Source organism: Cervus elaphus, chromosome 10 (genome assembly GCF_910594005.1).
Source record: "Cervus elaphus chromosome 10, mCerEla1.1, whole genome shotgun sequence".
In the NCBI taxonomy this organism is placed as follows: domain Eukaryota; kingdom Metazoa; phylum Chordata; class Mammalia; order Artiodactyla; family Cervidae; genus Cervus; species Cervus elaphus.
This window is the reverse complement of record NC_057824.1, coordinates 31,150,318-31,276,669: the sequence shown is the minus strand read 5'-3', so window position 1 is coordinate 31,276,669 and position 126,352 is coordinate 31,150,318. Positions and strand designations below refer to the sequence as shown.

Sequence of the window (126,352 nt, the reverse complement as noted above, 5' to 3'; positions counted from 1 at the left end):
GTTCAGACTACCTGCCCTTTGTTGCAAACTTCTATATGAACTGACGCCCTCCCCCCACCCCCAGCCTCCTCAGAACAGTTCTGTCAGGGGCACTTGAGATGCTGTTCCTAAGCTTGAAGTCCTAAAATTTCCCACCAAATAGAACATAACTCTCAACTTTTAGGTTGTGACTATCTTTTTTAGTTGACAGACGATTGTCTTGGCAGATGCAAGATCCCCACAGGTACCTGCCAGAATCTTAATGGTTTATAGAAAGACCTCGACCAGCTTCAGTCAGGTACACTGTCCAGATGGTCTCAACAGCACCTTACTCTGTCAATGCTGCCTTCCTGAAACCGGCTCCCACCATGGGAAGGGCAGGCAGAATGTCCATTCCAAGGATGGCAGTGAGGGTGGCAGGGGTTGGGGAGGTGAGAAGCCTCCAACTGTCCAGTCCAGCTTTCTGGTCATCTAGTCATCACATCCTCTCCATTGCCTCCTCCAACAGCCAGACACTGGAGGAACATAGTGAACAAAACAGATGCTACCAATGGCCTCATAGAGCTGACAGCCAGGTCAGATGAGAGAGGGTTGGTAAATAAAATGCACAGCGACTGGAAAGGACAAGCTAAGTAGTGGAGGAAATATTTGCAAGTCAGATCTCTGATAAAGAGTTAATATCGAGAACATATAAAGAAGTCCTACAACTCAACCACTACTACCACCACCACCACCACAAAAAATAAATAACCAGATTTAAAAATGGACAGAAGCTTGAATAGACATTTGTTCCAAGAAGATATACAGATGGCCAATAGTCATATGTTCAACATCCCTAATCATTAAGAAATGCAAATCAAAACCACAATGAGATATCACCTCGTATCTCTTAGGACAGTCACTGTAAAAAAAAAAAAAGAATGAAAATTGAAAGTGTTGGTGAGGATGTTGTTGTTCAGTTGCTCAGTCACGTCCAACTCATGTATGTACGACTGCAGCATGCCAGGCTTCCCTTTCCTTCACCATCTCCCGGAGCTTGCTCAAACTCATGTCCATTGAGTCAGATATGGAGAAATCAAAGCCCTTGTGTGCTGTTACTGAGAATGTTAAATGGTGCAGCCATTTGGAAACCTGTATGGAAGCTCCTTGGCTTCCCAGGTGGTGCTAGTGGTAAAGAACCCGCCTTCCAATGCAGGAGACATAAGCGATGTGCGTTCAATCCCTGGGTCGAGAAGATCCCCTGAAGGAGGGCATGGCAACCCACTTCAGTATTCTTGCCTGAATAATCTTAAGGACAGAAGAGCCTGGCGTGCTATAGTCCATAGAGTCGCAAAGAGTCAGACATGACTGAAGCGACTTAGCACGCATGCATGGAAGTTCATTAAAAAATTAAAAGCAGAACTACCATATGATCCAGCAATCTCACTTCTGGATACACATCTAAAAGAATCCAAGGCAGGATTTCAAAGATGTATTTGCACACCCATGTTCACTTATTCACAATAGCCAAGAGGTAGAAGCAAACCAAATGTCCACCAAGAGATGAATGGATAAAGAAAATGTGTTATATACTCACAATGAAGTATTATGCAACCTTAAAAAAAGGAGGAAATGATATTCAATATCTTTAATAATCTATAATGGAAAAAGAATCTGAAAACGAATACAGGTGCACCCACACACATACATATAAATGAATCATTTTGCTCTATACCTGGAGCATTATAAATCAGTTATTCCCTAGATTTAAAAAATATGAGGAAAAGAAAAAAAAAGGAAAGTCTAGTACATGCTACAACATTGATAAACCTCAAGGACATTATTCTGATTGAAATAAACCAGTTACAAAAGGACAGATAGTGTATCATCCCACTCACATGAAGTATCTAAAGTAGTCCAAATCATAGAAACAAAGTAGAAAATGCTGGGAAGATAGAGGAGGGGAGAGGGGAAATTATAGTTTGGCAGGTATAGACTTTGAGTTTCACAAGGTGAAAAAGTTCCAGAAATCTGTTGCTAAACAATATCAATATACTTAACTCTGCTGAACTATACACTCTTAAATGGTTAAGATGGCTAATTTAGTAAGTTTTTTTGTTCTTGTTTTAGCTGCTAAGTCATGTCCAACTCTTTTGCCACCCCATGACTATAGCCCACCAGGCTCCTTCTGTCCATGGGATTTCCCAGGCAAGAATACTAAAGTGGTTTGCCATTTCCTTCTCCATGGTTTCTTCCCAACCCAAGGATTGAACCTGTCTCTTGCATTGGCAGGTGAGTTCTTTATCACTAGCCAGCAAAGAAGACCAGTAAGTATTTTACCACAATTTAAAAAGCTATATGATGATGTAAATGCAAGTGCGATTATTACAAAAGAGGTGGGTGCTGTAAGAATTTGTATGTGGAGGGAATTTGTAAGAATTTGTATTTGGGGGTATCAGGGAAGACTTCCATAAGAAAGTGATGGTTCACTTAGTTAACCTAGGAGTCAGTTAAACGGGGTGGGGAGAGCACGTGCAGAGGGAGTTCATTTCAGTTCAGTCACTCAGTCGTGTCCGACTCTGTGACCCCATGAACCGCAGCACGCCGGGCCTCCCTGTCCGTCACCACCTCCCGGAGTTTACTCAAACTCATGTCCATCGAGTCGGTGATGCCATCCAGGCATCTCATCCTCTGTCGTCCCCTTCTCCTCCTGCCCACGATCCCTCCCAGCATCAGGGTCTTTTCCAATGAGTCAACTATTCCCATCAGGTGGCCAAAGTATTGGAGTTTCAGCTTCAGCATCAGTCCTTCCAATGAACACCCAGGACTGATCTCCTTCAGGATGGACTGGTTGGATCTCCTTGCAGTCCAAGGGACTCTCAAGAGTCTTCTCCAACACCACAGTTCAAAGGCATCAATTCTTCAGTGCTCAGCTTTCTTCACAGTCCAACTCTCACATCCATACATGACCACTGGAAAAACCATAGCTTTGACTAGATGAACCTTTGTTGGTAAAGTAATGTCTCTGCTTTTTAATATGCTATCTGGGTTGGTCATAACTTTCCTTCCAAGGAGTAAGCGTCTTTTAATTTCATGGCTGCAGTCACCATCTGCAGTGATTTTGGAGCCCCCCAAAATAAAGTCTGACACTGTTTCCACTGTTTCCCCGTCTATTTGCCATGAGGTGATGGGACCAGAGCCATGATCTTTGTTTTCTGAATGTTGAGCTTTAAGCCAACTTTTTCACTCTCCTCTTTCACTTTCATCAAGAGGCTTTTTAGTTCCTCTTCACGTTCTGCCATAAGGGTGGTGTCATCTGCATGTCTGAGGTTATTGATATTTCTCCCTGAAATCTTGATTCCAGCTTGTTTCTTCCAGCCCAGCGTTTCTCTTGATGTACTCTGCATATAAGTTAAACAAGCAGGGTGACAATATACAGCCTTGACCTATTTCTTTTCCTATTTGGAACCAGTCTGTTGTTCCATGTCCAGTTCTAACTGTTGCTTCCTGACCTGCATATAGGTTTCTCAAGAGGCAGGTCAGGTGGTCTGGCATAGATAATAAGTTATGATATATATACAGTGCCCAATGTATCCTAAGTAAGAGCTATATAAGTGCTTGCTAAATAAAATTTATTTAAATGCTGTGATACATTGCAAAAAAATGGTCACTAACTCCTCCCATCCCTACAAGCATAGTCTTTTGCAATGTGACCTTTCAGAATCAGAATCAAAAGTAGGGTGCATCGAACTTGGACTGGTGATCTATTTCACATATGGTAATATGCATGTTTCAATGCTATTCTCTCAAATCATCCCACCCTTGCTTTCTCCCACAGAGTCCAAAAGTCTGTTCTTTACATCTGTGTTTCTTTTGCTGTCTCACATATAGGGTCATCATTACCATATTTCTAAATTCCATATATATGCGTTAATATACTGTATTGGTGTTTTTCTGCCTTACTTCACTCTGTATAATAGGCTCCAGTTTCATCCACCTCATTAGAAATGATTCAAATGAGTGAGAGGGGGGTTCAGGAGGGGGGACACATGTACATCTGTGGCTGATTTATGTCAATGTATGGCAAAAACCACTGCAATATAGTAAAGTAATTTGCCTCCAATTAAAATAAATAAATTAATTGAAAAAATTAGAAAAGTAGGGTGCATCCCAAGCTCAACAAAGCGAACATTGATCCCTGCAGTTCTCTCCTCTAGCCTGTTCTTTCCTCAATCACCCCTCCATCTTTGTCTTTCCAGTTCTTGCTCTCCACATCTGCTCTGTTTGGAGAAGGAAATGGCAACCCACTCCAGTATTCTCGCTCTGGAAATCCCATGGACGGAGGAGCCTGGTGGGCTACAGTCCATGGGGTCACAAGACAGACGGCTGAGCGGCTAAAGCATCAAAACCATCTGCTCTGTCAGCAAATCCTGGTGGCCCAGCTTTAAGTTGTGTCAGAATCTGACCACTTCCCACTGTTTCCATACTGCTGCCTCCTTGGCCCAGCCCCCAGCATCTCTTGATCACCACACTGGCCTCTCCACGGTCTCCATGTGACCGTCCTCGTCCTCCACAGTCTGTTCCCAAGCCAGCAGTCAGAGTGATGCTGCAAAGGCACAGTTAGTTCCTGCCCTTCTGCTCACTCCTGCAGTGGCTCCCACCTGACTCAGAGCAAAAGCCAAAGTCCCTACAATGGCCTGAGAGGCCCTCAGTGCTCTGACCCATCACCCGTCTCACCTCATCCCCTACTGTTCCCCACCTGGCTCATCAACCCCATCACACTGGCCTTTCCTGTTGGAGAGCGCTGTCCAGCAACCTTCTTGCTCTCGATCATTCCAGCACCAGCCTGCCACAGGGCTGTTGCATTCATTGTTCCTTGCCTGGAGCAACATTTCTGCCAAGATCTACATAACCAACACCCTCAACTCTCACGACAGACTCAAAAATCCATCTTCCTTGTCCCTCTAGTTACATCTGCGTCTTGCAGTTGGAAATAAACCAGCCCCCAAATGCAATAAGGACCCTGCAGCCCATGATTAATTGTTTCCTCACCATCATCATCTTTAACTTTGACAGCATGCCCCTTACATATGTGTACATCACTTCATAGTCTGCAAAGCACTTTCACAGCCTTTATCACATTTGATACCTACACAATCCCATGAGAGGGACATTAGTGGACTGAAGAGTCACATGACTCCCAGGCCCCGATTTCCTTTTGTTTTTCTTTATATTTTTGATTGAAGTATAGTTGCTATACAATACAGTGATTCACAATTTTTAAAGGTTATGCCTCATTTGTATTATAAAAATTTGGCTATATTCCCCATGCTATGCAACATATCCTTGTAGCTTATTTTATACCTAATAGCTTGTACCTCTTACTCCTTTGCCCCCATCTTGCTCCTCCCCTTTCCTGCTCCCCACTGCTAACCACTAGTTTGTTCTCTATATCTGTGAGTCTGTTTCTTTCATTTTATAGTCACTGGTTGGTTGTGTTTTTTAGGTTCCACCTATAAGTGATATCATACAGTATTTGTCTTTCTCTGTCTGACTTATTTCACTTAGCGTAATGCCCTCCAGGTCCATCCATGTTGCTACAAATGGCAAAATTTCACTCTTTTTTATGGCTAAGTAGTATTCCATTGTGTGTTTGTGTGTGTGTGTATGTGTGTGTGTATTTCACATCTTCTTTACCCATTCATCCATTGATGGGCAGTTAGTTTGCTTCTGTATCTTGGCAATTATAGATAATGCTGCTATAACACTGGAGCACATGAATTTTTTCAAATTAGTGTTTTTGCTTTTCAGATATATATCCAGGAGTGGAAAATGTCCCCACTCCAATTTCTGATGGAGAAATAGATAAAACCAGGGGATTTGCTCAGGACCAATTTACTCAGTAGAAAAGTACTGTGATTCAGCTATGTCTTCTAATTCTGATAAAGGCATCTTCATCTTCGGCAGAAAGGCTATGTGTGCAGGAGTCAGACCTGCAAGCTGTGGAGTTTGGACAGAAAAGACTTTGAAACTTGCCTCCAACACTGTCTAGCTGTATGACATTGGGAAAGTCGCTAACCCTCTCTGTGTTTCCATTTTTTCAATCATCAAATGGGCTAATAAGAGTACCTGCCTCATAAGATTTTTCTGTGGGTTGAATAGGATGAGATCTGGAATGTTATGCTAATTTTTTTTTTTTTTTTAATGTAAGCATGTTCCTTTGTGTCCCTTCAAGTACTTTTTTGAGTTGCCCCCAACTGTGCCCAGATTTCTTCAGGTAATCTGATAGGGAGGGACTGGAATGTATGACACCATCTATTTTAAAAGTGGTGAAACTAAGCCTCCTGGTCAGAAAGGGATTTGATTCAGTGCTTTGGGAAGAGTGGCTGTGAAACTTCCACAGGAACCAGAAGGCAGGCTCCCCGGGGTCAAAGCAGAGCTGTTGCCTGCCAACCTTCCCCCCACCCCCAGAGCACTCATTATGTCCAAGACATGATTTTATTCTGCCGTCTCCAGAGAGGAAGGTGTTTACATACTGCAGGGGTGTTTGCGGTGAATACACAGGCAGCGGGGGAGACTCCAGAAGCAGGTCAGCGCTCAGCCGAAAGGCTGCATCCGCTCCCTCTCGCTCACCTGTGCCCCCTTGTGGGCAGTCCCGGCAGTCTGTCCAGGAGGTGCTGCGGCGGAAAGGGAGCCAGTCTAGACTGCTTTTCTCAGGCTGAGAGCCCACCGGGCACCTGAGGTCATGTGTGGTTTCATTTGGGCTTCCCAGGTGGCATAGAGGTAAAGCATCTGCCTGCCAATGCAGGAGTCCCAGGTTCGATCCCTGGGTAGGGAAGATTCCCTGGAGGAGGAGCTGAAAACCCACTTCGGTATTCTTGCCTGGAGAATTCCCATGGACCGAGAAGCCTGGCAAGCTACAGTCCATAGCGTTACAAAGAATCGGATACGACTGAAGTGACTTAGCACTCATGACCTCATGACCTCATTTAACATCTCCATGAGGTAGCTTTAAATAGATGGAGATTGAGTGATAGAAAAGGAATACAAAGAAAAATGAAACTTGCCCCAAGACACATCACTAGTAAACATCAGAGCCAGTGTTCAAATCTAGGCTTGTCTTGACCTTGGAACTTGCAGATTTTCCCCAATATCACATTGACGCCTTGAAATGGAGTCAAGCCAAGTGATCTGTTAGGGCATCAAACTTTGTCACAATTCCATTATTCCATCCCACACGGAATCACAAATTATGAAAACATCCCCCCAACCTCTAGAAAAAAATTCCCCTAGTGCTCAGACACTGGGGGATAGGATGAGACAGAAGGCTAATGGATATCTAATGCACTGACATAACACGCATGATTTCTAAGATAAACTGCTCCACCAATTTCTAAACCACTGACTTATATACACTAGAATCCCATCTATTCAAAACCAGCATGGTGGCTGGGTGGTAAAGAATCTGCCTGCCAAGCAGGAGATGTGAATTCAATCCCTGGGTTTGGGAGATCCCCTGGAGGAGGAAATGGCAACTCACTCCAGTATTCTTGCCTGGGAAAGCTCATGGACAGAGGAGCCCGGCGGGCTTCAATCCATGGGGTTGCAAAAGAGTTGGACAGGACTTAGCAACTAAACAACAACAACAATAACATGTTTGTAAGTTAACATACAGTGGTCAGAAGAACATAAGCTTAAAAGTGGTTACTTCTGGAGAGGGGAAACAGGATAGAGTATGAAGAGGGATGTTAGTTTTTATTCTTGTTTCTGTGTCATTGGAAACAAGTATGTTTAAACATATTTCTGAACAGTTGAACAAGCATTATTTTCTTTTTTTTTTTTTGGCTGCTCCACACTGCATGTGGAATCTTAGTTCCCCAACCAGAGATTGAACCCATGTCCTCTGCATTGAAAGTACAGAGTCTTAACCACTGGACCACCAGGGAAGTCCATGAACAAGCATTATTATTTTCATAAATTCAAAAGACAGTTTTATTTTAAAGGGTAGTATTAAGCTGAAAATCCAGATGATTCTGAGGGGCATCCTAGGTAAAAGATTGGAAGATTATTATCTTACAAATGGCAACAAAAAGAAACAGGACCTCATGGTTCTTGCCCCTATGTTCTCAGCCTACATTTTATCTGTGGAAAAACTTTAGCCAAAGAATAAGTTTAATCAGAGAAGTAAGAAATGCAGAAACAAAGAAAAGCAGGACAAAACAATAATAATTTAGTCAGTATGGGGCTTCCCTGGTAGCTTAGCTGGCAAAGAATCTGCCCGCAATGTGGAAGACCTAGGTTCTATCCCTGGGTTGGGAAGATCCCCTGGAGAAGGGAGAGGCTACCCACTCCAGTATTCTTGCCTGGAGAATCCCATGGACAGAGGAACCTAGCTAGCTAACGTCCATAGAGTCGCAGAGTCTGACACGACTGAGCGACTTAGCAAGCACACAATTACATACTCTAAATGCAAGCTGTTAAGAGAGTAAGTTCTAAGTGTTCTCATCAGAAGGAAAATTTTTTGTCCTATTTTTAAAATTTTGTATCTATATGAGATGATGGATGTGCCCTAAACCTATTGTGATCATTTCATGATGTATATAAGTCAAACCCTTATGTTGTACACTTTAAACCTATACAGTGCTGTATGTCAATTTATCTCAATAAAACTGGGAGAAAAAAATGATATGTTCAGTATTTTCATGTTTTTCTATTGAGTTTGACCCAAGATGAAACATCGGGCTACAGCACAGGTGTCCAATAATACGTTTCAAAATAACTTTCATTTCTTGACTATGAATGCAATTTTGTAGGAAAGTTAGAAAATACAGAAAAACAATAAGAAAAAAATGACTTCTACTAAAAATAACTGTTAATGTATTGGTGTGGTTGTTCTCATTTATATACAAACATGTGCACACACACATTTTTACTAAAATAAGATTATATCTTTTATATTCTTTATTTCTTTTTATATTTGTTTTCCTTTTTTTCACTTAAATACCATGAAAATTTTTTCACCTCATTATGTGAATTCTTTTAAAATATCACTATTAAGGATTGGTTAGTATCCCTTTCAAAGGATAATTGATCCAACTGATCTCTTACTGTTGGACATTTTTTTTGTTATACATGTATGTGCATGTATGCATACTAAGTTGCTTCAGTCCTGACTCTTTGTGACCCTATGTACAGTAACCTGCCATGATCCTTTGTCCGTGGGATTCCCCAGGCATAAATACTGGAGTGGGTTGCCATGCCCTCCTCCAGGGGATCTTGCCAACCCAGGGATTGAACCCGTGTCTCTTACATCTCTTGCATTGGCAGGCAGGTTCTAATGCCACCTGGGAAGCCTTAGATGGGAAAACAATGGAAACCGTGACAGACTTTATTTTCTTTGGCTCCAAAATCACTGCAGATGGTTAACGCAGCCATGAAATCAAAAGAAGCTTGCTCCTTGGAAGAAAAGCCATGATAAACTTAGAAAGCATAATAAAAAGCAGAGATGTTACTTTGCTGACAGAGGTCTGTCTAGTCAAAGCTATGGTTTTTCCAGTAGTCATGTATGGACGTGAGAGTTGGATCATAAAGAAAGTTGAGCACCAAAGAATTGATGCTTTTGAATTGTGGTGTTGGAGACGACTCTTGAGAATCCCTTGGACTGCAAGGAGATCCAACCAGTCAATCCTAAAGGAAATCAGTCCTGAATATTCATTGGAAGGATTGATGCTGAAGCTCCAGTACTTTGGCCACCTGAGGCAAAGAACTGACTCATTGGAAAAGACCCTGATGCTGGGAAAGACTGAAGGCAGGAGGAGAAGGGGACGACAGAGGATGAGATGGTTGGATAGCATCACTGACTCAATGGACATGAGTTTGAACAAGCTCTGGGAGTTGGTGATGGACAGGGAAGCCTGGTGTGCTACAGTCCATGGGGTTGCAAAAAGCCGGACATGACTGAGGGACAGAACTGAACTGATATTGGCTGAATCTTATAGCTTTGGGATCTTAGTTCTCCAACAAAGGATTGAACCTGGACCCTCAGCAGTGAAAGCACAGAGTCCTAGCCACTGGACTTCCAGAGAATTATCTGTTTTAAATGGGATCATCATAAAAACTCAGTGGTTGACTATGTGAACTCTGGGTTCAGACTTCCTGGGATCCAAGCTCAATTCTATCACTTCCTTACAGAAATTTGGAGAGGATATTTAACTTCTGGGAGCTCCTTTTTCTCATCTGGAAATGGCATTATGGAAGTCCCTACCTCACTGGACTATTGTCAGGATTAAGTGGATTCGTCGCAAAAAGTATACAATGACGTCTGGCCTTCAGAACGGAGTCACTCAATGTGGCCTCATTGCTGTCATTGCCACTATCATCCTCCTCCTTGTAACTCTTTGTGAACATGCATTATGTTTTCCTAAGGTAAATTTCTAAAAACAAAGTGAACAGGCCAACAGGACTTTTTATATTCTCTGGTAATATGATCAGCAATTGAGGTTTATTGTAATTACTACAAGCTGGAGAGTTGATTTTTCCTGCCAGGACCCCTGTGAGTGATCTGTGTGTTCTGGAGATGTATTTTTGAGCTCATGTTCTTCCACATTAGCTTGGCTTCTGTTCTACTAGACACGGTTGTTCATGAATGGTACCAAGGTTGTTTCACTCTGGAATTCTACATTCACCACCCTAGAACATCTTTAAGATCCCACAGGAAGGAAAAGAAGGAGCAATGCAAGTGCATGGGATTGTGGAAGCGCTGTTCCTAGCATATCCCAGAAAGAGTGACCTCAGAGAATACGCAGTCAGTGTGAGAGGGCCTGCAGCCCAGGAAACCTTTTAAACTGCTTCATGCCAAGATTTCCCATCTCCTCTAGGAGCAGGAAGGGAGGGGATTGAAAAGAGGAGTCAGGGTGGAGCTGGTTTAATGCAATCACCCCCTCTTATGAACATTTGTAGTACTTGTTATTAAAGTAGAGCTAGAGAAGACAATGTTGGCTGTACCACCCAATAGTCATTCCTAACCCCATTCTAGAAGCTAAAAAACCAGATCCTCACTTCCCCAATCCTCCTAGCAACTAACGGTGGTCATAATGCCAAACTATGCTGACTTTGTCTTTTATCCCTCTTTACCACCTTCAGCATTGATGTGATGTTTGGAGTTGTGGCAGCCATCTTGCAACCATGAAGACAAAAAGCAAACATGCTACGGATGGCAAAGCAGAAAAATAGAAGCTAAGTTCTGATGCATTGATTATCTACCAAACTCATCTTGAGATATCTTATTAAATAAGTAAAAATGCCCTTAAAGGTTAAGATGGGCATTCTGTTACTTGCAAATGAAAGCATTCTTAATACAGGCTCCTTAGAATAATTTATACCTATTTCTGTTATTTTTATTTTTATATGTTTTGCAATCACTGAACACTCTTCTTACAAAGAAGAAAAAACAAATCCTGGACTCAAATCTACGCCACAACACTTCAATACTTACTGCTCTGTTCCAGCCTCTCTCAGGGGAAGATCCCTGGTAGAAGCAAGGCTTAGCAACAACAACAAGCTTGTAGGCTTAGCAAGCTCTACAAGCTTACAACAAATGCTTCCCTCTTCTGTCCACGGTAATGGGCACCTGCACCCACAGCTGTCTTCTCCTCATGCGGTGATACATGTGGGAAAATTCTACAGTCCTCCATGAAACTATCTTCCAAACTAGATTTAAAACGAGGCTGGTGTCACATTTAATTCCTGATTTGGAAATTAATCAGAAAAGTAGACAGAGACAGAGCAACAATGAAGATCTGCTGGCTCCAACATCTCCTGCTAGTCATCTTCTGCTGGTGGAAAGCTGGGACATAATGTGAGAAGAAACAAGCAGCCTCAGAGAGGAGTTAAATGAGAAAAGAGGAGAGAGAGTTGTCCTCTGGGTTCCCTTCAGTCCTTGGTTCCTATCCTCTTCTGAGGTTCAATCACATCCTGCTCAGTATTCTTCTAACAAATTCTCATTATCCCTTAACAGAACAGACTGGGTTATCATCACCGGCAAATAAATACAGGAGCTGTGATCCTTACAATAACCTTTCATTAATCAGCATGTGCCAGAACTTTGGTGCAAGACACGGAACATATTAGAAGATGAGGAAAATATTTTGCTAAAGGCTTTGTTTAGACAAATCATCCAAATGAGTAAAAAAAAAAAAAAAAAGCAAACAAAGCAACACAAACTCAAATTCTCCATGAAAATTCGGAGTAGCAAAGGTATCAGCTGATTTTTTTGCTATCAATGAACTAAAAACTTTATTTGCATGCATCTCAGTTCAGTTCAGTTCAGTCACTCAGTCGTGTCCGACTCTTTGTGACCCCATGAACGGCAGCATGCCAAGCCTCCCTGTCCATTACCAACTCCTGGAGTCCATCCAAACCCATGTCCATTGCATCTATGATATACAAAATGCCCTCCTTTTGGTCCCATTTTTGCTACTCCACGGTTAGGTCTTACACAACCACAGTTACCATATTAACATTTATTTAGAGATTTGCAGTTTACAAAGCAGTTCTGTTGTATTAATAGATCATTTGTGGAATGACAGTCGTTGGGGATGGAAAGAAAGGGAAAGGCAAGAGGATGCACTAAGACAGCCTACACTAAGAACATGGTCAACGAGGCCAGGATTTACTCTTTATTTAAGTCAAATACATCAGACTGTCCTTGCCAGAATTTGGGGACTCAGAGTCCCCTAACCAATCTTTTCAGAGTTTATGTCAACCTGGGGCTGCAATGTGGCCAGCTTTTGCCATGTGAAGGCAGAATCAGACAAAATCAGGGGCAAGTGTGAGGTACAGGCTCCTGGAAGAGGGAAACAGCAAGTAAACTTGGAGGCAGGAACAGACAGGAGTAGAACAGAAGTCAGCCACAGCGATGATGGATGATGGTGGGGCTGGACAGGTCCTGCAAAGCCTGCTCCACACATGATAAGCAGAGTGAGGGTTCTAAGAGGCAAGAGGAAACCGGAGGAGGAGGAGGGGATGTTTAAGCAGGAAAATTACAAGATTAAGTTCCTTTCTGAGAAGTTGGTTCGGACTGCTGGGTGGCCAAGCCTTGGACAAGATAGTGAGACATTCGGGAGGAGGTCCTTGACTTGGTGGAGGTGGTGGTGCTTTGGGTTAGGTGATCACTGCGGGGGAAGGAGGGCGGGGGGCCGATTCCACGCTGCCTCTCTAAGTCCCTGATAAGCGGCACTTATTACTATTATTTTAATAATAAAAGAGAGACCTCACCATAGTTTTCCTCACATTGTTTTCCAGTGTGGGAAACAAAATAAGTAGTAAAAATAAAGTGCTAGGACTGATAAAGCCCATAGGGGGCGCTGTGGAAAGATGTGTGCCTCCCCTTGAAATAAAGCAATAGGTAAAGGGGAATTAAAAGATGCTTGCTCCTTGGAAGAAAAGGTATGACCAACCTAGACAGCATATTAAAAAGCAGAGACATTACTTTGCCGACAAAGGTCTGTCTAGTCAAAGCTCTGGTTTTTCCAGTAGTCATGTATGGATGACTCACGATTTGGACTTGATGGACATGAGTTTGAGCAATCTCCAGGAGTTGGTGATGGACAGGGAAGCCTGGTGCGCTTGTAGTCCATGGGGTCACAAAGAGTTGGACACGACTGAGTGACTGAACTGAACTGAAAGGGAATCAAGAATTCCATGTTTGAGTCTCCTTTCTGTCCTACTTGCCATCCTTCCATCTGCATTTCTATTTTTCCGGCTACCAGCCTTTCTCCCCCTTCTACTTCATTCCAACAGGAGATTTCTGTGACCTTTTTCCAATGAACTACCCTATTTTGGTTCCTGTAAAATCAGTGATCGCCTGAAAGGAATGAGTCTCCTTCAGGATTTTTGTTGTCGTTGGTCAGTTGCTCAGTCGTGTCCGACTCTTTGTGACCCCATGGACTGCAGCACACCAGGCTTCCCTGTCCTTCACCATCTCCCCGAGATTGCTCAAACTCATGTCCATTGAGTTTGTGATGCCATCCAACCAGCTCATCCTCTGCCATCCTCTTCTCCTCCTGCCTTCAATCTTTCCCAGCATCAGGGTCTTTTCTAATAAGTCAGACACTAATCAGTTGCACACTCCTTCAGGATACGGGGCTCACTGCCTGCCCCAGAGAGAACCCAGGGCCTCTCCTGGCTTAGGATACAGACCAAGCCAGGACCATGTGCCAGGTGAGACATAGGAGGAAGACAGTGCCTGGAGTTGGGAGCCTCCATCCATCTACTTCTAAATCTGTGGGCTGGGATCAGGGGCTGAGAAGTGGACTCTGGGGAGGAAGGGCAGATGTCAGCTGTTGATGTTGACCTTGATCATCTCTCTGAGAAAGTGTTTATCAGGTATTATGCAGGTAGTTACTTGCTGTAACCCGCCCTCCCTTTCCAGAATCCTCCTTGGAAGGGAGCCCCTGTGTGTAGCCCACACTTAAAGACTGGGTAGTCACACTCCACCTCCTTGACATATCTGCATAATTTATTAGAATTCTTCTGCATAGGCAGTTTACCTACACTTTCCATTTAGGCTTCCCTCATAGCTCAGTTGATAAAGAATCCACCTGCAATGCAGGAGACCCTGGTTTGATTCCTGGGTCGGGAAGATCCACTGGAGAACGGATAGGCTACCCACTCCAGTATTCTTGGGCTTCCCTTGTGGCTCAGCTGGTAAAGAATACACCCACAATGCAGAAGGCCAGGGTTTGATCTCTTGGTCGGGAAGATTCCCCTGGAGAAGAAGTCCATGGACTGTGTAGTGCAAGGAGTCGCAAAGAGTCGGACAAGACTAAGAGATCTTCACTTTCACTTTCTCATTTATTTAATTTGGCAGTTACCTGTATTATACAGAAACGTATGTGCTATGTGCTAAGCGGATCAAACTCGAGTCTCATGTCTCCTGCATTGGCAGGTAGGTTATTTACCAGTAGCGCCACCTAGGAAGCCCCATACAAATGTATATATGATTCAGTTCAGTTCAGTCACTCAGTCGTGTCTGACTCTGCGACCCCATGGACTGCCGCACACCAGGCTTCCCTGTCCATCACCAACTCCCAGAGCTTGCTCAAACTCGTGTCCATTGAGTCGGTGATGCTATCCAACCATCTCATCCTCTGTCATCCCCTTCTCCTCCTGCCTTCAATCTTTCCCAGCATCAGGGTCTTTTCCAAGGAGTCAGTTCTTCGCATCAAGTGGCCAAAGTATTGGAGTTTCAGCTTCAGCATCAGTCTTTCCAAAGAATATTCACGACTGATTTCCTTTGGGATGGACTGGTTGGATCTCCTTGCGGTCCAAGGGACTCTCAAGAGTCTTCTCCAACACCACAGATCAGAAGCATCAACTCTTCGGAGCTCAGCTTTCTTTATGGTCCAACTCTCACATCCATACATGACTACTGGAAAAACTGTAAGTGACTAGATGGAACTGTGTCAGCAAAGTAATGTCTCTGCTTTTTATTGTGCTGTCTGGGTTGGTCATAGCTTTTCTTTCAAGGAGCAAGTATCTTTTAATTTCATGGCTGCACTTACCACTTGCAGTGATTTTGGAGCCCAAGAAAATAAACTCTGTCACTGTTTCCATTGTTTCCCCATCTATTTGCCATGAAGTGATGGGACCAGATGCCATGATCTTAGTTTTCTAGATGTTGAGTTTTAAGCCAATTTTTTCACTCTCCTCTTTCACTTTCATCAAGAGGCTCTTTAGTTCTTCCTCACTTTCTGCCATAAGGGTGGTGTCATCTGCCTATTTGAAGTTATTGATATTTCTCCTGGCAATCTTGATTCCAGCTTGTGCTACAACCATCCTGGCATTTCACATGATGTACTCTGCATATAAGTTAAAGCAGCAGAGTGACAATATACAGCCTTGATGTACTCCTTTCCCAATATGGAACCAGTCTGTTGTTCCATGTCCAGTTCTAATTGTTGCTACTTGACCTGCATACAGACTTCTCAGGAGGCAGGTCAGGTGGTCTGGTATTCCCATCTCTTTCAGAATTTTCCACAGTTTGTTGTGATCCACAGTCAAAGGCTTTGGCACAGTCAATAGAGCAGAAGTAGATGTTTTTCTGCAACTCTCTTGCTTTATCCATGATCCAACAGAAGTTTGCAATTTGATCTCTGGTTCCTCTGCCTTTTCTAAATCCAGCTTGAACATCTGGAAGTTTTCAGTTCGCATGCTGTTGAAGCCTGGCTTGGAGAATTTTGAGCATTACTTTGCTAGCGTGTGAGATGAGTGCAGTTGTGCGGTAGTCTGAATATTCTTTGGCATTGCCTTTCTCTGAAATTGGAATGAAAACTGACCTTTTCTAGTCCTGTGACCACTGCTGAGTGTTCCAAATTTGCTGGCATATTGAGTGCAGCACTTTCACAGCATCATCTTTTAGGATTTGAAATAGATCAACTGGTATTTCATCACCTCCACTAGCTTTGTTTGTAATGATGCTGCCTAAGGCCCACTTGACTTCACATTCCACAATGTCTGGCTCTAGGTGAGTGATCACACCATCGTGGTTATCTGGGTCATGAAGATCTTTTTTGTATAGTTCTTATGTGTGTTCTTGCCACCTCTTCTTAATATCTTCTGCTTCTGTTAGGTCCATACCACTTCTGTCCTTCATTGTGTGCGTCTTTGCATGAAATATTCTTTTGGTATCTCTAATTTTCTTGAAGAGATCTTTAGTCTTTCCCATTCTATTGTTTTCCTCTATTTCTTTGCATTGATCACTGAGGAAGGCTTTCTTATCTCTCCTTGCTATTCTTTGGAACTCTGCATATACGATTACATTTCTTTATTTGGCATTTATATTTGGTAATTCGTTTTCATTCTTTTAAACTGTACACGGATAAAGGCAGAGAGGAAACGTGGATAAGGTTCAAAGATAAACGAGAAAAACTGAAAAATCCTTCCTTGAACCCTTCTCAACCAGCCTCCCAGCTCCCCACTCGAGAGTCATCTTAATGTGTTTATAAATATGTACAAAGATATTTCTTCTTCTTCGGTTTTTTTTTTTTTTGTACCCAAACAGTAACTTACTAGATACACTTGTTCTGCGTCCTGGTTATTTTTATAACACTTTTTAAAATCCGGGAGGTGGCCCCTTATCGCGGCCGCTGGATGGAGCCCGTTCCCGGTCCCTCTGGCTCTCCACCCGCGTCTCCCATCCCAGGTCCCGGACGCCGCGGAGCTGCACCCTCCGTCCGACTCCGGCCGGTACCTCGCATCCTCGCCGGTACCCGGCGCTGCTAGGGGGGTCCCGCGCGGCGGGCGTGGGAAGGGCGCCGGCGCCCCGCCCCCGCCTCTGTGACGTCGGCGCCGGAACCTGGAATCCCGGCTCCTGGAGGGAAGGCCGGGAGGCGGCGGCGGCGGCGGCCGGAGCGGGTCTCCGGCGGCCTCTCGGGGGCGCGGGGCGCAGTCATGAGCGAGTCCAGTATCAGTACGCTCCCGCCCGGCAGGCCCAGCAGGCAGCCCTTCATCCACCAAGGTAGGGCGGCGGCGACCCGGCTCCAGGCGGCCGGCGGGCACGCGGGCACCCGGGCGCGCCGTGCTGGGAGCTCCGCGCGGGCCGGGCCCCCTCCCCACCTCCCGGCTTGGGGGAAAGCGGATCTTTCTTATTCCTGCTCTCGCTCCTTCAACCCATCCTCACCCCATTTAGAGACCTTGCTACCAAAAGGAGCACTGGAGTGGGAGTCCCGATTGCGGTGAGTTTGTCTTCCCAGAGCTGGTCGAGGAGTCCCCGGCTAGCCTCAAAATCATTCTGTAAGTTAAATCAAAAGATTATGAGAGCCCAGCTAGTCCTCACATTGTAATACGAGGTGACTGCCTCCCAAACACATGAGGCTTTACCATTAGATGGACTCAGAACTGAATTCTGCCTGGGCTGTTGATCGCTGTGTGATCTTTGGTAAGTGACTTACCCTCTCTGAACCTCAGCTTCTTCAGTAAAATGGGAATAAGCTGTTGGTAGGATTAGTTGAGAGAAAAATGTGTGAAGTGCTTTGCGCTGTGCTTGATACAAGAAAGACACTATCAGTGGTAGTCAGCCAAGTATTATATGCTCCCCCCACCCTTTTTTTTGAGTAAAAGTTAAGACGTGTATAGCTCTGTGAATTTTTACATAAATGTGTAGAACTGCTACTCAGTCAAGATAGTGACGTTTTCAGCACCCAGCAGGCTTCCTTGCAGCATTTGTATTTTGTTTTGGCCCTTAACAAAATGCAAGACCCCACTGTGAAGCTTTATCTGCAGTGTTTTTTCTCTCTTAGTTTGAGAATAGAGATTCTGTTACAAGGATTTACAGTAAAATATACTTGTAGATTTGGGTATTAGACCCTTCTAATTGGATTGATCTCAACATTTAGAAGAAAAAAAAAGAGAAAAACACCCGGAGAGACCCAAACTCTGGGAACTTGCTCGGGAATCAGAATAAAGAAGTCAGCCTGGGTTTGATGTTAATAATTTTCTAATGCATTATAAGGACCTCGCTGTAGCTCAGAAGGTTAAGAATCTGCCTGAAATGAAGGAGATCAGGGCTCGATCCCTGCGTCAGGAAGATCCTCTAAAGAGGAGAACTGCAGTCCACTCCAGTATTCTTGCCTGGAGAATATCGTGGACAGAGAAGCCTGGTGGGCTACAGTCCATGGGGTCGCAAAGAGTCGGACGTGACTGAGGCATATATATATATATAACATAATGCATTATTAATAGTGTTGTCATCAGCTCAATTTCAGCCTTTCAGTAATAGCTACTCAAGTAGTTTCCACTTGATTTTTTATTTCTCTTATTTTGTCACAATTCATCACATTTAAGATGCCAACACTGGTTTCCCATACAGAAGGCGTGAGATTCATCTTTTTTAGATGTTTGCTGGGTGTTCACGGGGATCTCTAAGCATCTTTTCATGAGTATTATAACTAGCATCTTAAATTAAAAGGTTCCTCCCTCCGCCTGCGATGCGGGAGACCTGGGTTCGATTCCTGGGTCAGAAAGATCCCCTGGAGAGGGTAACAGCTAACCACTCCAGTATTCTGGCCTGGAGAATTCCACTGACTGTATAGTCCATGGGGTTGCAAAGAGTTGGACACAACTGAGCAACTTTCACTTTCCCTTTGCTCCTACAGATGATATTTTATGACCTTGTACCCACCAGCATGAGTGGGGGACTCAGAAGGGACTGTGTTTATAACTTTGTTGCACTTTGTAAACTGTGAAGCACTATATGAGCACCATGGGAGAACAGCTGGAGGGAGGCAGGGGACAAAGGGGCATCTGGTTTATAGAAATGGGAAATGTGTATCCTTCTTAATGATAAAACAGATCACAATGCTTGCCTTATTTCTTTCCTCATGATGGTTTATTACACTGAATATAGTTTCCTGCACTATACAGTAGGATCCTGTTGTTTATCTTTTCTATATATAATAGTTTGCATTTGCTAATATCAAACTCCCAATCCTTCCCCCAATCTCTTTCCCTTTGGCAGCCCCAAGTCTGTTCTCAATGTCTGTGAATCTATTTCTGTTGCGTAGATAAGTTCATTTGTGTCATATTTTAGATTCTTCATATAAGTTATATCGTATGGTATTTGTCTTTCTTTTTCTGACTTACCTCACTTAGTATGATAATCTCTAGATCCACATGTGTTGCTGCATATGGCATTATTTCTTTCTTTCTTATAGTTGAATAAACAGTATACTTGGTCGCCTTGGTGGTAAAGAATTCGCCTGCCAATGCACGAGACCAGGGTTTGATCCCTGGGTCTTGAAGATCCCCTGGAGAAGGGAATGGCAACTCACTCCAGTATTCCTGCCCGGGAAATCCCATGGACGGAGGAGCCTGTTGGGCTACAGTCCGTGGGGTAGCAAAAGAGCTGGATACGACTTGGTGGCTAAACAGGGTTTCCCTAGTGGCTCGGACAGTAAAGAATCTGCCTGCAGTGCTGGAGACACAGTTTTGATCCCTGGGTCCGGAAGATCCCCTGGAGAAGGGAATGGCTACCCACTCCAGTATTCTTGTCTGGAGAATTCCATGGACAGAGGAGCCTGATGGGCTCCTCTGTCCATGGGGCCTCAGAGTCAGACATGACTGAGCAACTAGCACTTTGACTTAGTGACTAAACAGCAATACTTCCTTTCTTAATTAAACCTTTACAGGGGCTTCCCACTGCTCTGAGAATAAACTTATGGCCTCCAACAAGGACCCCAGCCCACCTCTGCAGGCGCTCATCACCTCCAGCCTTATCTCAGCCCATCTCGCTGCAGTTACACTGACTGCCTTGTCATTCCTCCAGCATATCAATGTCATTTCTGCCTCAGGACCTTTACTTCCGCTGCTCTTTGCCTGGAGTACATTTCTCTTTGGTCTTCATATGGCGCCTCTTTCTGCTCCTGTTCGGTCTCTGCTCATTTGTCACATCAGAGAGACAGACCTCTGGAGTCTTGTCTGCAGAAGTGGCCCCATCTCTCTTACGCGGACCAGTTACCTTGCTTATTCCTTCAAAAGCACTTAGCGCCATCTGAAGTCATCTGGTTTGAACATTTCCTCATTATTTAGCTCTTTTCCCTTCTAGACTGTGGGTGCCATGAAAAGCAGAGGCTTTTTCTTGTTCCTCTGGGATGTAGAATAGCATCTGGCACATCGTGCCTGCTAAACATTCATTGAATAAATGAATGATGGACTGTACCTGATTTCTCTGAGGTAGCAGTGAGTGGTAGCATGAAGCAAGATCTTAATTCTCTGCCCAGGAATTGAACCTGGGTAGCCTGGATGAACACCAGGAATCCTAGCCGCCACCAGACCTGCAAGGGCTGGAGGCTAAAAGTTGTTTTTCCCTGGATCTTTGCCCCCAGGGGAAATTCTTTTCTCACAGAGGCAAAAACTGTAAATGCAGGTATAATGTTTAATATTAGAGATATAGCACAACCACAAGAGGGAGAGAACAGAGAAATGGTTTAGTTAAGGTGGAAGAAAAACAGAGATGCACACCCATAGAGAAAGGGTTTGGCCATTCCCCCTAGTGAGGAGGAATGCAGAAAAGAGGTGGCTAAGTCATTTATATAGACCTCCCCTGCAGAGGCGTGCAACTTTTTTCCAAGATGGATTTCAGCCCAGAGGCCTATGTAACACCCTTAGCATCACATATTATGGGGTGATGCCTCCTCCTTTTTGACTCCCAGTGTCTCCCTTGCCCCAGGGATGGGAAACATATAACCCTTTAAAGGGTTTAGTCCCACTCTGTCCCTGCCATAAAAGTGACTAATGTCTGTTTATTAATGCTATTCCAGTTGCTGCTTTCTACATCAAGGTGTAGATCTTGAAATATAGACAGGAGTCCAGTCATAAATAGGTAGTCCTGGAGCCTGACTATCTCTTGCTTCAGGAGATATAAACTGAGGGCTGGAGCTCATCTTCTCACGCCAGGAGGTTGAACAGGAGGCCAGTTGTAAATGCCTAGCCTCGGGCCCATCTCCTGCCTCATACCTGCAGCCACACTGGGAGCTGTAGTGTAGTTGGTTTCGAGTCTAGACTCTGGACTGCCAGATGCCCATCCTCTCTTTCCCATTTTCTGGTTTTGTCCTTGAGAAAGTCACCTAAGTGTTTGGTGCCTCAGTTTCCTTATGGATTAATGATAAAACCTACTTCGGGGTGATTGCAAGGATTCAGATAATTTACATAAACAAGTGCTTATATCAGTTATCTATGCTGTGTAACAAATTATCCCCACGTTTAGAAGCTTAGAACAATAATAATCACGTATCTCCCAGTTTCTGTGGGTCAGGAATTGGGAACTGACCTGTCTCAGCTTTCCTGGCCCAGAGTCTCTTGTGAAGTTGCAGTTGTGGGGTCAGCCAGCGTAGCCATGCAGTCATCTGAATGCTTGCTTGGGGCTGGCGGATCCCTTCCAAGATGACTTGCTCACATGGATGGGCTGACGCTGCCTGTTGACAGCAGGCCTCAGTTCCTCTCCCTGTGGACCTCACAGAGGGCTGTCTTAAGTGTCCTCGAGACACAGTGGCCAGCTTCTTCCAGGGCAGATGGTCCAAGAGAGAGCAAGGCGGAAGCTGTGGTGTCTTATATGAACTGGTCTTTGAAATCACTCTGTTACTTGTTTTGTTCCCGTGGGTCAGCCCTGTGAGTGGGGCCTGTTTAAAGGCATGAATATTGGGAGGAGAATATTGCACTCCTCCTGGGGGGAGGGAGTGCATCTTGAGGACTGACTGCTGTGGACCATGTAAGCATTAACTGTTGTGATGTCTCTGTTCCCCTGTGTTCAGTCGCTTAGTTGTGTCTGACTCTTTGCGACCCCATGGACTGTAGCCCGTCACGCTCCTCTGTCTATGGCATTTCCCAGGCAAGAATACTGGAGTGGGTTGCCATTTCCTCCTCCAGGGGATCTTCTGCATCCAGGGATCAAACCCCCATCTCCTGCATTGCAGGTGGATTCTTTACTGCTAGGGTCACCTGGAACATCCCTTTGTGTTCCTACAAGACGACAAACGTCCACAGAGTCTTCACACTTTTCATCCTTGTTGGTAGTCAGTTTTATGTTTAGTGGTTTTTTGGGTGTCCCTTACTTTAGTGGACACTGATTCTGGGATAATCGAAATGAAAAATGATGGTTGGCCTGGAGAGTCTTAGGCAATGTTATGAAATTCCCTCTGTTCCATGAAGTTTAGACAGTGTCCCATAAAGTCTTTCTCAAAAGCTTTTCCCAAATATTTTAGACCCTCTCAAATTACAATAACCCATAAAGGCTTTCCCTCTCATGACTCAGAATTACTCTACATGTGCCCAGAGAGACTGTTCCAGTCCATCAGGACTTCATATCAGTCAGTAAATGATGTGTGCAGTATGTGTAGTATAATGACGTGCTTGTTCCGGTCAGGGGTCCTTCAGCTAGCATGCATGCAGTGCCTTTTTTAGGGGAGGATCAAGGTATAATTCCGGAGAAGGCAATGGCAGCCCACTCTTGCCTGGAAAATCCCATGGACGGAGGAGCCTGGTAGGCTGCAGTCCATGGGGTCGGGAAGAGTCGGACTCGACTGAGCAACTTCACTTTCACTTTTCACTTTCATGCATTGGAGAAGGAAATGGCAACCCACTCCAGTGTTCTTGCCTGGAGAATCCCAGGGACGGGGGAGCCTGGTGGGCTGCCGTCTATGGGGTCGCACAGAGTTGGACACGACTGAAGTGACTTAGCAGCAGCAGCAGCAAGAGATAATTCACATAACAAAATCACCCATTTTGAAGTGTGCAATTTAGCCCCTTGTAGTGCATTTAAAATATGAAACAACCATCACCTCTAATTCCAGAATATCTTCATACCCTGGTCTGCTAGTGTCACTAAAAGGATTTAATGAGATAAGCATGTCAAATGGGGTTGAATGGTAGCTCTTGGTTTGATTATTAGCATATTATCATTATGCTTACTAGGGCCTTTTCCAGCCTAGTATTATAAGGTTTGATGACTACATGTGTTCCGGTTACCTGATAGACACTTATGTAGTTAAACAGCTGTTTGTGGGCTATTTTAGTCTGACAGACTGTATGAAATTTGAAGACAAGTAACCATTTGACCTGTAGTGGTTTTTCTGGTTTTATGTTTTTACTTTATCTGCTAGGTCCGTTCATCCAGGTTACTCCTCAAAGGTGTCCTTGGTGGGAGGACTCTTGATCAGGTCTGGCACAGACTGCAGTGGTTCTCTGGTGAGCCAGCCATCTGACCTGAGTGATTTTCCCTCCCTCTGTCTAGAAGAGGCGGAGCTCCATCTGCCTAGCAGCTCAAACCCAGATTAGGCCCAAAGGCCCTCAGTGGCTTTTTTTTGGTTTGTTTTTTTCAGAAAGTAAAGAATTTAAGGGATAAAAGGGGGAAATGACTTTTCAGTGCTGTAAACTTTGTTGCAGTCTGGCTGCTTTTAAAAGGAGCATTGTTTGGCGGTGGGACCACCCAGTCCTTCTGTGGGGCTGCCCCCACCCTCCTCCCAGGAGGAGGCCAGAAACTGACTCTGAGCCCAAAGCGTGTCCCAGGCGTGGGCCCAGTGATGAAAGAGGCGGGGGAGGGACGTGCTTTCATGAAGCTTCTAATCTAAGAGAGGAGACCCTAAACAGAGGGAAATAGGGTCAGGGAGAGCTAAGTGTAGCTGCTGAAAAGGAGATAAGCAGGTGATGGTATAGAAAGGAGAGCGCCTGCCTGCTGGCTCTCCAGGAGGGACCGCTGAGCTGAGGTCCAGAATGCGGAGGAGTCAGTGCAGGTGAGTGGGAGGAACAGATGGGAAGAGCGTTCAGAGGGGCGGTGAGGAGCACAGAGGGCAGACGTGGGGAGCACCTGCGTGCATCCGAGGAGACCTCGGGCTGGAGCTTGGAGAGGAGATGGGATGAAGGCAGCAAGCTGGAGCCAGTTCCTAAAGGTCTGGCAGATTCCCTTAGCAGTTGGATTTGGGACCTGCATGTGTAACTTTCTGGAATTCCTTACAGCTGCTCAATGTAGGTGGTATTCAGTTTCAGTTGAGTCGCTCAGTCGTCTGACTCTTGGCAACCCCATGGACTGCAGCATGCCAGGCTTCCCTGTCCATCACCAACTCCCGGAGCTTGCTCAAACTCATGATACCATCAAGTTGGTGATGCCATCGAGTAGTTGCTATTACTTGCCCATTTTACCTCCCTGGAAGCTGAGACCCTGAGAAGTTACTTAGCAAGCTACTGAAGCAGAAGGATGTTAGTGTTGTGAGTCTAGAGCTACTGGATCTGTGTATGTGTATCTGTGACATGTTTTCTGAGCAACTGTTATGTGCCAACCCCATGCTAGTCCCCAGGGGTCTAAGGGTGAGTAAGACATGCTGAGGTCTTTACTCTCATGGTTCAGACCTTAAGTCGGCCTTGGACAAAGCTCCTGTCTTCTCTGAACTTTCTGTATTGCAAAATGAGAGTAAAATGTAAGAAAAGCCCATCCTGAGGGTCACAGGAGAGAACTATGTAAAGGGTTTGACATAATCATGGCACGTGGTAAATGCTCAGTAAAGGCGAATGTGGTTATTGTCACTTCCAGGAATGTTGGAAATCATTTTTGGAGAGAGGTCCTAGCCACGGAAGATAAATTCCACATAGGGAATCCTTAGCAAGAAGACCTCCTCCCCCGACTGCAGATTACATTAAATTCATCAGTAAACTAGCCAGAGTCCTGGCTGCTAGTACATAGCCCCGTGTGCTGGGCACTGCTTTCAGCTCGGGGTCTGCAAACTACACTGTTGTGTTGCTTAGTCGCTCAGTCCTTTCTGACTCTTTGCGACCCCATGGACTGTACCCATTGACGTCCTCTGCCCATGGGATTTCCCAGGCAAGAACACTGGAGTGGGTTGCCATTTCCATTTCCAGAGGATCTTCCCGACCCAGGAATTGAACCTGAGTCTCCTACCACCCATGGGCCTAGTCTGAACCACCACCTGTTTTTGTGAAGTTTCACTAGAAAACAGCCATGCACGTTCATTTATGGATTGTGGCTGGTTTGCTGCTGCAGTGGCAGGTTGAACAGTTGAGACAGGGACTGTGTAGTGAATAGTACTTACTATCTGGTTCTTTACAGAGAAGGTTTGCTGTCCTCTTTTCTAAGCACTTGACATACAATAGCCTTCTAATCCTTAAGATGGCTATGTGAGGTGGGAACTGCTGCCCCTGTTTTACAGGTGGGGAAACTGAGGCACGGAACGGTCAAGAAACTTGCAAGGTCACACAGGTGGCGGGTGGAGCTGGGGTTAGAATCCAGGCAGCAGGCTGTGGAGCCAGTGATCTTAGCCACCAAGTGGTCTCGTCGCCTCCTTAGACAGGATCACAGTAACTGCTCCGTGGACAGCCCACTGGATGCTCTACTGGTTTGGAAACCAGGAGACCTGGGTTCTGGGGCCTGCATGACTCTGACTTCCCTGAGCACTTAGTCACTGCTCCTGGAGGCTGTTTTGCATGTCTGGTCATAAAGCCTTGGACCCAGTGATTGCCCAGGTGCCCCACCCAGGTGCACAGTGGTGTGACTCATGCAGGTCCTCCCTGCCCTGCGGTTCTCAAGTCTGGCAAACGGAGGAAGCTCTCAAGGCCCTGGCTCCTCCCCTCTCAGGCTAGACTCTGGGCTCCTATGAACAAGGCCCCTCTGTGCTGTCCAATACAGTAGCTACTAGCTGTGAAGTGTGGTGAAAGTTGCTCAGTCGTGTCCGACTCTTTGCAACCCCATGGACTATACAGTTCATGAAATTCTCCAGGCCAGAGTACTGGAGTGGGTAGCTGTTCCCTTCTCCAGGGGATCTTCCCAACCAGGGATCGAACCCAGGTCTCCCACATTGAGGGCGGATTCTTTACCAGCTGAGCCATAAGGGAAGCCCAGATACTAGCTATATGTGGCTGTAAAGTGTAAATTGAATAAGGTCTGATAAAATTAAAAATTCATTTCTTTAGTCTCTCCAGCCATATTTCAGTTACGCAGTGGCCACTCATGGTTACCATATCAAACAGTACAATTATAGAACATTTCCATCACTGCAGGACAATGTGACCTGATACATGATGTTCTGCCATGGGATACAGCCAGACTGACCTGTGTAGCTCAAGGACAAAAATAGCCACAGGGCTGCCCAGAGAGATCCTGTTAAATCTTAGTCAGATGATGTCATTCTTCTGCTTAGAATCCCCCTCAGTTCCCACCTCAACCCAAGTATGGTAACACCATTCCCCACAGGCCCCATGTGGCCAAGCTTGTTTTTCCCCAACCTCCTACCCCATTCCTCTCTTCCTTGCTGACTCTCCTTTAGCTACCTTGGCCTCCTTTCTTGTTCCTTGAAATTACTAGCCACAGTCCCACCCCAGGGCCTTTGTAAACTTTTTTTTAAAAACATTTATATATTTATTTGGCTGTGCTGGGTCTTAGTTGCAGCGTGCGGATCTTCATTGCATCAGGCAAGATCTTTCATTGCTGCACGCAGACTTGGTTGCCCGATGGCATGTGAGATCTTAGTTCCCCGACCAGGATCGAACCTGTGTCCACTTGCATTGAAAGGCAGAGTCTTAACCACTCAACCGCCAGGGGAGTCCCAGGGCCTTTGTACTTGCTCTTCTCTGTCTGTCTCTACCTTGCTCATCTTTATTTTTCTCCTTGCATCTATCACCATTTGAAATGTATTTAATAAATTGTATTGTCTCTTTCCTCCAGAGGCAGGGAGAGTTTTTTTAAAAAAAGTCATCTTCAAGGCTGCGTCCTAGTCCTCCAACAGTGCATGGCACACAGCAATTGCTCAGTAAAACTTTTTGAGTGAGTGAGTGGATGGATGGATGGGTGGGTGGGTGGGTGGCCTTGCCAGAAGTAGGGCCATGATGAGTCCCTGGCCTCGGAGGATTCTGAGCACTTGGTGAAGATGTCATAGCAGCTTCGACCAGACCCTCTGGACTGTGAGCCCCTGTGTTAAGAACCTTTGGCAGCTGGCCAGTTATTGGGCAGATTACCCAGATGCCTAGCTCCAGTTAGCATCCGAAATAAAAACAATATCACACACATAGACATGAGTGGAAATAAGTCTAAGAAACCCTGAAATGGTCTGCATTGTCTTATTGGTAACATCAAACAGAGTGTATATGCACGTGTCTAATAGGGCTGGCTTATGTAAAATACCTGAAATAGAAAAGGATGTAGCATATGGTCAGGGGCTCCCCAGGAGGCTCAGTGGTAAAGAATTTGCCTGCCAGTACAGGAGACGCAGTTTCGATCACTGGGTAACCCACTCCAGTATTCTTGCCTGGGAAATCTCATGGACAGAGGAGCCGGGCGGGTTACACAGTCCATGGCATTGCAGAGTCAGACACGACTTAGTGACTAAACAGCAGCAGCCGGTGGTGTGTGGTCAACATCTCAATACTTTTTGCTAGCTTTTTCAGTTGTGAAAAAAAATCATCTCTAAAGAAAATAATATTAAATGCTTAAATTCCTTAGATCTTTTTCTCAATTTTGGTGCCCCTGTGTTGGTGGTGTGCTAAATATTTACTTTGATCTGTCTGTGGGTCAGCCAGTGTTGTGTGTATCCTCAGCACCAAATTCATTTATTCACAATTGATGCTTGCATGTTTGCATTCATTAATTTAACAGATTTTCATTAAGCATCTGCTATGAGTCAGGCTTTGTGCTAGAACCTGTGGACTCAGTGGTGAAGGAGAGAGATGAGGTCCCTTTCCTCGTGGAGGTCACAGTCTAATGGTGGAGGGAAAGGGTCAGAGACTATGCAGGTAAACCCTTAGGGAGGAGAATGGGATAATGACAGGGATGTAGTAGGCTGGGCACTTAGGAGACACGTGCTGGTTGGAGGAGGGAGGGAAAGCTCTTCAAGGCAGGAAGCAAGTCTGCAAACCTTCATCGTCTCCAGAGCCCTGGGCCCCAGCCCAGGGTCCCACCCAGAGAGGGACCCTATACAAGGTATCAAACAGAACTGATTCCCATGGCAACTGGTGGGTTGCCTGGACCAGGTGACCCAGAAGGTCCCTTCTCCCCCAGAGTTCCCATGATTCTGTGGGAGGGGAGAAAAACCCTGAAGGGAAGCCGGCACCCATCCAGTCGGGCTAGGTTTTTGGCAAGCTCGTGAAGGAGGTGGTGGTGGACTAGTGCCATTTGGCCTGTGCCCACGTTCTGGGAAGGTTGGTGCCCTTTGGTAGGAGTTGGTGTCCTGTGGAAAGAGCTGGCAGGGAAGTTGGGACCTTAAGATGCTCTCTAGCTGTGCCTGCCTCTGCTCATTCATTCATTCTTCAGATGCAGGGCTTTCTGTGAGCACATTGCTCTAAGCTTCAGAGAGACTAACTTTGTTCTTAACCTGGAAGGACAGCATTGTTATACCTGCCCCTGCCTCCGTATCTCCTGTAATTATCTGGCCGTGCTTTCACCTAAGTAACCCACCTACATGCTGAAATCTGGCTCTAGTGGCCAACAGATTCTAGACCTTCCTAGATGGGAGCACCCCGGTATCTGAGACATGCCCCCGCCTCCCAGGCAAATGGTCATCAAGGAGCCCACACAGCACAGGCTTAAACGATCAACTCAAGAGAACATCTGACATTAATGAGACATTCTTGTCCTCCCAGGATGAGAAAACCAAGGCTTGGAGAGGTGATGCCACCTGCTTTTCTAAGAAGCGGTAGGACCATGAGTCTGTCTTGGCATCAGAGCCTTGGGCAAGCTGCCATCTCTCTGGGCCTCAGGTTCCCTGTTGAAAGCCAGGGCACCTCCCCCAGGTTAGCATGAGAAATTCCGTGACATCATGCTGTAGAAAGTGTGTGGTCCTAGATGCACAGGATTGGGGGCAGATCAGCTGTAAAAATGATGCCTGTGTCCAAAGATTGTGAATTTTTTTTTTTTCACTTGAAGATGGAGAACTTCCAGGGATGTCTGAAAAGAAAAAAGCATTCCTCTTCAAGGATGGCCATTCTGGATTTTTTTGTGGGGGAGGGTCACATTGTGGCATGTGGGATCTTAGTTCCCTATCCAGGGATCAAACCTGTGCCCCCTACAGTAGAAGCTTGGAGTCCTACTCTGAGAACCACCAGGGAACCACTGGCTGTTTTGAAAATAGAATTTTCCACAAGAGACTGTTGTTGGGAAATGTGGACAGGACGTATCCTTCCTGCGGTGTGGATGCAAGAATAATCCAATAGTTAATTTGTATGGCATTGTAGTGTCTGTGAAGTATTTTCAAATTGTAGTAAAGCCTATAGCTTTGCCACGTGATAGGTTCCTAGTTTCAGCACTTCTAGCTGTGTAAGTGGCAAAACACCTAGCCTTCTGAGCCTCAGTTTCTTCATCTGTAAAATGGGACAGTTCTGTTCAAAGAGTAGCTCAGAGAATTGAGTGTGGTGATGCATATTGTATACTTCAAATAGTGCAAATATTCCGAGCCAGTATTATTTATACTGTTGGCCAATTTGTCCTCATGATCACGTTGATGAGATCATGGTATTATATCCCCCGTCCCTGAGTGGAGAAACAAGTGACCTAGAGATGGTCTTTGTCTCCACTGGGGTGCCAGCTTCCAGCTCCAGCCCTGGGTCCCTGACCTCATGGTCACTGAATATTCAGTGAATATGCCCCTCCAGATGCAAAGGCCTTTGTTCTGGTTAATAACAGCCCTTTGTTGCTGGCCAGAGGGAGAGGCAGCCTCCAGCTGGGCTTGGACTCCATAGCCTTCAGCCCACTCCCACCCCACCCCTCATGTTTGCTTAGGGACCACATTACCAATGGAAGTTTATGGAAGTCTGTCATAGCCTCAGGGAGTGCGGGGGCCTGGGAGTGAAAGGTGGAGTGGGATGCGCAGGCTTATCCTTGGCGGCTGGCAGGGCTCCAGACCGTGTCTGTGTGTCATCATCAGTGGGTCAGCGGCTCTACCGTGTGAACATGCCCATCAGAGAGGTGACGATTGCAACTCTGCCCCATCAGACTCCAGCTTGGATCAAGGCCTTGGCCGGTGCCCCCCTCCCAGGGCCCTGTTATCTATAAATACATTTACGGAGCCTGCTGCGTGCTGGTCTGTGCTCAGTGATTCTATCTGTGTGATCGCCTTTGATTCTCATAAGCTGGCCCACCTGTGATGGGTCTCGTCCTTAGCCCCAAAGCCTACAGAGTGCCCCCTTGAAATGTGGTCAGATCACAACATGCTTTGGCCCAGAACCCTGGGTGACTGCCCATCTGCCACATTGAAAGGTCATAGCTCAGCCCACGGAGTCTGACCTAGTCTTGCCCGGCCACCTCTGACCCCTGCTTTCTACTCTTTCTGTCCCAGCCTTCCTATTGTTGCTTAATAGATTGCTCCACACGTGATAGCTTAAGCCATTGTAATGTTTCTGCTGATCCTGTGCATCCGGAACTGAACAGGCTACAGAGGAGACAGTTTGCTCAGCTGTGTGTCATGTCTGCTGGGTCTGAGCATCCAGTGGCCTTTGCCTGCCCATGGCGGGGGTGACCCGGAGGGCTGGGGACCCCGGCTCACGGGGTTCATAAGCCAGGACCTTGGTTCTCGCTGTCACCCAGTTCCTTGGTCGTCCTCCTTGGAGGCTTGCAGCTTCTTTCTCTCCACGTGGTTGTGCCCGCAGCACAAGTGAACTTCTCACTCAGCAGCCCCAGGCTCCCAACAGCACACGTGAAAATGTTAGCTGCTCAGTCATGGCCAACTCTTTGTGACCCCATGATCTATAGCCCACCAGGCTCCTCTGTCCTTGGGATTCTCCAGGCAAGAACACTGGAGTGGGGAGCCATTCCCTTCTCCAGGGGATCTTCCTGATCCAAGGATCGAACAGAGTCTCCTGCATTACAGGCAGATTCTTTACCATCTGAGCCAGCAGGGAAAGGTAGAAGCTTCCAGGCCTTTTAAAGCTTGAGTCTGGAACTGACAGAGTGTCATCTCTGTTGCAACTTTTGGTGAAAGCAAGTCACAGATCCAGCCCAGATTCAAGGGGAGGGGACCCCAGAGGGCTGGTGGGGCTCTTTGGGGGCCACCAACAAGAGACCCTGTGAGGCTCCCATTCATTCACTCTTCCCCAGCCACCCAGGCCTGTCCTCTTCTTCAAACACACTGCACACACCCCTGCCACAGGGCCTTTGCACTTGTTTCCCTCTCTCAGAATTCCCTTCACCCAATATCCACAGGGTACACATACCACCCCTCCATTTAGCCTCAGCTTAAATGCTCCCTTAGTAGAGAAGCCATACCTGACTCCATCTTATCAAAAACAATGTACCCTGCCTGTTACCTCTGTGCCCTTACCTGCCTCTTTTTTTTTTTTTTACACTCATTACTTCCTGGCATGGGCTTCCCAGCTGGCACTAGTGGTAAAGAACCCGCCTGCCAATGTAGGAAGCACAAGAGATGCGGGTTCCATCCCTGAGTCAGGAAGATCCCCTGGAGGAGGAAATGACTACCCACTCCAGTATTCTTGCCTGGGAAATCCCATGGACAGAGGGGCCTGGCAGGCTACAGTCCACGGGGTTGCAAAGAGTCAGACGCGACTGAGTGAGCGAGCGCACACACACTTCCTGGCTCATTTATTGCATGTGTGTTGTCTGATCTTGCTCTGCCCCCTCCTTAGGATATAAGTGCTGTGTGAGTCAGATGTTTACCGTGTTCACTTCAGTATCCCTGGCTCCACATCTGACACACGATAGGTATACTTGGTGAATGAGTTCATTTTTGAGGTGAGACAACTGAAGCTCAGAGAGCTTTAAGTAACTTTCTCAGAGACGCAGCTGGTAATTGACAGAGCCTGGATTCAAATCCAAGGAAGCTTTGCTGCCTGTCGGGGGAATTGCCTATTCTTACAGCATCCTCCTACCTCCTCCTTCCATGTCCTGTCTCCATGCAGGATGGTCTTCCCCAGTTAGGATCAGATCAGGCATGAAATCCACCCTGATGGTGGCATTCCTTCCTCACCTCCAAAAGGAAAGCTCTCCCTCCGTGGACTGCTATACAGGGCGCAGCGAATCTTGGCCTCCAGCCGTGGCCTGATGGAGCAGCGTGAATAGAGAGTCTTGAGTCGGCGGACCTGGCTCTGTTTGCAGCCCCCCTCCCCACCAACACGCTTTCTAAGCATAGGCAAAGCATAGATGTCATCCTCTCATCCATCCATCAGTGAGTGTTTGTGAAACTACTCTGAGCCAAGTATTTTATTGAACTACTACGCTGGGTCCTGGGTTGCAATGGTGAGGAAATCCTCACAGTCCCTACCCTCCAAGATCTTAAGAGTCCACGGGGCAAGATGGACGTGCTCACATAGCCATACAAATATAAGGTTATAGATTGTGGTAAGTGCTGGCAAGGGCTTACTGTGTATGGGAAAATATGTAACAGTAGTAGTACAGTGAGGCAGGGGTGGTTTCCTCGAGGAAGAGACTTTCAAGTAGGAGCTAAGAGGTGGAGCAGATTCCATCCAGGCAGAGGGAACAGCATTGTGCAAAGGGCCTGAGAAGGAGGGATCAGGCCCATTTTAGTGTATGAAGGATCCTAAGAAATGTAGTCTGGAGGGCAGAGGGCCTGGGGAGCTGGACCGGCAGGCAGGAGTCAGATCGTGCAGGGCTTTGAGGGCTTAAGCAAGGGGTTGGGGGAAGCATGAATGACTATTTTCTCATCTGTAAAATGGGGATGATAATAGTACCTGCCTCCCTACGTGTGAGGGATCGGTGGTCAGTTGAGCAACTGTAGGCTGTAGGCTGGCCTGGGGCAATCATCCCCTCTCTGTCTGGTCTCCTCCTCCAGCAGGTTAGCTCCGGCTTGTTCACAAAGCAGCAGCTGGTCCAGAGAGCAGCCTCCTGAGGCTGGACTTGGAACTGGCACAGCATCACTTCTGTTGCGTTCGGTTGGTCCAGGCAGATCATAAGGCTAGCCCACATCCCCTGAGTGCGCGTGAATCTCTTTAACACAGTGCCTGGTGCCTAGGAAATGCTCCATACACCCTATTGTTATTGTTGTTGCTCTTGACGATGATGTTGTTATCACTATGCATCCCATTTGACAAATGAAAAGCAGGTTGGATTACTCCAAACCTCACACTTAGCAAGTGGCTGCAACCAAACACTAGAACGCAAATATCATGTAACGTAAAGCATGTTTGCAAACACATTTGCTTAAAGTGAACCCTTTTGCAGATGATCTTATTGTCCTGAGCTTGAGTACCATCCTGGTAAATAAAATAATTAAGAAGTCCTTTGGTCAGTGCCCTAGGCTCCTGACTGTCTGTGAGGTTTAGTTAGGGTCTCTGAGATCCGAGTGTCCTATGTAAGTTTTGGTTTTTGGCTCCCACGTTCACTGGGGTGAATGATAGTTTTCTTCTTTCTTACCCAGAGAGCCTCTCTTTGGACTCCAGTTGCTTTTCTTCTCCACCTGTGAATTTCCTTCAAGAATTGCCAAGTTACCGGTCCATTGCTCGTAAGAGGACAACCATCCTTTCCCGGGACAAGCAAAATGGCACTTTGCTGAAGCCAACAGACTCTTACAATTTCCAACTGGAGGGAGAAATCACTGAAGACCTTGATAACCAATCCATTCGAAAATATGCACTGAACATTTCTGAGAAGCGGAGACTAAGGTTTGTCCAGTAGTCATCTGGAGGGCATATGATGTATGTTTTGGGATAAAGGGGCTTTTTAGGCTTAGAATGCATTTCCTGATGAGTTCACATAATTAAGTTTATTACTTGGGATAAGCTAAGCTGCCGTGACTAAGATACCCACACACATAAAATCTCAGTGTATTAAAAATTTATTTCTTGCTCACATGAAAGTCCTGGGCTGAGGTCAAGGGGGGACTTTACAGTCACTCAGAGACCCGGGCTCTTTCTGTCTTAGGCTCTACAACCTCCAAAGCCGCATTGCTTTCTGCAGTCACTCTGTTCCCCCTAACCCCCGGCCCCTGCCAACCATTATTCTACTCTATATCTCTGTAGATTTGCCATTCTGGATATTTCAAGTAAGTGGAATCATAGAATACATGACCTTTTGTGTCTGACTTCTTTCACTTAGCTGCATGTTTTTAAGGTTCATCGAAGTTGTAGCATGTATCGGTACTTCCTTTTTATGGCTGAATAATATTCTATTGTGTGGCTCTATCAGTTTGTTTTTTCATTTATCCTTTGATAGAGATGTGGGTTGTTAGCGTCTTTTGGCTACTGTGATTAGTGCTGCACTGAGTATTTATGTACAAGTTTTTGTTTGAGACCTGTTTTCAGTTTTTCTGGGGTATCTACCTGGAAGTGGAATTGCTGGGTCATATGGCAATTCTTTGTTTAACTTTTTGAGGAACTGCCAAAGTTTTGCCTTCTGGTCGCACTGTTTTGCATTCCCACCAGCAATGTATGAGGGCTCCAGGCTTTCCACATCCTCTCGGTTGGGGTTCTGGTGGTGAGGTTGGGGACCCTGCCATTGTCATGCTTGTTTATTAATGCAGGGACATTCAGGAGACCCAAATGAAGTACCTGTCTGAGTGGGACCAGTGGAAACGGTATAGCAGCAAGTCTTGGAAGAGGTTCATAGAGAAGGCTCGCGAGATGACGACCCACCTGGAGCTGTGGCGGGAGGACATTCGCAGCATAGAAGGTACCGCATCCCACGTTGCCCGGGCTCCTCTGCAGAAGTCTCCTGCCCTGGGAGAAAGTACAGCTTTGTTCTCACCCACCTCCAGCTGAAACGTCGTCTTTCCTTCCATGGTGTATGCGAGCAGCACACCACAGTTAGGGTGAATAGAGCCTGTGTCTTCATCACCGGGAAAATCACAAGTTGTCTTCCCATCCCTTCCACATGTTGTAGTTGTCCAGGAATAGCACATGTGCTCGTCATGACTTTGAAATTACAGCAGTGATTGCATCTGCCGCTAGGTCTCGTTTTTGAATACTAATGAAGATATTCATGTATTAATCTGTCGCCAATTTAGTTTGTAATATTGTGATATCATATGGACAAATAACCGTTTGTATTTTGTGCATTTAACAGTATTATTGCAAGTGGGGTTCAATAGGACTTATCCGACTACAGAGGCAGCCATGGCCCTGAACACACTTACTTCCCCATAATGGTGAGAATTGGGATGAGGTGCAGACAGACCAGGCTTTGCCAGTAGCTCAGTTGGTGAAGAATCTGCCTGCAGTGCCGGAGACCCAGGTTTGATCCCTGGGTCAGGAAGATCCCTGGAGAAGGAAATGGCAACCCACTCCAGCATTCTTGCCTGGAGAATCCCATGGACAGAGAAACCTGGTGGGCTACAGTCCACAGGGTCACAAAGAATCGGACATGACTGAGCGACTAAGCCCAGCCAGCAGAGGCAGACCTAGGAGATACTGTGGGTTTGGTTCCAGACGACCTCAATAAAGTGAATGTCATAATAAAGTGAGTCACACAATTTGTCGGTTTCCCAGTGCATAGAAAAGTTGTGATTACACTATACTGTAGTCTGTTATGGTACAATAGCACTGTATCTAAAAAATAATGTATATACCTTAATTGAAAAGTACTGTCGGCATTTATCATCTGTATGTCTTAGGTTAAAATACTTGCCCTAGTTCATTCTCTAAGGTAAGGCAAACCCAGAATTTGAGCCCAGGCAATGAAGCTTCAGAGCCCAAGATTTTAGCCACCATGCCCAGCTTCTTCTCCTGTTAAAGAGGCCACCTTTCTGGAGATTTTCATCATATATAATGGTGAAATGAAGTGAACGTGAAAGTCGCTCAGTCGTATCCAACTCTTTGCAACCCCATGGACTATACAGTCCATGGAATTCTCCAGGCCAGAATACTAGAATGGGTAACCTATCCCTTCTCCAGAGGATCTTCCTGACCCAGGAATTGAACCAGGGTCTCCTGCATTGTGGGTGGATTCTTTACCAGCTGAGCTATGAATGGTGAAATATTGAAAGCTTTTCTCTTAAGATTGAGAATGAGGAACAGGTTGCTAATTATCACAGATTCTATTCATCATCATCTCAGAAGTCCTAGCCAGTGTACAATGATTGGGGAAAAAAGAAAAAAGGCACAATGACCAGAAAGGGAGAAATAAGTTCTTTTTTTTTTTTTTTCCAGATGACATGATTTATTTGTAGAAAACAAAAGACAAATTATTAGCACTGATGTGAATTTAGCAACGTTGCTAGTTGTAACAGCTGTATATAAAACTAATTGTATTTCTATATACCAGCATGTGTGCTTGGTCACTAAGTCATGTCCCACTCTTCGTGACCCCATGGACTGTAGCCCACCAGGCTCTTCTGTCCATGGGATTCTCCAGGCAAGAACACTGGAGTGGGTTGCTGTTTCCTCCTCCAGAGGATCTTCCCAACCCAGGGATAGAACGTGCATCTCCTGCATTGGCAGGTGGATTCTTTACCACTGGGCCACCAGGGCTTCCCTATATACCAGCAACAAACATTTAAAAAATAAGTTACACAATAGTATCATTATACCTAGGAATACATCTAAAGAACTGTGTGAAATAATTGTGCACAGAAAACTATAAAATGTTGTTGACAGAATTAAACCTATATATATATATATATATATATATATATATATATATATATATATACACACACACACCATGTTCATGGCTCAAAGGTTCAATATTGTAAAGATGTCACTTGTTCTCAAACTGACCTATATATTCCATGTAATCTCAGTCAGAATCCCAGCACATTTTGCACACATATGTATGTGTGTATGTGTGAAAACAAATATGCTGATTTTAATATTTATGTAGAAATGCAGAGAACCAAGGATGCCTGAGGAAGAAGAGAGCTTTAAGACTTAGAGCACCATATATCAAATATTATTTTAAGTCTGCAGTGATGAGACAGTCTGGTGTTGGTCCTAGGATAGACAAACAGACCAACCGAACAGAAGAGAGAATTTAGAAATAGGTCCATGAATATATTTGTTGTTGTTTAGTCACTAATTCATGTCTGACTCTTTAGCAACCCCATTACTGTAGCCCACCAGTCTCCTCTTTCAATGGATTTCCCAGGCAGGAATACTGGAGTGGATTGCTATTTCCTTCTCCAGGGGATCTTCCCGACCCAGGGATCGAACCCATGTCATCTGCTTGACAGGTGGATTCTTTATCACTAAGACACTTGGGAAACCTTCATAAGTATATAGTCAATTACAAAAGTACTATTGCAGTTCACTAAGGAAAAGATCACCTTTTCAATAAATGGTGCTGAGTTAAGTAGATATTCCTATGAGAAAATGTAAATATTGACCCCTCCCTCACACCATTTCAAATTATTAATTTATAATTAATTGCAGATTTACATGTGAAAGTTTAAATCACTAGAAAATAGAGCTTTGAAGCCAACAATGGAGAATATAAAGTGATTCTTCCTTCCCCCACCAAGATCCTCCAATCTCAGTTCAGTCCTCCGTGGCTGACTGAACCCTGCAGTGGGTACTGGGTCAATACTCCTGGTCAGTGATTTCTGAATTTCTTTTTTCCAGGGAAATTTGGCACTGGGATTCAGTCCTACTTCTCCTTCTTACGATTTCTGGTATTGCTGAATTTGGTGATATTTCTGATCATCTTTATGGTGGTTTTGCTCCCAGTCTTGCTCACCAGATACAAGATCACCAACAGCAGCTTTATTCTCATTCCATCTAAAGACGTGGGTGAGTGGAAGAGGCCTGGCTTGCCATGACAAGTGTTCTTTTCATCGTGTACCTTCTTGTTCTAGCGGTTTTTATATTCTAAGTCTTGGGTGACTGTATTAGGATAGGCTAGGCTGTTTGCGGAAACAGATGACCCCATAGCACAGTGTCTAATAACCACAAAGTTTCTTTCTTATTCACACTATGTGTCCACCATTGTTTGGTGGTGCCTTTGTTCCACGTCTTCTCTCTGGAGCCCAAGCTGATGGAGCAGCCTCTCTCCGGACCACTGACAGTCACGATGTCCAGAGAAAAAAGAGCTGTGGCAGTCATGTGCTGGCTCCTAATGCTTCTGCTGGAGATGACACACATCCTTTTTACCGCATCTTATTAGCCAGTGCCAGTCACTCGCCACTCCTAGATTCAGCAAGGCGTTTGGGAGAAGCAGTGAAGGGTAGAAAGTGGAATATTTAGTAAACAGAATACAATCTACTCCAGTGACTTTATTTCAGGCTTTTATTTCAAGGCTTTTCTCCCCCATAATGGTGATGCTCAGGCTGGCATTCATTAAACACTAGTGACTTGCCAGACTCTTTGGCAGTGACGGGCCTGTGTTTTCTTACTGAATGCTCAACATTTTTTGCTTCTATCACATGACTCCTTCCCCAGAAGAACTCCCTCTATAGACACTTCTGTGGCCCTCAGCATTCCTCTTCATCACATTTGTTTTTGTTTTAATTCTATTACACTTAAAAATCAAATGAGAATAACGTGGAAATCCTGACTCTTTGAGTGCCTACTGTATACCCAATGCTGAATTCTCACTTCCTAATATGTCCATTTCACAGATAAATATCACGTGCTGCTGTGGGAAGACCCTGGGTTCAGTTTCAAGGCCCAGCTCTGCTAGTTGGTTAGACTGTCTGAGCCTCATTTTCCTTATTTGTAGAAAGTGATGATATAAATAGTGAGACAGTTGTTTCATTATTCAGATAATACTACACTATTTAATACTTGGGTCATTAAAAAATGTTTACTATTTAGATTATAAATAATTAAAAACAATAATATAAAGTATATTATTTAATATGGAAAAATTTTAAAGCATAAGTAATTATTTAAGCAAAACTCATAATTTTTGAATGAGTATTAAGTAAGATAATACAGTGCTTTGTCCATGGAAAGTACTCAATAAATGGCAGCCTTTTTTTTTTAGTATTATTTCTTTCTAGAAGAACTGAAGACCATTCTGTCTCACTGGGCACCACTGCCTGTTCAGGGGTCCCTTTAGCTGTGAGCAGAGCCTTGGGCAGAGGGAGGCCACCCTCTTGGAGGAAATGGAGCTGGACTCTGAGCGTGGACGCCATGAGTCTCTGCTTTCTCATTATTTCCTTTGACTACATCCTCCTCCCATGCATGCTTTTTTTTTTTTTTAACTTACCTACTAGACTTACTAGACTTTGTCCTTTCAGGAAAGGATCAGAAGTCCCTCTCTTCCTTTCCTTACCTTCCTTCCCTTTTTCATGCTTTCAGTAGGTGTTTATTGAGTACCTGCTGTATACCAGCCCCTGAGTCAGGTCCTGGCAGGTGCTACCGCACCTGAGTCCATGGTAGTGCCCTCTAGCAAAGGATGGGGGTTAGGAAGGGATCGCATGAAGAGGTATATGAAGGACAAATTGCCTGTGGGGAGGGGACGGGATAAGGTGCTGAGAGGTCGGACACCAGGACACTGGTGCTCAGCGGTCCCCTGAGCCCTCTGTGAAGACAGGTGAGCCCAGCAGGACAAGGAGAAGGCTGCCATTGGAGAACTTGGGGAAGCATCTTCATGCAGATGAACAGCATCTGCAAAAGTTCAGAGATGAGGATAACTCAGCGTATTGGAGACATGAGAAGCCTGGCGTGACTGGTGGGCACACTTCCTGGAAGGGCCAGATAGTCAGGATTTTAGGCTTGGTAGGCCATACGGTCTCTGTTAACTATTCAGTGCTGCCATGATGGCACAAAAGTGACCATGGACGCATGTCCTGAATGAGCTTGGCTGTGTTCTGATAACACGCTACTGACAAAAAGAGGCAGCTGGCCAAATTTGGCCCTAGGGCCATAGTTTGCTGATGTCTAGGCTTGAGGACAGGGTGATGAGCAGAGAAGCAGCCATCTCATTCCATCTTCCTGACTCTGCTCCCAAACAGAGTGACTATCTCCCTCCTCTTTACCTCTAATGCTGTGTTCATAAACCATTTGAGTACCTTACATATACCTGACTCCTACTTGTCTTTTCTACCGCTAGGTGGTAAGCTTTTCAAAGGCGGTAACTACTACTTACTTATCAGTTTATCTCCAACATCTGCCTGATGCCTAGTAACTAAGAAATGTTTGTTGAATGAATAAGTAAGCATTCACGTTAGAATTATAAAACAGAAAAGCTGGGACTGGCCTTGGAGAAACTGGTTCAGTTCTCTTATTTTAACAAAGGGGAAACTGAGGCCCAGAGAAGGGGTAGTAGATTGGGTTATTTCCCCCAGTTTGTCATTTCCCTGTAATTGTGACTTGCAGAGCCTCCCACTGTGGGCCGAGAATACTTTCTGTCCCTGTTGATATTGCACTTGGCTATGTGACTTGTTTTGTCCAGTGGAATTTTAGCTTGAAATGGCTTTATGTGGTTGGCCTGCCTTATAAGAAGGGTCATGAGGAGAGCATCCCCCAGAGAGCCTTTGCATCTCCAGTCTGTCCCCTGAGTGGAGTCATAAAGAGAAGACCTCTGCCTAACTGGGAGCCTGGTATCCATCCTGGCTTATCCTGAATGAGCTTCATGTTCTCAAACTGCAGACCATGAAGGAGAAAATAAATGGAGGTTAAGTCATTGAGACTTGGGGCTACTTATTACACAGCAATAGCTGACTGAGACAAAGCAAGTGAATTAATTGATCAAGCACAACATAGTGTCACTAAAATTGGTGTTCAAAAAATTTCTTGATCAGTTTCACATAGGCAAATATGTGTTTTTTAAGAGTGAAACTCCTTGTTAATTTACACACATGTAGAGATCTTTTAAAATTGGATATACTTAAAATGCAATAATAATTATATCAGCTACATCTTCTAAAACATGTGCCAACATGAACTCAAAACAAAATACCAATATAGTCAGAAAACTTGTACTTTAGTAGACCCTTATACAAAATGTATAGAAAAATGTATATCCCTAGATAACTTAGAATAGTGAAAGGGGAAAATGGTACTGTACTTGGTGCACTGGGGTTTGAGTTGCAAATAGATTCATAAGCACAGCCATACATAACTGTACATGACTACATATACATGCATAGATACACAAATTACGATGAGGCTCTGAAGCTGTTTCCACTGATGTTCTTGTTTTTGTTTTTTGCAGATATTCAGTGCACGGTGTATCCAATAAGTAGTTCTGGACTCATTTACTTTTACAGTTATGTCATAGACTTACTTTCTGGCACTGTAAGTATTTAACGTAATTCTGGATTTGGATCCTCAGCACTGAAATAGGTTCCTGAATGTCTGCAGTTGAGAGTCAAACATGAGTGTTGACACAAGTACTGGTTATAAAAAAAACAGTATTTGCAGTGACCTTATCGGCAAGGATGATGTTCATCCACCCCTGCTTAGATATACAGGAAAAGTGCTTTGTCACTTTCAGCCCTTGGCTTTTGCCTAATGCCTGCCACCTTCTTATTGACCTGTGACAAAATCTGAGATCCCCCATAGACAGAAGCTTCAGTGAATATAAACCCAGATAGAATGTACTTAACTTCTCTGACATTGAAAAACCTTAACATTTTGTAGTCCTAGATGACCTGGATGAAAGCTATGACTTCTCCCCAGAAATTAGACACACAAGCATGTGTGGTGCACACATGCACAACACCCATACATGCACACACACACACAACTGTGCACACACATATGATCCATGAAATCTCTTAAAAGACTATTGTGATGTGTGCTTAGTCACTCAGTTGTGTCTGACTCTTTGTGACCCCATGAACTGTAGCCCACCAGGCTCCTCTGTCCATGGGATTCTCCAGGCAAGAATCCTGGAGTGGGTTGCCATGCCCTCCTCCAGGGAATCTTCCCAACCCAGGGATCAAATCCAGGTCTCCTGCATTGCAGGCAGATTCCTTACCATCTGAACTACTAGGGAAGCCCTGAAAGGCTATTAATCCCATGTTAACTCTGATTATCTGAAATGGAATTAATGTCATCCTTCCTATGATAGTTCCAAAGGTTTTCTTTTTTTTTTTTATTCTTTACTCCAAAAAATGATTTTTTGTGTGTGCTTTCATTTTTTTAATCCCACTTTTTTTCAGCAGGTAAGAGTGCCCATGAAAAGTGGCTGTCTCTGCCTTCTATATTAGGGTTTCTCCACCTTGGACCTGATATTCCTGCATCACAGGCCTCTCCTATGCCCTGTGGGGCACTTATAGCATCCTGCCTTCCCTCCACTCGTGCCAGTAGCAGCCCCACAACTGTGACAACCAAGCATGTCTCCAGACGTTGCCAGATATTTCCTGGGGGACAGAATTGCCCCAGGTTGAGAACCACTCCTTTACCTGTTTTTAAAAATTGTTGTTTAGTCACTAAGTCGTGTCTGACTCATTTTGTGACCCCATGGAAAACACAACTATATTAAAATATCTTTAGGAAAGTTACTGAGATTAAAATGCCACATCATCAAACATTTCCAAATTGACAAATAGAAAGCTTCGAATTTGCCCACTGCGTTCAGTTTTGAAAAAGTGGTTCTTACATCTCTGCTTTCATGTTCTCCTTAAAACAACTGAGAGGAATTGTCAGGTGGATGTTAAAATGTCCACTATGCAAATTGGAAAACTGAAGCTCACAAACTCTACAAAGAGAGAGGCAAGTCAGTGACTCACCTGAGGTAAATGCTGGTGAGATCACATCGCAGAACTGCGGTTAGCCCCATCTTGTTTCGTCATATCCCATGAGACTTTTCTCCTTGTGGAGCTCCACACACCATGATCATCTTCATTACAGAAAAGATATTATAGGAGACTTAGATGCACTTGATCATAAATGTTCAGTAAATTGCACATGATAAAAAATAGCCCTGCCCCAAAGAATGAGGTTTCTGTAGTGATGAGAATGTTCTGAATCTATGCTGTGAAATTCGACAGCCACTAACTCTTAAGTACTTGAGTTACATGGCTACTGTGACCAAGAAATTGAATTTTAATTTAATTTTATTCATTTCAATTTCAACTTATTTGTTTTCCATAGTGTTTTAAAAACCATTCTGCACACATTAAAAAATGGCCATCATGTACATTCCCTGAAATGTCACTGTTCTCATCTGTGCAAGCAAGTAGCAGACTTACACATAGTTTTCCTGTGTTTGTAAACACTTCTGTTCATGTTTATGGAATGAGCAGACCGTGCAGTCACGCTACAGGATTCTCTATGTAGTAAGCAAATGCTACTTTAACATATTTCTTACACGTGTTTTTGAACATTTCTATATGTATTACAAAATGACTGTCACATCCACTCATGGAGATACCAGGATTCATTCATGTCTGTTGCAAGGCTGTAGCAGTCTTACAACCTTCTCTCACACTGACTTTTAAAAACTTTTCTACACACACTACAGAATGGACCTCCCATGCATTGACTAAACTAAAAGTATTCTGAACCTATTGAGCATGTAGCACTTTGACAACCATCTTTTGTCCTGTGTTTTTAAAAGCTTCACTAATGTAGTCGAGTATGCCTGTCACATTTAGTCACTAAAAAACACAGTTTTCAACATAGCTAGTAAGTAGCATTCTTATATCTTTTGCGTGTGTTTTTTTTCAATTGAGATCTGATTGGCATATAGTGTATACATTTGAGGATGTACAACCTCATGATACACTTATATATTATAATATGATGACTACAGTAGTTTTAGCTAATAACCTTTATCATGTCACATGTAAATTTAAATTTAAATAGGCCCAGGAGGGAGCTGGCCACAGAGATTAAGAAGTGGCTTGTCTTTGCTGAAAACAATTGAGCCAAGCTCATGATCACACCAGAGAAGTTATTTTCCGGGCCCAGTGGACCTTTGTCCTATTATGCTACTTGATTGATGACAGCCCTGATAATGACCCAGGGCAATAAAGACAGGGTTTGTGTAGTTAGGCAAGTTTTTATGGCCTTTGTGCCCCAGAGTTAAGAGAAAAGATGGAGTCTTGTGTTTCTACATCTTTTATTTTCCTATTAAAAATTTACTTAACTATTCAATATAAAAATACATGGTTTTCATGAGAAATTTAAGACTTAATGAGTGAAAAATAAAATCACTTCTTCCCAGAGACTACCAATCCCTTCACACCATGGTTCATCGCTTTCTCGACCTTTCTTAGGCACTTGTATGGGCTTCTTAATATTCTACAACATGGATTTTTCATGATCTAGTCAGTTCCCGATTGATGAACATTCAGATTATTTCCATTGTCCCCTTTCTAAACAATAGTGCAGTGAACATCTAGTTGCTACATATACTATTTCTGTTCTCTGTATATTTCCTTTTTCACTCGCCTAGAATGTTCTATCCTTGCTATTCAAGGAGGAGTCTGAGGTGAGCTCATTTATTCCCACCGTAAGAGTCATGGACTTTTCTCTGCTGTATTTTCACATAGGGTTCCTTTGGGCTTGGAGGGGGGTGTTGTTATGTTTTATTTTTCTCTGATAATAGCTTTATTGAGGTACAAGTCACATATCGTACAATTCACCCATTTAAAGTGTACAATTCAGTGGTTTTAGTATATTCATAGAGTTATGCAGCCATTACCACAATCAATTTTAGAATATTTTTATCACCTCAGAAAGAAACCTGTACCCGTTGTCACCTACCAATTCCGCTAACCAATGCTAAGCAACCGTTAATCTACTTTCTGTCTCTATGAAATGCTTATTCATGACATTTCCTATAAGTGGAATCATATAATACAAGATCTTTTGTCTCTAGCTTCTTAACATATTTTTAAGGTTCATGCATGTTGGAGCATCTGTCAGTCTTTGATTCCTTGTTGTGGCCAAGTAAGATTACGTTGTGTAGAAATACTACATTTTGTTTATACGGTCATGATGGACATTTGGGTGGTTTTCACCTTTTGTCTATTATGAATAATGATGTTTGAGATTTTGTGTGGACATATCTCTTCACTTCTTTGAGGAGTGGAAATCACCGGCTCAGATGTTTAACTTTTTGAGGGACTGCCAAACTTTTCCACAGTGGCTATATGCTTTACATCCTCACTAGCACTGAATAAGTCTTCTGATGTGTCTACGACATCCTTGCCAGCACTGGCTGTTACCTGGCCTTTTGATTATTGTCACCCTAGTTTGTGTGCGGTGGAATTTCTCTGTGGTTTGATTTGCATTTCTCTAATGCATAATGTTGACCATCTTTTCACATGTGCTTATTGGTCTTTTGTGTATCTTCTTAGAAAAAGTGTCTGTTTGGATTCTCTTTTTAGTTTTAGTTAGATTGTCTCTGTTTTTATTGTTCAGTTATAAGAGGTTTTTTTCAATATTCTAGATGTGCTATGCTCACTCAATCATGGCCGACTCTTTGCAACCCCATGGACTGTAGCCCTCCAGGCTCCTCTGTCCATAGAATTTTCCAGGCAAGAATACTGGAGTGGGTTGCCATTTCCTTCTCCAAATATTACAGATACAAATTCTTTATCATGTGTATGATTTATAAGTATTTTCTCCCCTTCTCTGGATTGTCTACTCACTTTCTTGAGAGGGTCCTTAGAAGCACAAAAGTTTTTATTTTTTATGAAGTCCAGTTTCTTTTTTCTGTTATTGCTTGTGCTTTTGGTGTCAAATCTAATAATCCATTGCCATATTCAAAATCATGTGGATTTAACTCTCTATCCTCTTCTAAGAGTTTTATAGCTTTAGTTTTACATTTCGGCCTTTGGTCTATTTCAGGTTAAAATTTATGTATAGGGTAAGGTAGGGGCTCAGCTTTATTTTATTTTTTGCCTGTGGCTATCCAGAGAGGAACCTGGTAGATCGCAAAGAGTTGGACACGACTGAGCAACCAAGCATGCATGCACGTCCAGTTGTCTCAGCACTGTTTCTTTTTTCCCCTTTTCAAAAATCAGTTGACCATGGGTGTATGGGTTTCATTTTTGGACTCAATTCTATTCCATTTACCTATACATCTATTCTTACCCTAGTATCACATTGTTTTGGTTAGTGTTGTTTTCTTGTAAGTTTTGAAATTGGGATATGTTAGTCTTAAATCTTCTTCTTATTTAAGAGTATTTTCGCTATTCTGAGACCCTTGCAATTCTATATGAATTTTAGGATTATCTTAGCAGTTTCTCTTAGAAGCCAGCTGGGATTTTGATAGTGATCTGTAGACCAGTTTGGGGAGTGTTGCCATGGATCTCATGATCCATGAACAAGGGATGTTTTCCCATTTACTTAGTTCTTGTTTAATTTTTAAAAACAATATTTTATGGTTTTAAGAATATAAGATTTAAAAAAAAAAGAATATAAGATTTATACTTGATTTGTTAAATCTGTTCCTAAGTATGTTATTATTTTTGCTATTATTGCATATGGGATTGTTTCCTTGATTTCATTTTTAGATTGTACCCCTATGTATTTTTAAAGCTCAGACTTTATCTGTGCTTTATTTCCCAAACCCTAATTGAGCATCTATATACCTCTGGAATTTTTTTTTAATTGGTCTAAATTTTTTAATTAACTTTTAAAAATTAAAGTATTAGTTGATTTACAATGTTGTTAATTACTGCTGTGCAGCAAAGTGATTCAGTTATATGTATATTTGTTTATATGTGTATATATATCTCTTTTATTGCATTGTATGGCATGTGAGATCTTAGTTCCCTGACCAGGGATTGAACCCATGCCTCCTGTGTTGAAAGTGCGGAGTCTTAAGAACTGGACCACCAGGGAAGTCCAGTACATTATTTTTTTTTTACAATATACTCCTACTGTACAGCACAGAGCTTGTTTATCCATTATTTATATAAAAGCTTACATATGCTGACTCCCAATATCCTCATCTTTGACTACCAGTTTGTTCTCTGTATTCATGATTCTGTTTCTATTTGTGTTATATTTTAGACTCCCACATATAAGTGATATCATATAGTATTTGATTTTCTGACTTCACTTAGTTTGATAATCTCTAGTTGTATCCATGTTGCTGCAGATCTGGGATTTTTCCAGTCTCTGGGAATTCAGGGATGAACAATGACACTGGAATGTGAATTCCTTGAGGTGGAAACTGGTTTCCTGGTTTCCTGCAGTCGGTCCACCAATCTGACCTCATGCCCTTGGCTTTATTTCAGGGTTTCCTGGAGGATACCTACCTCTTTTATGGACATTACACCATTGATGGGGTGAAATTTCAGAATTTCATCTATGATCTGCCTCTGGCTTATCTGTTAAGCACAATTGCCTACCTGGCTCTGAGCCTTGTTTGGATAGTGAAAAGGTACAGTTTATCTTGTCATTGTGTTCTCTCTGAATTACTCTTGATGGTTGGAGTCTCTTGGGGGTCTGTGGACTCTGGGAGCCATTGCCCAAAGGATGAGAAGAATCCAAGGGTGGGCTTTATGGAAAAAAGATTTGTGAGTGTGCTGGAGGCTGTGGAGACCTGGAGAAAATGGAGGCAGCATTTGGGACCTGGAGTAGCAGCCTGGAGTTTTCAGTCAATCACTATTGAACACATTCCCCCAGCATTATCTTTGATCTGGTGTGTATGCTAACAGGTCTCTGTTGGGTTGCAAGTGGCAGAATCCCAACTCTGACTAACTGGGATAAAGGGGAATTGAGTGGCTGAGAACCAAGGAAGAGAGGAAACTCCAGATTACAGGAAGGACAAGGATATAAGAATAGATTCAAAACAACCCAAAGTATGGGCTCCTGCATCTCTGATTCTGCTGGTGGCAGCTTCCTTGTATGGAGTCCCAGGGTCACAAGCTCAAAAATCCTTTGAAGGAACTCATTGGCTCTGCTTCGTTCAGGCACCCAATCCTGACCCTTCAGTTGTGGCTAGTGGGTTAGGGTCATATGAGAATGTGGCATTTCCCATGGTGGACAGATATTTTAGTGGGAGATGTCAATTCCAAGAAAAAATGAGGAATATTAATTACTTTAAGTTACTTTAACAAACAACTGTCCCCGAAAGTACAGTGGCCCAACATGATGAAAGTTATACGTGATCTTCTTCACATGAAGTTCTTAGTGGGCACAGGTTAGTATAGAAGACTCCTTCTCAGTCCTGCCAGAGCTCAGGCTGACTGAAGCTTAACCATCATCTGCATGTGTGGCTTTGCTGTTCCTCTTGAGGGCTGGAAGGGAAAACAACCTTGGAGGAGAATTACACGGAAGGTGTTTCTGGGCTCAGCCTGAGAGTGATGGACTTCACTCACATTCCATCAGTATAGCTTAGTCACATGACCACAGCTCACTGCAGGGGAGGCTGAGAAATGTTGTTCTTGGCTGGCAGCCACTTCCCAGCACTTGTGCTATACTGTGGAAGGAGAACCACACATTCCTGATGGGACGGCTTACTGTCTCCCACCCAAGTGGGAAGCTTGGATGAACACCTCTGTTACCCACTTCATTGTCCCTATAAGAGCCAGGCAGTGCTATAAGCCATGGGGCTGTGAAGCTCCTTATTATAGATGTAAAAGAGACCAGGGTGTTAGAGGCTGCGTTTGTCCTCCATGGAGACCAGGGTTCACCACCACAGGGAGAACCCCAGAGCCCAGCTAGGCACTTGTGTCCTGGGTCAGAATCTATGAGATGAAAGTGAACTGATGTGTGTCTGTTCCCCACCAGACAGATAGCGTATTGACAAGAAGGAGCAGTCATTCTGCTCATCTTGAAGGCAGAAAGATGCTTAGTAAAGAAGTGGTTGATTGGGGCTCTGGCTTTGCTGTTTGTGCTCGTGGTAGGGGCAGATCCAAGTTTTATGGACCTTCTGTGTAGACAGTATGGAGGGGACCTCTGTAAGACAAAGGGCATGGAAATATCTTTTGCATATTATAAAAAATAAAAACAAGACCTCATGAACACATTGCTTGAGGCGCTTCCAGGGCCTTGGAAGGGGCCCTGAAGAAGAAGCTTTATTAGCTGAACAGTGAATCCACCTGTGGGTCTTGATTGAGCTCTTTCACCTAATGGCCTTGATTGTTTCATGGTAAAGCCTGCAGAGAGGGTGCCTGTGATGTAAGGGGGAGCGGCCTCCCCAAGTAGGAGGAAGTGCTATAGGGTAGCAAAGAGGGTGGATTTTGGGGTCCAGAGACCAAGGTTCAAATGTCACTCCACCTCTTTGGACCTCATTTTCTTCATCTGTGAAATGTACACACCTAGAAGGGTTGTTGGGAGGATTAACTGAAACAGGGCAGGTAAAGGACTTAGCACTGGGCCTGGCACCTTGTAGACATTTATTAAAATCATTATCACCATCATCATTACCACTGAACTAGCCCCAGTTCTGCCTCTAGCCCTCTGGACCTAGGAAATAAATTTTTCCCTTCTCTAGATCTTAGTTTTCTCATCTGTAAAATGTAGGTTTGGTCTAAATCAGACCATTCAATTGGAGTGGGACCTCAGAATCACCATGGAGCTTTATAAATAGCATATTTCTGGACACACCCCCCTCCCCATGAGACATACTAAATTAAAAACCTCAGGATATGGAATCACCTGGGAATCTACATTTTGGAAAAGCAGCCCAGCTGGTTCTGACATAAATGCCTTGCTATGAACCTTTGGCAGAATGACTGATTGCTTTAATTCCTTCCACTTCTATTTATGTTCACAGTTCGGTAGCAAATCCTAAAAATACCCTGGTTTGTCTACAGAGTGTGTGTCTACAGAGTGTGTGGCGTTTGATGTTTTTATTGCTATGTCAAGTGCCAGAGTACGTTTTCCAGAAAAGCATTTGAATGAGTATTGATTATGAACTTGTGCAACAGAGTTGTGTCTGACTTAAGCAGGTGCTCACTAAATATTTGGTTATTTTACTGTTTAAGTCATTTACTCATGCATTTATTCATCAGATGGATAGTGGCTATATTTATATCCAGGTCCTCTGGATATAGAGGTAGCAAGACAGCCAGGATACTTGTCATCAAGGAATTTAAATTTTAATCAGGATAAGGACTTAGAAACAGTGAACACATTAAATAACATGATTGTAGGTTAGGTTATTGCTGTCAGGGAAAGTAAAGAGATTGACTTGAAGTAGGAAACCACAACTTTAGATGGGAATGCGAGGGAATCTATGGAAGGAAGCGTTATTTGAATGAAACCCCAGGGAATAAGAAGAAGGCAGCCATGGGAAGAGGGGAGGGCAGAGAGAACTGCAAGTGCAAAGGCCCTGAGGCTGCAGGAGAGGTTTGGGTGTTTATGGAAAAGAAAAAAAGCTATTGTCATTATAGCAGAGTAGCTCTCTGGGAGAAAAGATGGTGCCATGAAGGATCATGTAGGACTCTAGGTGTGTTGAGTTTGGATTATATTCCAGCTGTGGAAAAAGGTCATTGAATGGATAAAGGGACCGATTTTCAACAATGAGATGCCTGGTTGTCTGCTACATATTTAGAATGGTCCAAAGCTGGGCCATGCATGTCAAAATCGGTGGAAGGTGCAGTCAAGTGTATATCCTTTTAATTTGAGACGAAGCCAATCCACAGGCCTGTGTCTTGTTGTTCTTATAAAATGGATAATCATGTTTTGGGGTCAGGTCGGTGGAAGGGTTCAAAATCAACCTGATCCGGAGTGAGGAGCACTTCCAGAGTTACTGCAACAAGATCTTTGCGGGCTGGGACTTCTGCATCACCAACCGCAGCATGGCGGACCTGAAGCACAGCAGCCTGCGTTATGAGCTCCGGGTGAGTGCTGCTTGGGTTTCTCTTGGTGGGAGCTGAGGCTGCAGCCTGCAGAGGAGCTAGTGGGGGCCGGGCTTGTCCTGTTTAGTTACCTTCCCCTGGGTAGTTTTCAAGAGCTTTTTGAAGAACCACTTCCTGAGGTTGATCACTTTAGCTCCAAGCTTAACACTGGTGAACTGGAGCTGGGTAAAGAGATGGTGTCTTCCCTTCTCATCTACCACCTTGAACTTTTTTTTTTTTTTTAGGAAACTTATGTTAATCCTAGTTGAAGAAAATTGATTCTTTTTTTTTAAATGTTGTTGGAGTATAGTTGCTTTACAAAGTTGTGGTAGTTTCAGATGTATAGCAATGTGATTCAGTTATTACATGTAAATATATTCATTCTCTTTTAGATTCTTTTCTAATATAGATGATCACAGAATACTGTGTAGAGTTACATGTGTTATACAGTAGGCCCTCATTGGTTTGTACTTTTATTTTTCTGCTTGATGACAACCTGTCATAAAGCAGGGGAAATAGAACATAAAACAGGACAAATAGAACTAAGAATGCTACGATGATAAGATGAATGTGGAGAATATGAAAATGCAGAATTTCCAAATTAATCAGGATAAAAGGAGTAACATATCATCTTTATCAAACCTGCCCAAAAAGGAGGAGAGAGACAGGTGATATCAAAAGATTAACAACATGAGATAGAAGGAATCAAATCAGGTGTATTATTTGTTTAAAGAAATAAAGCCTGCTGTGCTGTTTAGTCGTTCAGTTGTGTCCGATTCTTTGGGACCCCATGACCTGTAGCCCGCCAGGCTTCTCTGTCCATGGGGATATTCCAGACAAGAATACTGGAGGGAGTTGCCACGCCCTCCTCTAGGGGATCCTCCTGACCCAGGAGTTGAACCAAGATCTCCTGCATTGCAGGTGAATTCTTTACCATCTGAGCTACCAGGGAAGCCCCACGATGCTTACTACATAATTACTACATTAGCTAATGTCCTGAATGGGTTATAGTTCAGTTTTCACATATATTGCAAAGTCTAATTGCAATCTTAAATAGGAGGCTCTGCCTTCACTTAGGCTATTAGTAGACTTGGAAACTGGTTGGGCTTGGTCTGAGAGGGTATCCTGGGGGAGATGAGTATTTAAGGAAACTGTAAGGATCGAGAGGGAGGGTATGGCGATGAGTCACAATTTCCACCCCTAAATATCCCTCATCCCAGTGCTCACAAATGGGTTTTCTTTGGTTCTCAGGCAGATCTGGAGGAGGAAAGAATACGGCAAAAAATAGCAGAAAGGACCTCGGAAGAAACGATACGAATTTACTCTTTGAGACTATTTTTGAACTGTATTGTGCTGGCCGTTTTAGCAGCATGCTTTTATGCAATCTACAGAGCGACTATATTCTCTCAAGAACACATGAAAAAAGTAAGTGCTTCATGAAAGTCCATTTAGCTTTTACTCCGGTTGGGCCTTATGTATGCTAAGTGTATTGCAAACCTGCAAGGGAGATACTATCATCATTTTGTTTTACATATGGGAATATACATTTGGCTGATAATGCCAAAAAACCTAAAATCAGACTGACCAAGATTTTATTTTCAGTAGGAAAAATAGCATCCAAAATAGAGTGTTTGGGGTACCTACTCCTCCTGGAATTTACGGTATTCAAGTCTAGGCTGGACTGCCTGGATTTAAGCCCCAACTGTACTACTTTAGTAAGTAGGTAAAGGGGCCTCAGTTTACCTAAAATAACAGTGGTTTTGAAAATCCTAGTTGGTCTAGTGGCTCCGCTTCATGAAATCAGCCATCAGGGGCCCAGGTTCCTTCCATCTGTAGCTCTGCCTTCCTTAGGATGTGACCTTCTCCCGTATGGCATAGGGTAGCCCACCGTGTTCACATTCCAGCCAGTGGGGAGGAAGTGAAGGAGGTGGCGGGCAGAATATGGAGGTTGCACTTAAAACTTCTACTTATGTCCCTTGGGCCAAAATTTAGTCGGATAGATAGCCATTTACCTCGGGAGATAGATTCTGTATCAATGGGTAATTTACAGCATTTTCAAGGCTGTCGTACTAATTGACCTGGAATAGCCACTCTCTCCGGGAGAAGGCAATGGCACCCCACTCCAGTACTCTTGCCTGGAAAATCCCATGGACAGAGGAGCCTGGTGAGCTGCGGTCCACGGGGTCGCGAAGAGTCAGACATGACTGAGCGACTTCACTTTCACTTTTCACTTTCATGCATTGGAGAAGGCAATGGCAACGCTCTCCAGTGTTCTTGCCTGGAGAATCCCAGGGACGGGGGAGCCTGGTGGGCTGCCATCTATGGGGTCGCACAGAGTCGGACATGACTGAAGCGACGCAGCAGCAGCCACTCTCTCCTTTCATAATAATAGAATTTTGGTGACATATGTGGCTATCTGGGATAAAAATAAAATTACAGCCTTGAAAATGCTGTAAATTACCCATTGATCCAGAATGCATGGGTTTTTAAATTTTTCACCTTAATAAATCCAGTAGAGCTTGTTTTTCATTCGGTATGGTACTAGATGTCTGTGCCTTTGTTTGAACACCCAAGGAAGAAGAAGGCTTAGTTTTAGGTGCCATGTTGAATGAAAAAACATTTTGTTTCATTTGCTAAATGTGTTTGGGTGATTTTCCCCCTTACAGTTTAATGATATATAATTAACATTCAACACTGTGTAAGTTTAAGGTGTTGAGCATAATGATTTGACACATGTATAGTTGTGTTCTCTTAAGGTCAGTTCATTTGTGATGCAATTTATTATGCTCCTGACCAGTTTTATTATCTTCATAGGAAATTGACAAGATGGTTTTTGGAGAGAACCTCTTGATTCTGTACCTGCCTTCTATTGTGATCACGCTGGCCAATTTTATCACCCCAATAATCTTTGCCAAGATCATCCACTATGAGGATTATTCCCCAGGCTTTGAGATCCGGCTGACAATCCTTAGGTAATGCCTAGGCATGCCAAACAGGTCACCACTTGTCACCTCCCCTGCCCACAGCAGACATTGCTAATCAGTTGTGGTACCTTTCCCTGCTGGGTCAAAAATCTTCTTCAGCCTTCAGATAGTCTCCACAAATGAATCTGATATTTCACATGCAGGGAAACCTGTTTGACTTAAGCATCTACTCAGCTGCAGTGTATTTTTGGTTTATGTATTAGCTCACTGACAGCTGAGGGCCTAGGGTGGGCCCTTGGAGGAATGTTGCTCTGAAGATGTTAGAAAGACGTGTATACCAGCAGGAGAGTGAGGAAGTGAGAGATAGAAGGGAAGGCAGCTAATAAAGGGTATGCTGTTTGGGAAGTTGTAACTGGGGCTCTGTTCTGCGGGACAGCTCAGGGAGTTTGCATGGAAAATATCTTAGGGTTTTCCTACTCAGGAGAGTGTTTGTTCTTCAACAAATGTTCACTCTCCCCTGCCTAAGGGTGGCTGAGTCCCAAAGGCATTAACTCCCCTACGAGTTCCATCCCACAGCCCCAACCCGTGGGCCTTGGGAAGAGAGTTACACTAGAAACTTCGAGTAGGAACCTGAGACCTTTGCTGGAGTGAATGCTGAGAAAAATGTGGCCCAGACACCGACTGTGTGTGCTACTGTTGCCTTTTTATAATTTGTTGTAATATCTCTTCTCATACTAAAAAATATTCAGTTTCATTAAAAGATAAATAAATAAATGCCAAGGGTAAAGCTGGGCCCAGGGAGTTAACACACATGAGTTAAGGAGGGCCAGGTGGGGACTGTGTGAAACAGGAACATTTTCTTTCTGCTTCTCAAGTGCCTCAGATAGTTTTTGCATCTTTAAAAAAAGTTTTATTTTGGAAATTTTCAAATAGGACAGTATCATGACCCTCTACATGTGTCCATCACTTAGTTTCAACTATTTACCAACATTTTGCTAGTCTTTCTTGCGGTTCCCCCACTCGGCTGGAATATTTTAAGCAAATCTCAGGCAACATGTTTCACCTGTAAAAGCTTCAGTGTATCTCTAAAGTGACAAGGACTTTTCTTTTTAAACATACCCATCATCATGCCTCATAGAGTTGTCAGGTCCCTGATGGAGCTGCAGAGGGCTTTCTATGATTGGCTCCTCTTGGTTTGTTCAAATAAAGATCCAGAGAAAGGCCACCTGCTGTGTTGGGTTGTTACTGTTTCATAAATCCCTTTTGTCCTTTCAAATAGCCCCCTCCCCTTGTGTTATGCCATTGGTTTGTCAGAGAAGCTGGGGCATTTGTCTTATATAATGTTCTTTATTTTGGGTTTAGATCATTGTTGCTGTGTGTGTCTTTTGTTTTTCTATATCCACTCGTCATAATGACTGTGGATTCAGACTTTTTAATTAGATTCCAATTCAGTTTTGAGTTATGGAAGCCTCCCTGGCAATGCTGGGTACTCACATCTCCCAGGAGGACAGAATATCAGGTGGATAGTATAGGTTTGCTCTCCAACCCACACACTTTTTAATATTTCTAATTCATTTAATTTTTTAAAATTACAAACCAAACAGTAGATGAACCATCTTTAAAGAAAACAAGCCCTTTGCCCTCCTGTCTTGAATCCATTTTCCCCCAGCAGCCCTTATCTACATGGTTCCTGTTGTTCATGCCAACATTCACACATTCGGTTTTCTTTTAAAAATAGGATTGTTTAAAAAAAAAAAAATAGGATTGTTCCCTTTCCACTTCTCAATATATCCTAAGCCATCCTCTCAAAGCTGATACTTAGAAACTTCAATTAGTTCTTTTCAGGAGTTGTTCTGAGCTTGGCTATATCATGGACTCAGGACTTCCCAGCTTTCTGACCTTTTTTTTTTTTTTGCATTAAAAAAATGTATATAAAATATGTAAACATGAAAATATATTAACATGAAAATATATTTAACATGATAAAATATATATAACATGAAATTTACCATCTTAGCCACTTTTGAGTGTGCAATTCAGTGGCGCAAAGTACATACTCAGCATTGTACCACCATCACTACTGTCATTTCCAGAACTTACTCATCATCCAAAACTGAAACTCAGTGCCCATCTGTGGGTTTGCTGTTAAGAAAGGCAACTTCCCTGCACCCAGCCCTGTTCCGAGGGGCCAGCTCGGCCCGAGCCCTTCTCATCCCGTGCTCCCCGCCTCCCCTCTTCCCTGCAGGTGTGTGTTCATGCGGCTGGCTACCATCTGTGTGCTGGTGTTCACCCTGGGCTCCAAGATTACTTCCTGTGACAACTACTTGTGTGAGCTCTGTGGCTACAACCAGAAACTCTACCCGGTGAGGCTGGGGGGAAGGGCATCCTACGAGGTGGGTCATTGGGGGGGACGGTAGCATTAAGATCGAGAGAACAGCCCATGGAGCCAAGGGTGTGAATCCCAGATGATCCTCTTTCTTGCTCTGTAGCTGAGTCTGTCACATCAGGAACTCCTAAGGGCTTGAAAACCCAAGTCTGTGCTGGAGCTCAGAGGAGTGTTGGCTGGTGGCCTTCAGAGGCAGAGGATCGGGGGCTGGAAGTGACCTTGGTAGAACCTGGCTTTTTCTGCTCCAAGTCAGGCACATTTCTCTCTTGGTTTCAGTGCTGGGAGACCCAGGTTGGACAGGAAATGTACAAGCTGATGATCTTTGACCTCATCATCATCTTGGCTGTGACACTTTTTGTGGATTTTCCTAGAAAGTAAGTGTGAGGGGCACCCCTCTTATCTCCCCCCACCCCTCATCCCCCCTCCCCCAACAGGCTCCCATCACCGCTGCTCTTCACAAAGTGCTGGATGATTCCACATCCTGGAAACCACATCCTGGAAACCACTTGACACGCACTGGTGCCTTTCAGACAGCTCCAGGCCATCACCCCCGGGTCCATTATGCGCCCCGTTGAAAGGCAGCACAAAGAGCAGAAATGATGCTGCTTTCCAGGGGATGCCCTCGGGTGACTTCTTGCCATGTCAGAGCCACGGGCCCTGTTAGTGGAGGCCCTCCAGGCTGCAGTGGACACTGCATTTCCTAATCTGTGTTCAAGCCCAGCACTGCCCGTTTCCTCATCACGTGACCTTGGGCACGTTACTGAAGCTCTGTGCCTATTTTCCTACCTGTGAAATGGGAATAGTGGCAGTACCCACCTCATACCCCTTTGGTGAAGATTAAATGACAAAATGCAGATAAAAGTACTAAGAACACTCCATGCCACAAAGCTCAACAAAACATTAACTCACCATCAGGATTATCGTTACCATGCTGTCATTAAAAAAAATTTTTTTTTTCTCAGCATCTTTTTGAGCCTTAAGTGAAACTGTTCACTTAGTCACATGTACAAATTCTTTTTTACTCACATGTGCAAAGTCTCCTGGCATATGCCAGAAGTTCAATAAACCCGTAAAAGTAAACATTAAAAAAGAAACTGTCCTTTTTTTTTCTTCTTCTTTTTTTAATTTTTTTTTTCTTCTTTTTTATTTATTTATTTATTTATTTTTTCAGTGGGTTTTGTCATACATTGATATGAATCAGCCATAGATTTACACGTATTCCCCATCCCGATCCCCCCTCCCACCTCCCTCTCCACCCGATTCCTCTGGGTCTTCCCAGTGCACCAGGCCCGAGCACTTGTCTCATGCATCCCACCTGGGCTGGTGATCTGTTTCACCATAGATAATATACATGCTGTTCTTTCGAAACATCCCACCCTCACCTTCTCCCACAGAGTTCAAAAGTCTGTTCTGTACTTCTGTGTCTCTTTTTCTGTTTTGCATATAGGGTTGTCGTTACCATCTTTCTAAATTCCATATATATGTGTTAGTAGGCTGTAATGTTCTTTATCTTTCTGGCTTACTTCACTCTGTATAATGGGCTCCAGTTTCATCCATCTCATTAGAACTGGTTCAAATGAACTCTTTTTAACGGCCGAGTAATATTCCATGGTGTATATGTACCACAGCTTCCTTATCCATTCATCTGCTGATGGGCATCTAGGTTGCTTCCATGTCCTGGCTATTATAAACAGTGCTGCGATGAACATTGGGGTGCACGTGTCTCTTTCAGATCTGGTTTCCTCAGTGTGTATGCCCAGAAGTGGGATTGCTGGGTCATATGGCAGTTCTATTTCCAGTTTTTTAAGAAATCTCCACACTGTTTTCCATAGTGGCTGTACTAGTTTGCATTCCTACCAACAGTGTAAGAGGGTTCCCTTTTCTCCACACCCTCTCCAGCATTTATTGCTTGTAGACTTTTGGAAAGCAGCCATCCTGACTGGCGTGTAATGGTACCTCATTGTGGTTTTGATTTGCATTTCTCTGATAATGAGTGATGTTGAGCATCTTTTCATGTGTTTGTTAGCCATCTGTATGTCTTCTTTGGAGAAATGTCTGTTTAGTTCTTTGGCCCATTTTTTGATTGGGTCATTTATTTTTCTGGAATTGAGCTTCAAGAGTTGCTTGTATATTTTTGAGATTAATCCTTTGTCTGTTTCTTCATTTGCTATTATTTTCTCCCAATCTGAGGGCTGTCTTTTCACCTTGCTTATAGTTTCCTTTATTGTGCAAAAGCTTTTAAGTTTCATTAGGTCCCATTTGTTTAGCTTTGCTTTTATTTCCAATATTCTGGGAGCTGGGTCATAGAGGATCTTGCTGTAGTTTATGTCAGAGAGTGTTTTGCCTATGTTCTCCTCTAGGAGTTTTATAGTTTCTGGTCTTACATTTAGATCTTTAATCCATTTTGAGTTTATTTTTGTGTATGGTGTTAGAAAGTGTTCTAGTTTCATTCTTTTACAAGTGGTTGACCAGCTTTCCCAGCACCACTTGTTAAAGAGGTTGTCTTTTTTCCATTGTATATCCTTGCCTCCTTTGTCAAAGATAAGGTGTCCATAAGTTCGTGGATTTATCTCTGGGCTTTCTATTCTGTTCCATTGATCTATATTTCTGTCTTTGTGCCAGTACAATACTGTCTTGATGACTGTGGCTTTGTAGTAGAGCCTGAAGTCAGGCAGGTTAATTCCTCCAGTTCCATTCTTCTTTCTCAAGATTACTTTGGCTATTCAAGGTTTTTTGTATTTCCATACGAATTGTGAAATTATTTGTTCTAGTTCTGTGAAAAATACCGTTGGTAGCTTGATAGGGATTGCATTGAATCTATAGATTGCTTTGGGTAGAATAGCCATTTTGACAATATTGATTCTTCCAATCCATGAGCATGGTATGTTTCTCCATCTGTTTGTGTCCTCTTTGATTTCTTTCATCAGTGTTTTATAGTTTTCTATGTATAGGTCTTTTGTTTCTTTAGGTAGATATACTCCTAAGTATTTTATTCTTTTTGTTGCAATGGTGAATGGTATTGTTTCCTTAATTTCTCTTTCTGTTTTTTCATTGTTAGTATATAGGAATGCAAGGGATTTTTGTGTGTTAATTTTATATCCTGTAACTTTACTATATTCATTGATTAGCTCTAGTAATTTTCTGGAAGAGTCTTTAGGGTTTTCTATGTAGAGGGTCATGTCATCTGCAAACAGCAAGAGTTTCACTTCTTCTTTTCCTATCTGGATTCCTTTTACTTCTTTTTCTGCTCTGATTGCTGTGGCCAAAACTTCCAGCACTATGTTGAATAGTAGTGGTGAGAGTGGGCATCCTTGTCTTGTTCCTGATTTCAGGGGAAATGCTTTCAATTTTTCACCACTTTTAAAAAAATTACACAAATATGATGTGAATGTTTATATTACAATTTTTTAATATTTAAATAAATATAGAAATTCTGAGAGTAGTGAGAGCCCTCTTGTAACCTTACCCCTAATTCCCCAGACCCACCCTACTCCTCGGAGGTGGCCGTTGTTAACACCTGGGGGTAGATCCAGCCATCCTTAAAAAGAAAAGAGCATATTTGCATAAATACATATGTAAATAAACACACAGTCTTGCTGGAAGTGTCCTTTTCTTGCCCAGAAATGGGATCATGTTACGTCTACATGGGTCCACAGCTTGCTTTTTCCCCCACACAAGCAAGATACCATGATTTTACATGTCAGGACAAGTATGTTTTAAAGACTGTGTGATAGTCTGATGTACACATGGCTTCTCATTTGATGATGAAGCCCCTGCTGATGGGCGCTTAGGTTGTTACGCAGTATTTTTGCTAACATGTGGTAATGCTACAGTGAATAGCTGTGTGTATGTATCTCAGGCCCCTGGTCCTAGGATTTCTGTAGGAAGCTTCCAGAATTCCAGGACTGGCATGCAGGGTGATAGGTCCCTCATAAGCCATTATCTGTGTGGATGATCAATAGCACTGTACTTCTTGAATTGAGTGGACCGCCAGCACACAGAGACTGCCCAGGTCATTTATTGTCAGTGCAGTGCAGCACAGTAGGCTGTGTTATAATCCCCCTACATTTCAGATGAGAAAAATGAGCCTTGTCTAATGTTACTTGGCTGGTGAACTATAGATCTGAGACTTGGACCCTAGTCTTAATGACTCCAGAGTTCACTGTACTTTGCATCTTCTAGACATATGACTCACACTTTGCATGAGAAGTATGCATGGAAACAGCCCTAATTGTGTGGATGTGATTCTCTGCCTTGGCCGACACTGGTAGTCCAGGTGGTAAGCTGTCCTGTTGGTTTGCAGGATCCTGGTGACCTACTGTTCCTCCTGGAAGCTTTTTCAGTGCTGGGGAGAGCAGGAGTTTGCCATCCCTGATAATGTTCTGGGGATTGTTTACGGGCAAACCATTTGTTGGATTGGAGCCTTTTTCTCACCCCTTCTTCCTGCAATTGCAACCTTGAAGTTCATTATCATCTTTTACGTTAAAGAGGTAAGGAGAGGTGGGGTTGAGGGGTCGATAACCTGGACCATTCTTGATCTTGCAGGACATTCAGCACACGCATGCCTGGAGCCCACCCAGATCCCATCAGATGTATCAAAATTGCATCCCTTATTTGATACCTAATTTTTTATTCTGGAAAAAAACTTTGAATGGATTTTCACATTTTTATCATTTTGAAAGTTGAAGAATGGTGTTGCTCCTGTGGTTTAAATGTTTTTTGTATGTACCTAAGAGTTGAGTTGCAATTGATCAGTAAGTTGACAGTGGTTCATTTTGATGATACTTAAGAAAAGGTTTATTAATTAAAATTTTATAATTTTCTGCTTAGCTTTTGGAGCTGGTGCATTTATTTTCAGTTCTCAATTATTTGTGTAGCTCCTCAAACAGTTCACAGATTGTAGGCGTTGTACCTGAACTAAGGGCTCAGTGGGTGAAGTAGCCCTCCAGATGACTAATTTATTTTGGCTTTTTAATCGAACTTTTAAAAATTATAGATGCAATATATGCTCACTGTTAAACATTTAAGCAGTGCAGGTATGTATTCCATCCCTTCTTCTAGAGGTACCCTCTGTTAATAAGCCCAACATAATTGAGCACCTAATATACCAGGCCCTGGGGATTAAAAAATGGAAGTAATAATAGTATTATTAATAAGAACAACAGTACTAACAGGTGATAATAATACTGTGTCCTCCCACTCTGCTGAACACTATATAGATGATCATGTAATACTTTAGGTACTGTTAGTAATCCATATTTTATAAATTAGGAAGCTGAAGTTCAGAGAGGTTAAGTAACTGATCCAAAATCACACAGCTTATCAGTGACTCCTGAGATGTGAACCCAAGTTTACCTCACTCCAGAGCCTATGCCTTTAATCCAGTAGGCAGGGCCTTTCATTGGGTCATACTTTCTACCCGGCTGTTTTGGTCTTTGAAGAATGTTCCAGTGCTTTCATTTGAAAACTTCAGTTGGCTGAAGTCACCACAGGAGAAATGGATGCCAGAAAGCTCGTAGGAACTTTTTCTTCTTCCAGAAAATATCAGTTAGGCAGTGGCTTCCCAGCGTGTAGCTCAGTAAAGACAGCATGTGGGTAATAGAATGGGTCACAGGCACTGGACTGAGTTCTGACACCCCAGCTTGACTGGCCAGCTGCCCCCAGACACCCTGACCAGACGCCAGGGTCCCTCCGCTCACAAGATGGTCTGACTGCTGCGGTCACAGGAGCTTGATGCTCCTGAGACTGTAGCTTTCTGCAATACTCAGGAGGAAGTATATGCCTCTTTCTCTCCCCTTCCCCACCTGATCTCCCCTTCAAGTCTTTCCCTCATTGGAAATATTTATTTTTAATATATAGGAAAGGAACTTAAGCACTGGGGGTCCAGTGCAGACGGTGCTGTTTCCGTCCCCAGTCAGAGAGCCTGAAATCCCACATACCTCATGGCCAAAAAAACCAAAAACATAAAAACAGGAACAGTATTGGAACAAATTCAGTAAAGACTTAATATATAGGAAAAATCCATGTGCATGTAAAAATGCAAGCAAAGTATGTCCTATTCTGGTATGTATATATTTAATAAATATTTAAACCCCTAAGGAGAATACTTTTTGAATCCTTTCAAATCTTCATGTTGTATACTGTAAATATATCACGTTGTATACTCTACCTTATAATTTTATTTGTCAATTATACCTCAGTAAAGCTAAAAAAATAAATTTACAGTAAAATGTTTAAAAATACATTAAAAAATGAGATCATACAGTACAAAGTTTTGACATCCTGGCTTTTCATTTGACAGTGCCATGTACAATGTAAAGCTCTTGTTTTTTCTAAGGGCTAGGTGGTTTTCCATCGTATGGATCACTTTAACCTTTAAGGAACTACATTGATAGCTGCTTTGGTTGTTTTCAGGTATTCCCTGTTATCAACAACTGTAGCAGTAAATACCATATACATGTGTTTTGGCCATTTTTTTCATTTTGGTCTATATTGCTGACTACCCTCTAGAAAGGTTATAGCCAATTTATATTCCCACTGTAATGCATGACTGTGCTCATTTATCCTCAAAGAAGCAGTGCTCTTCATTTTTCCTCTTTCTTCCTTTCTCTCCTTAGATAAGTCTTCTTTATACCTGCAGACCCTCTCCGAGGCAGTTCAGAGCATCCAATTCTAATTTCTTCTTCCTGTTGGTGTTGCTGATTGGACTGTGCTTGGCAATTATACCTCTGACAATCAGCATGGCACGGTAAATATGACTTTCTTTCTAGAACATTCCCTCCTTGACTTGTCCGTCTTTTGTGTTAAAGCCTTCTTTGCATTCTTTATTGGCACCAGCAGAGGTCAGTAAGTCGCTCCTGGCTGTCAGGTCCACCTTTGTTTGGGCATCACCCTCTGGATGCTGAGATATCTTGGTTCACTTCTGAACTTGGACTTGCAGGTTTCCCATTGGTTTTGAGAGTGTTGTTTGGGTCTCTTCCACCTGATCCCTTTTCCTAGGACCTCTCTTCTGGTGTCCTTTGGGATTGTTTGCTTCTGATTGTAAAGATAATGCATGGTCACTGAGAAGACTTGGAGTGTCTTCTATGTTCCAGGCACTGTGCTAGGTGCTGGGGGTATAAAGACAACTCGGACATGGAACAGGGAGTGTGTCATCTAGTGTGGAATTTGGAAAGAGGGGAAATGCTCAGTCCTGAGGATGAGAAATTGAGGGTTCCAGACCCACTGATGCCACTTCTTCTGTTATAACCATTTATACCAGATGCTGGAAAGAGAGTAAACAACTTAGCCTTTACAAGCTATATGGTTTCTATAGCACTTGTTCAGCTCAACTGATTATATATCATCTATGTGGATGTGAGAGATGGACTATGAAGAAAGCTGAGCGCCGAAAAATTGATGCTTTTGAACTGTGGTGTTGGAGAAGACTCTTGAGAGTCCCTTGCACTGCAAGGAGATCCAACCAGTCCATCCTGAAGGAGATCAGTCCTGGGTGTTCATTGGAAGGACTGATGCTGAAGCTGAAACTCCAGTACTTTGGCCACCTCATGCGAAGAGTTGACTCATTGGAAAAGACCCTGATGCTGGGAGGGATTGGGGACAGGAGGAGAAGGGGACGACAGAGGATGAGATGGCTGGATGGCATCACCGACTCGATGGGCATGAGTTTGAGTAAACTCCGGGAGTTGGTGATGGACAGGGAGGCCTGGCGTGCTGTAATTCATGGGATCGCAAAGAATCGGACACGACTGAGCGACTGAACTGAACTGAACTGATGTTGCAACCTATGCAGCCTATGTTTCATCTATGTATATAAGCCAGCAGGCAAGACTATGATCCAGTAAAACTTTATAAAAAATAGACTGTGGACCAGATTTGGTCTGTGGGCTGTAGTTTACCACCCCTTTACTTAGTCTCATGGAATTCCATTTCTTTATTTTATTTATCTTATTTTGTTCCACTTCTTCATATATTTTTTTCTTATACTGGAGCGGGTTGCCATTTCCTACTCCAGGGGATCTTCCCAACCCAGGGATCGAACCCATGTCTCTTGCACCTCCTGCGTTGGCAGGTGGATTCTTTACCACTGCGCCACATTTCTTCATCTTTAATTGAAAAGCCTAGAACTTTGAATTCCTCTCTCAGGTTTTATCATTTTTTAAACTAATCTGAGTCTGTGTCAGTTCAGTTCACTTCAGTCGCTCAGCCGTTTCCAACTCTTTGTGACCCCATGGACTGCAACACCCCAGACTTCCCTGTCCATCACCAACTCCTGGAGCTTGCTGAAACTCATGTCCATTGAGTTGGTGATGCCATCCAACTATCTCATCCTCTGTCATCCCCTTCTCCTCCTGCCTTCAGTCTTTCCCAGCATCAGGGTCTTTACCAATGAGTCAGTTCTTCGCATCAGGTGACCAAAGTCTATGTATGTTTATTGTAATGGTAGTATGTTATACATTGAAAAATTCAAGTAGTACAGAAAAGAGTATATATTAAAGAGATTTATTATGAAAAGGGTATTTTTTAATGCATATGGAATAATACTGTTTTGGCAACTTAATTTTTTTCACTGTTATATTATGTCCTTTTCCAGGCCAGCACATATAGAACTCTTGTTCTTTTAAAATATTTACTTTGAATTTTTAAAATAAGAAATGCATTCCCATGGCACAGAGTTGGAAAAGTGTAGAAGAGTATGTGGTAGAAATTCATCCTCCAGTTCTGTTTCCTACTACTTATTTTCTGTCTAAGACAGTCATATCTACAAATGTGTGTGTCCCTCTCAGTGGTTCTTTATTCCATTGTATGACTGGATCATAAATTGCTCATCCATTTTCTTAAACAACATTTAGGTTGTTTCCAGGAATTTATTTTTTTCCCTAAAATAGGGCTGCAGTAGAAAATCTCCTACACAGAACTTTGTGGTGTGACTATAGACAATTCTTGCAAGTCTTATTTTTTTCCCATTGTAATTTTATTTTTAAAATTTTCAAATCTATAGAAAAGTTGAAAAAAATAGTAACAATGATAACTTATATACGCTTTACCTGGATGTCCCAATTGTTGCATCCTGCTATATTTGTCTTCTCTCTCTCTGCATACCTTTTATGTGTGTGATGATGAACCACACAATGGTTGTAGGCATCATAACATTTCATTCCTAAATACCTAAACCTTCACTTCCTAAAAGTAAGGACATTCTTCCTATATATCCACAGTAACATCATCACACCTAAGAAAATGAATGCCAATATCATATTCCTGCCTTTGCCAGCTTTCTCCAATTGTCCCCAAATAGCCTTTTAGAGCTTTATTTTTTAAATGGGGATCTTTTTCAGGTTTCACTCATTACTTTTGCTTACCATGTTTCCTTAGTCTTTCTTAACCTTTAATTCTTCAAAAAGTCGAGGCCAGTCTCCTCATCTCTAAATTAATAGGCTGAAGAGTGGTCTCCCCACATTCTAGAGCTGTTTTCTCACAGTGTCATTTAACTTGCTCTTTCATGTTTTTTTTTTTAACTTCTGTGCTCAATGTATTGCTTTTCTAGAATATCACCAGAGCATCTATCTTCGAGTAACAGGTTTTTTTTTTTTTAACTGAAGTATAGTTGATGTTCAGTGTTGTGTTAGTTTCAGGTGTATAGCAAAGTGATTTAGTTATATAAATATATTCTTTTTCAGATTCTTTTCCTTTATAGGTTATTATAAAATACTGAGTATAGTTCTCTGTGCTGTGCAGTAGGTCCTTGTTGATTATCTGTTTTATATGTAAGTGGTATGTATATTGGAGCAGGCAATGGCACCCCACTCCAGTACTCTTGCCTGGAAAATCCCATGGATGGAGGAGCCTGGTGGGCTGCAGTCCATGGGGTCTCGAAGAGTCGGACACGACTGAGCGACTTCACTTTCACTTTTCACTTTCATGCATTGGAGAAGGCAATGGCAACCCACTCCAGTGTTCTTGCCTGGAGAATCCCAGGGATGAGGTCGCACAGAGTCAGACACGACTGAAGTGACTTAGCAGCAGCAGCAGCAGGATGTATATGTTAATCCCAAACTTCTAATTTATCCCTGCCCACTCGTCATCTTTGGTAACCGTAAGTTTGTTTTCTATGTCTCTGAGTCTATTTCTGTTTTATAAAAAAGCTCATTTTATTCTTTCTTTTTTTTTTTTTAGATTACAAATACCATTTTTCTGTCTGGCTTTCTTCACTTAATATGATAATCTTTAGGTCCATCCATTTGCAGCAAATGGTATTATTTCATTCTTTTTTCTGGCTGAGTAATATTCCAGGGTGTGTGTGTACCACATCTTCCTATTCATTCATCTATCAATGGATACTTAATTTGCTTCCATGCAATGAACATTGGGGTGCATGTATCTCTTCAAATTAGAGTTTTCTCTGGATATATGCCCAGGAGTAAGATTGGAGGATCATATATGGTAACTCTTTTTTAATTTGACCTTCTGTCTTCAATTTCTTGTAAAGTGGAAAGCAAGTCTGGGGACGTGAGACTTCAGGGTAAGCATTTTTGACTGGAATATTCCAGAAGGCCATGAGGTCAGGCAGTTCCTCGTGGGTCCCTGTTGGTGAAGCTTTCTGGGTGTGCAGAGGAGGGGTGCTCAGCCTGTGCTGCAGGCCTGGCCCTGAGCCTCATGCCTTGTGTCCTGGCAGCATCCCTTCCTCCAAAGCCTGTGGGCCGTTCACCAACTTCAACACCACCTGGGAGGTGGTCCCCAAGACAGTGAGCACCTTCCCCAACTCGCTGCAGACGCTGGTGTATGGCATCACTTCGGAAGCCTTCGCGGTGCCTTTTTTCATGATCATCTGGTAAGTGAGAACCACCTCGGCTCTGCGAGTATTTTCCACTGAGACTGGTGGGCTGCTCTCCGCTGGGAAATGGAGCTCACCTGAGACACTTGGTGTGATACTGAACCTCTCTGAGCCGTACTTTACCTAATCTCTAAAATGCTGTAATAATAGTAATTCTTTCAGAATATTGTTGAACAGGTTCAGGGAGATCCCAAATATAAGGCACTTAGCTAGATGGCTGACTTATAAAATATAATCCAATAAACACTGCATATTATTAGCATTACTGCATATTATTAGTGTCACAAAATTAGTTGCTTTTTAGAAAAGGAATTGATAACTGGGCTGAGAGAAGAGTACCAGTGTGGGAGCATGCCCTTGAACCCTGGCTCTACCATTTACAAGCTGTGTGGCCTCAGGTCATCACATATCCTCTCTGAGTCTTGATTTCCTCCCCTGGAAAATGGGAATAAAAATGGCACATACCTTGTAAGACTGTGAGAAGAAGGACACATGGTTACATGTATGAAGTGTTTAGCAGAGGACCTGGCCTTTAGTGAAGAAGGCTCAGTAAATGACAAGGGTTGGGTGCAGAGGTGATGAGGGCTTTTGTGCAGTGATTCATTTTGTGTGTTGAAGTAATTCTAATCACAAATGTGTGTTGAGGGCTTACCTTGTACTAGGCCTTTGTTCTAATTACTGTCCATTCTCATTATTCATAAATTCCGTATTTTTTCTGTATTGTAAATATGCTTACTAGCTAAAATATTTTTGTAACCAAAAAATCAATACTAGTGATGCTTCTTTGTGGTTATTTATGGACATGTGTTGAGTAAGAAAAAATGAGTTGCTTTGACATACAGTGTCTCAGTGCATTTATTATTCCACTGCTGTAGTGGAATATCACAGTCTGGGTCACTAAATATTTCTCATGGTTCTGGAGCCTGGAAGTCTGGGATCAAGATGCCAACATGGTCAGGTGAAGATCCTCTTCCAGCTTACAGACTTCTTATATTCTGTAATGGCAGAAGGGGCTAGGGAACTCTCTGACATCTCTTTAATAGGGGCACTAATCCCATTTGTGAAGGCTTCATCCTCATGACCTAATCACCTCCCACAGGCCTACTTTCTAATACCATCACCTTGGGAGTAGGACTTATATGAACTTGGGAGAGCATAGTATTCAAACCATAGCTCAGACTGTAACTAAGTATCCTAAATTTTTATGATCTGTTTATAGTGCCATGTTTCTTGCGTTTCGTGCTTTTGGTGGTGGGTGATTTCGCTGTTCATGCGGACATGAAGTATTGTCTAGGGTTTTCTAAGTGCACTAAGGCTGGGATGTGTTTTATGCAGATACTGTGCCTGTTAGATAAGCTTCATTCGGGCACACATCATGGTGCTGTTGGCTGTGAGTTCAGTGATATTAAATAAGGTGTCTTTAAACAGAAACAGTTATTATGTATTAATAACTTTCTTTCTCAAGAAACATAAAAGAAAGTATTGATCAGCTGACAAAAATGTTGTGACCAGAGGCACAAAGGAACCTACTCTGTATTTCCTTTGGGACCATTGTTTCAGAATTCACTGGTTCAGTGATCCTGGAAACCATAAAACTACCACAAATCACTGAGTTGATTGTAGCTTACCTGTACTAACTCCTGCAGTCATCAGTTATCCTATGATGTAGATATTACTACAGTAAAATCCCACCATGATGCAAGAAAAGGGTTAAAAAATTTACTTGTTAAAGGTAAGATACCTTTGATATTAATAAGATGATGTGGGAGTTGTAGCCCATCAGCCTGGAATTCCGTGGATCCTGGACCCAGCGGCTCCATCGTTGTTGGGTCACTCCAGCTGTGGTTTGGGTGCCGCCATCTGGTGGTGGTTACCTGACCTGGCTTCCAGATCTTTGGGGGTCACTCTTGACCTTGGCCCTGAGGACTTGCAGAAGAGAAGACTGACATCCCTGATTCCAGTGGCCCTCATTTCCTCAGCCTTCTCTGGGGAGATTGAACAGGCAGCCACCTCCTCTTTGTGGATGCCTGCTGTTTTCCTGGGCACTTGCCCTTCACTTCACTTGTCCATCTTCTCAAAGATAATAACTTCAACCACCCACAACTGAGGTCTGGGGCTGCACAGAAAACAGGAGCAATTGCCGGTTGCTTTGATTCAGAATTGTATTATGTTAGGCTTGTTATCACTGGGTTTTACTCTGTTACCCCCATTTTACAGATGAGGGGGCTGAGGCCAGAGAGGCTCCACAGTGATCATCCACAGTCACTTTATTCTGTGTTGAGCTGAGCTTCTGTCCCATCTCCTCCTCTCTCCCCTCTCACATATGTGCCAGTGGAAATTCAAGAGCGTTAGTATTAACTTAGAGAGCGAGGCAGGAATCAGTCTTTGCTGCCACTGCTAAATAAAACCTTTCTGGCTGTTTCTGATGCTCTCTGCTTGGGAGAGATGAGGGTTTTCTTTTTTTCTTCTGTTTGAACAAAAGTAAAACTGTTCCAGGCCAAGTGTATTGGGTCATTTTCCAGTGGCCTTCAGATGGTACAAATTCCCTAGTGACCTCTCGCCTTACATTGCAGCCTGATTATGTTTTACTTCATCGCCCTAGCCGGAGCGCACAAGCGGGTGGTCGTCCAGCTCCGAGAGCAGCTGAACCTGGTAAGAAAGCTCCGGTCCCGGGGGTCAGGGCCGGGGACATCTATGGCAGGACACGGAAAGGAATGGGGAGCTTCTCCCAGGAAGAGAGAGCAGGACACTTCCATCACCACTACCCCAGAACTCTGCCTTCAGGCCCAGCCTCCTGCAGCTCCATTTAGGTCCTTGAGTCATCCGTGCCGTCAGCATGTGCGTCCTCATACTGTGCTGGGATGCAGAGGGGAAGAAGGGAGACAGGACTGCTCAATGGCTAAAGGAAAAGGATACATTCCGATTGCAATAACTGCTCTAAAGATGGTACAGACGAGCTAGTTAGAGGGGCCTGGTGGACCATCGGCTGCTGAGATAGCAGCCATCTCAGCCGGAAGTGACGATAGAGCCGAGACTTGAATGATGAGAAGGAGCCAGTTATGGGAGGTCTTGGGTATGAGAGTAACAGGCAGAGACAACAGCGAGGTCTGGGCCCAGGAGGAAGGGCAGTCTGCATGGAGGGTGCAAGATGATGGGAAAGGCAAGGCGAGCTTAAGTCACAGCACCGCCTGAGGGCGCTAGTGAGAAGGCTGGGTTTAATTCTGAGTGTGATAAGAAGCCACTGGAGGGTGTTGTCCAAGACTGATGTTCATTTTTAGAAGAACATTTTTACAAGGCTGCTTTGTGGACCGGGGGCTGCTGGGGGTCCGGGGGACAAGAGTGAAAGAGACAGTTTGGAGGTCATTGGAGGTCCAGTAGTTTGGATCCTTGGCCTCGAATCTGATAGGTAATTTCTTGGGTTGAAATAATATTTGTTTCCAAATATATTGACTGTGCTGTTGAACCTGTCTCTGTTTTTAGGAAAGTCGTGACAAGCGTTATCTAATCCAGAAACTCACAGAAGCCCAGAGGGATCTGAGGAACCGGCTAGACTGACGGGGAGATGCTGCCACCTGTGGCTTACAGGCTGGCCTGGTGACCTGCCAGCCTACGATATCCGTTGGGGATTTTAGCAGAAATTTTAAAATATATTTTTCTGGAGTTTGGGCCTTTCCTGAAAGTGTCTCCATACGTGCAGCTCCAGTGGCCGTGTTTACATTACCAGGTCCCTGTTTAGGGCACTAGGAACTTAGAAAAGCGGGTTCAAAACCACGTCTTTTGCCTGTAACCCAGCAGCTCAGGGGCGACTTGACCAAAACACTGACTTTGAAGCTTTGCAACCAAAGTTGAGGAGAGCCACTGAAGCTTTCCAACCAAAAGTGAGGAGAGACCACTCATGTTTTTACAAGCTTACTTGTATCGTCTTTTAAAGTTAACTGTGGAGGTCATCTGTCCATGAGCCTGGGTTCGTTCTTTTGAACCAGGTTCTGGAGGTTTAGGCTGAGAGCTGTTCCCTTAAGAAGCAGTGACTCTTGTGAATGGTTCTGCAGACTTAAAATGCAGAAACCCTGCAATCTGGATGTTTGAAACAGATGGAGGAGTATGGAGAGGAGGGTTATGTAATTTCAGCTACATGGTAGTATGTAATATGAGAGTAATCCTATATGGCAGAGAAAAGCCCTTCCTGCCGTGTGAATAAGGCAGGCCCCGAGGGCCTTGGATTGAGCCCGTGATGGGGGGAGCAGCCTCAGCTTGGCAGCCTGGATTTCGTAGCTTCCTGGGCATGTAGCTACAGCCTTGTTACTCAGGGGAAGCTGCTTTAAGGGCCTGGATATTCACAGCCTTCCATCCCCTTCTAGTCCTGGGTTTGGAGACTTGGCAGAGGGCCCTGTGCCATCAAGATTTAAGAGGCAGAGTGTGTCTCGCTCTTCCAAAGGCCGCGTCCCTTCCGGCACTGAGGTCTCTGAAGGGCACTTCCCGGTTCAGAGCCAGGCTGGAAGGGGCTGTTGAGTGTCTGAGTGTTTGCGGGCACATGGGCTGCCGCATCAGGCCAGCCTTTGGCGGTGTACCCAACTGGACCGAATGCTGGAGCTTCTAAATGTACGTATTCATAGTTTTAAGGGCTCTTGTTTTTCTCATGCTTAAAAATTTTAATTTCATTTTACAAAACGTGTAGATATCTCTTAAGACTCCTGTTACCATAAAAACCATATGCAATAAATACCTCAGCATAAGCTTACCTGAAATTGATAGCTTTAAACCTTTTCACATAAGCCTTGATTATAGTTTAATCAGTTTTCATTCTAATACCTTCAGAATCTTTTCCAAAGTACTGTCATTTTGTAATGGACTGTCTGTGCCCTCCTTCTCTTGTTTTCCTTCCTTTCACTGGCTCGTTAAACCTTTCCTTGGGATAGCCTGGCATTTAAAGGTGGGTGCAGCTTTTAAAAAGCTGCTGCTATGAAGACTATTTCCCACCCCCAGGACTCTCCTATTACTAAAAATGATTGACTCCTTGCTCTTAGAAAGAAAGCAAGCTCACCTAGTTAACACAGGTCTATCTACTTGTCCCTTTGCCAGACTTTTTTTTTTTTTGCTCTTCTATAGTTAGTATTAACACAGGGTATTTTTAAAAACTATGAAACTGATGAGCTTTTCAAGCTTTTTATACCTTTTTAAGGTGTATGAATATTTAAGTGTAATAACTAGTATGGAATTTTGAACAAATGAAAGTTCATTCCATCCTCACTTAAAAAATTCTAAATTGTCGGCATTTTTGCCTAAAGAATTTATATGTAGCCCATTCGTGCCTTCAGCATGCTTCTGAGAACAGTCATGTATTCTTTGTAGTGTGTGTGTGTGTGTGTGTGTGTTGGAAGCTCTGTTTTCTTTCCCTGTTATTATACTGAAATATGCTAATATATTCATCTTAGGTAAATGCTGCTAATTTGCATACTTCTTACTTGAATGTTTTTATATATTTTGAAAATTTTAATAACTGCAGGAGATGTCTGTATAATTGTTAAAGTGCAGCTCTCTCTAACAAATGTGCATTAAAACTACTGATTAAACTGCATCTTGAAGGTTTTAAAATGTGATTGTGTGTATTCGAATTCTTGGAGGGGTCTTGTCAGCAATCTAGTGACCATAGAAAACTATAACAGTTTGTAAGGTTACTCTTTGCCTTTTCCTAGAATCAGAGAAAAGAAAGAAATATTTAATTTTAGAAAGTCATCAAATGAGTGCTTTTAAGACTCTCTTTTAAGCCAACGAGGGATGTGTGTGCATGTGTTTTAAACTTAAAAGACATAGTTATTTCAAGCATTCCCTATCCCACCTCCCAGAGGAATTTTATCCTCCCAGAAAATTATATAATATATATTCAAGCAGATATGTATCTGTAGTTGTATGCATGATATTTATTTATTTTTGAGCTTCTCCTTTATTCCTCCTTAATAATATCTTGAAGAGTAGCTACCCATTCTTTTTTATGAGTATATGGCATTCTTCCATTATGTCAGTGTATACTTTCATAATCATTTACCAGTGCTGGATACTTAGTTCTCATTCACTGCCCCCTCCCTGACCCCACAGCACCTCATTATAAACACTGGGAGTTGGAATTTTGAAAGTCCATGCAAACATTTCTCTTTTCTCTGTTCTACCCCATTCGGATTCAGGTTCTTTTTTTTTCTTTTTTCTTTTTTTCTTTTTACATATAATGTATTTATTTACTAAGAGTTCAATATTATTATTTTCTTTTTTAATTTTTAATTGGAGGATAGTTGCTTTACACTGTTGTGCAGGTGAATCAACCTTTTAAAACATTTTAAAACATTCACAACAACGTGAATCAGCCATAAGTATACATATATCCCCCCACCTTAAAACTTCCCTTCCAACCCCCCACCCCAGCTTCAGGTTCTTGTTCTTTATCAAGACAGCCTTGCAATTCCTTGCAATCACAAAATAATCTCATCCCAGCAGAGAAGAATCCAGTTACACAGGTCTTTAATTTGTATTAACTCTTTAAGTTAGCAAAGTAAATTTCTGCAGCTACATGTCTGATTGCAGATACTCACTTGAGTAAGTATTGGAGAGGGCTTCCCTGGTGGCCCAGTCAGTAAAGAATCTATTTGTAATGCAGTAGACCTGGGTTCGATACCTGGGTTGGGAAGATCCCCTGGAGGACGGCATGGCAACCCACTCCAGTAGTCTTGCCTGGAGAATCCCCATAGACAGAGGAGCCTGGCGGGCTACAGTCCATGGGGTTGCGAAGACTTGGATACGACTGAAAAAGACTAAGCAGAGCAGAGCAGAAGAAAGGAATTAAACGGATGGTACAGCAAGGTCTGATCCCTAGGAAGATAGAACTTCTTAATGTGTCTTCTTTATATAGGGTGTTACTTTATTAGTAAATTCCATTTGGTATATTTTCTTTTCCAATACAAGGGATGTGCTTGGGACATAGAGTGGCTTTGTAACTTGCTGCTGCTGCTAAGTCGCTTCAGTCATGTCCAACTCTGTGCGATCCCATAGACGGCAGCCCACCAGGCTGCCCCGTCCTGGGGATACTCCAGGCAAGAACACTGGAGTGGGTTGCCATTTCCTTCTCCAATGCACGAAAGTGAAAAGTGAAAGCGAAGTCGCTCAGTTGTGTCAAACTCTTTGCAACCCCATGGACTGTAGCCTACCAGGCTCCTCTGTCCATGGGATTTTCCAGGCAAGAGCACTGGAGTGGGTTGCCATTTCCTTCTGTAACTTGCTCAGTTGCATAAGTTTTTACAGGTTTCTTTACCTTTCTGAGATAAAGTACCCTCATTTTTTTGTTGTTGTTTTTTTCTATTTTTTATTTTTCCCCCCTCATTTTTAAAATGAAAAAATACTGAATTCACTTTTATTTTTGAGGATTGAGTTAGGGAATAATAAGCCTTTTCATTATGAAATTTTGTTTTTTCATTACAAAAATACTTGTTTATTATAGAAAATATAGAGAACTCTGAAAGCTATAGAGAAAAAAGAAGTGAATCATGTATAAGCAACATTTATGGACGTCCACTGTTAATCTTGGCAAAATTCCTCTTAACATAGAACAGAGTGAGGGAGGGAGGATGATAAGAACAAAAAGAAGAAAAATAAAAATTCTCATTTCTTTTTCAAAAGTGATTTTTCATTTTATCCAAAGTTCTTTCTAAGCGTTTCAGTGGGCTACATAACATCATACAGATGGATCACGACATTTTTAACATTCCCTTGCAACATTCATTCTGTTTCCAAATGTCCCTGATAACAGATAATGAAGACACAAAAATCTTTGTCAACATCTTTTCCTCTTTTTTTTTTTTTTTTGAGACAGACACCTGGAAATGGGATTACAGCCAAGGTTTAGAACATTTCAAGGCTTCTGAGAGCAAGATTTACATTCAGGAGCTTTACGTGGGAATGTTACACAACTTCGCTTTCATCAAGTATTAGTAATTAAAAAGTTGGACTATCCTGGTGGTCCAGTGGTTAAGAGTTTGCCTGCCAATGCAGGGGATTCAGGTTCAATTCCTAGTCTGGGAGGATCCCACATGCCACGCTCAGAGCAACTAAGCCCATGCATCGCAATTACTGAGCCTGTGTCCTAGAGCCTGTGCTCCACAACAGAGCACAGCTGGAGAACAGCGCCCTCTTGCTGCAACTAGAGAAAGCACATGAGCAGCAAGGAAGACCCAGTGCAGTCAAAAATAGAAATAGTTATGTAACAATCAATTACAACTGTAAATCATTGCAGTGTTGTTAGGGAAATTAAAATGGAGGAAGTTTTGTTCAGGCTTCAGAAGCAGAAGAGCAGGCCTCTGACCTGACCTATCTGCCTGGACACTGCCCAGATTCTGTGCCTTCCTGCAAGCACAGCATGTGAGGCAGCACTTTAGATAAAAAAAGGAGTGGGTCTTGGAATTCTTGAGCCCCCGCAGGTATGGCCAACCCCTCAGGGTCTAACAAAATCCTATGACTCACAAGGTGAAACAGCATTGTAAAAAGGTGAAAGTAAAAACAGAGCTGCATTTCTGCATGCAAACTGTTAATGATACCAGTCTGCAGTCTAGGATTATAAGCAAGAGCCCCTGAAACTGCAATATGAAGTCTCACCCTTGGGGTGGATGTACAGCCCAGGACCCTTTCCCAGTAGGGACTCCAGATTGCTGTTAACAAGGGACTTCCAGCCTGTTCAAGTCTAGATGTAGATTGGCCCAATTTGGTGGTGTATGTGTTGTTAATTCTCTCTGTTTCTATTTCTCTTCTTTTAATTATTGTATGTTGAAACTGTCAATCTTCCATAAAAATTTGAAATTGTTTATGTATGTAATACCATGTGATTTCTTGTGTTAATGAGTCCTTCCAACCTGAAAGGAAAGTAAAACTTTCAGCAAAAAAGTGCGTTAAATTTTAAAACAATTAGCAACATTACAATAGCAGTCTGTCTAAAATATTTTATAGGGATGGATAAAAGATATATAATCCAAGAATGTAAAGTAGAAAATGAAAGTCACCTTCTCACAATTTCAGCTCTGAAGTTACCATTATTAAACATGCCGCCACACATGCACAGCCTCCCGACCAGTGATTTATTACAATTAATGAGTCTACCCTGACAGACTGGATACAGACTCAAAAGTATGAAATACGTTGCTAAATCTACTCATTCAACCTTCCCCTCAAGAAACCAGTTTGCACCAATCTCTTGGGGACTCCGATGGTAAAGAATCTGCCTGCAGTGCAGGAGACTCACATTGGATCCCTGGGTGGGGAAGATCCCCTGGAGAAGTGAATCGCTACCCACTCCACTATTCTCGCCTGGAGAATTCTATGGACAGAGGAGCCTGGCACACTACAGCCCATGGGGGTCACAAAGTGTCCCGCACGACTGAGGGACTAACACACGCTCTAACAGTAAAGGGGAAATAAGGAGAGCAATAACAAATGTTCTTTGTAGAAAATCTAAAAATAGAGAAAAGGAGTAGGAAGAAATTTAGTTTGTCAACCCCAATAGAGTCAACACTATTTGCACGTGGTGAACTGAATTTCAGACTGTAATTTCTACTATTTTAAAGAGCCTACAGATAGAAATTTCCTGTATTGGCAAAGCACAAAATACAATGGCTTTGCCGGTAAACAATTCCCTCATGGTCCTTTTCCTCAGGAATTGAAGTGAGTAATCTTTTACCTGTTTGGATTTTTGAAAGAGCAAGTTAGCGTTCTCATCTCCATGGCAACTCTTTACGTAGTGATTGATAGCGACCGCATCCACTAGAGTCTTTTCATTTGACATTTCCAACCAATCGGGTGGAAGCTGGGGATTAGGGGCGTTTCCACTAGTATCTGCCTTACGTCGCAGTGCGTCATCAGCCTGCGCCAAGGGCACCGTTGGCCCGCTCCGTTCAAAGAGTAGTAGTGCTGCTTCCGCGGCAATGAGTTGTGTCCGGGCGGCGGCGGCTTGCTGCCTGTGGCGACTGCGCACAAGCGCCCTGCAGCCCCTCTCAGGTAAAGGGGAGGCCTGAACGCGATCGCGCGCGGGGCTGAGGAGCCCAGGAATTTTCTCCTTAGGCTTAGGTCGGAGAGGTCACGGGGCGGGTAGACGTTCACACGTCACAGGGCTGCGGCGGAGGGCGACTGAGCGGCTGGAAAAGCGGCGCGAGGCGTGTAATCGGCCGCGGGGCCCGCCGGGCCGAAAGGGAGTGGGTTTTCCGCTGTGACGTTCTGGCGAGCCCATTGGGCGTCCGTGCGTTTGGGGGCAATGACGTAATTTCACGCCTGTTCTGTGACGTCATGGCAGGTGTGGTAGGGGTTCCGGGCTGAGAAGAGTTGGCAATCTTGAAAGTTTAGTGTACTGGTGCGGGGGTGGGTGGTCCTTGTAGCTTTCGCTTATGGCCTTGTAGGTGGCCCTACGACCGGCAGCGTGGGCTTCCTCCCATACGCCCGCCCCACTCCAGAGCTTGGTAGAAACGCAGATTCTCAGATCGCTCCCCTAACCTACCGGATCTTAACAAGCCCTTGGAATGACTAGTGTGCATTTGCAAGTTAGAGAAGCACCGGAATGTTGGAAGGAGCATCGAATTGGAGTAGGGAGGATTGGGCTTAGATTCTGACTCGTCTTTTCCTCATTTATCCGAACTGCCTCAGAAAACTGAGGTCATTTTCTCAAAGTTAAACCATTTGTGTACCAACGTCAGGATTTTTGCTTTATAACAATACCACTGATATTTTACCACTGATATTACTAGAGTTTTTTTTTTTTTTTTAATATCCCTAAACCGTATTCCTTTTTAAAATTAGAACATTGGAATCTAGATCCCTAGGTAAACGGAAAACCAGTATCTCTTGTCCCAAGAAAAAAATCATAAAAGTACGCTGAAAACAAGTTATTGTATTAAATACTCTTGTCTACCAAGGTTTGAACTCAAGACCAACTTTTTTCTCTTAAGAAAGGAAAATTAACAAGTGTTAGGAAGATTTTAAGATATGTCAGCTGTAAACTGAGACAGTCTCCTTGATAAAATCAAAAGAGTTGGAAGAGAATCAAGTTGCTCAGTCGTGTGTGCGACTCTTTGCGACCCCATGGACTGCAGCACACCAGGCTTCCCTTGTCCATCACCAATTCTGGGAGCTTGCTCAGACTCCTGTCTGTAGAGTCAGTGAAGCCATCCAACCATCTCATCCTCTGTCTTTCCCTTGTCCTCCTGCCTTCAATCTTTCCCAGTGTCAGGGTCTTTTCCAGTGAGTCAGTTCTTCACATCACATGGCCAAAGAATTGGAGTTTCAGCTTCAGCATCTGTCCTTCCAGTGAATATTCAGGACTGATTTCCTTTAGGATTGACTGGTTGGATCTCCTTGAAATCCAAGGGACTCTCGAGAGTCTTCTCCAACACCACAGTTCAAAAGCATTGATTCTTCCGTGCTCAGCGTCCTTTATAGTCCAACTCTCACATCCATACATGACCACTGGAAAAACCATAGCTTTGACTAGACAGACCTTTGTTGGCAGAATAACCTCTCTGCTTTTTAATATGCTATCTAGGTTGGTCATAACTTTTCTTCCAAGGAGCAAGTGTCTTTTAATTTCAGGGCTGCAGTCAGCATCTGCAGTGATTTTGGAGCCCAAGAAAATAACGTTTCTCTTCTGTTTGCCATGAAGTGATGGGACCGGATGCCATGATCTTAGTTTTCCAAATGTTGAGTTTTAAGCCAGCTTTTTCACTCTTTTCTTTGACTTTCATCAAGAGGCTCTTTAGTTCTTCGATTTCTGCCATAAGGGTGGTGTCATCTGCGTATCTGAGTTTATTGATATTTCTCCTGGCAATCTTGATTCCAGCTTGTGTTTCATCCAGCCCTGCATTTCACATGATGTACTCTGCATTTAAGTTAAATGAGCAGGGTGACAATATACAGCCTTGACATACTCCTTTCCCAATTTGGAAACAGTCTGTTATTCCATGTCCAGTTCTAACTGTTGCTTCTTGACTTGCATACAGGTTTCTGTATGTGTGTATGGAAGAGAATAATTATTAACTAAACAACATCATAGCCACTTAAGATCTTTTCATATATGACTTGAAATATCCTAGGTGCCATCACTGGTATATGTTTCACATTTTAGGAAATTACGAATATAAAATGATGCACTTGAGAGCTTTTAGCAATGGGCCTCAATTTTATTATTTCTCAGTTTTAAAGTGTGTGACAGTACAGGCAAAACTCAGGATTGTTGAAGATGAATTTTAATGCTCCTTCATTCTTTTTCATTTATAGTTACTCTGCGTCCTCTGTATCTTTTTATTGTCGTGATAATAAGAAAGGTTTTATTATTGTGTTTCTCCGAAAAAGGAAATAACCAGATTGTTCCCAATTTTATATGTAATAAATGGCAATTCGGAATTGTTAAAAAGTCTGTGTTAGAGACAAGATAGGTATTTTATGATTCTAGTTCTGTGTTCTGTCTATGGTCCATCTCATACTTTTTTTTCTTTTCCACTATGGCTTATTACTAGATATTGAATATAGTTTCCTGTGCTATATAGTAGGACCTTGTTTATCTAGTCTTTTAAAAAACATCTTTGATGTGGACCTTTTTTATGTCTTTATTGAATTTGTTGCAATATTGTTTCTGTCTTATGTTTTGGTTTTTGGCTGTGAGGAAAGTGGGATCCTAGCTCCCTGAGCAGAGTTCAAACCCATGCTGCCTGCAATTGAAGGCACAGTTTTAACCACTGGACTGCCTTATTTATTTTACATATAGTAGTTTGTATCTGTTAATTCCAAACTCTTAATTTATCCCTCCCCCACCTCATTTCCCTTTTGATAACCAAAAACTTGTTTTCTATGTCTGTGAATCTGTTTCTTAAATAAGTTCTTTTGTAAACTTCATAGTTCTCATTTTAGATTCCACACATAAGTGGTATCACCTGGTATTTGTGTTTCAATGCCTTCATTTAGTATGATAATCTCTAGATCCATGCATGTTGCTACAAATGGCATTATTTCTGTGTGTGTGTGTGTGTGTATGTGTAGATAGACCACATCTTCTTTGTCCATTCATCTGTCAGTGGATATTTAGGTTGCTTCCATCTCTTGGCTGTTGTAGTCTGCTGTGAACATTGGGGTGCATATGTCTTTTCCAATTATAGTTTTGTCCAGGTATATGCCCAGGAGTGGTATTACTGGATCATATGGCAACTCTGTTTTTAGTTTTTTGAGGAACCTGCATACTGTTCTCCATGGTGGCTGCACCAGTTTACATTCCCACCAACAGTGTACAAGGGTTCCATTTTCTCTCCAACACCCTCTCCAGCATTTGTTATTTGTAGACTTTTTATTTTTTTTAATTTATTTTTTATTTATTTATTTATTTTTATTTGTAGACTTTTTAATGATGGCCATTATGACTGACTGGTGTGAGCTAGTACCTCATTGTAGTTTTGATTTGTATTTTTCTAATAAGAAATGTTGAGCATCTTTTCATGTGTCTGTCAGCCATTTGTATAGCTTCTTTGGAGAAATGTCTGTTTAGATCTTCTGCCTGTTTTTTTTAGTAGATTGGTTTTTTTTTTTTTTGAGCTGTATGAGTTGTTGGTATAATTTGTAAATTAAGCCTTTGTTGGCTGCATTGTTTGCAAGTATTTTCTGTCTGCAGGTTGTCTTGGCATTTTCCTTTGCTGTGCAAAAGCTTGTAAGTTTGAGTAGGTAGGTCCTATTTTATTTTTGCTTTTTTTTCTATTGCCTTGGGAGACTGACCTAAGAAAACATTGGTACTGTTTATGTCAGAGAATGTTTTGCCTATTTTCTCTTTTAGGAGTTTTGTGGTGTCATGTCTTATTTATTTATGTCATAACTTACATTTTGAGTTATCTTTGTGCATGCTATGAGAGCATGTCGTAACTTCATTGATTTACATGTGGCTGTCCAGCTTTCCCAGCACCACTTGCTGAAGAGACTATTTTTTTCTCATTGTATAGTCGTGTCATCTTTATAAAAGATTAACTGGCTAGGTGTGTGGTTTATTTCTGGGCTTTATTCTGTTCTATTGATCCATTTGTCTGTTTTTGTGCCAGTGCTACTGTTTTGATTACTGGAGCTTTGGAGTATTGTCTGAAATCAGGGAGGGTTATTCTTCCAGCTTTGTTCTTTTTTCCCAAGCTTGCTTTGGTAATTCTGAGCTTCATGGTTCCATACAGATTTTAGGATTATTTGTTCTAGTTCTGTGAAAAATGTCATGTGTGATTTGATAGGGGTTACATTAAATCTGTAGATTACTCTGGATAGTATGACCATTTAAACAATATTTTTGCAATCTACAAAGCATCCAAGCATCCATCTGATACTTTTTAAAGCCACCTCACAGAGATTGTGACAAGATAGAGATGGCGAATATTAGGTTACCTCACCCTCCACACGTACCTCAAAAAGCGTTTATTAGGTGCCTGAATCTGGAAAAGTGTTGCAGTGCTAGGGAAAAATCAAATATGTTTTTAATAGAATTATAACTCTACCCGTCAAAAGTCAGCTGTGTGTTTGAACTCAGGCTCATCTTATGCACTCAATCCTTTGCTATTTCGCAGTAAATGATTTCTTAAAAATTAATATTGAGGAATTTCCTGATGATCCAATGGTTAGAACTTGGCACTTTCACTGCTAAGGGCCCAGTTCAATGGTTCAGTCCCTGGTCTGGGAATTAAGATCCCACAAGCCACTCAGCTTGGCCAAAAAAAAGAAAGGAGTATTGCTTATTTTAAAAGTTCTTTCTTATTAACACATTTTGTGGTGGGAGTAACAAAATGAAAGAACAAGCAAACAAGATTATTTTAAGAAATAGAGTCATCTCGCTACTTATTTATTTATGGCTGCCCTGGGTTTCTTGCTTTGCACAGGCTTCCTCTAACTGCAGCGAGTCGGGGCTGCTCTCTGTTGCGGTTCGAGGGCTTCTCGTTGCAGTGGCTTCTCTTGTTATGGAACACAAGCTGTAGGCGGGTGGGCTTCAGTAGTTGTGACTTGGCTCTAGAGTACAGGTTCAGTAGTTGTGACACACAGGCTTCGTTGCCCTGTGGTGTATGGGATTTTTCAGAACCAGAAATCGAACCCATGTCCCCTGCATTCGCAGACAGATTCCTAACCACTGGACCAACAGGGAAAGTCCCATCTCATCATTTTTAATTTTAACTTTTGAACCTGATCTTTCTACAAGGAGGCTAGGCCTTGGACTTGGAGGAAAAACTTGGCACAGGTTACCTTGACTTTGTCCAGTGTCTCCAGTTGTTCTCCACATAGAAGCATGGTCATGGAGGGACTTCCCTGGCAATCCTGCAGTTAAGACTGCACTTCTGCTGCAGGGGGCCCAGGTTCAGTGCCTAGTAGGGGAACTAAGATCCTGCATGCAGCATGGCCAAAACAAAACAAAAGGCCATGGACCACAGTGACCTGCTGTCTGATGACATAGATCTGAGTGGTACCTTACACCTGGCAGAACGTGGAATCCAGCCAGTTAAGTCAGGCATGCTCAGTGAGATGAAGCAGGTTCTGTGGAAGAATGGATCAAAGTTGGGACACCATGCTTCAGACCCCCATATCCACTGCTCCTTTGTCTAGAGTGAGGCATTTAAAATCCTCAGCCTGAAAAGTTCAAACGCAGAACTATCTCAGATTTTATCAGGCCTACCCCATCACTTTGTGTCCAAAGCACTCAAGCCTTTTTTAATGGAAAAAGAAAAAAAGGCTATAGATGTATCAGAATGAAACTTTTCTACACATTTTGTGGGTGTTCCTTAGCCTAAATGGAAGGTATCTACTAGACAGGTGGTAGTCATACATAAGAGCCTTGAAGCACATCTCAAAATGGTATCAATACAGCTAGAGTTCACATTAACAACTAAAAGGTCTAAGTCTTTACTTCCATATCTGCAAAATAAGTTAACACCTTATACATCTAAACATGTTATAAAACTGTTCTCTTAGGGGAGAGGACTTTGGGAATGCTCTAATACAAGCCTCAGAGATTATAGTCAAGGTGTTAACTATTTGGAGATTTTTTTTAAAAGACAAAATCTAATCTATCCTGAAGAATTTACGTTTTGAAAGCAAGAAGAGTTCAGTTGAATCAAGTACCAGAATGAGATGAAACGTAAACGCCAGGCCAAATTCTTAAAGTCAGATGCTCATTGGCACAGATACTTTTAGTAAGAGATATTAAATCTACAGTTCTTAACCTTGGCTGCAGAGAACATTTGTGCACAGAACTTTTTAAAAGCATCATCCCCCAGGGATCAACTGTGGAGGAGCATCCATGATTCTGGGAGCCCCCTAGGGATTGTGTGCAGCCAGAGTTGGAAAAGAAGCAGGTGTGTGAACTGGGGAACCATGCCCATCCAGAGACAGCGGCCGTGTTAGCTGCCTAGGAAGAAGACGCCATCGGTGTTTCTAGATCGTCATACACTTCAAGTGAAGTCAGGCTCCAGATCTTCAGTTAAATCTTCTCTCCTTTAAATACTGGTAACTAATTTACTTTACAAAACAAAACTACGCACTGCTGTATTTAAAATGGATAACCAACAAGGACCTACTGTATAGCACATGGAACTCTGCTCAATGTTATGTGGCAGCCTGGATGGGAGGGCCATTTGGGGGAGAATGGATGCGTGTATATGTATGACTGAGTCCCTTCCCTGTTCGCCTGAAAATATCACATTTTTTGATAATCGGCTGTACCCCAACACAAAATAAGAAATTTAAAAAACAAAGCCACAAATCACTACAGATTAAACAGAGTACATTTGTAGGCATCCCCAACCTATGGGGAGCTTATTTGTGACCTCTGCTGTAAGATGCCTCTTTCTTCTATGAAAGGAAACGTCTCAATTTTACCCAAGAGTAATGGAGAATAAACACTTGCATTGCAGCTTATGGAAGAAGAATCAGTGTCAGATTTTGCAGTTCAAGAATGACCTTAGACAACATCAATAGGGAAGCTGTGGATCGAATAATCCGGGTGGATCATGCAGGTGAATATGGAGCGAACCGCATCTATGCAGGGCAGATGGCCATCCTGGGTCGGACGAGCGTCGGGCCGGTCATTCAGGTGGGCACCTCTTGATCTCTCAGTAATGAATCACACTGGGTCATGCATTGTCAAAGGAGGTACTGTTGTCCCCAAGATAGGGAAAATTGCTTATGGGGTGGGGGTGGAGGAGTAAAAAGCATATTATTCTTTTTTATAAAGCGCAGACAGACATAAACAGATTTATAGTACATAAACAAATATATTGTCTACCTGTAATATTAAAATTTCATGGGGGGGGGCAATAAAAAAGGATTAAGAGTCATTGCATTCACTCAAAGCACCAGTTGTAAGACCTTGTGTTCCCACCCCTAGTAGACCCCAGTGGAGATATTTTATATTATAGGCTGAGAGGCAGATTGGACAGGCCTGGGCTTCATAGTCACACAGACCGAAGTTCACATTCCAGCTCTCTCCCACCTCCTACCTGTGTGAGCTTGAGGAAGTCACGTGTTGTGTTCTGTGTCTGCAAAAGGAGCTGACACAACATCATTTTGGTGAAGAATAAATGAGCTGGTGTAGAGCAGCTAATACCATGCCTGGCATGTTTTAGACACTTAGCACAAGTTAAATTCCCTGCTCTGAGTACTTGGGCAAGTTACTTAACCTCTCTGTGCCTCACTTCCTTCATCTGTATAGTGAGGATAATAACAGTTTGTCTTTCACAAAGCAGTTGTGCAGATGAAGTCAAATATGTATGTAAGCTATTTGACAGTACCTGGCTATGGGACATACTCTTTTAAGTGTTAGCTCTTATGATCATTTTTCCTTTTTCCTTTGATGTAAATGATATATTTCTGGCTGTCTGAAAGGAAATCATATAAAAGGTAATATTCTGCCCTCCTAAGTTTGAAATGGGCTACACATCTCATGTCTTTGGGGGTGCACTGTGGATCTGAGCAACTTCGGCCGGCTCTGCAGTTTGCAGTCTGCTTGTCTGGAATGGAGATAACAGACACTTCTCTTGGTTTGCTGTCTCTCTTCCCCGTAATCTGATATTTAGGGCTTTTCCTTCTATGATTCAAGGGGACTGGGGGAGGTAGCAGTTCTCATCATTCTCCCCATTGTGCTTCCTTTACCGACATGAACAGGGCATGTGGCTTCCTTACTATGTAGCAGGTGGTCTCTCTGAAATGTCTTTGTTCTTATGTTTCTTACAGAAAATGTGGGATCAAGAAAAGGACCACTTGAAAAAGTTCAATGAGTTGATGGTTGCATTCAGGGTGCGGCCAACCATTCTGATGCCCTTTTGGAACGTGGTGGGGTTTGCACTGGGTACGTGTCTATCTGGGAGAGCCTGTGTGAGCCTAGGGATCTGGGAGGATTGAATCGGTAAATAACCCCTCTACAGTTCTTGTTATGTCCTCTTACAACCTTATAATTCATATTCTAAAGTTAAATTGATTTTTTTTTGCTTAAATTAAGATAAAACCTTAAAATCAGTACTTTTATAAATAGAAGATACATTGAAAATAACTACAACAGAGAGGAAAAAGGCTAGAGTAATTTGACTGTGGCCAGATGAAGTTCCCTAATGAAGGTTCTAAACTTGGGATCTGCTCACTCTTAAAAAGAGTCAGGGAATTCCCTGGCAGTTCAGTGGTTGGGACTCAGCGCTTTCATTGCTGAGGGCCCAGGTTCCAGCCTAGGTGGGGAACGAAGATCCCACAAGCCCTGAGGCACAGCCAAAAGAAAAAGGGAGAGTCAGTGATACAGAAGAACCAAAGAACCCCAGTGAAGACTCGCTCCTGCCATAATCAGAAGGTTAGAAAAAGCACTGAGAGAAGAACATTCTTACTGTGTGATTCAGTTTGAATCACCACACTGTCATCTGGTACCGTGGTTTTCAAGGATGGCAGGTTGCTCCTGAGGACACTTGGCAACATCTAAAGACAGTTTTGGTTGTTGCAACTGGGGATGCCACGGGCACCTAGTGGGTAAAGGTCAGGGATCCAGCTAAACATCCTACCATGTTCAGGACACTCCCCCACAAGGAATTACCCAGCCCCAGGGTGCCAGGTGACAAACCCTGACCTGGTCTCCATCCCCAGTGGTGTCAACCCCACCCTTTACCTCCTGGATCTGACCATTCCAGGCGCTGGAACTGCCCTGCTTGGGAAGGAGGGCGCCATGGCCTGCACGGTGGCCGTGGAAGAGTCCATCGCACACCACTACAACAACCAGATCAGGACGCTGATGGAGAAGGAGCCTGAAAAATACGAGGAGCTTCTGCAGGTATCTGACCATGCTCTGGAAGGGTCTGCCGGGGGCAGGGGGAAGGGCAGATATGCAGTTTGATAAGAGGACCAAAGTGGGGTGTTGGGGACTAGCACTGCCTCGGAAACCTGGGGCAGCAGCTCGTTTGAAAGGCGTGCAAACTGAGGCGGCTGTGGGCCATGTCACGTGCTCGGGCGCAGCTGGGACTCAAACCCGCGGTTCCTGAGCCCACACCTGTATTCTCTCTGCCTCTGGATCATTGTTAGATCCTGAGCAAAGACCATGAGCACAGATCCTTCATGTTAAGTAAATGAGTATCCTCAGAATAATAAATAAGTATCCTCAGAAATTTTGTACAGAAAATAAGAGAACTGTTTAATTTTTTTGTTTTAAGTCAGTGGCCACCCACCTGTCTCTGTAAATAAGTTTTTCTGGAACACAGCTGCACTCATTTGTCTGCATGTCCATGGCTATTGTTCCCTCTAGGGTGGCAGAGTTGAGTCATCATGACAGGGACCTTACAGCCCAAGAAACCTGAAGTACTGCCTCTGGGCCTTTGCAGGAAAAGTCTGCCTACCTGTGTCTTAGCTGGTAACATGAGGCTTTGGCCACCAAAGTAAGTCAGAACAGTGGGGAGTTGGAAGGCTGACTTGTTTCAATTTCTTTTTATTTAACCAGGTGATCAGGAAATTTCGAGATGAAGAGCTTGAGCACCATGACATAGGCCTCGAACATGATGCAGAACTGGTGGGGACCCATCTTTACTTTTTGCTTGTGGTGGTACTTTATTTGGAAGGTTGAGGGACAGGAATGTTTCTGTTTCCAGAAAGTTATAAAACGACCGTCAGAGAAACAGAACCCATATCCATCAGTTCAGTTCAGTCGCTCAATTGTGTCCAATTCTTTGCAACCCCATGGACTACAGCACACCAGGCTTCCCTGTGCATCACCAACTCCCAGAGATTGCTCAACTCAGGTCTGTTGAGTCGGTGATGCCATCCAGCCATCTCATCCTCTGTCTTCCCCTTCTCAACTCCTGCCTTCAGTCTTTCCCAACATGAGGGTCTTTTCCAAGGAGTCGTTCTTCACACCACCTGGCCAAAGCATTGGGAGTTTCAGCTTCAGCGTCAGTCCTTCCAGTGAATGTTTAGGACTGATTTCTTTAGCATTGACTGGTTGGATCTCTTTACAGTCCAAGGGACTCTCGAGAGTCTTCTCCAACACCACAGTTCAAAAGCATCAATTCTTTGGTGCTCAGCGTTTTTTATAGTCCAACTCTCACATCCATACATGACTACTGGAAAAACCATAGCTTTGACTAGACGGACCTTTGTTGACAAAGTAATGTCTCTGCTTTTTAATATGCTGTCTGGGTTGGTCATAGCTTTTCTTCCAAGGAGCAAGCATCTTTTAATATCATGGCTGCACTCGCCATCTGCAGTGATTTTGGAGCCCCCCAAAAATAAAGTCTGTTATTGTTTCCCCATCTATTTACCATGAAGTGATGGAACCAGATGCTGTGATCTTAGTTTTCTGAATGTTGAGTTTTAAGCCAACTTTTTCACTCTCCTCTTTCACTTTCATCAAGAGGCTCTTTAGTTCTTCTTCACTTTCTGCCATAAGGGTGGTGTCATCTTTGTATCTGAGGTTTTTGATGTTTCTCCCAGCAGTCTTGATTTCAGCTTGTGCTTCATCCAGTCCTGCATTTCGCATGATGTACTCTGCATTTAAGTTAAATAATCAGGGTGACAATATACAGCCTTGACCTACTCCTTTCCCATATTGGAACCAGTCCGTGTTCCATGTCTGGTTCTAACTGTTGCTTCCTGACCTGCATACAGATTTCTTAGGAGGCAGGTAACGTGGTCTGGTATTCCTATCTCTTGAAAAATCTTCCACATTTTGTTGTGATTAACATAGCCAAAGGCTTTGGCGTAAGTCAGTAAAGCAGACGTAGATGTTTTTCTGGAACTCTCTTGCTTTTTCTATGCTCCAAAAGATGTTGGCAATTTTATCTCTGGTTCCTCTGCCATTTCTTAATCCAGCTTGAACATCTGGAAGTTCTTGGTTCATGTACTATTGAAGCCTGGCTTGGTGAATTTTGAGCATTACTTTGCTAGTGTGTGAGATAAGTGCAGTTGTGTGGTAGTTTGAACATTCTTTGGCATTGTGTTCCTTTGAGATTGGAATGAAAACTGAGCTTTTCCAGTTCTGTGGCCACTGCTGAGTTTTCCAAATTTGCTGGCATATTGAGTAGAGCACTTTAGCCGCATCATCTTTTAGTATTTGAAATAGCTCAACTGGAATTCCATCACCTCCACTAGCTTTGTTCATAGTGATGCTTCCTAAGGCCCACTTGACTTCACGTTCCAGGATGTCTGGCTCTAGGTGAGTCTTCACACCATCATGATTATCTGGATCATGAAGATCTTTTTTGTACAGTTCTTGTGTGTATTCTTGCCACCTCTTCTTAACCTCTTCTGCTTCTGTTAGGTCCATATCATCTCTGTCCTTTATTGTGTCCATCTTTGCATGAAATGTTCCCTTAGTATCTCTAATTTTCTTGAAGAGATCTCTAGACTTTCCCATTCTATTGTTTTCTTCTATTTCTTTGCACTGATCACTGATTTAGGTCATACCTGAATGGTCTAAGAAAGTAGTGGTTTTCCCTACTTTCTTCAGTTTAAGTCTGAAATCTGCAATAAGGAGTTCATAATCTGAGCCACAGTCAGCTCCTGGTCTTGTTTTTGCTGACTGTGTAGAGCTTCTCCATCCTCAACTGCAAAAAATATAATCAGTCTGATTTTGGTATTGAGCATCTGGTGATGTCCATGTGTAGAGTCTTCTCTTGTGTTGTTGGAAGAGAGTGTTTGCTATGACCAGTGCATTCTCTTGGCAAAACTCTGTTAGCCTTTGCCCTATTTCATTTTGTACTCCAAGGCCAAATTTGCCTGTTACCCTAGGTATCTCTTGACTTCCTACTTTTGCATTCCAGTCTCCTATGATAAAAAGAACATCTTTTTTGGTTTAGTTCTACAAAGTCTTGTAGGTCTTCATAGAACCGTTCAACTTCAGCTTTTTCAGCATTAGTGATTGAGCATAGGCTTGGATTACTGTGATATTGAATGGTTTACCTTGGAAATGAAGAGAGATCATTCTGTTGTTTTTGAGATTGCACCCACGTACTACATTTCAGACTCTTTTATTGACTATGAGGGCTACTCCATGTCTTCTAAGGGATTCTTGCCCACAGTAGTAGATATAATGGTCATCTGAGTTAAATTCACCCATTCCAGTCCATTTTAGTTCACTGATTCCTAAAATGTCAATGTTCACTCTTGCTATCTCCTGTTTGACCACTTCCAATTTACCTTGATTCATGGACCTAACATTCCAGGTTCCTATGAAATATTGTTCTTTACAGCATTGGACATTAGTTCCATCACCAGTCACATTCACAATTGGGCGTTAACAGAACTGCTTGACAGAAGGCAAGTAAATGCCTTGCTCCAACTGGGAATCATTTCTTGCTTCCTTATCCTATTCCCCAGCACATTCCCTCTTTCTGGTGAGAAGCTGGTTGGGTCAGATGTTTTGGCTGTAGCAAATGTATTCCAATCTTTTGAAAAGGATTTTTTTTCCCCCTGTTAAAATAAATCATTTCTTAGATCTTATTACTTATCCAGAGAAGTCCCAACCCTGCCATGCTAGACTTGTACCTTACAATGGAAGGTGAACATAGAATGGATTTCTTTGGTTTGCTTACTGTTGTTTTTATTTTAACAGGCTCCAGCATATGCTGTTCTGAAGAGTGTTATCCAGGCTGGGTGCAGAGTGGCGATATATTTATCAGAAAGACTTTAAAGTACGTCCACTTTTCCTTGTGTATAAGGATAATAGTAATTTAACAGGTGACAGTGGCAGAAAAGGAAATGTACAGTTATTGTTCTGTGAGTTTGTTAATAAATTATGAGAGTTTTTTTCGTTAATAAAACTCTCCAGTTTTGATTGTTCTCTGTGCTGCTTCATGGCCATAAGGCTGACAGTTTACCAGGTGTGTTCAGATTACAGCAAATGAAGCTGGTTCTCATTTGGTCTATAAATTTTGTTCTAAAGCAACAAGTATGAATCATTAAGAAAGTAACATATTGAGAGAAAAAAAAGAGTTTACTGGTAACACAAAGTAATTTAAGACAGTGATGTTTAAAATGAACAAAGCAAGACTGTTTCAGGTAAGCAGAAAACTGACGTTTTTATTGTGAAATGTGGGTTGAGGGCAGGTTACTCCCATCAGAGAATATACTAAATTGTGGGTTATTTGTGAAGTTGAATTACAATCATTTCCCTAAAAAATGGAACAAAATGAACTATAATTTTCATACTTTGTTGAAATCCTTTATGATTTACAAATTTTAAATAATTTGTGGGAAAAAACCTAGATCAGTGGTTCTCTTCTCTGGCTGCACATTAGGGTTCCTGAAGAGCATTTTAGAATTTTTCAGATTGTGAACCAAAAATTCTGACTTCATAAGGGGGGAGCCCAGGATCACAATGGTTTCGAAAGTGCCCAGGTGATTCTAGGCTGAGTCAGGGCTGGGAACCCCTAGACTAGATTGTCAGCTTCTTGTGGTGAAGAATCATGTCTTTGGGTCTCTGCCTCCTGCCTAGCACCCTGTGTTTAATCACCACCTTGCTTCAGGGCGTCCTGTTTTGAAGGACAGCAACACTGGGATAAGTTTGGACTAGTCCTCTATAACCTCTCTTTTTTCCTAAACCAAACATGCATTTAATCTTATGTGAGCAAGTGAATCAGTCTTCTGGTACTAATTGCAGTAAATTAAACATGGGAGAGAAGGGTTGAAAACAACTGAATTCTAAATTCTTGCACTAGGTTACAAACAGATGTCTGTTGAAAGGCCAAGTTTCTACTCAGTTGTTGCCTGTCTCCATTATTTTATTTTATTTATTTATTTTCCATTTATTTTTATTAGTTGGAGACTAATTACTTTACAATATTGTAGTGGTTTTTGCCATACATTGACATGAATCAGTCATGGATTTACGTGTATTCCCCATCCTGAACCCCCCTCCCACCTCCCTCCCCATCCCATCCCTCTGGGTCATCCCAGTGCACCAGCCCTGTTGTTTTATAAATATGCATTTTATGTCTTTCCTATAAAGACAGTGAGTTTATTGAGGGCTGAACATCTTTTCTAGTTCCTAGTACACAGTACGTGCCCATTAAAAAGGAGGGGAGGAAGTCCAGAAGGGAATGGCAGGACAGACTTAAAGTAATGAAAGAGAATAACCTACAACCTAGATTACTGTACCCAGCAAGGATCTCATTCAGATATGAAGGAGAATTCAAAAGACAAGCAAAAGCTGAGAGAATTCAGCACCACCAAACCAGCTCTTCAGCAAATGCTAAAGGATCTTCTCTAGACAGGAAATGGAGAAAGGTTGTATAAACGTGAACCCAAAACAACAAAGTAAATGGCAATGGGACCATACCTATCAATAATTACCTTAAATGTAAATGGGTTGAATGCCCCAACCAAAAGACAAAGACTGGCTGAATGGATACAAAAACAAGATCCCTATATATGCTGTCTACAAGAGACCCATCTCAAAACAAGAGACACATACAGACTAAAAGTGAAGGGCTGGAAAAAATATTTCACTCAAACAGAGAACAAAAGAAAGCAGGAGTCACAATACTCATATTAGATAAAATAGACTTTCAAATAAAGGCTGTGAAAAGAGACAAAGAAGGACGCTACATAATGATCAAAGGATCAATCCAAGAAGAAGATATAACAATTATAAATATATATGCACCCAACATAGGAGCACCGCAATATGTAAGGCAAATGCTAACAAGTATGAAAGAGGAAATTAATAGCAACACAATAATAGTGAGAGACTTTAATACCCCACTCAAAACTATGGATAGATCAACTAAACAGAAAATTAACAAGGAAACACAAACTTTAAATGACACAATGGACCAGCTAGACCTAATTGATATCTATAGGACATTTCACCCCAAAACAATCAACTTCACCTTTTTCTCAAGTGCACACAGAACCTTTTCCAGAATAGATCACATCCTGGGCCATAAATCTAGTCTTGGTAAATTCAAAAAAATTGAAATCATTCCAGTCATCTTTTCTGACCACAGTGTGGTAAGATTAGATCTCAATTACAGGAAAAAAAATTGCTAAAAATTCAAACATATGGAGGCTAAATAACACAGTTCTGAATAACCAACAAATCATAGAAGAAATAAAAAAAGAAATCAAAATGTGCATAGAAATGAATGAAAATGAAAACACAACAACCCAAAACCTATGGGACACTGTAAAAGCAGTGCTAAGGGGAAGGTTCATAAGATTACAGGCTTACCTCAAGAAATAAGAAAAAAGTCAAATAAATAACCTAACTCCACACCTAAAGCAACTAAAGAAGGAAGAAATGAAGAACCCCAGGGTTAGTAGAAGGAAAGAAATCTTAAAAATTAGGGCAGAAATAAACGCAAAAGAAACTAAAGAGACCATAGCAAAAATCAACAAAGCTAAAAGCTGTTTTTTTTAAAAAATAAACAAAATTGACAAACCATTAGCAAGACTCATTAAGAAACAAAGGGAGAAGAACCAAATTAACAAAATTAGAAATGAAAATGGAGAGATCACAACAGACAACCACTGAAATACAAAGGATCATAAGAGACTACTACCAGCAGCTCTATGCCAATAAAATGGACAACTTGGAAGAAATGGACAAATTCTTAGAAAAGTATAACTTTCCAAAACTGAACCAGGAAGAAATAGAAGATCTTAACATACCCATCACAAGCAAGGAAATCGAAACTGTAATCAGAAATCTTCCAGCAAACAAAAGCCCAGGACCAGACGGCTTCACAGCTGAATTCTACCAAAAATTTAGAGAAGAGCTAACACCTATCTTACTCAAACTCTTCCAGAAAATTGCAGGAGAAGGTAAACTTCCAAACTCATTCTATGAGGCCACCATCACCCTAATTCCAAAACCAGACAAAGATGCCACAAAAAAAGAAAACTACAGGCCAATATCACTGATGAACATAGATGCAAAACTCCTTAACAAAATTCTAGCAAACAGAATCCAACAACATATTAAAAAAATCATACACCATGACCAAGTGGGCTTTATCCCAGGAATGCAAGGATTCTTTAATATCCGCAAACCAATCAATGTAATACACCACATTAACAAATTGAAAGATAAAAACCATATGATTATCTCAATAGATGCAGAGAAAGCCTTTGACAAAATTCAACACCCACTTATGATTAAAACTCTCCAGAAAGCAGGAATAGAAGGAACATACCTCAACATAATAAAAGCTATATATGACAAACCCACAGCAAGCATTTCCCTCAATGGTGAAAAATTGAAAAGCATTTCCCCTAAAATCAGGAACAAGACAAGGGTGCCCACTCTCACCACTACTATTCAACATAGTTTTGGAAGTTTTGGCTACAGCAATCAGAGCAGAAAAAGAAGTAAAAGGAATCCAGATAGGAAAAGAAGTGAAACTCTTGCTGTTTGCAGATGACATGATCCTCTACATAGAAAACCCTAAAGACTCTACCAGAAAATTACTAGAGCTAATCAACAAATATAGTAAAGTTGCAGGATATAAAATTAACACACAGAAATCCCTTGCATTCCTATACACTAACAATGAGAAAACAGAAAGAGAAATTAAGGAAACAATACCATTCACCATTGCAACAAAAAGAATAAAATACTTAGGAGTATATCTACCTAAAGAAACAAAAGACCTATACATAGAAAACTATAAAACACTGATGAAAGAAATCAAAGAGGACACAAACAGATGGAGAAACATACCGTGTTCATGGATTGGAAGAATCAATATTCTCAAAATGGCTATTCTACCCAAAGCAATCTATAGATTCAATGCAATCCCTATTAAGCTACCAATGGTATTTTTCACAGAACTAGAACAAATAATTTCTCAATTTGTATGGAAATACAAAAAACCTCGAATAGCCAAAGTAATCTTGAGAAAGAAGAATGGAACTGGAGGAATCAACCTGCCTGACTTCAGGCTCTACTACAAAGCCACAGTCATCAAGACAGTATGGTACTGGCACAAAGACAGACATATAGATCAATGGAACAAAATAGAAAGCCCAGAGATGAATCCACGAACCTATGGACACCTTATCTTCAACAAAGGAGGCAAGGATATACAATGGAAAAAAGACAACCTCTTAAAAAAAATAAATTAATTAATTAAAAAAAAAAAAAAGACAACCTCTTTAACAAGTGGTGCTGGGAAAACTGGTCAACCACTTGTAAAAGAATGAAACTAGAACACTTTCTAACACCATACACAAAAATAAACTCAAAATGGATTAAAGATCTAAATGTAAGACCAGAAACTGTAAAACTCCTAGAGGAGAACATAGGCAAAACACTCTCCGACATGAATCACAGCAGGATCCTCTATGACCCACCTCCCAGAATATCGGAAATAAAAGCAAAACTAAACAAATGGGACCTAATGAAACTTAAAAGCTTTTGCACTACAAAGGAAACTATAAGCAAGGTGGAAAGACAGCCCTCAGATTGGGAGAAAATAATAGCGAACGAAGCAACAAAGAGCTAATCTCAAAAGCATACAAGCAACTCTTGAAGCTCAATTCCAGAAAAATAAATGACCCAATCAAAAAATGGGCCAAAGAACTAAACAGACATTTCTCCAAAGAAGACATACAGATGGCTAACAAATACATGAAAAGATGCTCAACATCACTCATTATCAGAGAAATGCAAATCAAAACCACAAAGAGGTACCATTACATGCCAGTCAGGATGGCTGCTATCCAAAAGTCTACAAGCAATAAATGCTGGAGAGGGTGTGGAGAAAAGGGAACCCTCTTACACTGTTGGTGGGAGTGCAAACTAGTACAGCCACTATGGAGAACAGTGTGGAGATTTCTTAAAAAACTGGAATTAAAACTGTCATATGACCCAGCAATCCCACTTCTGGGCATACACACTGAGGAAACCAGATCTGAAAGAGACACGTGCACCCCAGTGTTCATCGCAGCACTGTTTATAATAGCCAGGACATGGAAGCAACCTAGATGCCCATCAGCAGATGAATGGATAAGGAAGCTGTGGTACATATACACCATGGAATATTACTCAGCCATTAAAAAGAGTTCATTTGAATCAGTTCTATTGAGATGGATGAAACTGGAGTCTATTATACAGAGTGAAGTAAGCCAGAAAGATAAAGACCAATACATTATACTAACACATATATATGGAATTTAGAAAGATGGTAATGATAACCCTATACGCAAAACAGAAAAAGAGACACAGATGTACAGAACAGACTTTTGGACTCTGTGGGAGAAGGCGAGGGTGGGATGTTTTGAGAGAACAGCATTGAAACATGTATATTATCTATAGTGAAACAGATCACCAGCCCAGGTTGGATGCATGAGACAAGTGCTCGGGGCTGGTGCACTGGGAAGACCCAGAGGAATCGGGTGGAGAGGGAGGTGGGAGGGGGGATCGGGATGGGGAATACATGTAACTCCATGGCTGATTCATGTCAATGTATGACAAAACCCACTACAATATTGTAAAGTAATTAGCCTCCAACTAATAAAAATAAATGAAAAATAAAAAATAAAATAAAATAAAAAGGAGGGGAGGAAAGGAGAAAAGGAAGAGAGGGACAAAATGTACTGAAGTGAAAGTCACTCAGTCGTGTCCGACTCTTTGCAACCCCATGGGCTACAGAGCCCATGGAATTCTCCAGGCCAGAACACTGGAGTGGGTAGCCTTTCCCTTCTCCAGGGGATCTTCCCAACCCAGGGATCGAACCCAGGTCTCCCACATCAAGTAGCTACCAAACTGCTGGGAAAACGGCCTGGGTGGGTGTTCTTCATTTCCTCTGGATCTCACTGCCAGAGGCGCCCAGTCAGATCACAAAACTGCTGCTCAGCTCAGAACCTCGCTGTGGCTTTTCCCAGTTTTCACAAGTTAAAGGTCATGGTCCCTAAGATGGCTTACGAGACCTACATGATCTGGCCTCTGTGACAGCTTCCCCTTCCTCACTCTATTTCTAGTTACCCTGGCCCTTTCCTACTCCTTGAAATGCTGAGGCATATTTCTGCCTTGTGGCCTTTGCAATGGCCATTCCCTCAGCCCGGAATCCTTTCCCCTGGGTATCTCCATGGTGAAATTCCTCACCAACTCCTAAGGTTTTGTTCAAATGTCAGTTTTGAAAGGACACCCACTCTGAACACCTTTTTCAAAAAGGTTGTAAAGCCCACCCCACCACATAACCTCATGCCCCTTGCTCTGTTCTGCACTTTTCCCCCAGAGCACTACTAGCTTCCGGCATATTATATAAGGTACTCACTTCTTGTGTTTCTTGTCTGTTTTCTCCCTGCAAGAATATAAGCTCTATAGGGTAGAAATCTTTGTTTTAATCACTGACATAACTAGTTGATGGGATTGGATGAAGAAATTGTTCTCCCTTATTAGAAGTCGTTTTCAGATAACTGGTAAATCAGAACTACTCCTGTTTGCATCCCAGCAAAATTCAGTGGAGATTTATTGAAAAGATACTACCAAGCTGAGCTGGGCCCCTGGCCCTGGCCTGTACAAATTGGTTTGCTGTAACACTCAAAATCTTTAGCCAGCGGATGGGGAGAGGGTGCGGGTAGGGAGATGTACCAGGAAACCAAAGGAAGGCCCTTCTCTGTGTTTCTTGCTGATGAGTTAAAAAAATACAGACTGGAGTTTTGCATCTGAATCCACGTGCAAAAGAATGAATTTAGATCTCTACTTAACAGCACATAAAAAAATTAACTCAGAACACACTGCTAAATTCCTAAAGCTTTTAGAAGAAAGCATAAGAGTAGATCTGTGTGACCTTGGATTAGGCAATAGTTGTCTAGATATGACACCAAAAGCACAAGCAGTGAAAGAAAAAAATATATAAACTGAACTTCATCAAAATAAAAACTTCCTGTTCTTGGAAGAACACTATCATGAAAGTGAGAAGACAACCAACAGAATAGGAGAAAACATTTGCAAATCGTGTATCTGATAAGGGATTTGTATCTAGAATATGAAGAACTCTTACAACTCAACAGTAAGACAAATTAATTAAAAATAGGCAAACATGTCTCCAAAGAAGATATACAAATGGCCAATAAGCATTTGGGAAAAAGAAATGCCCCACATCATTCGTCATTACAGAAAACCACAACGAGATACCCCTTCACACCCACTAGGATAGCTACAGTCAAAAGATGGAGAATAACAAGTGTTGGTGAAGGTGTGGAGAAATCGTAACCCTCTTACACTGCTGGTGGGACTGTAAAATGGCGCAGCCCCTTCGGAAAACAGTCTGACATTTCCTCAGATAGTTATACATAGAATTACTGTGCTACAATAACTCCTCTCCTAGGTATAAACTTAAAAGAAGTGAAAATGTATTCAAATAAGTAATTGGATATGAATATTCATAGTATTAATAACCTTGTATTCATAGTAGTAATAACATTGTTTGTGATAGCCAGAAATTAGAAACGACTCAAATGTCCATCAGCCGATGAATGGATAAACTAAATGTGGTATCTATACAATGGAATGTTACTCACCTGTAAAAAGGAAGGAAGTACTGATGCATGTTGTAGCATTGAGGAACCTTAAAAACAGGATGTTTGGTTACAGAGTTTCAGTATGGGAAGATGAAAATAGGTCTGGAGAGGGATGGTAGCAAGAGTTGAACAACAATATGAAAGTGTTTAATATCGCTGAACTCTGCACATGGAAATGGTTAAGATGGTAAGTGGTTACATATATTTTACAGCAATAATTTTTGAGCCCACTTATATGAAATGTGCCAAACAGGCAAATCCAGAGACAAAGAATAGACTGCTAGTTGCCTAGGACTGCAAGAGACAGAGGGAATGGGGAGTTAATGCTAATGGATTTAGGGTTTCTTTTTGGGGTGATGAATGTTTTAGAATTAGATGGTGGTGATGGTTGCATAACCTATGAACATACTAAAAACCACTGAAATGTAGGCTTTAAAAAGGTGAATTTTATGGTATGAATCATAGCAATTTAAAAAAATACAGGATTTGTAGTTTTATGCTATAAGTGTATGTTAGTTGCTCAGTCGTGTCCTATTTGTGTCCCCATGGACTATAGCCCTCCAGGCTCCTCTCCAGGAATTCTCCAGGCAAACATACTGGAGTAGGTAGCCATTCCCTTCTCCAGGGGATCTTCCTGACCCAGGGATCGAACCCAAGTCTTCTGTTTTGCGGGCAGATTCTTTACATCTGAGTCACATAGCAATTTTATGCTATATTTGAAAGCAAATTTCAGTCCAGGCAATTGAATGGGAAATGATTTATTTAAAGTACAAGCCTTCAGGCCAGCAGAGCATGTGGAAGTCTTGATCTTCTGAGATGCTGATGCTGTTTCTTGCCTTCCTGTATCAAAGTGAATTCTGTAAGTATTGCAGTCAGTAGTCTCAGTCCTATGAAGGCATTTTGTACAATCCTTATTGGAAGCCCAGATGTGCTACTGTTTGTTTAGCATCCCCTTCAGAATTGATGGCTGATGTTTTGTGCTTTCTGAGAGCTGCTTGGATATAAGGCTAGAGAGCTTTTCTGAATCCCCCTTTGATTGTTTTAATTCCATTACAGCTTGTCCTCTGTATTAACAAGGTAATCTTGTCTTTCTCTTACTTTACTGCTCTGACCTTTCAGGGGAAATGTGATTTTAGATTTGGACACCATCCAAAGATGATGCCAGGATGACGAAGGATATTATTCTTGCAAGCAGTCCAGGTCCAAAGATGTGATCTGAGCTATACTTATTTGCATGTTTTTGATTCCTTCTCTACTCAGAAGTGGTCCACAGACCAGTAGCAGTGGTATCACCTGGGAACATGTTAGAAATGCAGAATTTGGGGAATCCTCCCAGGACCTACCTAATCAGAATCTGCATTTTAACAAGGTTTGGTGGTTTTAAAGTATGTCTGCAGATTCCTTGATATTTCTCTGTTTTGTTGTTGGTGGTTGTTTTAGTTGCTAAGTTGTATCCAACTCTTTGCAACCCCTCGGACTGTAGCCCACCAGGCTCCTGTCCGTGGGATTTTCCAGGCAAGAACCCTGGAGTGGGTTGCCATTTCCCTCTCCAGGGGATCTTCCTGACCCAGGGATTAAACCCTCAGCTCCTCCATTGGCAGGCGGATTCTTTACCACTGAGCCACCTGGGAAGTCCAAGTGTTCATTTGAAAAGTGAAAGTGAAAGTCACTCAGTCCTGTCCGACTCTTTGCGACCCCAAGGACTATATAGAGTCCGTGGAATTCTCCAGGCCAGACTGCTGGAGTGGGTAGCTGTTCCTTTCTCCAGGAGATCTTCCCAAACCAGAGATTAAACCCAGGTCTCCTGCATTGCAGACGGATTCTTTACCAGCTGAGCCACCAGGGAAGCCCAAGAATACTGGAGTGGGTATCTGTAGGGTCAGGGAGTTAGAGAAGGCGAGGTTCAGAAAAAGAAGACCAGCACTTTACAGGAACAGATCACCTCTAATGAGGCGAAAAGGGGCAGCAGTCAGATTAGCCAGCTGCTGCATTAACCTAAGAAAGAGTAAGTATATATAGGTATGTATGTGGAAAGTTACTGTCCTAAGGGGGCCTGTTCTTCTCCAAGGTTGTTCAGAGATAGGTAACTATCTCTTAAGCAGCTGGGCGAGGAATTTTGGAGATCGGCCAGAGGCTGGACCGACTGGGAGCTGGGCATAATCAACCTAATGTCCATTTTTTCTTTGGGTGAGAGAGTTCTTTGTTTTGCATAGAATGGTGGGGAGGACCTGGAGGGGAGTTTTAACTACAGGCTACCTGGAGCCTTGCAACTTTCCTTCCTGTATCCCTTCACCAGCGGATCGTCCCAACCTAGGAATCAAACCAGGGTCTCCTGCATTGCAGGAGGGTTTTTTTACCAGCTGGGCCACCAGAGAAGCCCCTTTCTCTGGTGGAGCCTAATTCTCCTTGTCTTGAGTATGGGTGGTCCTTAGTGACTTGTTTACAACAAACAGTGTGGCAGAAATGGTGGAGTGTGACCTGCAAGGCTGCTAAGTCATAAAAGACCTTGCAGGCTCCACATTTCTCTCTAGGATCTCTCTCCCCCTCTCCAGGAAGCCAGTTGCCTTGTGGTGAGAACAGTTAACCTGTGGAGTGGGTCACGTGGCCAAGAACTGAGGACCCCTGCCAACAGTCATGTTGTGAAACATCTCTAAAGGGAATCCTCAGCCTCAGTCAAGCCAACATCCTGACTGCAACCTCAGGAGAGGCTGAGAGCCAGAACCACCGGGCTGAGTCACTCCTGACTCTCAGCAACTATTAAGGATAATAACGTGCTCAGTCATGTCCAAATCTCTGCAACCCCATGGCCTATATAGCCTACCAGTCTCATCTGTCTATGGAGTTCTCCAGGCAAGAGTCCTGGAGTGGGTAGCACCTCCTTCTCCAGGAAGGTGATTTTTCTGAGGCAGGGATCAAACCCACGTGTCCTGTGTTGCAGGCAGATTCTTTACCGTCTGCACCACCAAGAAAGCACCCCATTGTCTAAAAGTAGCCACTGTTAGTAGTTCACTGCCTTTATTTCCAGACTCAAAAAAATCTTCTATCCATATTTGTACAGCTTGGGGTTTGTGTTTTTCCTCAAACGGAATGATAAACTGTGCTTCCTGATCTGATGTGTACATTTTTGATTTCGTGAGGGATATCGGCCACTTTTCCAATCTGTGGATCCAGCCTATGGGTCCACCGCATCCCTCCAGCTGGCTGCTAGTTCCCAGCAGACCCACCGCCACCAGGAGCCCCGCAGCCTGCACTAGGCCCTGCATCCCGGCTCGGCAGGGGAGGCTGGAACATAACCACTTGGCTCTCTTGTCTTCTATCCCCAGGCCTCTTAGGTCCTCTCTTCCGCCAGCGGGGGGCATCTGGGTTATTAATTAACGTGGGGGACTTGCTTCGGGGACCACCCTTGAACACAGTCTCTATAGAATTTCCAGAGGAGGGACCCCCTTGGGGTCCTTAACCCTTCTGGAGACCCCAGACTTCTTTGCCAATATGATAAAAGCTCTGGACCTTCACCCCCGGGCCTCCTTTAGGCCTGTCGATCCGGGTGATTTGAGAAGAAAACGTGACCTTTCCCCACCGCGAGGAACAAAAGAAACCTTCCCTCAAAAATGGTTCTTTCCGGCTCTACGGGAACACAAAGCCCTTTTCTACTGAATATGTCTCCAAAGGTTTAAAAGACTCCTTTTGCCTTCGAGGCCGTGCTCCCTCCCACTCCGGTTCCCGAAATGGCAGCCCCGCAGGCCTGTGTCTGAGCCGCGGGGCCTTTGATCCGGATCGCGGAGGAAGATCCGCCGGGCGCGCCAAGGACGAGCAAGGGCGCGCGCCGCCCGCCGCCGCCAGAGGGCGCGCTCGCCCCGGCGATCCGAGGCCGCCGGCCGCCGCCAGCCCGCCGGGCCCTGCCTGAAGTCTCGGGCACACGCCCGGCGGGCAAGGCCGGGTCGTAGCTGCGGTTCCGTTCAGTCGCTCGGTCGTGTCCGACTCTTTGCGACCCCATGGACTGCAGCACACCAGGCCTCGCTGTCCATCACTAACTCCCGGAGTTTACTCAAACTCATGTCCATCGAGTCGGTGATGCCATCCAACCATCTCATCCTCTGTCGTCCCCTTCTCCTCCTGCCTTCAGTCTTTCCCAGGTCATTGCTATGGGTGGTGATATCCGGGAGTAGCAGGTCTCTTTCACACACTGCGAGGTGTGGGCTGACCCACCTGGCCGCTGCGATCTGCGCGGGCCCACTGACCAGCGTCCTTAACCAGGAGGATGCAATTTCTTTTTCAGGAAAGAGAGAGAGGAAAACACAGGAGAGGTCGATTATCCTCTCTCTAGGGGAAACACGATGAAGCCGGCTTCAAGTGTCAAGCAGTGTCCGAGGGGGTCTCATGACTTTATTCAATATTTCGTGCTGCTCCCTGGACGCAAGCCTCCCTCCCTGGAAAGCTCAGCGCTTTCCCTGATGAAGGCTGTTTACCCTTCTAAACCCGCATCTCGTGGTGAAGTCATCCCTCAGGGCCTCTCCCATCCCCGTCCCTCTGCTGCTTGCATCCCAGCGTTAATGCTTCCCTACCATCTCTCCAGGCTGGCACGAGCTCCCCAAAGTCAAGGGCTACCCCAACACCTGGAGGTTAGCTTGCCCTCAGTCAATGTTTTTGATAACCTAATCTAAAATTTAGAAAACATATGGAATGGAACAAAAGTAATTACAAGTAATGACAAATGAGCCTCCTGATCTCAATATGCACACACCTAGAAACTTGATGAAAGTAGGAAACCGGGAGGGAGGGCCAACCTTGTGAGTGAGTGCCCTTCAGTCACTATTCTTGTCCTTCTGCATCCCAAAACCTGGCAAACATTTAATGTGTGACCATGTCTCTACTCTTTTGAAATGCTTTTTATTCATTCCTGCTATTTAGCTTTTTTCTTTTTTTGAGGATTTCTTTTCATGATACATTTTTCCTTTTTTTTTTTTTTTGGTTCAACTTGAATATTTCCAAGGTTGTATAGAATTTCCTACTTCTTAATCCTGGATTTTTTAACTGGGCATGTGCATCAGAATAAACTCTTGAGATTAAAAAAAAAAATCTATGGATGTTCCTGCTCTGCCCAGTACTGCTGAAGCAGAAACTCCTGGGCTGGAGCTAAGTATGTGTGTGCTCAGTTATGTCTGACTCTCTATGACCCCATGGACTAGACCCCACCAGGCTCCTCTGTCCATGGGATTTTCTAGGCAATAACACCAGAGTGGGTTGCCACTTTCTACTCCAAGGGCCTAAGGGATAAATATAACTTAATACCCTCTGATACACAGCTGTGGTTAAGGATCAATGGTTTGATTCCACAAGGACTTTATTTTAAACCTGCCTCCGAATGGGTGCTTTCCCTCTGTTTTCCATCCTACTTTTCTGGGCTGCTTTAGGATTTCCACTCTGTTGCACTTCTCTTGCACTACCTTCAGCTAAGATGTGACTTGTAATTGCAGTATTCTCCAGCCCATTCAGTGCCGTGACAGTTGGAAACATATTCCAGATCAAGCTGTCTTCATCAGGTGGGAACAATGCTGACGAGCCGTCCTCCCTGTTCTGCTGGGTGAGTGGCCTTTGTGTGGTATTTTCCATGCCTAACTTCCAGCTGGCTTTATTGAAACAGTTTGAAAAAATTGCATGGAGATGCCACCTGTTACATGGACTTCCTGATGCTCTCTGTAGGTGTGTTTAAATAAGACAATGTGGGCATTAAAAAGAATAATTATCTCAGTTATCTGGATGCTTTAAGGTAGCATATTATTCTAAGTGCTATGGAATAAAGGAAATTTAGGATAGGAAATTCATACTCCTTTCTTATATTATGTAGAAGAGATGCAAAACATCTCAGGTTTGCTTTAGTAGGAAGTTGTTAGTTCTGCTAAATGAAAAACCCATAGGATGTTGTGTTCAGGTATGGTTTGATCCAGGAGCTCAAGCCAAGTACTTATCTTCTCTCTCCCCTCTCTCTGCTTCCACAGCATTGACATTAGGCTCCGAGTGGCCCCCGGGGGCCTCTTCAAGTATGAACACATTGTTATTACGTAGCACTTTCATACATCACCTCCTAATACTCTTCGATCCAAAAGAAGGATGAGGGTCTCTTCCTCTAGCTTCTGCATTAGAGGGAGAAATGTTTGTTTTCCCAGAATCCAAAACATAGCCCTCCCCCACCTCTAGCTCCATTTCTCTCCAATCAGATCACATTCCTGGCCCTCAACCTATCCTGGGGGATGTGACTAATCTCATTGGCCATGCCTGGTTACACGGTTGCTCCTGAAGTAAGTGGAGTTGAGACAATTCCACCCAAGCCATGTGGGTCAAGAGTGGGTAAAGTGGCCCCCCAAAGGAAGCCAGAGTCCTCTCACCAGAAGGGAGAACAGATATTGGGCAGATAAAAAGGCTTGGTGTCCCCTGAGTCCAGGAAGTTGTGATGGAGACAGGACTTGGGTGGATGCAAGTGGGGCAGAGGGTTCCAGATCCGGTGGAAGGCTGAGACCCACGGAACATTACTATAGCCTCCCCTTGATGGTGAAGAAGGACGTGGGTCAGGGCTCTGGGGTGCCAGGCAGCCTAGAAAGATGGTCTACACCACCCGAGTCTGAATTCTGGCTCTGCCACTTACCAGGTGTTACCTAACCTCTCTGGGCCTTGATTTCCCCCTTGTAAAAGATGGCATTGGGGGTATCATGGATAAACATGAAAACAATATGCCAAGTGGAAGGAACCAATCGCAAAGGTCATAGAAAATGTGATCCACTTACATGAAATGTCCAGAATAGACATATCTAAAGAGACAGAAGAAAATAAATAAATAAATAAAGAGACAGAAGGTAGATTCGTGATTGATTGGGGCTGGGAGGAGTTGGGGGGTAATGAAAACATTCTAAAATTGATCGTGGTGATGGTTGTACAACTGTGACTATACCAAAAGTCGGTGAATTGTACATCTTCTATCTGTGAATTGTATGCTATGTGAATAAAAGCAACCACGGAGGTTTTTAAAGATAATACGTGTCACGTGTTTTGAGCAGTGTGGGTCACACCCGCTCTACCAGCACGATCAGACCCAGAGGTCATGGCAACTCTGACTGTCCCAAGTCCCTGGCGCGTCACCATCCTGAATTCCCATCGTCTGGTCCTCACTTTTCTGAACAGTCCCATCCTTCAGTCCCTTCCATCACTCCACCGATGCCTGTGCCTGTTTCCTGGCCAGATACTGATGGCATAGAAAGAGGGGCAGGACTTGTTGGCTATTCAGAAAAGATTCATGATGGTCAATTTTATGTGCCCACTTGACTGGGTCTCGGGGTGCCCAGACATTTGGTCAGACGTGATTCTGGGTGTGTCTATGAGGGGCTTTTGGCTGAGATTAACCCTTGAATGAGTGAAGCAGGTGCTCCCCTCCTTTGTGTGTGGGCTTCATCCAGTCAGCTGAAGGCCTGATTAGAGCAACAGGCTGAGCCTCCCGAATGAAGGAGGCAGCTGCTCCTGCCTGGCTGCTGAGCTGGGACTGCAACCTTCTCCTGCCTTCAGACTCAGATGGAAACACTGGCCCTTCTTGTGTCTGGAGTCACCTGACTTGACAGAGAACCACGCCATTGGCTCTCCCTGGTCTCTGACTTGCTCTCTGCAGATCCTGGCCCTTGTCAGCCTCCCCAATCACATGAGTCTCTTCCTCTCTCGCTATGTGTCCTCTTGGTTCTGCTTCTCTGGAGAACCCTGACTAACGCAGAAACGAAAAGCAAGATGAGTCAGTGGGGCCTTTCAGGCTGGATGACTAGGAAAACAATCAGAATGTAGGACAAAAATAAGGAAATCAAGTCAAGGAAGTGACCGGTTTGTGAAGTTTTCTTTCATTCACAAATACTAATTCAGTGTCTGCCCTGTGCCAGATAAAGTGCCAGTTGTTGGAGATTAAAAGCTCCACCAGTTGCCAAAACCAGAGGCTAAATCCGTCCTTGCCTCTGTCTTCAGTACCAGCCTCAAGACGGAATGAATCTCAAGATCTATAATTTAACCTCCTTGAATTGCTCTTGGCTCCCTTTCCTTGGCAGGTGGAGAGGCCTCTCGTTGGAATCACCATCCCCTGGTGGTTTTCAATGGTAAAGAACCTGCCTGCCAATGCGGGAACCGCAGGAGACGCAGGTTCGATCCCTGGGTCAGGGAGGTTCCCTGGAGAAGGGCATGGCACCCTGCTCAAGTATTCTTGCCTGGAGGATTATATGGACAGAGGAGCCTGGCAGGCTACAGTCCATGGGGTCACAAAGAGTTGGACACGGCTGAGCAACTAACACCTTCAACTTCACTTTCACCCATCTTTTTAAAATCCACGACATTTAATAATGATTTCATTTAAGGTTCAGGAGAACCATGGAGATATCTGAGGTATTTGAAGAGTGACTGTATATGAAATTAAAAAATAGAAAGTTATTGGTATTGATCAAGGTGTACTGACATAAAGTATTTTTGCAGTCCCAAGTGACTCAAGGTGATAAGGATGTTAAATGCTAACAGTGTTATGTGTTTGTTGGGGAGGATGAAATCGTGTTCAAGGGAAAATTATCTGCATTTTGCAATATAATGCCATTAAGCAAAGCAGGGCCTAAAGTATAGAAAAGATGGGAAGGGGAGAGAGAGCCTCTTCAGACAGGGAGAAAAAGACACCCATCCTGGGAGCAGCTAAGGCTGAGTCCTGCCTCGTAAGAGTCACTCCCTACCTCACGCTTTATTCCCACCTGAGGGAAGGGGATTTTAAGAAAGCCACACAAAGAAGGGACAGCATGGGCCACGGTCGTCTCCTTGCAGTTCCATTAGAGCATCATGTTTACCCACCCCTAGGAGCCCAGGGGGGCATTCAGACTGTTAAATCACCCTGGGTCAGGGGGTGGGGGTCGTCCATTCTCCAGTGGCAGGAAGTCTTGTCTTCCTCATCTCCATTTCCTTCTTTGAGTTCTAATCAGAGATGAGGGAGGGAATTAATCACTCTAAAAAGGAGACTCTGCCTTTGGTATGGATTCCTCAGTAGACTTGAGCAAAGCTGGAGATTATCTGGAAGTTTTATCAGGTTTTAAAAATTGCAAAACCATTCCATTTTCTCTGCAGCGCCATCACCTCTTCTCAAGGAGTGGCCACCATCATCTCACCTGATGTCACCGTCTCTATGTTGGGCTCAACGCAAAGGATGTTGTCTCCCTCTGCAGTGCAACTGGATGTGCCCAGGGACTAGGCTGAGGTCAGTGAAATATAAACAGAAGTGCCTAGGTGAGACTTTCAGAAAGCTCCTTAGGAATGGAGCAGACAGCTGGACCTCGTCCTTTTTACCTGCTCCTGACTCCTGCTTCCAGCCTGAAATATGGATATGATGGCTTACTCCAGGAGTTACTGTGAACTATGAGGCATTGCTGAGGATGAAAGCCCTGGCTAAGGATGACAACCCAAAAAGATAGAAGACTTCTAGATCCCCGGTGACCACAATACTGCCACCACCATTTCTGGACTGCCTACCCTCTGACCTGAAACTCTTATCATGTTTAAGCCATTGTTACTTTTGGTGTCTGCTAATAGCAGCCAAAAGTTATCAACCCTAATTGACACTTTTAGTGAATGACTTCAAGTCTTAGGGTAGACCCCCCTTTTCCAGGAGGCTTTCTCTGATTGCCAACACTCCACCTGAATTCCCTTCTATGGGTTCCTATAAGGCTCTATCTGTCCTATGTCAAAGCCCTTATCACAACCTTGTCTCCAAGCCCCACCAGGCTTTAGCCTCCCAAGACGAGGGACCTGGTCTCTCCTGTTATCACTGTAGTCCCAGCTCTAGCACAGCATAGGACCCATTGTGGGTACTTGATACGTATCTGTGAATGAATGGATGATTCACGCAATCACTGTGGACTAAGACAGTCTCTGCCCTCAGGAAGCTCACAGTTTAGATTTCTGCTTTAGATGGAATAGATGTGAAGAAATTAGTTCAAGATCAAGAAGGCAGAATTAATAAAAGTTCACCTGTCCCAGTATAGCAATTTAGTCATTCATTGACTCCTAGAGTCACCTTTATCTGGAGGCTAATCATGGTGTTCGGTGCTTGCCGGCAGGGGAGATCAGCAAGCTAAGCACAGGAAGAAGGAAGGTTCTATAGTTCTTGGATCACCCGTCTTCACACGGCTTCTTCACAAGAGTCTAGTTTCCTTAGATGCTGGAAGCCCCAATCCCCCTCCTAGAAATCTACTCTGAAGATACAGTTCCCCTGGAGCAAAATGACTTTGTGAAAGGCGATTCGTGTCATCAAATTTGTGTTACCAAAAGAATGTAACCTACCTCCAGACCAGAAGATAGAATTTCATCCATTGTTTAGTTGATCAGAAGAGGATCAACTAAACAAATCATGATTTAACTGCCAGGGATTTCTCTGCAGCAATTAAAAAGAATGAGATGGCTGTTCATTGTAATATGGAAACATCTCCAAAGAAACACCATAGTGGAGCAAAACCAAGACGCAGAACAGTATGTATCAATGTTGCTCATCCTTCACCAGCCTGACGAGCTTGAGCTGGAACTCATATCTGTAGGTCAAAGTTCCGCAAACTATAGCCAAAAAGCCAGATCTAACTTTTTTTTTAATATATGTATTTTATTGAAGTATAGTTGACTTACAATGTCTCAACTGCACAGCAAGGTAATTCGGTTATACAAATACACATATATTATTTTTGAAATTATTTTCCATCATAAATTATTACAAGATATTGAATATAGTTCCCTATGCTATACAGTAAACCATTGTTGCTTGTTGCATATTTATTTTTAATTAGAAATCTAGCATTCTATTTATACTGTCAAACAAATAGAATCAAAATGTCATATATTTTTTAGTTAGGCAAAAATTCATGTTTCCTAAAATATATATAAATGTATACAGAAGCTTTTCTACCACACTTGATAAAGCCTTGAGAAAGAACATTAAAAAAAATAAAAAAGAGAGAAGAGATGGAGAAATTGGAGAACAGAAAGTAAATGAAATGGGAGCACTGAATATGAAATAGAAAAAGTGAAACAAACTAGATTAAAGTGAAAGATCATCATATAGTTCAGTTGTTTTTCAGCATGACTGCTCATTAGAAACATATCTGGAGCTCTGGAGAAAAAAAAACAATACCTGGGCATTTGTATTTTTCAAAAGATTCCAAGATAATTATGATATACATCTGGATTTTAAAAAATGATTACAGGTTTTTCTATTAGATCCTAGTTTTGGTGATATAGAATTCTATTTTTTCCATTGACCAATCATGATACAATGGTATTGAGTGAGTAATAGGTCTATGATCACAATAGTAAAAGATGTTTCTCAGTTTTCACAATCAAAAGTATAAAATATAAATATAAAATATAAATAAAATATAAATATATAAATATAAACTTAAAAAAGATAATTACAATTGCAATAATTATAATAATTGCATAATTACAATTATGTTCCCATATGGGAACATGATTGACTTAACAATATAAAATAATTATATACAATTTGGGGGTTTAGGCAGAGTGATGTGGTAAGTGGAAGTGCATACATGCACAAATTTTCACCCACCCAGGCGGTCTGTGTATTTTGATTGGTGCATTTAATCCATTTACATTTAAAGTAATGGTTGATATGTATGATCCTATTACTGTTTATTTTCATAATTGTTTTGGGTTTATTTTCTGTAGATCTTTTCCTTCTCTTGTGTTTCCACCTAGAGAAGTCCCTTTAGCATTTTCTGTAAAACTAGTTTGGTGGTGCTGAATTCTCTTAACTTTTGCTTGTCTGGAAAGCTTTTGATTTCTCTATCAAATCTGAAGGAGAGTCTTGCTGGGTAGAGCATTCTTGGTTGCAGGTTCTTCCCTTTCATCACTTTAAATATTTCATGCCATTCCCTTCTGCCTTATAGAGTTTCTGTTGAGAAATCCTCTGAACAGCCTAATGGGAGTTCCGTTGTGTTATTTGTCCTTCTTCCCTTGATGCTTTTAATATTTTATCTTTGTCTTTAATTTTTGTCATTTGATTACTATGTGTCTTGGTGTATTCCTCCCTGGGTTTATCCTGCCTGGCATTTTCTGTGCTTCCTGGACTTGGCTGACTATTTCCTTTCCCATGTTAGGGAAGTTCTCAGCTATTATCTCTTTGAATATTTTCTCAGGTTCTTTCTTGCCCTTCTTCTTCTGGGACCCCTATAATGCAAATGTTGGTGCATTTAATGTTGTCTCTTAGATTAGCCAGAGGTCTCTTAGGCTGTCTTCATTTCTTTTCATTCTTTTTTCTATATTCTGTTCTGCAGCAGTGATTCCCACCATTCTGTCCTCCAGGTCGTTTATCTGTTCTTCTGCCTCAGTTATTCTGCTATTGATATCTTCTAGTGTGTTACTCATCTCTCTTTGTTTGTTCTTTAGTTCTTGTAGGTCTTTGATAAACATTTCTTGTGTCTTCTCAATCTTTGCCTCCATTCTTTTCCCGAGATCCTGGATCATCTTCACTATCATTATTCTGAATTCCTTTTCTGGAAGGTTGCCTATCACCACTTCATTTAGTTGTTTTTCTGGGCTTTTATCTTGTCCCTTCATCTGGGACATAACTTTCTGCCTTTCATCCTGATTAACTTTCTATAATATGGTTTTTGTTTTAGCCGCTGTGAGACTCTGCTTTTTCTTGCTCCTTCTGTCTGCCCTCTGATGGCTGAGGCTAAGAGGTTTGTGTAAGCTTCTTGATGGGAGTGATTGCATGCGTGCATGCTAAGTCGCTTCCGTCGTGTCTGACTCTTCGCCACCGTATAGACTGTGTAGCCCACCAGGCTCCTCTGTCCATGGGATTCTCCAGGCAAGAATACTGGAGTGGGTTGCCATTCCCTTCTCTAGGGATCTTCCCAACCCAGAGATTGAACCTGAGTCAAACTGCATCTCCTACTTTGCAGGTGGATTCTTTACCGCTGAGCCACTGGGGAAGCCCAATGGGAGTGACTGGGGAAAACTGGGTCTTGCTCTGGTGGGCAGGTCTTGCTCAGTAAAGCTTTAATCCAATTATCTGCTAATGAGTGGGGTTGCTCTCCCTCCCTGGTAGTTAATTGGCCTGAGGCGACCCAGCCCTAGGGTCTACAGGCTCTATGATAGGGTTAATGGTGAACTCCAAGAGGGTTTACTCCAAGTTCCTGCCTCTGTGATGAGCCCCTGCCAACCCATGCCTCGGCAGGAAGCCCTCCAACACTAGCAGGTAGTTTTGATTCAGTCTTCTGTGAGGTCACTGCTCTTCTCCTCTGGGTCTTGGTGTGTGCAAATTGTTTGTGCCTTTCAAGACAAGAGTCTCTGTTTCCCCCAGCCCTCTGGAGGTCCTACAGTCAAATCCCCCTGGCACTCAAGGCCAGATTCCTTGGAGATTCTCAGTCACTTTGTCGGATCCTCAGGCTGGGAAGTCTGACGTGGGGTTCAGAACCTTCACAACAGTGTGAGAACTTGTTTGGAATTATTGTTGTCCAGTCTGCAGGTCACCCACCTGGCAGCTATAGGATTTGATTTTATCATGACTGTGCCCCTCTACAGTCTTGCTGCAGCTTCCCCTTTGTCTTTGGACATGGAGTATCTTTTTCTGGTGGGTTCTAGCATCCTCCTAACGATGGTTGTTCAACAGGTAGCTGCAATTTTTGTGCTCTTGCAGGAGGTGAACCCGCATCCTTCTATGCCACCATCTTGAGCCAGAGTAGCTGTTGTTATAGATGGATCACGGTCCAGTCATACCTTTTGCTTCAGTTCAGTCGATCAGTCGTGTCCGACTCTTTGTGACCCCATGGACTGCAGCATGCCAGGCTTCCCTGTCCATCACCAACTTCCGGAGCCTCCTCAAACTCATGTCCATTGAGTCGGTGATGCCATCCAACCATCTCATCCTCTATTGTCCCCTTCTCCTCCACCTTCAATCTTTCCCAGCATCAGGGTCTTTTCCAAGGAGTCGTTCTTCACACCACGTGGCCAAAGTATTGGAGTTTCAGCTTCATCATCAGTCCTTCCAATGAATATTCAGGACTGATTTCCTTTAGGATTGACTGGTTTGATCTCCTTGCAGTCCAAGGGACTCTCAAGAGTCTTCTCCAACCACAGTTCAAAAGCATCAATTCTTTGGCACTCAGCTTTCTTTATAGTCCAACTCTCACATCCATACATGACCACTGGAAAAACCATAGCTTTGACTAGATGGACCTTTGTTGGCAAAGTAATGGCTCTGCTTTTTAATATACTGTCTAGTTTGGTCATAACTTTTCTTCCAAGGAGCAAGTGTCTTTTAATTTCATGGCTGCAGTCAACTGTCTGCCGTGATTTTGGAGCACAAAAAAATAAAGTCCATCACTGTTTCCATTGTTTCTCCATCTATTTGCCATGAAGTTATGGAACCAGATGCCATGATCTTAGTTTTCTGAATGTTGAGTTTTAAGCCAACTTTTTCACTCTCATCAAGAGGCTCTTTAGAGAAATGCAAATCAAAACCACAATGAGGTACCATTACACGCCAGTCAGGATGGCTGCTATCCAAAAGTCTACAAGCAATAAATGCTAGAGAGGGTGTGGAGAAAAGGGAACCCTCTTACGCTGTTGGTGGGAATGCAAACTAGTACAGCCACTATGGAGAACAGTGTGGAGATTTCTTAAAAAACTGGAAATAGAATTGCCATGCAATCCCACTTCTGGGCATACACACCAAGGAAACCAGATCTGAAAGAGACACGTGCACCCCAATATTCACTGCAGCACTGTTTATAATAGCCAGGACATGGAAACAACCTAGATGCCCATCAGCAGATGAATGGATAAGGAAGCTATGGTACATGTACACCATGGAATATTACTCAGCCATTAAAAAGAATTCATTTCAATCAGTTCTAATGAGATGGATGAAACTGGAGCCCATTATACAGAGTGAAGTAAGCCAGAAAGATAAAGACCAATACAGTATACTAACGCATATATATGGAATTTAAAAAGATGGTAACGATAACCCTATATGCAAAACAGAAAAAGAGACACAGATGTACAGAACAGACTTTTGGACTCTGTGGGAGAAGGAGAGGGTGGGATGTTTTGAGAGAACAGCATCGAAACATGTATATCATCAAGGGTGAAACAGATCACCAGCCCAGGTTGGATGCATGAGACAAGTGCTCGGGGCTGGTGCACTGGGAAGACCCAGAGGGATCGGGTAGAGAGGGAGGTGGGAGGGGGGATCGGGATGGGGAATACATGTAACTCCATGGCTGATTCATGTCAATGTATGACAAAACCCACTACAATATTGTAAAGTAATTAGCTTCCAACTAATAAAAATAAATGGGAGAAAAAAAAAAAAAAGAGGCTCTTTAGTTCTTTTTCACTCTCTGCCTTAAGTGTGGTGTCATCTGCATATCTGAGGTTATTGATATTTCTCCCAGCAATCTTGATTCCAGTTTATGCTTCATCCAACCCAGTGTTTCTCATGATGTATTCTTCATATAAGTTAACCATGACTGCTTTCTTGGTACTATGCAAAATGAATAGTTGGACCCTCAAAACCCCCAATGTTTAATTCTCTGGCTGGCCCTTTACAGAAAACATTTGCTGACCCCTGATGTAGACGTTACTCTCCTTATCTTTAAAATTGGTCAACAAAACCATGACTTGCTTCATAGAGATTGTAAAGATTATGATAAATTATGATATTATGCAAAGACAATGAACATAAAAATGACTTAGCATTTATAGAAAACCTTCAATAAATATAGTGATTATTATAATTTTCTCACTGATCTTATCCTCCTTTTCCTCTAGCAGAAACAAAGCTTCATGCAAATCTAAGTAAACTACTTTAGATATTCAAGAGTAACTTACTAGATTTATAAATGTGTGTAGGTGTGTTGTGGGTGTGTTTGGGGGGTGGATGGCGTTGAGTTGAGTTATGGGAAACCAGTCGTTGCTAAACCCCAACCCATGTGCCAAGTACCCTCCACGTGTCTCTTCACTTAATCCTACTACCCAGGGAATCTGAAGACCAGAAAACAAGAGACACAGAGTTGATGAGACCCAGTGAGAAAGTCTCTGAGCGGGGACTGAAGCCCAGCACAGCTTACCTCCAGAATGCCTGTTCTTCCCGCTAGAGGAGCACCCGACTTGTGTCCACTACAGGCAGGCTCTTCTAACGCCGCACATCTACCCTGTGGTTTGCCAGGATGCCCTGGTCAGCGCCTGTTGCCCTGCCTACGTATCTGTGGCCACATTTCCCCTCAAGAGTGTCTGAGTCAGTAAATTCCAGGATCTTCTCTACAATGTCAGCCCGGGGATGGCTGAGATCTGTGTTTTGTCCACTGAGTGCATCTCAGGCACCTACACGGCACATAGTAGGTGGTCAGCAAGTCATTCGGAGTCAATGGATGTGAAATGAATCATCGTAATCCAACTGCAAGTGAAGAAAAGCCACACAGCAGCGTGAGGACTGTCCGGTAAAACGACTCTGGCCACACAGGGATGCCGGGCTCTTGGGCCTTCTCTGTTCCGTGACAAGCTGGACCCAGTTTGGGTTTGGGACTTTATTCATGGGACTGAAACACCCACTTCACATCTGGCATGGTCCGGAGGGCTCTCCCCAGAGGAAGGGGGTGAGTATTGTTCAAGGCCTCCCACGGGCCGGGGGTGTTGGTGGGCTGTGTCACACAGGAGCAGAAATGAAACACATCGAATCGAGCCCTGGGTGGCTTTGTCGAAGAAAAGCGAGGTTGGGTATGTGCTCAGCACAGCCCTGACATGAAGGCCGGGCTGATAATCCATCCCTTTGATGCCCGCAGTGTGTCATGGGCCACTTTCAGCCGCAGAAGAAAACCTGACCTTTGGAGAGGCTATAAAAAGACGGCCCAATTCGCTGCTGCTTTCCTCCCCAGGCGCCTTTAACAAAGGAGGAAAGTGAAGGGCCTCTGTTTCTGTGAAAGGAGCACAAAAGCAGCTCGGCATTTTGTGCAGCTGAGGGCCAGAGCGCCCTGCCACAGACAAGCTGCTGCCCAGGCTCAGGGCAGCCGGGTGTGGTCGGGGAGGGCCTGACAGCGGGGGGCGAGGGGGGCATCCTTTCATGCCCACCCCCGGCACCGGCAGACTGAGCCGAGGAGGCGTTTGGGAAGGCTGCTCCCAAGGTCACTGGCAATACCAGCTCTCAAAGACTCAGAAATCACGTGTACACCTATGGTGGGTTCACAGGGTCAGACGAAGACCGCCAGACCCTCCAACGAGAGCATCCCAAGCTGCAATTGACTGAAACGTCTCAGAGGATGAGAGTTGCTGCAGGTTTCACAGAAAGTGGCATGTTCATTCACCCCATCCTTTCCCTTGTGGGGATGCGACGGGGCAGGTTCCAGCGTCAGCAGGGCCGAAGAAACCCACGTACTGGCATAGATACCCTTGGACTAGTTTCTTAAATTCCTGGAATATACAGCACTGTATTGTCTCCATGGGCTGAGTCAGTGAGTTGTGTCCAACTCTTTTCAAACCCATGGACTGTTGCCGTCTGGGGTTCCTCTGTCCATGGGATTTCCCAGGAAGAATACTGGAGTAGGTTGCCATTTCCTCCTCCAGGGGATCTTCCCACCCAGGGATCGAACATGCATCTCCTGCGTGAACTGCATTGCAGGCAGATTCTTTACCACTGAGCCACCTGGGAAGCCTGTACAGTCTCTCTGTACACCTAACTTATTTTTTCCAAGGCTGGATCCCACCACTGTGTTCTCTGGCTGAGCACTCTAAGGAGTTGTTTCTTGGGACCATGTTGAAGGGGACAACAGATTTCCGGCTTCCATCTCATACACACAAAGACAGGGGTGTGTACTCCAGACTCAGGTGTAGATGGGAAGGTTACCTGCAAAATTCACATAAATTAAAGGCGCTTCAACTGTATTCCAGACCTGAACAATTTCCACCCATTTCCATATATCCTAACTTCACTTCCAAGTACATTCTCCTGAACCGTCTTAGAGGTACAAATGGCCAAATTCTAAGCCTTGTGGGGTTCAGTTTAGGGATGGGGCTTTGCTGTTCAACTCTTATGAGAAAACTAAATGGTAGAGATTTGGATGCCCATGGAGGGGTTAAGATATCACCAAAAAGTGACCAATATTGAAAACAGGGCATCTTTTCTAGGTCAGAAGGTTCCACCAGACCGGCTCATCTTTAAGTTAGTAGTCACAGCACCCTTGGTGTCCTTTCTGAAAGTCCCTGCAGCCTTGGCAGTTCTGGGCTCCTCTCTGCTTTGTTCCTCTTTGGTGTCTCTTTTTTCCTCATCCAACAGAGATGCAAATCCACAGTGACCCTCCCTTGGGGGTCAAAACACACAGGTCCTCTTGGCTTTCGAGGTGCATCCCAGAGCCATGCTTTCCCTCCTTGTGGGAAAATGTCCCAAGTGAAGTTTACGGAGCGGGGCTGACCCTGGAGCATCCTGGCCAGGTTGCCGTCTGCTCCCATCGGTTGGAATGCCTTGACAACTGTGTAGATGATCCCAGGACATCTGTTCGGGGCCGGGTACCAAGCAGTCCATGGGTTCAGTAAGGACTTCTTGCATCTTGCTGCAGGCTTTTATTCTCCCCAGCCCCTCAGATTTCACAGGCCTGTAAAATGAATTCAACAAATATTTATTCTGTAGGTGATTCTTGTGCCAGGCACTGGGGAGATAACGGGGCATGAAGCAGATAAAAGCCCTGCCCACATTTGAGAGGCCTGGGATCGCCAAGTAGTTTTCATTTTGCTGTTAGCACTTCAAGAAAGAAACCCCTTCCTGTGAATATCATTGCTATCCATTTCTTCTCAGAAGAAAATGGCTACTTAAACCCGCAACAAAGTGGAAGGACATACTCTTAAAGGACAAACTTTTTAAATGACTATATTAGAACCATATCATATGCAAATTTAAGTTGTTGGGATTCAGCTATGAAAAAAAAATCAATTGGTTGCTGTAAGAAAGAAATGGAAAGTCTTGTTTGAGCCGAACTGAGGATTATAACCTGGGAACAGCCTCTCAGAAACCTCCAAGAATTGTTCTCTTGGTTAGAGGTCAAGCATGGTTATAAAAGTTTTTGAGACAGAGAGACCTTCAATGTACCTTCAATGATAACAACGGTTTCACAATTTAGCAGTACAGTGGTGGGTCTTGGGTCATCATGGTGCCTTACAGGATCAAGAAGGGAAATTATCTCCTCAGGAGTTGTCCTGCTGATGCTTGGAGAATACGGCTCTTTAGAACTGAGTAGGTGTTTCTGCCAATGGGGAGGTTTAGTTGATGAATAACGCAGATATACAACGCACAGTGCGGGCAGAGAGAGGACAAAGGGCAGAGAAAACTTTTTTTATGTTTAAATTTTTCTTGTCTTGCAGTACAATACGAATTTTAGTTCACAGCTACATAAAAATGCTTCAGGGTGTGGCAGAAAGTTCTTTAAATAGCATGGACTATCCTGTTCATCACTTTACTTCAAGCTGAGTGCCCAAAGATTCATATGATTACCACAACTTGGCCCATAAACTCAAACCAACTCCATCAGGTGCTCAACCACTAAAATTTGGTTTTAACACTGGAGAAAACTCTGACTGTGATGGCCAACGGGGACAGAGTATCAGTTTCTGCAATAGCAACCTCCTAACAGATTTTCAAATATTCCTTTTCTCTCTCAACATTATATTAAAAACATCTTCAAATACACAGAGAAATTGAAAGAACCATACAAAGAGCACTGGTATACCCACTTCTTATGTTCTACCTTTGCTGTTTAGCTTGACGGCTTTCTCACATTTGTTTGTTCATCCATCCCTCTCTCCATCTATCTTATTTATAAGTCCATCTTATTTTTTTGGCATTTTGAAAAAAAATTTTTTTGGCTGTACCACACAGCATGTGGGACCTTAGTCCCCCAATAAGGAATCAAAGCCATGCCCCCTGCATTGGAGGCTCAGAGTCTCAACCCCTGGACTGCCAGGGAGGTCCCTATCTTATTTTTGTTACATTTCAAAGGCAATTGCTGAGGGCAGCACACCTCAGCATATGAATCACTTACTAGAATCTGACGTGTATGTATAATAATGTATAAAAGGGGATCTTTAAGGCAAAATTTAGATACAGCAAAATGCCCAAACTTGAAGAGGATCACTTAATGAATTTTGATGCAAGTGTGATCCGAGCCCCATCTCGATCTACTTTGAACTAAATTTGACTTTCTTTTCCCATGTGCTGATTTTCAAATGTCCCTACCCCGTGAGTCGAGACTCCACTGTGAATTGAGCTTTATGAAAAATTCCCTTCTTATGTCTTATTTTGCTCTGTTGCCCCAGACCCAGGTAGACATGCCCCTTTGAAAACAACAAGAGGCAGTTTGCATGTGGGGGGTGGGAGGGTGGGCAAAAATACCAGCACAGGAAGCGTGGGTTTGAATCCCATCTCTACCACTTTCTAGCTCTATGACCTTGGGCAAAGTATGTATCCTACAGCTAGGCCTCAGTTTCCCCAGGGACTGTGGGTAAAAATGGACCGTCTCTCGTCAGGTTGTTCTGTGTGGTGGGGGCTGAATGGGGTTAAATCATGCAAAGTCCTAATGAGAACATCCCCTGCCGAAGGGTGAACTCTCAGGACAGGCTGACCCTCATCAATGCCCTGAGAGCAGGCGGCAGAGATGAGAGGCCTGCAGCCAACTCATTACCTTCGTAGACAATTGACTTTGTGCCTTCTGAACCCAGTCATTTTATGTTCCACTCAGCTCCGAGTCTCCTTGGCCTCGTTGGCCCTCCAGCCAGAAATGTAATGACCATCAAAATTCTCTCTGTGACGTCACCAGCCAATGTCCGTGGGAAGTCTGTGTCCGTAAAATGATTCAAACTAGAGGAACTGGAGCAGGAGAGGATCGGTTGCTTACTCTCTAATTGGGTTGGATTTATAGTGTAAATCCCACGGCCTTGAATTTAATATTGCACCGTTTTATTGGCACCAAACTGTATTACAGACTCAGTAGCTCTCTCTCCTGGCCCTTCGTCTCTGCAAGACAGAAGCTTTCCTTTGATGGATGTTGGTTTCATTATTCATGACTCTTATATCAACAGAGGCTTTGAAAATGGAGATCAGGAAAGAACATTTTCTAGTGAAAAGCTCTTTATCAGTATGGAATTACTTTGCTGCACTTCTGAAATAGATCGACTTTTTTTCAGTGTCAGTACTGAGCAGTGCAGTGGATAGATGTAGTACCTGCTCACAGAAAAACCTCAGGATATATTTAGAAATATAAACATTTAATGAGTAATCACACAAATAATGAATCACAATTAGGATGGAGCCCACTGATCAGATACTGTTGCTTGCCTACTACGGCAAAGTCTGATGACCATCTCAGAGCATTTATTCTCTTTCTTCTCCATAGTAATGAAACATTTATTTTTAGGAAGATGCTTCCTATCTATAATAACAATGACATTTCCCAGCCGCCTCTGCTGCTACATGTGGCTATGTACAATTTTGGGACTAATTTATTTTTTTAAAAAATATTTATTTATTTGGCTGCACCAGGTCTTAGTTACGGCATGCGGGATCTAGTTCCCTGGCCAGGGATTGAACCTGGGTCCCCTGCATTGGGAGCTCAGAGTCTTAGCCACTGAACCACCAGCAAATTTCCTGGGACCAATTTCAATGTGTGGAGGGTTTCCCCCCACACACACATACACACACTTGCAAGAAATTTTCAGACACCAGTTGGATGTCCTACAATTCAACTCAGTTCTGACATCTGCCTGGAGAGAGTGTTGGATCCCACAGGTTAAGGACTCAGTTTCCCCCTGCCTCTCCCCCATTCAGATACCAGTTGCAAGTCCAGGGTATCACCTGTGCTTCTGACTGACTGGCTATAGATCGGATGTTCCAACAACTCCCACCCCCATTTTGGGTTTGGTCAGCTTCCTAGAGCAATTCACGAAACTCAGAGAAAGCTTTTACTCATTAGAAGCGCCTTATTTAAAAGGCTGTAACTCTGGGACAGCCAGATGGAAGGGATGCACAGGGCAGGGTGTGTGGGCCAGAGCTCCCATGTCCTCTCCCAGAACACCACGTTCTCTGCACCTCCTGTGTTCCTCAGCTGGAAACTCTAAACCCCATCCTTTGGAGTTTTTATGGAGACCTGATTACATAGGCCCTGGTGCTGGGAAAGATTGAAGGAAAAGATCGAAGGTGGGAGAAGAAGGGGACGACAGAGGATGAGATGGTTGGATGGCATCTCTGACTCAATGGACATGAATTTGAGTAAGCTCCAGCAGTTGGTGATGGACAGGGAGGCCTGGCATGCTGCAGTCCGTGGGGTCACAAAAAGTCAGACACGACTGAGCGACTGAACTGAACTGAACTATTACATAGGCACAACTGATTGAATCATTGGCCACTTGTGGTTGAGCTCAATCTCTGGCCCCCTCCTCTCCGTGGAGGTCAGAGGGTTGAGGCTGAATGTTCCAATGCTCTAATCAGGTGGTTGGTTCTGGCAACCAGCTCCCACACTCGGGTGCTTCTAAAAGTTGTCTCGCTAACAACACAGGACATCTTTGCTTCCTTCATCACTTAGGAAATCCCAAGGGTTTTAGGAGATCTGTGCCAGGAACAGAGATGAAGCCCAAATATATATTTCTTATTCTAAGTCACAACATCACACATGTGTCTAAGTCCTGGCCAAGGTAATGTGCAGAAGCAGCATGTGCAATTTTCTGTCATGCTCTTAAAAGGAAGCGCATGCCCTGTCTTTGTCCTTCTGCTCCTTCCCGTGGGCTGAAATGCACACAGCATCTGGGTGTGGTGGGTCAGTGAGATGGAGGCAGCCCGGCTCCCAACCCCATGACTATTTCAGGAGAGACAGACTGCTATTTTGCTCCAGGCATTGCCATTTCAGGTTTTCTGTAACAACAGCAGAACTTACATCCTAATACATCAATCTATCACCCAGTCCCCTTCTTCCTTATTAAGAGAGCCCCAAATTTATTCAAGTATCAACTTTTAACAGAGGTGACTGTACCCCTAACTCAGAGGTAAATCCTTGTTAATATAAACCAATCAGGGCAATGGGTCTGGGCAAGATGTAATTCTTGGCCTGGACAAGATGCAATTCTAGACCATGAAAATTGCCAAAAGTTCTGCTGGGGGGTTTCTGTGAAACTTTTCTTGTTCTAAAATAGAGATCCAAGGGAGACGGCCACCTCTATAAAGTATCAGGCAGGGTGTTAGGTCCGTCTTTTGATGGATGCTATTGTGTCTGGGTGTGATGCTTGGATCTGTGGCAGTTATTTTATAACCAGGAGGAGAGCTAGTCTGTAGATGGAAGGAATCCGATGGCATGATAGAGTCAGTAAATTAAGCAAGCCTAGAGCCATTCCACCTCCAGACTTCCAGTTTGTGAGGTTGTAACATGTCCTTGTCAACCCGCGGGGACCCTGGCCACTCTATCAGCCGGTGGGGAAGTGTGGCCAGTTAGTGCCCCGTGGGCACACTCTCACAGAAGAGGGGCAGGAGATGGGAAGGAGCCATCCCTTCAACTGCCTGCCCCCTTTTCTCCCTAGCTGTTTATGAATAAATCAACTGAATTAGGGTCTTCTGTTACCAGTAACCAAGGACATTTTAACCAGATAGCCTGGTACACAAGGCTGTGACCAGCTCTCCAGTCTCATCTCTCAACATATTTCTCTTCTCAGCCCCAAACTTCAGACTTAGTGGAATCAAAATCCTGCTTTCACTTCTGCAGGATTCCATACATGAAGGGACTTCTGCACCATTGGCTTCCTCCATCCCTTTATCAGGCAATGATCAATTCATCCTCCAGAATCAGCTTAGCAGACGCTTCCCTCAGGGAGACTTCTTACTAGACCCAGTCTGCCCAGATTCATTCAGCCCTGTCTGCACACCTGGGCCTCAGCCTCGCTTCTTGCCCAGAGCAGCCCTTGCCAAGACTCACTCCATCCTCACTGTTGGAAAGATCTGGTTCCTGTCACTGCCACCAACCAGGGACTTCTTTGCTGGTGCCTGTGCTCAGACCAGGCAAGACCCACGGAGATCCTGGCTCCTCTAACAGCCCCATGACGTGGCAGGGAAGTGTGGCTAAAGACCCGCGGGCATACTCTCACAGATGAGGTGCAGGTGATGGGAAGGAGCCATCCCTTCAACTGCCTGCCTTTTTCCTCCCAAGGAGATCCAACTAGTCCATCCTAAAGGAAATCAGTCCTGAATATTCATTGGAAGGACTGATGATGAAGCTGAAACTCCAATACTTTGGCCACGTGATGCGAAGAACTGACTTATTTGAAAAGACCCTGATGCTGGGAAAGATTGAGGGCAGGAGGAGAAGGGGACAACAGAGGATGAGATGGTTGGATGGCATCACTGACTCAATGGACATGAGTTTGAGTAAGCTCTGGGAGTTGGACAGGGAGGCCTGGCGTCCTGCAGTCCATGGGGTCACAAAGAGTAGGACACGACTGAGTGACTGAACTGAACTGAACTGAAGATGTTGTGAAGGGGCTCTGTGCAGCCTCGTTGGTGGCTGAAGACTCTGTTGTGTTTGCAGCAATGCTGTGACTAGATCTGTATGCATTGTACTGTGTGTTCCCCTTCTTTCCCTGCTTCACTCCCCCTCTGCCCTTGCTCTTGCTTCCTAGGTTTTGCACTCCCAGTAACACATTCATATGCAAGCTATACTCTTAGATTCTGTTTTTCAGGGAACCAGGTTAAAACTCCTCTCCACTCCTGAGTCTGAGTTGCAGGGGAGAGACACATTCATATGATCTCAGAGCCCAGCGGTGATGTCAAGTATTTCACAAGTGGGGAGTATTATCAGACTCATGGGAACTGAGGCAGCTGCTCCTAAAACAGGAAGGGGCCCTGGAATTTTATCTGGGCAGCTCTAATGCCCCAGTATCAACTCTGACACCCACCATCCTTGGGTCAGCTGCTTGCTCTCCTGACTTCTTCTTACCCTCCCCTGAACTGCAATGGTTTCTGGTTCCTCAAGGCCTCTGCCTGTTCCATCCTGCTGCTCATACATGAAGTGAAGTGAAATGAATGTCACTCAGTCGTGTCTGACTTTTTGCTACCCCATGAACTATATGGTCCATGGAATTCTCCAGGCCAGAATACTGGAGTGGGTAGCCTTTCCCTTCTCCAGGGGATCTTCCCAACCCAGGAATTGAACCCAGGTCTCCCATATTGCAGGCAGATTCTTTACCAGCTGAGCCACAAGGGAAACCCACTTATACATGGCTTCATCTTAATTCTGAACTCTGCTTCCTCATGGCTTCTGTGTCCCATTCAGACTCCCCAAGAGAGAAGATAGGTTTGGGTCCCTGGGTCACCATCAAGTACTGGGTGGCACTGTTGGCATAGCTGGGTGTCAGGCACCCATGTTCCAGGCTGCCCTGGCCCAGTCACTTGAGAGTAAGTGTTCAGACGCATTTGCATCAACTCGACTTTGCTGTGATGTTCACCAAAGTGATTGATGGGTATGTCTCTCCGAAGAGATGACAGACTCCTGAGGGTATTCTGAGCTGCGTGCCATGAGCTGTGTAGGAGTACACGGGAGAACCCACAGGAGAGCTTTTGAAAAACAGCAACAGATCATTTATCACAGATACTCTGAGAATCACTGGAAAAGTTGCAGGAAAGGGCTCTGAGCTGAACTTCCAGAAAAGGTTTCTAAGCCACATAGCAGAACCTGGTCACCCAGGGAGCTGCAGCCGCTGACCCCACTGCTGCCTGAGGAAGGCTTGTTGGAAGAAGCCTGGAATGGCTAGACAGGGAATGTCCAAGAGTCACAAACTCCAGACTTCGTGACAACATCTGACGTCATGTTCCCCCGGCTGTCACACACTCCTTGAGCATTTGTGCATTTTGTTTCCACTGCCTGGAATGCCCTCTCTGAATTCTTGCTGCTCAAAATCCCCTTCCTTCCTTCCTTCCTTTCTTCCTTCCTTCCTTCCTCCTATAAAGCTCTAGAAAGCAGCAGGCATGATGTCGGGTGATGGGATACCAGACGAATATGGCAAAGTCCCTGCCCCCAAGAATCTCATCACTTGGCAACTGAAGACAAACGTAAATTAACCTGCCTTCCCAGAATGTGCCCTTTCTGTGCCAACAGAAACACCCGAGAGATGTTGCAGGTTCAGTTCCAGCCCACTGCAATAAAGCAAATATCACAATCAAGTGAGTCACAAAGCTATTTTTGCTTTCCCAGTGCACATAAAAGTTATGTTCACACTATACTGTAGCCTATTAAGTACGTGAGGACATTATGTCTAAATAAACAATGTACACACAGTAACTTAAAAATACTTTATTGCTAAGAAATGCTGATCATCATCCTAGCCTTCAGTGAGTCAAAGGAGTAACATCAAAGTTAATGGATCACAGATCACCATAACAAACATCATAGTAATAACACAGCTTGAGATATTATGATAATTATCAACATGTGACAGAGATACCAAGTGAGAAAATGCTGTTGAAGAAAAATGGCGCTGATAAACTTGCTCACAGGGTGACCACAAACACTCAATTTGTTAAAAACAAAACAAAACGCACAATATCCATGAGGCAGAGTAAGGCAAAGTGCCATAAAGCGTGTGCCTGTAAAACCTTTTACAATGTGAAAGGGAGTGAAGCAGAGGGGTTCAGAGTCCAGCTCCAGACTCAGCCTTGCCAGTGGTGTGACTTTCTCATCCTGTCGCTGCCTCGCTCTGCCCATATGTGAAATGGCATTGATAGCTGGGCTGGTTCTGAGCTTCTCTTCAGAAACCACAGGGCAAGAGTCGAGTCTAGGAGGCACGTGGTATTTATCAAAGGGCTCTGGGCACTCATACCTCAAGCATCTTTGCATAGACATCCTTTCCACAAGCATTTTCACTGCAAAATTAATTGGTCATGAGGCAATTTTGCTGTCAAAGATAAAATAACTGGTTGACAGTTGGGTTTGACAGTTGGCTTTCAACTGGTTGACAGTTTGGTTTCATATCTCCATTGACATAGGGCTCTCATTCTTCCATCCCATCTATCTCAGCCCTCATGATGACCTGTACAGTGATGAGAAGGCATGGTGGAGACACAGAAGTACAGAACAGACTTTTGAACTCTGTGGGAGAAGGTGAGGGTGGGATGTTTTGAAAGAACAGCATGTATATTATCTATAGAGAAACAGACCACCAGCCCAGGTGGGATGCATGAGACAAGTGCTCCGGCCTGGTGCACTGGGAAGACCCAGAGGGATCGGGTGGAGAGGGAGGTGGGAGGGGGGATCGGGATGGGGAATACATGTAACTCCATGGCTGATTCATGTCAATGTATGACAAAACCCACTGAAATGTTGTGAAGTAATTAGCCTCCAACTAATAAAGAAAAAAAGAAAAAAAAGATCACATCACTAGCTGACTACTGGAAAAAAAAAAACAGAGGATGATGACAACTATGTATATGGACTTGATAGAAAATATGGTGATAAAATTTACTGCAAGTGTGAAGTAAGAGAGTAAGTCAGAGCACATACTATATGGCTCAGTTGGTAAAGACTTGGCCTGCAATGTAGGAGACCCAGGTTCAATCCCTGGGTTGGGAAGATCCCTGGAGAAAGAAATGGCAACCCACTCTAGTAATCTTGTCTGGGAAATCCCAGGGACAGAGGAGCCTGGCGGGCTACAGTCCCTGGGGTCTCAAGAGTCAGACACGAATTAGCAACTAAACTACCATACTGTACTAGAACATGATAACATGTCAGTCTGCAAATCCTTTGGTGATTTGAAGGCACAGAGTTGAACCCACACCTTCCACAGAACTTTGGAACGTCTATCAGGGGACATGTGAAAACCTGCCAAGAACAAACAGTTTTTCCAACACAATACAAATCTCAGGTACAAATATGCATCCTAGTATTGGGAAGCTGATGCCTCTCTTAAAGACAGAAGAAATTTTAGAGAAAAAGTAAAACTGAACAGACAGATGAAACAAAAGCAAAAGAAACCTTTAAAATACTAAGAAGAGAAGACTTGGAGGACAAGTGCTTCAGTTCAGTTCAGTCGCTCAGTCGTGTCCAACTCTTTGCGAGCCCATGGACTGCAGCACGCCAGG

The 126,352-nt window shown here is 43.4% G+C and overlaps 2 protein-coding genes across 5 annotated transcripts; both read left to right on the top strand.

Moving 5' to 3' along the window:
- The first annotated feature begins 17,105 nt into the window (after window positions 1-17,105).
- On the top strand, window positions 17,106-72,783 carry TMC7 (transmembrane channel like 7). Of its 2 annotated transcripts, none has more exons than XM_043914427.1 (16): window positions 17,106-17,476; window positions 33,834-34,077; window positions 34,935-35,083; window positions 37,969-38,136; window positions 41,507-41,589; window positions 47,496-47,641; window positions 50,903-51,050; window positions 52,299-52,472; window positions 53,862-54,019; window positions 56,217-56,334; window positions 56,634-56,731; window positions 60,661-60,847; window positions 62,975-63,105; window positions 67,033-67,188; window positions 69,765-69,843; window positions 70,672-72,783. In XM_043914427.1, the coding sequence occupies exons 1-16, from the start codon at window positions 17,410-17,412 to the stop codon at window positions 70,744-70,746; spliced, it is 2,181 nt and encodes a 726-aa protein (XP_043770362.1). In that variant the 5' UTR covers window positions 17,106-17,409; the 3' UTR covers window positions 70,747-72,783. The 2 variants fall into 2 exon arrangements, with proteins under 2 accessions (XP_043770362.1, XP_043770363.1); XM_043914428.1 differs by lacking the exon at window positions 17,106-17,476 and adding an exon at window positions 17,511-17,693.
- A 4,290-nt stretch (window positions 72,784-77,073) lies between these two features.
- COQ7 (coenzyme Q7, hydroxylase) lies at window positions 77,074-90,500 on the top strand. Of its 3 annotated transcripts, none has more exons than XM_043914424.1 (6): window positions 77,074-77,217; window positions 84,120-84,298; window positions 85,438-85,552; window positions 86,373-86,512; window positions 87,173-87,241; window positions 90,281-90,500. In XM_043914424.1, the coding sequence occupies exons 1-6, from the start codon at window positions 77,145-77,147 to the stop codon at window positions 90,356-90,358; spliced, it is 654 nt and encodes a 217-aa protein (XP_043770359.1). In that variant the 5' UTR covers window positions 77,074-77,144; the 3' UTR covers window positions 90,359-90,500. The 3 variants fall into 3 exon arrangements, with proteins under 3 accessions (XP_043770359.1, XP_043770360.1, XP_043770361.1); XM_043914425.1 differs by lacking the exon at window positions 77,074-77,217 and adding an exon at window positions 77,331-77,509; XM_043914426.1 differs by lacking the exon at window positions 77,074-77,217 and adding an exon at window positions 83,171-83,712.
- Window positions 90,501-126,352: the final 35,852 nt, after the last annotated feature.

What these genes read in the sequence shown, in the direction of transcription:
- COQ7 (XM_043914424.1), top strand. Translation starts at nt 77,145, where the DNA reads ATGAGTTGTGTCCGGGCGGCGGCGGCTTGCTGCCTGTGGCGACTGCGC. An exon ending in GCGTCGGGCCGGTCATTCAG is followed by an intron (nt 84,299 to 85,437) that starts GTGGGCACCTCT and finishes TGTTTCTTACAG; the next exon opens with AAAATGTGGGATCAAGAAAA. An exon ending in CGTGGTGGGGTTTGCACTGG is followed by an intron (nt 85,553 to 86,372) that starts GTACGTGTCTAT and finishes TGACCATTCCAG; the next exon opens with GCGCTGGAACTGCCCTGCTT.
- TMC7 (XM_043914427.1), top strand. Translation starts at nt 17,410, where the DNA reads ATGAGCGAGTCCAGTATCAGTACGCTCCCGCCCGGCAGGCCCAGCAGG. An exon ending in GCAGCCCTTCATCCACCAAG is followed by an intron (nt 17,477 to 33,833) that starts GTAGGGCGGCGG and finishes TTTCTTACCCAG; the next exon opens with AGAGCCTCTCTTTGGACTCC. An exon ending in GGACATTCGCAGCATAGAAG is followed by an intron (nt 35,084 to 37,968) that starts GTACCGCATCCC and finishes TCTTTTTTCCAG; the next exon opens with GGAAATTTGGCACTGGGATT.